At 37.6% G+C, this 121,896-nt stretch overlaps 7 protein-coding genes across 11 annotated transcripts; 3 read left to right on the forward strand and 4 right to left on the reverse strand.

Annotated features, from left to right (window-relative positions):
- The first annotated feature begins 5,644 nt into the window (after nucleotides 1–5,644).
- On the forward strand, nucleotides 5,645–45,219 carry LOC139984557 (uncharacterized). Its single transcript, XM_071998494.1, has 11 exons — nucleotides 5,645–5,930; nucleotides 24,062–24,159; nucleotides 24,861–25,028; nucleotides 29,320–29,492; nucleotides 33,632–33,704; nucleotides 33,872–34,010; nucleotides 34,662–34,818; nucleotides 35,149–35,264; nucleotides 36,475–36,641; nucleotides 37,055–37,171; nucleotides 38,771–45,219. The coding sequence occupies exons 1-11, from the start codon at nucleotides 5,891–5,893 to the stop codon at nucleotides 39,515–39,517; spliced, it is 1,995 nt and encodes a 664-aa protein (XP_071854595.1). The 5' UTR covers nucleotides 5,645–5,890; the 3' UTR covers nucleotides 39,518–45,219.
- LOC139984562 (pyrroline-5-carboxylate reductase 3-like) lies at nucleotides 43,340–57,828 on the reverse strand. Its single transcript, XM_071998502.1, has 6 exons — nucleotides 57,603–57,828; nucleotides 56,342–56,406; nucleotides 51,186–51,368; nucleotides 49,839–50,051; nucleotides 48,624–48,716; nucleotides 43,340–47,954 (listed from the first exon to the last, which is right to left on the reverse strand). Exons 1-6 carry the CDS (start codon nucleotides 57,679–57,681, stop codon nucleotides 47,772–47,774), a joined length of 816 nt encoding a protein of 271 aa, XP_071854603.1. The 5' UTR covers nucleotides 57,682–57,828; the 3' UTR covers nucleotides 43,340–47,771.
- Nucleotides 57,829–61,168: 3,340 nt separating this feature from the next.
- On the reverse strand, nucleotides 61,169–103,324 carry LOC139984706 (nose resistant to fluoxetine protein 6-like). The gene is made up of 14 exons (XM_071998720.1): nucleotides 102,775–103,324; nucleotides 102,060–102,223; nucleotides 99,778–99,850; nucleotides 98,013–98,097; nucleotides 95,656–95,927; nucleotides 94,896–95,072; nucleotides 80,418–80,514; nucleotides 79,424–79,694; nucleotides 77,744–77,823; nucleotides 67,279–67,392; nucleotides 66,286–66,433; nucleotides 65,496–65,682; nucleotides 64,628–64,770; nucleotides 61,169–64,112 (listed from the first exon to the last, which is right to left on the reverse strand). Exons 1-14 carry the CDS (start codon nucleotides 103,154–103,156, stop codon nucleotides 63,996–63,998), a joined length of 2,310 nt encoding a protein of 769 aa, XP_071854821.1. The 5' UTR covers nucleotides 103,157–103,324; the 3' UTR covers nucleotides 61,169–63,995.
- Nucleotides 68,294–76,130, forward strand: LOC139984708 (uncharacterized). Of its 2 annotated transcripts, none has more exons than XM_071998725.1 (4): nucleotides 68,294–68,536; nucleotides 69,621–69,764; nucleotides 70,542–71,372; nucleotides 72,769–76,130. In XM_071998725.1, the coding sequence occupies exons 1-4, from the start codon at nucleotides 68,341–68,343 to the stop codon at nucleotides 72,900–72,902; spliced, it is 1,305 nt and encodes a 434-aa protein (XP_071854826.1). In that variant the 5' UTR covers nucleotides 68,294–68,340; the 3' UTR covers nucleotides 72,903–76,130. The 2 variants fall into 2 exon arrangements, with proteins under 2 accessions (XP_071854826.1, XP_071854827.1); XM_071998726.1 differs by having other exon boundaries at nucleotides 75,540–76,130.
- Nucleotides 82,513–94,291, reverse strand: LOC139984707 (uncharacterized). Of its 3 annotated transcripts, none has more exons than XM_071998722.1 (6): nucleotides 93,131–94,291; nucleotides 89,303–89,471; nucleotides 86,989–87,983; nucleotides 86,484–86,550; nucleotides 85,363–85,531; nucleotides 82,513–84,742 (listed from the first exon to the last, which is right to left on the reverse strand). In XM_071998722.1, the coding sequence occupies exons 1-6, from the start codon at nucleotides 93,269–93,271 to the stop codon at nucleotides 84,613–84,615; spliced, it is 1,671 nt and encodes a 556-aa protein (XP_071854823.1). In that variant the 5' UTR covers nucleotides 93,272–94,291; the 3' UTR covers nucleotides 82,513–84,612. The 3 variants fall into 3 exon arrangements, with proteins under 3 accessions (XP_071854823.1, XP_071854824.1, XP_071854825.1); XM_071998723.1 differs by having other exon boundaries at nucleotides 89,303–89,558; nucleotides 93,131–93,247; XM_071998724.1 differs by lacking the exon at nucleotides 93,131–94,291 and having other exon boundaries at nucleotides 89,307–89,448.
- Nucleotides 103,325–106,487: 3,163 nt separating the features above from the next.
- On the forward strand, nucleotides 106,488–112,928 carry LOC139984653 (uncharacterized). Its single transcript, XM_071998638.1, has 3 exons — nucleotides 106,488–107,171; nucleotides 108,505–108,623; nucleotides 110,017–112,928. The coding sequence occupies exons 1-3, from the start codon at nucleotides 106,955–106,957 to the stop codon at nucleotides 110,131–110,133; spliced, it is 453 nt and encodes a 150-aa protein (XP_071854739.1). The 5' UTR covers nucleotides 106,488–106,954; the 3' UTR covers nucleotides 110,134–112,928.
- On the reverse strand, nucleotides 111,602–121,332 carry LOC139984652 (uncharacterized). 2 transcript variants are annotated; one of them, XM_071998636.1, is made up of 8 exons: nucleotides 120,974–121,331; nucleotides 119,075–119,806; nucleotides 118,077–118,319; nucleotides 116,966–117,102; nucleotides 116,171–116,287; nucleotides 114,867–115,079; nucleotides 114,058–114,126; nucleotides 111,602–113,208 (listed from the first exon to the last, which is right to left on the reverse strand). In XM_071998636.1, exons 2-8 carry the CDS (start codon nucleotides 119,709–119,711, stop codon nucleotides 113,107–113,109), a joined length of 1,518 nt encoding a protein of 505 aa, XP_071854737.1. In that variant the 5' UTR covers nucleotides 119,712–119,806; nucleotides 120,974–121,331; the 3' UTR covers nucleotides 111,602–113,106. The 2 variants fall into 2 exon arrangements, with proteins under 2 accessions (XP_071854737.1, XP_071854738.1); XM_071998637.1 differs by lacking the exons at nucleotides 111,602–113,208; nucleotides 114,058–114,126; nucleotides 114,867–115,079 and adding an exon at nucleotides 115,179–115,328 and having other exon boundaries at nucleotides 120,974–121,332.
- Between the last annotated feature and the right edge of the window lie 564 nt (nucleotides 121,333–121,896).

Below are 121,896 nucleotides of genomic sequence, written 5' to 3' on the forward strand. Positions count from 1 at the left end.
CCCAAACCGATACAATTTCAAACTGCTCTCAGACTAAATTTGTATAAACCTATGGACACCTTGATGATGGTTACCGTATTTATATAGCGGATGCCATGCCGACCTTATATTGCAGGTTAAGTCATTAAGTTACTTATAGTTCTGACCATTCATCTAGTAAGCGTTTGTAAACACTGTTATGACGTCATATGTAACTTCTTTACCAACTGACCCATTTCGAAAATGTTGTTGTTTTGTCGACAATTGTCACTTGGCAATAAACATCAGTTTTTCTTCTTGTTTGGTGTTTGTGTGTTATACTTTGCTGACGTCGGTGGTTTTTAGTTTAAGATGATTCTGTTGTTAACACAGTTGATTTATATAGCCCAGGACGCCAAACAATGGCTTACCTCCGTCAGCATTGTTCCTCGTCTAAATGGAATCACAAAACGATGACGCATTGACGTCATCGGACTCATCATGGACTATTCAAATATAGCGTCTGGTCAAATAGACCCCATTGGATAAAAACCACCACTTTTTCAGGAATACGCAGGCCTGACTATACACTGAACTTTCCTAAGTTTGTGTATAGCCTCAAGGGAGAAAGTTAAAACTATCCAGGCGCTATGCAATTATAATTCTACGAGCATTTGATCTTGATGTATATACGCCTGCTACGATATTTCCAAGACTTGAGGTTTAAGTGGGAGACTCTAGTATCGAGATCCTATATAGGCGCAACGCTGAAAAGTTTTCAATCAGGTCCGCGACAAAATACGCCCATAATCTTGCACCCCGGGTATGCGGGCCGTTACAGAAGGCTTGAGCACCACATATACACCGGCCTATCTCAGTATGTGCATAATACTCAATCCGTGTGGCTATATTGATGATATTCTGCTTCTTCTATAGCGCTTTACTATAACCAACGTTTCTCTGTGACTTTCGTAGAAAGTGCATGAGAACACCTGCCCTATACATTACTATACACTGATTGAATATAGACAAAATAAATAAACAAATAAACAAACAAACATGACCATTAGGTATCGTGCCGATTTCAAACGGAACTTGCGGTTCGTTTATGTATATATATTATAATAAATTCAATTTTCATAAATTTAATAAAATGTTAAACTTTATTTAAGAACAACACACCAGAAAAAATCCACTTCACTAATTTAATTATACATCAGTAATACCACTTGCTACACATTCATTTCAATAATACAGCTTGGCTTGCCTCTAAAAGGGGCAATTCTGTGTATATACACTGTCAGATTCAAAAGCACGGCCAGGGGTGCACTCTGTAAAATCGTAACACACGTGCGTATGGATCGCCATTTTAACATTTATTCAATAATTACAAATATTTATAATGCATTTTCGGATATCTCTAATTCATTTCGAGATATCTCTTTTTATATCTAATTTGTTTCCAGATATCAATAATTAAAACATATTTCAGACATAAGAACTGAATTCAATTAAGAGATATCCAAAGTTGAATTAGAGAAATCGGGAATACAATTACAGATATCCAAAATTTAATTAGAGATATCATTTCATTTTTTTGGTACACGTGACTTTCATCTTAACTGCACGAACGTAAATAAATAGTTGTCGCTGTACTTCCACTTTCAATGATATTGTCTGTTTTTAAGGAAAAACGATGAGTTCTTGATATAATTCGAATTCTTGATATCTCGAATACAATTTTGGATATCTTTATTTCAAATTTGGATTTCTCGAATTCTTTTCTTGATATCTCGAATTCTTTTCTTTATATCTCGAATTCAATTTTGGATATCTCGAATTCAATTTCGAGATATCTATAATAATGTTCCCCTTCTTGTTATCTTTACTATATTTCTTGATAACTTGAAATCAATTTGAGATATCTTAAAAAACAATTCAAGATGTCGAGAATGCAATTTCTGATATCTCAAATTGAATTCACGATATCTGAAATAATAAAAGATATCTGTAACTTAATTCGAGACAGTCTTTGAAATTAATTGTTGATATCTCGAATTAAATTGAAGATATCCGTAATTATTGAAAACATGTTAACATGGCGTTCCATACGTGCGTATTGTTGCATTAGATGAGGTAAATGACATTGATAGAGAGGCAGTATATTTTCTGCCGGATTCAGAAGGTGCGGGTAGTTTGGTTGCTCTGAAAGGCCCCAGTAGAATCGACAAATAAGCACATTTTGCAATTTTGTGTACCGGGGTATGATCTTGTATTTTCTGTACTGTTTGCCCCTGATGGGGTGTAATCCTGATAAGTTGCCCGAGGTAAAATGTCCCGCAGGTTTCTGGGTCTTGCAATAGAACTGACATGTGGTTCTGAGAAAACTGATTTCAGACGTTCAGTGCTCTGAAGTATGTGAATTTTTATCTGAAATATATTTGCTAGTGATCGGAGACCAGAGTGGAATTCAGCAACCGATGAGGATGGGAGGGCCAAAACAGGAGGTTGGATGAGAAGATCCACGAATTTGGAATTGTTTTCAGCAGCTGTTCCATTACACCAGAGAATATGGGCCTCCCAGGATGTCCCTTCGTTGTGAATTTTGGGCAGAAAATAGAAGCGGCCAGGTTTTGGGTCGTTTTCAACGAGGTTTTGGCCTAACTGTCGATCAATACTGCACTGTTAGGGCTATCGTTTGGATGACTGTTTTCACGTTTTGTGTGATTTCTTGCGTTGGATCAGAATCCATGCAGGAGTCTGTAGTGTTGAGGGTTGCCGAATAGTCAGTTAGCTTCCTCTCTGTAGAATTGTTTGCCCATTTGCAGAACCTTTGCCGACTGGGTTCATCGATGTGTCTCAGTTTTGTTGAGATTGTCGCGGACGTCATGGGCTGATTGTATGTCCAGAGGTTCGAAACCGGTAAGGAAGGTCGTTATTCCACTGTAGGCGTTTGTCACCTGTATCAAACAATACTAGTTTTATTTTGGTGACATATTTGCCTTTCATTAACATAAAGTCTGTTCAAAGTATCTTCTTCGAGATCCGGCTTGAGGAATCACAAATGATTTCGAGTTGGTTAGAACCATGTTTGATCTCTAGAGTATAAGGCAAATATGTCACCGAAAACAGAACTAGTATTGTTTGATACAGGTGACACACGCCTACAGTGGAATTACGACCTTCCTTACCGGTTTCGAACCTCTGGACATACAATCAGCGTACATAGCCTAGTGGTTAGGGTGTCCGCATATAAAGCGGGAGGCCTGGGTTCGAATCCCGGTGGAGGCTGGAAGTTTTTTCACTGTTCTTGATTTTCCGACTCACTACGATTTCAATTATATGTATATATATTTATATATAGCCTCAACAAAGAAGTATTAGACAAGAGAAAAGAAATAAGGTGTGACTCATTATTGACATATAAAGAGTACTGTATTAGAATATGTATTGGAATTTTAGGTCCCCTGGGACCTTTGTCAGAAATACGGTACTTGGCAGTGGAATGAGTATAAAAAGTACAAAATGTACGGTAACACAAAGAAAATATGACGCTATATAAATAGGAGTGGGACTGATGGAGTTAGTACCGAATTAACCACTGTTAGATATTCTGGTCAAGTTGGATAGTAATTCCTTAACCACTAGTTCGGTCTATAAACCTGCTGATATTTATGTATTTACACCCGACATTATTCTAAGAAATGTTGGTCCGACCCACATGATTTATCAACTCGAGGGCCTGTCGAGGGCTAGGTTGGTTCTCGGGGTACTCTGTGGCCTCGACTTAAATCTCCTAAGATGTGCTATAGACATTTACAAATGTAAATTCTCACAGATTCTGACCTTTCGATTTATTGCCAGATATTAAAGAATGTTGAATGAAACATGAAGGATGGGGGGGGGGGGGTGGGGGGTTGGCGGGTATTCAAGATGACAATAAAATATTTGTTGAAATTTTAACATGCTCTGTCCATTAAGTTTGACTTCCCACCACCGCTTGCCCCGAATCTTATAAATGAATAAAAAATTAAAACAAATAACCCTTAAAAGTGACCCATTTCATAAATACGAAGTGACGTTATCTTGGTGCACAAGTTTCCCTGTTATTTTAGTTATCAAATAGTAAACCCCTTTGTTGAAGAATGAAATAAACTTGTAATTAAAATGTGTCATAAGTGTTGCTTTTGAAGAATTAAAGGATGATTTTAAGGCAAAAAATTGATTTTAATACTTTAGACCGTTAAAAAGTAATACGTAACTGTCGAGAGGTTCTTTTTTCTATAACACGTTTTCCTTTTTTTTGTTGAGAAATGACACTTTAAATAGCCGAGGCTCATCAATTCATTAATGTGATATAGGGAGTAGGCACTCTACACGTTGACTGGTTTGGTCAATTCCTAATATGAAAAAGGGGGAAAAAAAGATTCGATGGAAAGGTTTCAGACATTTATGGAATGACATATTTTCAACTTATTTTTCAAGGTCGATGACAATGTTGTATGTCATCCACTGGTGAGCATAACTTAATAGTCAGTTTTACTTTAAAGCAGCGAAAGTGAGTGAAAAGATTGATTTTCTCAGTCAGTGTATCTGTGATTTCCCCCGGATTGTCACTTTTCCTCGAGTACGAAGTTTAATCGGAAATGAATTTGATTGCGGTTTTAGTTAGGGGATTAACATTAATGGTTTAGTAGACCTGCAACGAGGAGCCGATATCAAGTTAGTTTCGCTTTAAAAGGATCGACTGATTCCGACGATTTAGCATTTTGTAATGGTGAATATATCTTGAAAACCAGGAACGTTGTAGTAACATCACTACAGCAGTACTAAGTTGTGTCTTGAACAATAATTACACTGTCAAGACTAAAAGCATAAAATTAACTAAAAAAGGGTTCCTCCCGTTGAAACAAGTTCAACTTGGGCCAACTGGAATTTGCGGTACGTTAAGCACAGAGTATCCATTTTGTTCGAAAGTTTAGAGGTATCACTCTGTATTTTTACATTCCGAAATCAAAGTCGTAAATAAATTATGCCCCAGCTGCCAGCTACCCACTCCAGATTGGATCCTCTTCCGCCGCCCCTTTATAGAAGCAATCCATAAATGGATATCTTTAAAATCCAAAATAGACATAGAAATATACCGGTAGTGTGTGCATACGTTTAGTTTGAATATGACGTAGGCCTATGGGCCCCCAAAATTATGCCGAAAGGTCATCACGTGATGACCTCTTAAATTGTCGCCCATGAAAGTACGAAAAGACAACTGTTTATCGTTTCATTGCTACTAATGAAAGCAAAAGAAAAGGGCCCAAATCTCGACTTCCTTTCAAATGTTACCGGCAAACTTGCCAGCCAGACAGACAGATAGACAGACAGACAGACAGACGAGCAGTCGGCCAGCCTCGTGACAAACAGCGAGCCAACCAGCCAGACAGCCAGACAGACAGACAATCAGTAACAAAAGAGAACGTAACAATCTGGAGAGAGGATAGGGTATCACCGCAGAAGTAAAGTGACCTAAATAACAACATACGGATGATAATTTTAAAATAAAGTAAAACTTTCGCTCACAGTGCTACTGCGTTTGTGTCAACAAACTGCGTTTGTGGTCTGGGGATCACATGACCAATCAAACAGCTGACGTATGTATGGTATAGCGCAACAGTGCTATCGTACATTCCTAGATTTAGTGCGTTGGTAGTACACGCGTACTAATCATAACACAAATAACAGTTCGCTCTAGTAACACACAAGGCCAATAAGTACACAGCAGCTGTTTGCCCTATTGCACTAACACAATCGGTGATTCGGATGCACCGGTACCGTGAAATACCTAACAAACTCAATGTGTAAGTCAGAAAACTTTGAATCTGTCCCTTCTTAGCAATGTCTTGGTTTTGACAATCGCTTTGGATTTCAGGTATTGATTATGGCTGAAGATCCGCCCCAGGATAGGCCACCTGAAGTTGGTGAGTTATTGAAAAGTAAATGATTTCAGCAATGTATATTGTGAATAATATAGCTGTTCATAGTCCTAAGTAGGTTAGGCCTAATGTAGCATTGGACCTTGCTCATACAAATAACGTAATTTGCAATCACAAAGCCTATCCTAACGAAAAGTGTATAGGCTAGGCTAATCTACTTGTCAAGTGGGATCGGTGCAACGACATTACCTGATCTAGGCCCGGGCTAATTAATGTTCACATTGACAGTCAAATATTTTGATAATTGATTAGTCAGTGTAGCCTAGATCAGGGCTAGTAGTAGGTTCCAGATATCTTCACAATAAGCATTGGAAAAAAAATTATGGAATTCCATATTGCTTGCAGGAGCTGTCAGGCCTAACTAAGTTGTAACTGTTAGTAGGGGAAGGTATTTTGTTGTGAATTTTAATGCATGTGTAGGTTAAGGAAATTGTGCCTGATGTGATTTTATTGAATGAGTGTTCTTAGATTCAATATTACTTTTGAACAAGTGTTAGTGACCACTAAAGAGTTCCATTGTCTTCCAATGTCTGTGCATGCATTGTATATGTCTAAACAGTTTTAATATATGAGATTTTGATCCAAATAATCTAGGCCTACCCTTAGCAAATAAAACGGTACAATTATAGAATACAGGGCCATTCATTAACTCTTCCCAGCATCCGGATGCGCGGATGCGCGGTGTGTCTGTACATGTCCGTACACGTATGACGCCCTCTAAAATTCCATCACGTATTTCACTTTGACTCCGCATCCGCGCATCCGCGCATCCACCCCGGGAGTACTAGGAAAGGACTTAGATAATTTCCGAAAGTTTCCCCATATACGATACACCATCACGTATTTCATTTTGACTCCGCATCCGCGCATCCACCCCGGGAGTACTAGGAATGGACTTACAATTTTCGAAAAGGTTCGACATATACCATCACGTATTTCCAATACTGAAAGTCCCGTATGTACGAAGATATTCCACATCAATAGTGTGTCGTTCTTAAAAGGCATCCGTACATGTGTGACGCCCTCTAAAATTCCACCACAGAAGTACTAGGAAAGGACACTCCGCATCCACGCATCCGCGCATCCACTCAAAAAGAAAGAACTGGGACTTTGACATTTTATACTCACATACGTACTGGGGTGAGACTAAGCATCCGCGCATCCGGATGCTCAGATAGTATCATCGAGTGGCCCTGTATTCTATAATTACTCCAATAAAACGGCTGGACTACATCACTATGTGCTTCATAAAACATTTTGCCTGTAGTTAATATAAATAAAAACAAAAAAAATATCAATGAAGGAAAACATTTCAAGTGTAATGTTTGAAATGTATCTCAGATTTGTCAAGTACGAACTATTGTTGATATCATTATTCATTTGTAATTATTTGAAGGCTAGTAGCTCATCATGTTAATTGAACTAGTCTTCATAACAAAATCTACATGGTAATTCCTACCAAAAATATCATTTATAAGAAAATATTGGCTGACATGAAGTAAATAAATGCTAAGTTACCTTCCACTACACACACAGGATATTTATATTGAACTACATACACAACTAGTGTTCAACCGATTATGCATAACAGAAAATACCGATTACAGATTATTTTTTTCATAATCGTACCGATTCCGATTATTTGAAAATGAGAAAATATCTCGTATATACGAAATCGGCAATAAAGTTTGACAGAAACAATTATTGTTGTGATTTTCCCCTGTTTCCTTTTGCTTCGTTGTTATACAAGGCTCTAAGGTATCATTTTGTATGTACCAAATTACCTCTGTTTCTCGGAAAGAAAGAAAAAGTTTTTTTTTTTTTTTTTTTAATTTCCAAAATACGGAAATATGACATCCTACCTAGTCAGCACTGTGCTAAGCGAATGGCCTAACCACCTCGACGTGAATGTCACCTGTTAATGGCTTGAAATGGGCTAAGAATAGTTACTCAAAATATCCATCTCAAAAAGTATCTCAGACAAACCATCCATCTTCAATTTTTACCAAGGTGAAAATTTTAATGACATATTGCCTTCATTCCGACATTATTTTGTACTTATTTTCAGTATTATACCGTTTATGAACAAATAGAAATGTTACAAACTTGAAGTTAAACATACCTATTCGTTACCTATTTAACTCCATTCAGGTTCAATTAGAAAATGTAAGCTTAGGCCAATCAAACTGAAAAGCAAATTGTACCATCGTAACTTGTTTAAAATTACTTTAAAATGTAATACCAGATTGATGTAAAGAAATAATAACAACTAGAAACTACTCCAATATAAAATATAACATTCCCTCTATAAGACATATCACTTACAGTACCTTCCAAACAAATGCCGATTTCCAGCAAATTGAAAGTTGTAAAGTAAGCTACGCATTTTTTTTTTTTTTTTTTTTGGCAAACCGATGGTTAGGCTACATTTCCCATTGACTTAGTGTGGTTGTTAGGCTAACATGTGGTCGAAGATTGCAGTTTCCGTGGATAGTTTTATTTTTTATTTGCGACACAACTAGAGCGAATAAACAGATGGCAACGTTAGATTTCCATGCAGTTGACTTAGTGTGAAGTAAGGCTACCATGTGGTCGGAGATTTGTGAGGATTTTAGGTTATTTTCGCTGGTACTGAAATTGCTTCGTGCAGGCCATAATTTGTCACGGGAACTTCCCGGTGATTGTGCGCGACCCTCTCGCACTGCTTCAGATTTGATGCGGGATGTGAGAATTGTTTGCGCGATTCGCGCTGCAACTGCAATTCCTAGCTAAAGCAAACGCATGTCACAATTAATTTTACACAGACACCTGATATAACGAGGGCGATTTTCTTATATTTCTTTTCGCACTCGTAATTGTGCTTTAGGAGGGCTTTTTAGCACTTGCGAGGGCGAATCGCCCATCGTCCCCGCTTATTTCCGACCCTGTCAAGCACATTCGTTAATTCGCGAAATTGGTATTGCTGCTATGCTTACTGTGCCAAGAAATATGAAGTCACTAACCACGAGGGAAGCAAAATCGGCGACCCTGGCAGCGTAAATTGATGAAAGTATACACTGTGAAAGACATATAGAGGGTGTCTTATTTTAATATTTCGTAGTAAAAGAACAAACCTAATACATCAGTTGATATTTTCAACTTCCATATGTTTTTGAATAATGATATTTTCACCTTCCATATGTTTTTGAATAATCGGTATGACATAACTGGTATTCCACGTAATTTTTACCGATTCCGATTATGTTCCGATTATGCAATATTCGTACCGATTCCGATTCCGATTAGGTTAATCGGTTGAACACTATACACAACAGATAAGTAACTGCAATTTTTCATGGTTTCTGGGAAATTTTCCATCCTCTGGAATGCTATCTAACTTGTACTGTTTCAGTCTGCAGTCTGCGAATTGACCAGTGCTTTGAACAAATGATAACAAATTGTTAGTTTTGGCATTAATTAGAGAGGAAGGCTGTACCATAGGAACAGTAACACAGGGAATAAATTAGTGTTCAAAATTTTCAATTGATCTCAATGTTTTCTCTTCCATTGGAATACTATAGTCCAAGTGTAGAAAGCTGCTATATGAATTACAGTACATTGTTTACACTTGTATAGCAACTTGACCATTTTGTACAGTATGGTATTTAACAATGCGATACTTTGTGAAATTATTCCGGGCTGTTTACTATGTCCAAAGTAACTGAAATTTGTAGGATGTAGAACAGAGACAACTGGTATGGGAAGTTTGTGTACAAGGTTACATTGAATAGAGTTCCATTGTTTGACACAATTGTTGACAGCACTACACACACCATTGTATATCTTATTGTTATTTCATTAACTTCCTTGTACTGTCTCATACTGCTTGTTTGGTATTCATGGAAGTTTGACATGATCTTGATGTACATTACAGAATATGGTTAATATTACTTCATTCCTCTCTTACCTTTCTCCTCTCAAATTGTGCACTTTCACATCTATCCTAACTTGCCCAAATTTGTCACATTTTTTAGTTCTGTACCCAGACTGACCCAGTTTGCGTTCATCACCTTACTGTATACTCTCCCTTCATTATGTACCATTTGGAACTCGGAAGTAAATTTTTATCCTCACAATTTTCCTTGCCGGGGTTTTGGGGGGGGGCAGGGTCATTAAACGTTACCGATTTTGGTCGGACAGTAGACGGGGATTGTGCATGACTTGGAGAGTTAAACGGTAACTGAGCCTTGTTGTAAATTCCCAACCTAGTAAGTTTTGGGATGAGTACTGTAAAAAAAGTTACTGTAATTTAGTCCATTTACCAGTGATTAATTTACTAGCCATGGACAAATAGACAAGTTGTTATAGGGATCGCCATCAAACGAAGGACCCAATATGTACTGTGCACTGCAGTAGGTCATATATACAGTAGTACAGCACAGGTCTTGGATTCTGAGTTCACCAGTTACAGTAACTACAATCCTGTTGATACTAACAAATCATTTCTTTACTCTGTCAAAATTGTTTATAGTTTTCCATCTCAGTTTTCTGTTTAATCATTGATTTGTTTTTAGATGGATTTAGGTGATTAGTATCTAAGGACCAGATAATTTAACTTTGAAAGAAGGTTCTCCATTGGTGGGCTCCATTCTAATAATATTTTATAGTTGACTGTTGTGTTGGTTTCTTCATGTGGGGGTGGGGTGGGTTGGAGTGGGTTGGATGGGGAATGCTTTTAGATGGATTTATGTGATTAGTATCTAAGGACCAGATGATGTAACTTTGAAAGAAGATTCTCCATTGGTGGGCTCCATTCTAATAATATTTTATAGTTGACCGTTGTGTTGGTTTCTTCATGTGGGGATGGGGTGGGTTGGAGTGGGTTGGGTGGGGAAAGCAATACTGCCTTCTCCTTCAGGCATCTTTTATCATTCTCTGTTGTGTTGTGATCTGATATGACTTACGGAGGTACTACGGTAGAGGTGTACTGTATTTTGTTTCTAGCGAATAATGTGTCACTACTGTACTAGGTCATTATGAAAACCCCCATACCTTATACATGTACCTATCCAATTACATGGTTTACAAATGTTTGATATGATGACCAGTGTTTCCTCTAAGAAATTTCCCATTGAGTCAAAATGGCTAATATCTGAACATTTGACTCACCACCATCCTGGGGGAGGGGTCTAAGGGGAGTGGTGCCCATTATTTAAAGCTGAGGGCTGCCTTCCTTCAAAGTTGTACAAGATGTCATTTTAAGAGCTCTGTTAGAGTAGTACTTTGCGATTGAATGGTTTAAATGCCAAGCTGAACTATTTGGAAACCTTACTGTTTTCATGCAATATTTAAAATATTTTCTTCAAGGGTTAGTAGGTTTCATAGATGTATAACATTCAATTTAAAAGGGATATTCAGGAGGCATGACATTCATTGTGTATCAAAATTGCTTAGTTTTCTAGGTCTTTAGGTAAAAAACCGCCACACACATCCTTCTGTGGAAGTGCTTTGTAGCATGGAGATCTATACAAATATTAACAAAAGTATTTCTGTACAAATTTTTATGAATGCACTGCACAGAAAGTCACAACTCAGAGATTGGCAACTGAAATCACAATGTGGAAATGGAATTGAAAAAGGCTGTTTTTTGTCATTATAATGTCCAAATCACTGAGGCAAGTTGTATTGCACTCTAAACAACTTGTACATTAATGATATTTTTTGTCATTATAATGTACAAAACACTGGGGAAAGTTGTATTGCACTCTAAACAACTTGTACATTAATGATATTTTTTGTCATTATAATGTCCAAATCACTGAGGAAAGTTGTATTGCACTCTAAACAACTTGTACATTAATGATATTTTTTGTCATTATAATGTACAAAACACTGGGGAAAGTTTTATAAACTTGTACATTAGTGATATTTTTTGTCATTATAATGTACAAATCACTGAGGAAAGTTGTATTGCACTCTAAACAACTTGTACATTAATGATATTTTTTGTCATTATAATGTACAAAACACTGGGGAAAGTTTTATAAACTTGTACATTAGTGATATTTTTTGTCATTATAATGTACAAATCACTGAGGAAAGTTGTATTGCACTCTAAACAACTTGTACATTAATAATATTTTTTGTCATTATAATGTACAAAACACTGAGGAAAGTTTTATAAACTTGTACATTAGTGATATTTTTTGTCATTATAATGTACAAATCACTGAGGAAAGTTCAAGTTGTATTGCACTCTAAACAACTTGTACATTAATGACATATTTTTGTCATTATAATGTACAAAACACTGAGGAAAGTTTTATAAACTTGTACATTAGTGATATTTTTTGTCATTATAATGTACATAACACTGAGGAAAGTTTTATAAACTTGTACATTAATGATATTTTTTGTCAATATAATATACAAATCACTGTGGAAAGTTGTATCACACTGTAAACAACTTGTACATAAATGAAACCTGAAACGAATTTAATTTCTAACATCAACAACTGAGAAAAAAATGCCAATTGTAATGATCACATTTCAAGGATAAATCAACAACAGCAATGTTATAATTAGGAAACTATTAAAGAACAGCTGTAGTGATGACGTTACAGACTGCCTAGTAATGTGTGAACTACTTCTTGGGGGAAATTAAGGGTTTATCTGATAGACAAAAAGTACTGTAAGTTTACTTCAAACAAGTTGAACAACCACCACCCTACATTTTTCAAGGAAGATCCCATGTATTCAAAGAGTTGAAATTTCTTTGGCAGAACCGGCTGTAAGTTCAATTTATTGAGTACTTTGTAGTTAGTTCTGTTACAATGGCATATTGCAATAGATTTCGCAGGGGTGTGTTTATTTTGTAGCACCTGGTAAATTGTAGATTATGTTCCCATGACAACCAACATTAGCTTTTCACTTGCCAACCTGGTCTTTGTGGGACTGCTCATTGGAATGAATAAGATGTGGTTAGGTGAAAGAAATTGCACAGTTGGAAAGAATTAAGCTGTTATTGTAGTACACCAAAATCAAATCATGTACTGTAGACACTATGACAGTAGGTTTAGTAAATAGGGAATGAAACTGGGACACAAAATTTATTTCCATATGTTGTACACCATAAAGAAAATAATGCTAGCAGTCCAGGTTGTATATTTGTATATTTCTCTTTTTAAGTATTGAGAAATGAATGATCCTTTAAAGGTACATGCTGTATTGGTCCCAAATATGCTAGATATTTAAATATGTTTACCTTTGGTCAAAATTCTTAAACTGTTCTTTATTACAACCTTTGAGAAAATTTTCCTCACTGGAACATTCAGTCATCATGTGTGTTCCTTAAAAATGTCTGAGAACTATTTGAAGAGTAAAGACCTCCAGGAAAGCACCTTTTGAAAACTTGTAGTAATTATAGCGTACTACCTTTAAAACAAACTTTAAAACTTAAAGACTTTATGATTATAGTGAAATTGTTGTAAGCACAGAAAACCCTGGTTGTGAAACTTTGGTTGTCCAAACAGCAAATTCGCTCACTCGAAAAATCGTAGCAAAATGAGAATGACCAGTATGTCACTGTAGTACGTACACTGTAGGAGAGATCTATATCTAGTTGTTGAACAGAAGACTAGCTTTGGGGGTGATAGCAATTTATCCTTTAACCTATCTGGGGTATTCCCTGTTTTAGTTACAATGCAATCTGAATTTAATGTAAACAACCAGTCGTCCGTCGGAAATCCCCACATCAGATTTTGATTGTCCTGCCAGAAATTTGATCGTCTCCTGCTACCGGGATGACCATAAAAATTTACCTCTGTTTATGGTCATTCAATTAATGTGTGAATGTTTTCATGGCTTGGTTACATTGAAGTAAAATTAGTAAAAAATTAGTAAAAGTAAAAAATCGTAGCAAAATGCGAATGACCAGTATGTCACTGTAGTACGTACACTGTAGGAGAGATCGATATCTAGTTGCTGAACAGAAGACTAGCTTTGGGGGTGATAGCAATTTATCCTTTAACCTATCTGGGGTATTCCCTGTTTTAGTTACAATGCAATCTGAATTTAATGTAAACAACCAGTCGTCGTCCGTCGGAAACCACATCAGATTTTGATTGTCCTGCCAGAAATTTGATCGTCTCCTGCTACCAGGATGACCATAAAAATTTACCCCTGTTTAAGGTCATTCAATTAATGTGTGAATGTTTTCATGGCTTGGTTACATTGAAGTAAAATGGAGCTTTAAATATTTAAGAAGAAATTGGCATACTTTTACCGGTATATTTCAAGGACGTTAATATTGAGCATGCTCAGTATGATTCTACGTATTTATTGTGCTATGGTACTGTACCGTAGGTGTGTAGTTCGAGGAAATCAAAACTGTACACACACAGAGAATGTACTGTATGTAAGATCTCAGTAGACGTGAAGTCTGAGTAGTTTAGTACCTAACATCTATGTCATAGACCGAAGGAAGTTATGATTGAAGCTAAGAAAGCAGAATTAAGTTGAAAGATGATATGAGTGAGGTTTTATAATCAAAACAGGTGAATGTTGGGCCGCAGTATTGGTCGATGTCCTGGTTCTGCCAGAAGTCTGAGTGATTTTATCAAATAATTTGCAGTATTAAATCATGATGAGTAATTAATGGACTAAAATCAGACTGAAGTGTCAAGATATTCCGGCAACTACAGTATGAATGATTGCTTTCTCCGTAACCTTAAAGAGAAAGGCTAAGTTTTGTCACAATTTCAATGTTTCAGTTTCATGCATAAGTCCTTGATATTCAGGATATCTATTGGGGGGGGCAGGGGAATGGTTGGGACAGGGTGAATTTCACCGTTTGACAGTAGGGGAAAAAAGGAAGGCATATTATTACAAACTTGTGCAAATTAATATTACCTTTGTATTAAATCATTGCAAATGCAAACTTATATAGATTTTAGCCAGTGAATATTTTTAATACACCTGTATTTTTATCAAGGCGGCTAAGACTGTGCAATTGTAGGCCTGATGTATGTATTGTAAAGTACTTCAATCATTTGCATTGAAATGAATGACACATGGAGCCTACAAGATCAAATCTTTCGAATGGGCAGAGTGAGCAGTCTTAATGATGTGTTATTAGTTCTTTCACACCCTTTCATTAAAAAATTGTTTGTCAAGTTTATATACAGTATGATAATTTAATTGTTAACAGTTTTAATCACATTTATATTTTCAATTTTTTTTGTGTGTCGGATTTATTAGTGCCCATTGAGATTTCAATTGTACAGTATTTGTACAATGGATACAGTGCCCACTCACTCGCTAATACTCACTTTCACATACCTAAAACACTTGTACATACCAAACACTGTTGCCCCCCCCACTGGATTTTGTGACCTATGACCTTTTTCATATTAAATCTAATGCTCCTTGTTGTGGAATGGTGTGAGTGTCATCCACTTCAGAGGTGACCTTTTCTTGTTTTCTCACTTTCTAGGTGTTATATATATATCTGTGTCGGCTGCAATAGTTGCTATTACTACAAAGAATTAGTTATCTGGCAACACACAGCAAAAATGCTGCACTTGTTAAAAAGGGTTTAACATGCAATAGCTAGCCATATTTGCTTTTCATATTACAGTGATTATCGATTTGAAGTATTCTCTGCAAATCACAGTAGTGTCTGTTCTGCTCTGCTCTGCCACAAGCTGTTCCATTTTCCCTCATAATTTTGAAGTTACCTGCTGATTGTACTCGGTCAGAATTGGTGATATTTGCAATGTAAATAATAAATAAAACAACTTAGGCAAAATGAGATAAAGATCACATTTTCTCTAAATTGCTTCCAAGGGGGAACAATTTTGTCAGGGAAGTTCAAATGTGGCATGTTAGTTGATGTTGGTTCTTGAAGCAGGCTTAAGGAAGCTTGAATGAAGATGTATGAATAGTATTTGTATAGAATATTAGCAGTAAGTACAGTACATAGTAACATTTAAACCAATGTTGATTGAGTTGCTAAGATGACAAAGCAATTATGTTGATTGTTCTCACCCCTAGCAACATTTCACATGTCCAAAAAAAAAAAAAACGGACATTGTTTTGGATGGCTGCAAAATACACAGGAAAGTGCAGTGACATATGTAGCACTTCAGAATGGGACATAAAACAATTGAGGAAATTAATGAGGAATTTGGTTCCAAGGAAATCTGACAAAAAGCAATATTTTTTTAGTGTTTTGATGTAACTTATACAGATAGCTCCAGATGGTAATTTTTACAGACCTGTTTATATTGAAATATTTATTTAAGCATTGTGTAAACTATGTGTTTGATGTTAACCACTGACATGTTGCATGTTAACAAGATTAGTTGTGAGTGTACTAAACAGGACCCTGATCAGAAATTGTTGATAAAATAACTTTGATAAGGTTCTATAAGAGACCAAAGATTGTTAATGTTACGTTGCAAGGTGTTTATTCACATGTATGCATGACGCTCAAGCCGTGTGCACCAAAGCCAAGCTGTGGCAACGTGTGAAAACTTATTCAATTTTGTTGGATGTCTCTTGCCATTGTATTTGAGCTCTGGAGAGATTAATTTAACCATTTAACCCTAACCAAGTTTTGTAAAGTGTATTTATAAGGTTTGTCACTCCTGGCCGAATGATGGCATTGAAACACAACATGGGGGAGTGATCGTTAACAACCCTGTCAATTGAGCAATTTATTTGACTAACAGCATATATCGTGGTTCCACGGTCCAGTACAATTTCATTCTCATATTTTCTGTCTGTGGGTGGTCAGACACTGCACACATGATAATTTTACTTTGACTGAATGGGTTTGAGAGTACTATACAATTATTTGTTCAAGTTAATCTCATTCCCCTTCTTCTTCTCCTTCCCCCTCCCCCTCCCCCTCCCCATTACAATTAGACACTACATACCACACAGATGAAGAAGCAGGTCAGTGAAACTTAGATGGATCCATTGTGAAGTGAGAAGATTGCTGCAGTATTACAGGAATGTGTCTCTGTGACATTAGCTTCACTCAGGAATCCCTTAGGTGTCTCCATTCAACTCATGCACAAGTCTCCCATAGATGTATACAGTACTATATACATATGTTATATACACATTGTTAATATTTAGCTCTGTGCCTCCCCCCCCCCCCCCTCTCTGACCCACTTCCACTGTTTCTCTCCTTCTCTCTCTTCCTTTTAATTAAACTTACGTTTAGGTTTCTATTTTTAAAGGCAGCAGAGGTGACTATATACCATGGGACTGTGGAAACATGAACTTATTAAACTATTTCTTGAACTACTTCCATGATAGTACCACATTAAAAGAGTTCTGCATGCCTACCAGAATTAGACTAGAACTTTAGCATACCTATGATGAACTCTTGTATTTTACTTATAATAACTTATAATAAAGAGAACTGTATGATCCATAGTTTTCGTTTCTATGTTAAAACAAAGAGAAATTCCCTGTAATGGAGTTGACATATTTATAACACTTTCAAATCAATTATTTACAAATCTGTATTTTTTTCCAATCCTTTACATGTCTTCCCATTTTCCCATTTGTATTCTCTAAAGTAAAAAAAAAAATTAATAAAAAGGGTTCACTTCATTATTAATTTGAGTATAACTTGACGCGAACAGTATGCAATTCTTCATTATCGTCACCTATATTGATATATTACCTACATAGCGATGGAGTTCTAACCATATTGGGCACTGTCTGTTAATTCTCTTTCAGTAGCATAAATATTCACACCTATTTAGGAAAGCAGTATTTGATCTACTTCATGCATCCCTTATCTGTCTCATGAATATTCATGAGACCTTGTGTACCAAACAGTCAGTTCTAAATATGGAACATCACCGCTTGGAGTCAATGGATGATGACTCAATGTTTATGCCCAGCCTAGTGGCTTTGTTGACCTGAAGTTTTGTTAGCATTATTGTTGTTCTTGTTGGTGTATAAAGTAATTGTGCTAATATAACCACAGGACAGACCAGTACTGAATATCCTGTAGTGTGTGTGTGTTGGGGGGATGGGTGGGGGATAATGGTAACCTAACCATTACTGTGTCCCTTTCCAGGAGCTGGAGATTTTTCTCCTTTTTGGTGTCAAAAAAAATTAATCTTCTTTAAAAGTGCTGGGGTAAAATGCAATAAAAGTATATAAATGCTATATAGTATAAACAGTCATACATGCATGGAAAGTTTTTCACTGTAAGGAATACTATGATTACTTTATGGACAAATCATTTCAACGTATGACATTGTTTATGTCGCTGTATATCAAAAAAAACAAAAAAACAATCCAGATATTTTTGGTCAGAATTGAAGCAAACTAAGCCAAAATCATATGAATTATAAACTGTACTACTGTATGGACAGTTGTACCGTCCAGAAGCTACATATTGTAGAGCCGATATGGATGTAAACTTTATAAATAACTCTTTGAATGAGGAAGAAGAAACAGGGAGCAAAGTAACAACTGAAGTTATCTCAATCCCATATCCTTTCCTCCCCTCCCCCGCCCTCCCCCTCCCCTGGCCCCCGCTCCTCCCCTTTCAGGTTACAAGTGTCTCACTTTTAAGATGCAGTTCTTTCCGTGAGGTCATCAGCATACAAGGAATAATCTAGCGTTCAAATTTTGAGTAGCACATTGGAAGGCTCTGTATACACAGTATTTTGTGTATTGTTAAGTACAGTAATCTGGTTCCTGTATAGAAAAAGGGCTTGACATCTTTGCTAATTAATATTGTATCCAGCGATTTGACCATTTTGCTTGGCTTTTTGCAATACGATTCTGGAATAATTGTTCCTTGTCTGATAATGTTGCTTCAAAAATGGAATTTGAAAATCTGGAATATGGAATATGAAAATCCCTGGTCAGGTTTTCTGGTGTACCACAGTATCTCCAAAGGGGATTTCCCTCTTTGACAGGTATAGAACTGTTTGTTGGATGTCGGCAAATACAAAGAGCACCATGCTACTTGGTATGTCAAATATGGGAAGGTACAGTAACACTATTCAAGCAGACAATGGCTTTAGAGGTTTCTGAGTTAGTTGGTACTTATGGTAAAACTTTGAAAATGAGTCCCATGATTCTGGAATGTGGAATCCCAGCCCAGTTGTGTTTCATATTGACCATTTGGGTGGAAACAATTTCACCGCATCTGTCTGTTGACAATTTGGAGAAAGTGATCGAATAGCTAAATACTGTAGTTTCAAGGAGGTGGGTGTGGGGGGTGGAGTAGGATGGAGGGGACAAGGACAGGGGCTACAATTGGTTACAACACTGTCTGTGTTACATACTGTTTTGCTGCAGTCAAATTCTGTGATGAGAGTCTGTGCATAACAGTAGTACAACTGTAATCGTTGTATTGAAGTGATTAGTCACAGTGTATGCTTTGTTTTTATATAAAACCTGAGCTTTCGTGAAGGAACAAGCAGGGTTCGGTTTCTTCTGGGAGAAACCGAAGAAACTGGAAACAACTAGTTTCTTCCAGTTTCTTCTGGAAAAATGAAATTGGAAGAAACTACTTATGTATCCGCTACACAATGAAGAGTCAAATAGGAATCATGAAACTTGAAGGTAACATTTCATTTTAAGTCCTGCACTATTACAATATTGTTTAAGTCTTATAAATTAAAAGTTATTGTCTCTATTAAAGTCCATCTCTGTAAAAAGTATCTTACAATGTTTTTAATGTATACAGGACCTATTCAGTAGGTCTACTTTCTTTGCTTAACGACAACACCTTTGAAACCCGTTTCGTGTGTAAGTACTTGCTTCCCTCCCCTTAAGTTGAAAGGCAGTTTAAAGAAAATAATACATTTTGTCAGTTTTCATCAAGATGTGACAATGCACCTGTGGTATGAATTCTTGAGAGGAACAAATTATTGGTTTTTTTGACATATAAAGACTGGCAGCACATGTCTTATCCCTTTAGAAGCTATAAACATTATGGTACTAACTATTTTTGCAAACTGTGAAAAGATGGAAATTTGAACTTAGGTCATTTACACTAGACTGCTTCTCCACCTTTCCCCCATTCCAATTCATTTGCCTTCCCTCATCCCCCTCCCCCCACCCTTCCCCCATCCATAATAAAAATAACTCTTAAATCTCTAAAAAGTAGAATGTGAGTGTCGCCATGCTCTTTTTCATATTTTCTTCGCATTCGCATTTTCTTATTTTATCCAAATGGATAAAAGCAAAATTCCAAATAGCTCTTGAAGTCTGTCAGGCTACACCATGTATGGACCTCTGAGTAAGCGATAACAAAAAAAAAATCTTTTCCACTCCAAGGCCCCCGAACCTTCAATTTAAACAGCCCTGGACCAGCTATATTGTGAATTAATTCAGGTCATACAAACTTAATTGCATGGAAAAGCCATGTTTGTGTAGAAAGGAGATTATCTCTCTGGCTCTAAGCTGGAAGTTGTGGACAGTAGCCTGCCTCTGGTATTTTCCGAGGGTTTTTCCACCTTGGATGAAATTTGCAAACCCGGAGACAAGCAAATTTGACTGTGCTTCAAACAATTTGCTGGCTTAAATCAAGTTCTCAACAGCTACTGTACAGGTTTATGGGAGCAGCCTAATAATATTTTCTGAAAATCTGCACTTGATACTGGGCCTATGTTAGGAACAAAAATCGTGCTGAACCTTGACTGATGAATATTTATAATCTGATTAGCCATGTGTTTACATTCTATTGTCCTTAGTGTCTACTAGCAGAAAATTATCAGTGCGCCGCCACCCCCCCCCCCCAACCTGTTTTTGTTGGTTTTATGGCAACTGACAAAAATGCACCGGGCATTTTACCATTAAATAGCCCAAATTTCAAGGTCTGGTCTTGGTCTGTGACTTGTTCGATTTCATTTAGAACTACACTCATGTTGCACCTAGTATCATTGTGTGATATGGAGGCACATCTATTCAGTGTATATTGAAAACTGATATTTCTTGGGGATCACATTCCTCTATATGTAAGGAGTTGTATGGAAAGAAAGATGTCAGGTGCATGCATGATCCACTCAGGTTAACTCTGACTAGTTTTCACACTCCCTGTGGATATATACTAACACTGTTGTGTACAGTACCGTATGATCCACTCAGGGTTAATTCTGACTAGTTTACATACTGTGAGATTCACACTCCCAGTGCATATATGCAAGCACTGTTGTGTCCAGTACCGTATGGTCCACTCAGGGTTAACTGTGACTATTTTTCACACTCCCTGTGCATATATGCTAGCACTGTTGTGTATAGGATCATATGATCCACTCAGGGTTACTTCTGACTAGTTTACATACCTTTTGATTCACACTCTCAGTGCATACAGTATATGCTAGCACTCTTGTGTACAGTCAGTATGATCCACTCAGGGTTAATTTGATTAGTTTACATACTGTGTGATTCACACTACCAGTGCATATATGGTAGCACTGTTGTGTACTGTCAGTATGATCCACTCAGGGTTAACTCCGACTAGTTTACATACTGTGTGATTCACACTCCCAGTGCACTGTTGTGTAGGCTACAGTACTGTATGATGTAAAGGCTTGAGAACAAAAATAGCTGATATCTTTGTACAGTGTCATGTTTGGTGCTTTAAGATCTGTATTTAGAAATGATGCAAAAACAGGAAATATTTCTGATGTATTTTCTGAGCTGCTGTACTATGATATGATTCAGAGATACAGTACGTGTAAATGTAAGTGTAACTTTGAACCCAAATCACTCTTGTTGTAGTCAATTTTAACACAAATTAATTCTTGTTCTCTCTTGTTGTCGTTGTGTTAAGTCATACTATATTGTCAAGCTATTGATCAACGAAACTCATAAGTGGATCAATGTTGTTTTAGTCTCCCTAATTAACACAATGGAGTCTTTATAAAGCTTCCTAGCAAGAAGTTACTATGTAGATTATATACACACATGCACACACATGACCCACACCCCTTCCCACTCCACCCATCCCAACAGACAAACTCAACAAGATAATCCACAGTTCCACTCTACCAGTGGTAAATCAGCTGTTTAAATTTTTGGTTAACTTTTTATCAATTTTTTTATGAATAATTGATAATCAATATCCATAACAATTAAGTTTATTAGCTTGAGTACCTACAGTAAGGATGATTTAAAATAGGGAACAAAAAGCCACATATCTTGAAAAAAATATAATTTGCTTGTTGCATGTGATTCAATTGCAAAAAGAAGAAAAAAGGAAAATGAAAAAATTGGAATGAAGTCGTTTTGCACTGACTGAATGTTAAATGTGGTGATAAAATGTGTCCTTTAAGCTCACCACCTTTCATGATGTGATGTTCATAGCATAAAGTAACAGATAACCCTTGTTTTCGTGTACCATTCAGTATCTTCTTTTGGGCAATCAATTGGTTGCTAGATTTGGGCAAAGTAAGTGGAAATCCACCTTAAACTTCAGATACTGTACAGCTTTTGATACTTTAACGGCTTGCCAAACTTCCCCTTAAACCCCCTCTCCCCTTTCCATGGGGCTGTAAAATGAACCCCAAGCATTGCAAAGTTCCGACGCAAGCTACTGTAGTAGATTGCATGAAAATTAAGATTGCTTGCATATCTGTATCTATGTTGATGTTCTAAAACAATTTTTAATGTCAACCCATTAATAACATCACAGGTATTATCAGGTTATTGCAAATTTGGTTTCCACGGTGAATTAGACAAACACTTTGCAGTTCAGCTTTTCAGAAAAATTGTACTTATCACTTCCTTAAAATGCTGAAGTGAAAGTGGCTTAAATGTCGACATTAAATTGGTCATTGTAAATTGGTCATTGTAGAGAACCATCAAGAGTGGTTTAAATCCTAAACTTTAACCGGAAATAGGAATTAGGGTATATATCCAGTTTGCAGTTCTCATGAGAGGTGATCGACCGTAAGTGGAGTTTGGCATACTTTGTTGTAGAGCCAGAGTTTAAAGGTTTCTAAACTTTCTTCCAAGGTAGGGGGGGGGGGGGAGAAACATGTTTCTTCTAGTTTTTACCAATTAAAAGTAGAAGAAGCTAAAAATAAAAAAAATAAAAAAATTGGAGGAAATGAAAAACCTACCTGTACACAGTGTTGGAACATGACCTTGGTTTACCCAGAGTACATCCAGTAATCTAGTAAATCTTTTCAATTTCAACCACAAATTGTCAGACAAATGTGAATAACCCTTTGCCTACAATACGTACCGACTTCCTTCCACCTCAAAGATTGGATTCAAAGACTTGGCAAATGGAGGCTAAAGTGATGTTCAAGCCAACTAATGTTATTTCATTAGTAGAAGAAGCTAAGTACTCGGTGATTTAGACTTAAAACATTGACAGAACTGTACAGACCCAACTTTCCAGGGTTTTATTTTCCATGAAGGATTTTCCATGCATTCATAGAATGTGTATATACCATTGTTAAACTCTTTGTCTGTAATTGCAATCTACAGAAAAGGTACAGTATCTCAAATTTTCCCCGTTTCTTCTGGTTTCCGCGGGGTTCTTCCAGTTTCTTCTTGGCAGAGACCGAACAGAACACTGTTTAGAGTGCTTATATGCCAATCGTTGGGATCACATATATATATATATATATATATATATATATGTATGAATGTGTAGCAAGTGGTATGACAGATATATAGTAAATAAATAAAGAACAACACACCAGAAAAATTCCACTTCACGACTGCTTTCGTCCTTTTGGGACTCATCAGACGAAGGTAGGAATCGAACCCCCGGATCTTGTGTCACCAGACCGAAGTCTGTACCACTCGACCACAGTGATTCTACTGGTGTGTGAATGCGTATAAATTGGCTTTGTATAACCCTTATTGAGGGCGTATTACCCAGGGGTGCACTCTGTACAATCATAACACTTGGGTAATACGCCCTCATTGCATTTAACTTCCTCGCCAGCGAACGTCAATCGGTCAAATCCCCCTCGAAGTTTCTCCCAGCTCCACTTCCAGTAGGAGTTCCTCCTTAATCGTAGAAATGTAAGATCAATGCAACATGCATGGTTAAATTATTAATTTTTAAGTTGACTCCCATAATTTAAACTTATTTTTCTTACTTCTATTTGTTTTCTCTGCTCCTGTAGGTGCAAGGCCGAAGACGATGCGACCGCCCAACAAGAAGAAGTTTGAAGAGGGACAGGATGCCTTATTGGAGAAGATCAGGATCAAAGAGGCAGAACTTGTATCCTTTATCTTTTACAAATTAATGGGCCATCTGAAATCATCTGAAAGATTTATCAAACTGGTCAATTAATTAATGAATTAATCAGGCATGAGCTTTTTCCTCGAATTCGCGGAATATCCGTGATTTCTTTTCTACCTCGGGACAAAAACTATTATCCTAACACACTGTAGCATACGCAAACTGGAGCCTATACCGCAATTTTTGCAAAGTTCTGGGATTTTTTTTTTTACCCCAGGCTCATCCCTGATTAATGAATTGTGAAACTGAAGAGAATGGATAAGGGGAGGGCGGGGGGGGGGGGGGGTGTGATACTGATAAAGGACATTGTTGTTATCTGACATGATAAATATGAGAGTTTAGTTTAAGTGACAGAAAGAGATGCAGATGGTTTCGAGAAGTTGGATTTAAGTTGATTTTAGTCTTTTGTAATTGGTTTTAATTGTTGTGTGTTATTTTTGCCCTTTTTTTTTTTTTTTTTTTTTTTTGGAGTGTTGGTTTTGTTGTGTAGATGTTGCTTTTCATCACAGAGTATGAAGTTTTTCTTCTTCGTTCAGGAAATCAATGTAATCTTCGTAGTGATAAAAGAAAATGAATGGTACTTGAGACTCATAAGGTGTCATCTGTAGGTATGTTGATAACATCTGTTGACGTCAATCCATTATTACGAGTTGCTTCCTTGACTCGAGATGTTCTGCTAGAAATCTCTCGGCAAGCCGAGCAAGGAGTCCTCACCGGAGGCCACCGAAGAACGCAACAAACTCAACGCAAAACTCAAAGCTATCCGGGGGGAGAAATTTCAGACGATAGAGAGTAGGAAAGAGAAAGAAAAGGAGCTGCAAAAAGTCAGAGACGATATAACAAAGAAGGTGAGTCGATACTTACAGTAGGATACATGTGAAACGATGCAATCTGATTGGTTTATCTAGGAGAATGTCGGAAAATTTATATTATATATTTATATTTTTCTTGAATGTATTTGTGAAATTTATAACGTTTTTGGAGCTTGCAGATGGGGATCGAAATTGGTCATAACTTATAAAAAAATGGTTATAATTAAAAGGAAACTGGAATGCAGGAATCACTGTTTTGTACTGTGAAACCCTTTCTTAAATTATTTCAACCATTTACAAAATCATTTAATAAACTATTAAATATATATAAATTTTTCTAAGAAAAAGGTACATTGTGTTTGCTGGCTTTATAGTACATTTTGACCGGAGAGTTTACAAGTATAAATCTCATGAACAGTATGTATAACGCATCTCATTCATGAATGTGAATATCTGATCAAAATTGTGATGTCATCTCAGAGACAGATTCGAGAGGCTGTCATCCAGCTGTCCCGTGAAGAAATATTTGTGCTCTTAGCGCAGAATTATCTCTGCAAATTTTCAAGGATGTTTTTGCCCTTAGCTTTTTATTTTGTCAAGATTACTACTTTATCAATATATTGTTGTAGCTATTAACAACAAGACTTGTATTCAGTGTTGCCGAAACTTGCAAGTAGCATATCTTATTTCAGGTGGTGGTGTATTGTGTGCAAAAATGTTATTGTACTAAAGTTGCAGGTATGCCTTGTTTAAACCATAAAATGAATGATTGAATAGAACCTTCTGTGTTAATGATGTGTCTGCTAGTCGCAGTTATTGTAGTGACATTGTGAAAGAGAGAAATTTAGTATCTGGTTGATTCTTACAAAGTGCAGAAAATGTTTCTGTCGAGTGTTGATTGTGGTTGAAAGCCATTGACATAAATACACCCAAGGGGTGGTGGCGGCATTTACTGTACACTTCCTCGTCTACCTGTCTCCTCGCAACCGATGCACTCTGTCTATGTTTGGTGACAAGAGTGAACAAGTCACCTGTATTTAGCACTGTACACCCTTAGCACTGTACACCCTAAGCACTGTACACCCTTAGCATTGCGCTCTCTCTGTGTGGTGACAAGAGTGAACAAGTAACCTGTAGTTAGCACTGTACACCATTAGCGACCGGTAACCGCTTGTCATTGACCCTCATTATTCTCTCACCCAAGTTTTGCAAATTTTTAAATTTTTCTTTTAATTGAACTGCATGTTAGCTGGAGTTCAAATGTCCCATTTCTGTCCCCCTCCCCCCCCTCAAATACAGTATGCAAGCAGGGCCATAAGATTGAACGGTCCTTGGTAAGGTGTGTTACACATTTCAAGGTACATTTACAAGCACTATGCATGCTTTATTGAGTGCAACTACATAGCAACATAAAGTAGTTCCGTCAAATCTAGCCCTAAACCATAAACATGGGCACCAGGAAAGGACCAGCGTATCACCCAATGATAGGACCAGACGAGTACACATAAATCATGGCTCCCTTTCCCTTGTTTATGGAAATCAAAGAATTCTTGAAAATACGGACTGAACATGTGTATCATTTGTATGCAAATTTCCCCCTTAGAATTCTGTTGACAGGGTTTTAACTGGATAGCAATTTCTACTTTAAATTTTTTTTTTCTTTTTTAGAGGGGGGGGGGGAACTTGGGACACAAGTCCCATTTATTGTGAAACATGGCATCCTGTTGGGAACAGATGTAGCAGTTTTGACCTACTGTAGAGATTTTTGAAATGCTTTCCAGTATTCTTAAGTACGTTTGTGAGTAAGATTGTTGAAATAGGATATTTCCCTGAAGAGGAGAATATTACACAATATAGATTCTGTAAGGGGAGTTCCCCACTGGCAGAAGTTAAATCAGCTATCTGAGTCTGGTCAGTCAGTTTAAGAAACAACAGTATACAGTAATTAATATAATAATAATAATAATTATTAATTACAATACTCACAAATTAGATTTACAGCTGATAAAGTATATTAAGACAAACAGATCAAATTAAGAAACAAAACATGTTTGTTTTATATCGGAAAATAAATGTGGCCTCAGCTTCCGATAGTTATCACAGACTTACAAAGGCAATTCAAAAAAGCAAAAGCTTCAAATCATGGGGCGATAACTTCCTGAAGTTCAGTTCAGAGACCAGTTCGACTAGTACCGTAGCATACATATTAATAGTTATTTTATATAGTGGGGAAAAAAATTCAATTCAAAACATTCTTAAAAATACTTGCCAAACTTGTTCATCTTCAGATTGATCAGAGTGACATTGTTATTTCTAGGTCCTGGTTCCAAATGATATCAAAATATCCTAGTTTTTTTTAAGCATTTTGGAATCTCTCGGCTGACTCGTCTGTCCCTCCCGCTTGATTTATTTCTTGTCATAAATTTCATAACTTCATGATTTCTAGCAGACGTAGAAGATAAATTTGTCACTTAATTAGTCGGGTGATTATTGGAATGAAGCGATGCTGGTCTAATCTTCTAGGAACCGGAGAAGTATGTATTATACCGCATGATCGCAATTTGCAAGATTTGTTTACAGTACCAAAGTAGTCGGCTTATTATTGATGACCTGAGTGAATCTACCTCATCAAATTCATTGCAAAGTACTCGGGTAGGTGACTTTGAATATGCCAAGGGAGCCACCAGGGGGGGGGGGGGAGATGGGAAGAAGGAAAAGAAAAAAAAAGCCAAGAGATAGAACAAGGTGTAAATCTAGTATACAGCAGAAAAGGAAAAAAAAGGTAAATCAACGAGGAACAAAAATTTGATGAGTGAATTGCCATTGGAACTTTTGTAGTAAATTTTAATTACAATAACTCAGGGGAATTCCCTATTGATGTGGTAAAAGGCCTCACCAGGATATCGCTCTTGCTTGCAAACATTAATATGGGAGATTGCTACAGTATGTCATACTAAATTGACACCTTAAGTGGTAGCGAGATCTGTGATTGATGTTTTAATAAAAGGGGGGAGGGTGGGGGGGGGACTGGATGTGTTGGCAAGGTGTAAAGTTTTGAACAGAGTAAAGATTTGTTGTCAAAATGAAAATCTTGAAGCAGCTGTAAAATCCCCTTACAGCAAGGCTGAATCAATATCATAGCATAGAGGTTATTGTCAGCAGAGCAGCAGGAGCCTATTGTGTGAAACAACATCTCACAAAAGATCACATCCTACTACACAGCCTGGCTGGAGGATACTGCACTCCCTCCAGCATCCCAATTTTGGCACAGTCCTGTATGTGTCACACACTGATACTAAACTCTATGGAGGTAATACTGTATGCAGAGTGTTTTGTTGTTGTCTGGGATGGGGTGGGGTGGGCCAGGATGTGGGCCAGTGTGGGGTGGGACCAACCAAGATCGAGTGGCATGAGATGGGAAGGGAAGGGTAACATAGATGTTGGAATCATGCAATGGCATATATTGTTGTTGATACAAGTATGTGGAGGAATCAATTAGAAAGCATCATATTGAGGTTGACCAGTGTTTTTTTTTTTCAGGATTGGGGTGCGTGATGGGGTTGGAGGAATCAATTTAGAGTGGGATGAGATGGGAAGGGAAGGGTAACATAGATGTTGGAATCATGCAATGGCATATATTGTTGTTGATACAAGTATGTGGAATCAATTAGAAAGCATCATATTGAGGTTGACCAGTGTTTTTTTTTTCAGGATTGGGGTGCGTGATGGGGTTGGAGGAATCAATTTAGAGTGGGATGAGATGGGAAGGGAAGGGTAACATAGATGTTGGAATCATGCAATGGCATATATTGTTGTTGATACAAGTATGTGGAATCAATTAGAAAGCATCATATTGAGGTTGACCAGTGTTTTTTTTTTCAGGATTGGGGTGCGTGATGGGGTTGGAGGAATCAATTTAGAGTGGGATGAGATGGGAAGGGAAGGGTAACATAGATGTTGGAATCATGCAAAGGCATATTGTTGTTGATACAAGTATGTGGAATCAATTAGAAAGCATCATATTGAGGTTGACCAGTGTTTTTTTCCTTTCCCTTTTTCCTTTTCTTTTTTTTTCTTTCTTCTTTTAGTTTCATTTATTAATCCACTTAACAAAACCAAAGACAACCTGCTCATTGTTTAATATTTTTATATATCCTTTTTTCCTTTCATTTATTAATCCACTTAACAAAACCAAAGACATCCTGCTCATTGTTTAATATTTTAATATATCCTTTTTCATTTCATTTATTAATCCACTTAACAAAACCAAGGAAAGACAACCTGCTCATTGTTTAACATTTTTATATATCCTTTTTCTTTGCCTTAGGGAGATATTTTATCTAAATTGGAGGCAAGTCTACCATATAGGACCGTGGAGGGATTAGACAGGGCATTAAAGAACTTGGAGTACCAACTTCAGCACAAGAAACTCACGTCTCGAGAAGAGAACAGACTGGTGCGAGAGATCGAGACGCTCAAGCGATCGTGGAGCTTAGTCAGGTAAGGTGCCATGTCAAAAAGGAAAAAAGCTGCAGCAGCTGCAAAATCCCCTGCAGCCAGGCTGCATAGATATCAAAGGAAGGGGATTACCCCAGCTGACCTGCAGTGCCTATCATGTGAACTCTCATTTGCCCATTGTGAGAAACAGCACAGCACAAGATATTTTCATCCTACGCAGCCTGGCTGCAGGATGCTGCAGCCCCCTCAGTAACCTGCTATTGACACATTGTCAGTGTGTACAGTCATAGTTCAACGGCAAACTTTTTTTTGGATCGATCAATGTGAAGTATATTCTTACCATCCTGGTGCAATTTGCATTAAATTTCTTTAGCGTTTTAAGAGATGATGAGGATTATTACACTTTGTACCTCAAGTGAACTTGAAGCAAACAGGAGTGATGTCATAGTTGTACACTGATAGTTAAATGTTTTAGTTGCTTTATTTTTGTTTTGGATTATAATAGGATTTCATACTTAAGATGGGATGTTAAGTTGACATTAATGGACCCAATTTTTACTGCATTCCTCTCTAACCTGTCTCAGCTCTACTATTGCACTCTCTCATCTACCTAGCCTATTAACCGCTCATCTGCAGCCTCTGCGCCCTCCATTGACCCTCCTACAAGTAAATTCCCATCCTCAGTGCCTGTAGTGTATCAATATCCAGATACATGTCAATTTTGAAGGAGAAAATTAAAGAGTTAATTAAGAGTGAATTTTAAAACATTTGTTTGTTTGTTTGTTGGTTGGTTGTTTGTTTGCTAGGAGAAAATTAAGATGTGAATTTCAAAACATGAAACAAGTTTGTCTCGGTGACATCACACCTGTTTCCATGACGATCATGTTTGGTACAAGACATATCAGGCTCAGCTCGTAAAGCCGACATCTCAAAAACGTGTCTTACAAATTGAGAGATAGATTGCACTAGGATGCTTCATGAATGCATGTACTCCCATCGTCGAAAGTCAAGAAATACATGTTTAACATTTACTGTCCTTTGAAACAGACAGCTGGGTGAACAGAATTTAATCGGAGACACACGTATCAGATAATCAGAAGATGACACACTTGAAACAGATCTGGCCGTAGAAATACCGAAACAGCAAAAATATTACATTACATATGATCAAGGAGATCTCGTTCACAACAGACTTCATCAATGGGTGCTCTGTTGTCTCCTAATTCTAGCTTATGTGGAATCATTTTTGAAAAGCTCTTAGCATAGCATACTTTATGTTCCTTCTGTGTACCCCCTATGACACACAGGTGATTCAGTGTGTATTTGCATGTGTTTATAGGCTCTGCACACAATGGAAGAATTCAGAGACGACACGTTCTCAGGCATAAAAACCAAGGAAGTTGCAACACAAACCGTTAATGCTACACCGAATTGAACATGATCTGTGCTACTGTAGTCTGTAAAGTTTGAAAAGCAGACGGTATTTAGCACAAGTGTTGTCGGGCTTCACAGGATGTAGGAAGAATGTGTATACAGTAACGTACCACAACAAACAATACCGAGAAAATTGTAATTATCACTCATGCCTCACTGAATTTAACGTGATAAAATTATGCTGGAACTGCGGTTTAAAGGGGGGGACGTCATCACAAATTGAAGCTATTTTGAAATGTTCTCAAACCTCGTATTTGCCGGTTAGTCCAAACCCACTTTGCAATGACCAAAAGGTGGTACAGACTCAGGAAAAGACTTGACAATATCAATCTTAGAAATTGCCAGAAATATTCTACATATCATTGTTAGAATGTTCTTGACTCCTATAAATCCTTTATCATCCTTACCACCGGTGCGATATATTGTACTGGATAGATTTACAGTCTAGGGAACATTTCCAAGAAATGCAGTCATTCGCCTTGCCCCCCCCCCCTTCCTCGTTTGTTATTATAATGGTCCATGACAATGGAGACCTGTGATAAAGACTGATCTGGTTGAAGATTGTGTGACACACCACTTGTTACTGGTTTATTTACACAGCTACTTTAGGAATGCCATCTTTGTCATCGTTGTCAATGTATATTTTTTTGGGGGGTGATATAAAGTACAGACTGTACTAAACATTATACAACATTAAACATTATAAGGTCACACAGAGTTGAAGTTATGTATTTCCTGGAACAAAAATAACCCTGCATACCATTACTGCTGTTATCATTTTGAAATTTAGTATAAATTCATCGCTTTTTATGGGTGAGACAGATTATACATCAGGAAATCAGATATCCAGTATCGCATTGCAAAGACAAATGCTTTGCAAAATGGGCAAATTGGCTGTACAAGTGCTTGGAAGGTTTTGTACACAGTCACCATAATACACAGACCTGTCAACCTGTTTGACCCCAAAATAGGGAGAATAACATTTTCAGGGCCAAAAAATAGGGAGAACAAGGGGAAAATAGGGAGGTTGGTAATTTTCAACTGAAATGATATAAATACTCCTAAATAAGTATAGTCTACTTATGCAATACAGTGAGAGAATCATCCAATCAGTGTTTCTTGTTGTAGTTTACAGCAGCTCGCTTGGCTTTCTACACGGTTTCTTTAGTAGGCTTCCATTTGAAACAGGGAACAGTGGACTCTGGGTACTGTGACTTCATGGCTAGTATGCTAGATAGAGCCCCTCCCATCAAGCTTGAGACTTGACCGACTGTCTGTCTTGTTCTTGCAAACTACACTGAATAGCCTTTCCTGTTCAGCTTTACTGTGGGACTAATTGTTGGCTATTTTCAGAAATGTCGCAACTGATGAAACAGTAAAAAACCGGGAGAATAGAATATGAAACCGGGAGGCCGAGAGATTCGGGTAAAAACCGGGAGTCTCCCAGTAAAACCGGGAGAGTTGACCGGGTCTGAATACAAATGACAAAAGTTCAAGCTATCATATTTGCTGTGCAAAATTTGACCACTAGATTATTATTCCCTGTACTGTATGTTAATACTAGTAGCACAATAAAAAAATTTTGTGAGAGTCAATGTACAGCAAGATGGTGGAAATTCATGAATTAGTTTTATTTTTGGTAACTCCCAAATTTGATTCGATTTAATAGATTATTGTTTAATTTAAAAGAAAATCAAATACTTGTAACATTCTTTCCAAATTTTTCAGAGCTGTGTGTCTAATTTAATGGTAGCATAAGCAGCAAAATGTAATTCCTGTATTTATTTTTGGTTTCGATGATAATCGTAACACCTTTGCAATCATGATGGTGTATGTGTGTGTGTGACGCTTTGCTTGTAAACACAATATCTCAAGAAGGGAAAATTAGACCAATTTCATAATTGGTGTGTAGGAATACCACATTGAGTAAACCCTATTGTTTTCTGGGAGGTCAAACATTATTTGGGGACACCAGAGGTAAAATTGTGAAAACATGTAAACACGATATCTCATGAAGGAAGCTTGGGCTAATCTCATATTTAGTATCTAGTTGTGACATGTTGAGTTCAAGACCCTTATTATTTTTGGTGGAGATCAAAGGTCATTTGGCATTACCAGGGGTCAAAATTGAGGAAATCTTGTTATACTTGGCATTTGCATGAATCATATTGAGAAGAAGTTTATTGTTTAACATGGAGGTTTAAGGTCATCTGAAGTCACCAGATGTCAAACACTGAAAACCGTGTAAACACTATATATCTCAAGTTAGGAAGCATGGAGATTTTTTATAAGTGGCATGCGGATGCGTTTTATTGAATAGAAAAACTCAATTGCTTTTGGTAGAGGTCAAAGGTTATCTGTGTCACCAGCAGTCAAACTTTGGAAACCATGTAAACCGTATCTCATGGTAGAAATCAGGACATTTATATGATAATAGCTGTTTCTGGTGAATAAGCAGAAGTCTAAAGTAATCGAAACTTCAATGCAATTTTTGCATTCTGGTTTGATAAGGAAGCAATTCGGCAAGTTTGTACTTTTAAAGCAGTGGAAAATTATAAAAGCATAACTTGCAAAAGCAGTCCCTTAGTAAGTTGAGCGCCTCTGAAAAAGAAATAGACTCACAAAATGCTATCCTGGCTGCCTTAATTGGATTGTGTCGACAAATAACTTTTTCATGTTGGCGTTAAAAAATAAAAAAATAAAAAACAAATAAAAACAAATTCTCTTTCTCTTCGTTTTCCGAAAAGGGAGTATGACCAGAAGAAGAAGGACATCAAGGCAGACAAGGACAGTAAAAGTAAACTACAGGATGAAAAAGACGTGAGTAAAATCTTTCAAAATTATTTCCTATTTTCTGAATAGTCTCATCTTCTCCCGTCTCTGTTTAATGCATCGATTTTATGTTGCGTCGAATCAATTTTTTTTGCCGGGATCGGATCTTTTTTTCGATAACATTAACGCTCTTGTTTTTCATGAAACACACACAGAAATATTTCAATCACGTGAGCGATTTGAAGAAGCAGGAGGAAGTCATAAAACAGAGGTTGAACACCGTGAAGAGGAAAGAAGACGAAGCGTGGGCTAGATATCGAGAAGGAGGGGAGAGGAGAGATCAACTCAAAACAGGTATTTTACCTCCCTCATCATTTGCCTCCTCACGTCTAGCAACCCCGTCTGTAACATTTTAAGCCCTGTTATGCCTCTCGTATCCTGTCATATTTGTTGTACCCAGCCAGCCCCACCCCCCCTTTCTTGCTCATTGAGTGGTAAGAATAAAGATTAACTTAAAACAGACTGCACTTCCCCACCCCCCTCTCTTCTTTCATTGAGACAAGACAAGTGGGATCAACTCAGAAAACCATAAATTATTTGGGATTCCCTATGTGTCATGTCCTCCCGTTGTAGGTCGGGATACTCTGTTCACGCCCTCTTCACGTCCTCTCCTCTCCTCCACCCTACCCCTTTCCTTTCCTCCTCCCATCTCATAGCTGCAAGATGACTCAAAACCAGTGTAGTGTTCCCTCTGTTTGCCATCTATTTCTGGGCGTCCTCATCTGTTGTTTTATAGCATTTTGTTACTAAGATGATTAGTCCTGGTACACTTCATACCAGACTCACATATTTTACTCAGTGTGAGGATCACCTAATGCTCCAAACCAAAGGTAAGTAAGTTTGCAGTAGTTTAAGCTGACAGTATTAGTGCAGAGGGGAATGTCAGTTTAGGAAAGAAATATGATTCGTTGAATGCCTTCACTTTTTTGTTATTTTTTTCTTCAGAAATTGACTTGCTGTATGAGAATAAAAGGCAGGCTTATACCATCCACAAGCAGGATCAAGAAAAATACAAAAAACACATGAAGGAATACAGGGAAGGAGAGAAGAAGAGAACAGAAGAGGCGAGGAAGGCGAGACATGCAGAGAGGATAAAACTACAGTAGGTATTCCAGGAAGGGGAGGACGGGGGGTTGTCAGGAGGGTGGAACTAGAGGGTGGAACAGGACGACACCAGGGGAGGGCAGGATGAGGTTAGATGGGGGGGGGCATGATGAGGTAATGAGAGGGACAGGACGAGGTCTAGAAGAGGGACAGAGTGACATCAGGAGAGGGCTTGATGAGGTCAGAAAGGGGGGGGACATGAATTCCTATTATCAGGTGCAGGACAGAGAGACCTATCTCTGCTGAAATGATCCGAGTGAACAGAATTCTGGGTAGTGCAGACATAGACGTACCCGGTCACCTATTTTTTCTCTCTCTCTCTTCTCAGGAGAGAATACGATGAATCGCGAGAACCTTACTTAGAAGAGCGTCAGACGTGTGCTGCCTTAATAAAGTACCTCCAGTCTTACATTCCCCAGGAGGACGAGGCCAACCTAAATACTGGTTAGTGATCATCATTTTTAGCACTTTTGAGGGGAGGGGGGGGGGAAGGGGAGGTTTGGAGAAACAAGATAGAAGTAGGGGAGGCAAGAGAATCAAGGCACACAAGTTTTGCAAGAATGTTTAATTTAAATCTAGGCTTGGAAAATATGTTTTATACTCCACTTTTGAGGACCGGGAAAGGGGTTCTGGGGTCGGGGGACTCTGGGTAGGAGTAATTTTTTCCCTTCCCCATTGCATCATGGATTGCTGAAATTTTAGAAAAAGTAAATAAAAATATTTAAAAAAATCAAAAATGGGAGGGAAAAAAATGACTTCTTACCAAACCGATGGTTTTTAATTTTTTTTTAATTGGGATGTTGTTTGGGCTTACCAACTTTCTAGGTTGCAAATGGATCAGATTTTTGCTTTTTTTTTTTAGATCCATTACGATCACGGTACTAGACTAAAAAAACTTACCAGCATAAATAAATAAGAGACACAACAAACCAGAATAGCAAAATTGTTTCATATATGTCTGACAGTTACACATGTATTTCAATGCCATCGCACTTTCTTTGCTGCTGTCAACAAATCTGTCATGGCGACGTATCTGTTACCTCTTCATACTTGTGTGAATTGAGTACCTATTATGACAGCTATGTGGGTATTAATTTGCATGGAAGATGGCTTTTGAGAAGATGTAGTGAATGCATTAGTTAATTATTGTGCATCCCAATGCAGTGGAATATAAGGTAGTACATTGTGTTATGTTATGTCACAGACTCTTCTCTGCGCTGAATGTAAAACATCTGTTGCCTTATTAGATGTCAAAAAGTAAAAGAAAATCTGCATCCTTCCTATAATTAAGTGATAAAATCACATAGTTGGAGCCTTCTTCCAGCCTTACATCATTCCAACATACACGCAAAAACACGCACACGCACACACACACACCCTTATCATCTCGCAACCTCTTGCAAACTTAAAGGCGTAAGATATCAGCACCCATTCATTTATAACTAAACGAAGTGTAATAAAATTTAATTGAACATTCAGCACTATTGTATTGGTCGAAACATTTCTGTGTATCCAACAGTATTTAAGAAAGGTATATAGTTACGGATTATCACGGGTTGGTATATTTTTTAGGTAGAATTAAACGTAACTAACTACGTAACAATTACTGTAATTTTTTTTCTTTCTGCGGTTTTCGTCCTTCCCATTCTCCCAGCTGCCAAGGTTAGACACAGCACAGAGTCTCTTTACCAGAAGGACCAGAGCTTAGAAGGCGAATTTACCATCCTCAGAAGGAAGGGAGACAGCGATGACGAGGGGGGTGTCAGTCAGTTATCTGGGAGGAGGAAGAAAGGAAGGAGGCAGAGAAGACACTCTGGTCATGTGAGTGTATGTTTATGAATATGCATGACCTGTCCCCGCCCCCCTCCCCCCACCCCCGCCTCGTTGTTGAACAGAGATGTTGCTAGTAGTTAGCTGTTGTAACCAGGGATGTGTAGTTCAGACTGAACAACTGGTCAGGCTTCATCCGTTTTGGGTTGTGGATTACACATTCTGTTCACACCTCTCAAATTCAGAAGATCACTGTGTCATGGTTAGACAGGTTTACCAAAACTGTAACAAGTTGGTGAGGAATGAGCCCAGTGATCCATTTTATCCCTTGTTATATCAGTAACTTGCTGTTAGAGCGTGACTAACAGGGATTTCCTTTGCGGTAGTTTGCCCTTGTGTTTAATAACTGCTGTTTTATTAGCTCTCACAACTAACTTCCTTTCTCTTTTTGATTCCGCCTACAGAGCAAATCTCTACGACATTCCCACCAAGTATTTTCACAGTTTCTGTCCATGAAGATGGATGCCCCGCCCACGATGGCTGAGGTAGTGGAAACGTTAGTTAAACTCAGATCCAAGCTGGTGAGTTTCTCGTGTCTAATGCCTGCTCCAGGGGTACTCGTTTGACGATCTGGCAAGAATAGACAAATCATTTCCATTCATCGTTAACACAAATATAACTCATTGATTTAGGAAATTTGCTATTTTAATGTGTGCTTTGTTTTTCTTTATTGTTGTTGTTGTGAATGGTGGTGTGTTTGGTTCCTTGCCTTGGGCAGAAGGAATCTTTGTGGTGGCAATGGGGATGTTTGTGTGCATCCATGTGTACCCGGGTATCTAACCTTGGCTTGTTTGTAACTCTCTTAACTCCAAATTGTAAAAACTTGGATATACTTCAGACTTGATATGTGGATCCACCTTATTGAGCAGAAGAACCACATTCTTTTCTGCAACGGTCAAAGGTCATTTTGAGGTCAGCAGAGGTCTGAAAGCCTTGTAAATAACTCCAAAAGTAAAGCTTGGATTCACTGTATAATTGGTGTGCTGATCCACCTTATTAAAGTATACAATCTCTATTGCTTTCTATGGAGGTCAAAAGTCATGTAAGGTCGACGAAGGTCAAAGTCTGAAAACTTTGTAAACAGGATGAACTCCAACAGTAGAGTTTGGATTGCTTCATGTATGATATGTTGATCCCTAGTCTTGATGTTAGACTTACCAAGGAATATGGAACTCATCACTCTGGTTGGCTTCAAAATGGATGTAATATTTTCGGTGGTTCTAAGTGGACTTATTTTGTTATGCATGTATGGATTCTTTTGTATGTATATTTCATTAGTTTTTATTTTTATTTCTTAATTTTTTTGTTGATTTTTTGAAAAAAAATTATATTTGAATTTTTGAAGCTGTTAATAAGATGTGAAAAACCAGCAGTGTGTGTTTTCTTTCGTGTGTGTCTTCAACTGGAGGAAGTAAAATAAAAACAGAAGTTGTGATAGAACTAGGGACCTTGTGATGCAAGAAAAATCTTTAACATTAGACCATTAGGTGGGATTATGTGTAAAACATTTTTGTTAAAAAGAAATTATAAGGCTCTAGCTGGGCTTTTAACCCTAAACATGGAGTTTGTCTCAGTTACAGAACATAAAACGACTGGGCCAATGCAATTGTTGAGAATTTGTTAAGCTGGTTTCTAATATTTCAAACTTCATAATGTATGTAGGAAGACGCATAGAAAATGTGTGTGTGACAACTTGGCTTGTAAACTCTCTATCAAAAGTAAATGGTGGTTCAACTCCATACTTTGGTATGTGGATGCATCTTAGGGAGTATAGGAATCCTATTATCATCTGTGGTGGTTGAAAGTGATGTCAGGTCACCAGAGGTCAAAGTCTGAAAACTTTGTAAACTTGATAAAACTTCAAAAGCAAAGCCTTGAATGAACTTCAGACTCAGTTATGTGGTTCCACCTCAGTGAGTACAAGAACCGTAATGTTCTTTAAAGAGGCCAAAGAACATTTGAGGTCATTCTCATCCCCCTCCTTTTCCTGTTAGTTAGTCATCAGTTGCAAGGTATATAACCATATGTGTGTATTCCTCCAAATTTTCTTTTCATTTTATACATCAATCCTTCAAGCTCGACGAAATACACACAACCGTTGCTTTTTTTTCTCCCTGCAGGATTATCTCGAAAAACTGGCCAAAGATGAAAAGCTGCAGTCGGAGGTTGGTTCCTCCCATGGAAGCGATTTTACCATGTCGTCGGATTACTCGACTGGAACGAATGAACTTTCACAGGACCATCAGCTCATCGAGGACGATGAGCTGATACCGGAAGGGGGCGACGAGGAAGTGGACGATTCACGTTTCCTTCAGTCGGATGCCTCAAAGGATGATGGGATACATTCCTTGTCCAGCAGCAGCACGGTGAACGACCTTGAATCCAATCACGACACGCCTTTCGTCTCCCTCGACCCTTCGGAAGAGCCGAACGACGACACCCAAAAGAGCGGCTACCCCGGCTCGAGACAGGACGAGGGGTTAGCGGACATCAAGGACAGCCGTAGCGGACAAAATGAAATCAACGACCAGAAGAGTGTGACCGAAGAGGATCTGGTGGAAAACACCATCAACTCGGAGAAACTCAACGGATTCAAAGAGGGAGAGATCATTGCAAAGGTCAGAGAGAGCGGAGAATTTTTGTCGTCGGATGTGAAGCATATACACGAAAGTATGGAGAACTGTTCCTTAGTCGACGGTACGCCCTCTATCGAGGTGGACGGACCGTTGTTGAACGGAGGCGAGTGTAATAGCAATAATTCCAATGCCAGGAGCAACGGCTCCTCCAAGACACAAACAGTGGAATATCTGCGAACACTTTCGGACACGATCAACCAGAACGATGTGGTCGTCGTTAAACCGAGTTGATCACAGATTTTCGTAGTCGTTTTTGAATCCGACTCTCTGTTCTATTTCACATGTCCGTTTGCCTTCTTAACTCTCTTTCTCAGTTTCGTAGATTTTTCAGACGAGGGAGATATAAAAGGACTATTCTCGGATTTGATTTGTAAATAACTTTTTCTTTTAACAGTACATGTTTTTGTTTTTTTAAGTCTGAATTATTTTTAGAGTTAATTTCCATTCTGAAACTTTTAGAGTAAAGATCTGTCCACAGGACATTTTGTACCAGAGTCACTTTTCGTACTTACAGTGGAGCTATAATAATGTTATTCAAGTATGCAACAGCTGGTTTCCAATGACCTTCTTATGAGAATGTTCAACTATTAATAGTTTTAAACATTCTCATAATAAGGTCGTTGGAAGTGATGTGAGTATCGGCCGGTTTTCAAAGACCTTCTAATACGCGAGTGTTAATGGGATAATCACTGCATATTCAGTAGCGAATAAGTAATGAATATGATATGAGTATACACCACTGAATAGCAAAGTGTATAAATGTATGTGTGTGTGTGTAAAAACGACATGCTATTACGGGTTCACAGGTGCTAAAAGTCAGACGTAAACTCCATGGGTTCCGTCTGACAGCATTGCTCCAGGAATAATTTCTAATTATTAAAAGAATCAAAATAAAATAAAACTGTTAGCAAACTGCTAATCCACTAGAGAGCCTGTGTAGGAGAATGTGTAAAAGTAAGATGGCTTAAAAAAAAAAATGTTTATTTTTTTTTTAGCCTTAGGATTGAAACGTCAGGCCAACTTACTTTTACACATAATTATTAATAGATCATTTGAAGCCAATTGATAGTTCCATGTTAAGAGAGAGGTTCTGCTTTCTACACTGTACATCTAGATGTCATGGAACTATATAGCGTATATTTCCGTCTGTGAGAAACACACCTTTGGGTTTGTGTGCTTCTCCTGCGGGTGAATTTGCGCCAGTGGTATTCATGGCTTTACAAGGCACAAGTAAATAGGAGGTCCTTAAGGTGGGGTGGGGGGGGGGTGAATAGCCCTACGGTCTTCTGACTGAAGGTAGTTTGAAGATGTGGACTTGGTTCACATGGTTCCATTGTCTCATATTCAGAGCGACTCGGTTGGAGAGTAAATCAAGGTGTTGTTAGCCCAGGCTCTATCCTCGGTTCTTAAAAAGTATCAGTTTTAGACTTTAGTTGAAGACTTGTGATAATTCTATTTGCTTCTGTTTGAAAGTTGTCACAGAGAAACACCAAAGAAAAATCAAGATTGCTGTGACATAGTTTGAGGTCCAAGGATTGTGGAAGGAAAGTTGTAAAAGTGTGTGCGTGTGTGTGCGTTTGTTTTGTAGTCTGACCGAGGACTTGAACAAAAGAATTCCAGGTCCTCGGTTGTGATTTCTAAAGAATCACCACGTCCACGGAAGAATTCTATTGTATGGGGTATTGTTAAGGTTAGGGTACGTAGATTTGAACAATGGAAAATACAATGGGGTCCTCGGTCTGCATGTAATACAAACGTGTGTGTGCATGTGTGTGTACTGAGGTAAGGTGTGTATCTGTAAGAATATGAAGAGATATACATTTTTGATAAAAAATTTTAAGAAACAAACTGCCGAATATTCTTTGCACGGTTGTAATTTTTTTTTGGGGGGGAGGGGGTATGTGTAACCATGTCTGTGGTGTGACTGACAGACTGGGTATGTATAATTTCATTTCATCATAGGTTCATCTATGATCGTAATTAAGTAAAGAATTTTTTTTTTTTTTTAACAGGAATAATGCATTTACTCATTGTTAAGTATATATTTTTATTATCTATGATCAATAACGAAAAAAAAACGATATGTAGAAAAACTGAATATTGATTCGAACAGATTCTTAGTCATGAATAAACATGTTTATTTACCTCTATACTGAAGTTTCCTAATCAGACTCAGGAATTTTACCAGACAAGATGAAAGCAGGAACACCCTAATAGCTGGTCTAGCCAACTGCATTACTTACTTTAGGCATCATATCATATAACATCAAGGAATAAAAAGAGGGAAGGTTATTTGTTTGAGGTTTATAGCTTGATTTTTTTTTCTTCAAATTTTTTTTTTTCACTTACGGTTTATTAGGGAGAGGATGAACTCTTGGCTGTTGCTTGTAGTTCTATGAGGTTGTCATTTGTATACGTCATCTCCGACCACTCACTCTATGTTGTATGTATGTTTTCTTTTTTGATTGACTGACTGACTGAAACACCAAGTTGGGACAATTTGTTCTATACTGTAGTGTCATGTCCCGCTTCAGAGCACTTGTATTGTCAGTACAAGCAGTATGAAAATCATGTTTCTCTCTGATCAAGGTTAGGAACTGTTTGTACTGACAATACCAGTGCTTTGAGAGCATGATATTGGAGGACAGTTTAGAGAGGTTTTAGCATTAGGAAATTGTCCCAATTGGCTGACTGATGAGAAACAACATGTACATCACATGTTGTTAATCCCAGAGTGAAGAACATGTCATGAATTTGTATGTTAGTTACAGACAATGCATATATGCCTGGGGACGTGAGCTTACATCTCCAGATTTCGCAAAAACATGCATCAAGAACGTATGTAAATGATTTATTCATGTGCTTTGGTTCTGATGCAGAGCATAAAATTGACTATTACCAGTAATATCTATAAATGTCTGCTGACATAAATCTTTATACAGTAAAGTCCATGAATGCTTATACTTGTCACAAGCTATGCAAAAGTGCTGCATTTACCCATCAGACGTGTATCTATCTCAGTCATTGTCAGATAGTCTCAGAACCTCAAACCTTCAGCTAGGAGAGGTACAGATGATAATATACTTTGTCAATTACCTCAAACCTTCAGCTAGGTGAGGCACAGATGATAATTTGTCAATTACCTCAAACCTATGGGTTTTGGAGAGGTACAGATGATAATATACATTGCCAACCTCAAACCTATGGGTTTTGGAGAGGCACAGATGATAATATACATTGTCAGATGATAATATACATGATGAAAATTATATATACATGATGATAATATACAATAGATGATAATATACACTGTCAACCTCAAACCTGTGGGTTTTAGAGAGGTACAGATGATAATATAGTTTGTCAACCTCAACTCTATGGGTATTGAAGAGGCACGGGTGATAATATACATTGCCAACCTCAAAACCTCAAACTTATGGGTTTTGGAGAGGTACAGATGATACTATACTTTGTCAATTGCCTCAAATCATTTAGAACCTCACTTTGACATGATCAGTGGACTGTTCATATTATAGGCAGACAATATGATTCTATTAACTTCCTGTTTGGAGTAAAGTATAGTTCAAAGCACCTTGTAGATAATCTTAGCTATTTGGCAATCTGTGGGTGAAGTACGGACAGGTTTATGTCCTCGGGCTACCCACTACCCACATGTATGCTTTGATAGCGATCGATGAAGTCATCACAGAGGTCACAATTTCTCCTTGGTATACATCTCCCACACGGTGGGGAAGTACCCACTTTATATCGAGATCACGTTACCAAACAAGAAGAGTAAAGGATATATGAAGGTCCTACTGCATAGGTTGTAATGAGTCTGTGTGGAATGTTTAGCCTCCCAGATAATTTGTGGCTGGGAGGTAGAATGACCCTGTATGAATAGGTGAAAATGGTATTTGAAATTCTTTTCATGTTCTTTTCTTTTATGATGCCACCTACCCACTTTTAAAAAATGTTTTACTTTTTAAGCCATTCATGTTGTCTCTTAGAAGTTGTCTCTTGAAGGTGTTGTGGTGAGGTTAAGGGGTGATATTTGATGATATTTCTTCAATATCTTCAACATGATAGGTGAACATGCTAGCAGTTTCAATGTGGCCCAAGCAGCATCGTAAATCTGTGTGGTCACAGTATGCTAGATCTATAAAGCAGCACAAGTGACTGTGCTCACAGTATCTCGGATCAATGTGGCCCAAGCAGCATGGTAAATCTGTGTGGTCACAGCATCTGAGATCAAATGTGGCTCAAGCAGCATGCTAAACCTGTGTGGTCACAGCATCTGGGATCAAATGTGGCCCAAGCAGCATGGTAAATCTGTGTGGTCACTGCATCCCGGATCAATGTGGCCCAAGCAGCATGCTAAATCTGTGTGGTCACAGAATCTGGGATCAGTGTGGCCCAAGCAGCATGCTAAGTCTGTGTGGTCACAGCATCTGGGATCAAATGTGGCCCAAGCAGCATGGTAAATCTGTGTGGTCACTGCATCCCGGATCAATGTGGCCCAAGCAGCATGCTAAATCTGTGTGGTCACAGAATCTGGGATCAGTGTGGCCCAAGCAGCATGCTAAATCTGTGTGGTCGCAGCATCTTGGGTCAATGTGGCCCAAGCAATATGCTAAATCTGTGTGGCCACAGAATCTCAAATCAATGTGGCCCAAGCAGCATGCTAAATCTGTGTGGTCACTGCATCCCGGATCAATGTGGCCCAAGCAGCATGCTAAATCTGTGTCTTCACAGCATCTGGGATCAATGTGGCCCAAGCAGCATGCTAAGTCTGTGTCTTCACAGCATCTGGGATCAATGTTGCCCAAGCAGCATGCTAAGTCTGTGTCTTCACAGCATCTGGGATCAATGTGGCCCAGCAGCATGCTAAATCTGTGTCTTCACAGCATCTGGGATCAATGTGGCCCAAGCAGCATGCTAAGTCTGTGTCTTCACAGCATCTGGGATCAATGTGGCCCAAGCAGCATGCTAAGTCTGTGTCTTCACAGCATCCTGGATCAATGTGGCCCAAGCAGCATGCTAAGTCTGTGTCTTCACAGCATCTGGGATCAATGTGGCCCAAGCAGCATGCTAAATCTGTGTCTTCACAGCATCTGGGATCAATGTGGCCCAAGCAGCATGCTAAATCTGTGTCTTCACAGCATCTGGGATCAATGTGGCCCAAGCAACATGCTAAATCTGTGTCTTCACAGCATCTGGGATCAATGTGGCCCAAGCAGCATGCTAAGTCTGTGTCTTCACAGCATCTGGGATCAATGTGGCCCAAGCAGCATGCTAAATCTGTGTCTTCACAGCATCTGGGATCAATGTGGCCCAAGCAGCATGCTAAGTCTGTGTCTTCACAGCATCTGGAATCAATGTGACCCAAGCAGCATGCTAAGTCTGTGTCTTCACAGCATCTGGAATCAATGTGGTTACAGCATCACTGTGCTCACAGTGTCTGGGATCAACAGAGCCACAGTAGAATTGCTGGTAGCAACTCATAGTGGTCCAAATGCCATGTTCTCTTTAGAAATATACATGTAATGAGTTATTTGTGTCACTGCCTATGATATGCAAACTTATGTAAATTTTCAGTCCGTCTTAGGTGCTGTAAAAGAGAACAACTACAGTATAAGGCTTTGTGTGTGTGGTCAAACTAAGGGAGCCATCTTGGTAATAACATTACTTGCATAATTGGTCTCTGCTCATCAAGATAACAAAATCCTATGAATAGAGTTTAAGAAAAAGGAAAAAATATATATATACATATACATCATCTTGTAGTTTTGTAGGTGGTTGATGGGTATCCAAGATAATTCTTTTTAATTTTTTACATAATGCAATACATTTTCCCATATTTTTCCTCCCTGAATCAGAAGAAAAAAAATTACTATAAATTATACAAATAAAAATACAATTCTTTGATTCAATATTTGTTTTATTTGTTCTCATTTATTTATTTTACAAATACTGTATTAGTTATTTAACAAACAATGATGCAAAACAATGAAATTATTGAAGATCAAAAGAACAACACTTTTCCTGTTCAAGAGTAATACAGTACTGAGAAATTATTGATGATCACAAAAACAACGGACAACACTTTTCCTATTCAAGTAAAATAGTTATCAGAAATTATTGATGATTACAAGAACAACACTTTCCTATTCAAGTAAAATAGTAATGAGAAATTATTGATGATCACAAGAACAACGGACAACACTTTTTCCTATTCAAGTAAAATAGTAATCAGAAATTATTGATGATCACAAGAACAACACTTTTCCTGTTCAATTAAAATAGTAATGAGAAATTATTGATGATCACAAGAACAACACTTTCCTGTTCAAGTAAAACAGTAATGAGAAAGTATTGTTGATGACAACACCAGTGCTTCCCTGTTCAAGCAAAAGAGTAAAGGTGAAATGATTGATGATGAAATGAACAATAAAATAGTAGTATGTAATTCAACCCAATCTTGAGCAATTTGGCAAATTTTTAAAATAAGTCGTTTGTATCATGACATTACTGAAGAACACATACAAGCAATGGGGCAAAATATTTGTTTAAAGGTAAACACTAAAATAGGGTGTATATGATATTGAATAACATCTTCATGAGAAATGAATATTAAACATAACAGATCAAACTACTTCACAAAGTGACATTTAAAGTTCTGAAGCTGCAATAAAAATTGAAGAAAAGAGTTTATTTCAATATCTCAGAAGAAAATTTACATATTAGCTTTATACAAAGAAAACAGGACAATAGTTGCCCCCGTTTCCCGTAAATGTGTTTACATCTTTCACTGTCCTGTTTACATTTCTTTGTCGTCTATGGTATGCTGTTTCTCTACATCTTTGACTTTCGGATATAAATAGATTTGGAAAACTCAATAGGTTTCCCAGAAACCGCAAACTAGAATGCAACATCTTTAAGTCTGCACCAGTCATAAACCGATAGTTTCCACCAATGGTTAACATTCATGATAAACCACCACCCAGGAGTGGAACACATGGCATTATACTGGAGCTGTGGTCGAGTGAATAAAGGGCGGTTGCACTTGAAGCAATGAGGCTTAGCAATCAGGAGGTTCCGGGTTTGATACCCGGCTGGGTCATAGTAAGGTTGGTTTGTCATCCAAGAGCAATATATGAAATAAATTGAAAAGATTCCAAATTTGAGTTAAAATGTTGAATTGGGAGCCACCAGATGTGTAAGTTGTAATCCATAAGCCCTTGCGGGTTTCTCCCACATTTTGTGGTCGCATAAGCGTCGTAAAAAAATAACTACTAATTATTATTATTATTATGGTAGTACCAGGTATCTTTTTATCAGGGACAGATTAATTTCCCCCTCTCTCCCCCATCCCCCAAGAATGAACTTGATCCTCACGGTCCTTGTCCACTTTGAGAACTAGAGCAGGATCAGGACCTTGGTTTCCCTCAGAGAGGTTCACATTTAAAAACGGATGGTCAATGGTCAAACCAAAGAGTGTTGTGCAAGCCTGAAATGTTCAGAGTCTGCGTTTACTCTGAAGTGATGTCAAGTATTAAAGCAGAGATCTTGAGTCGATTGATCCCGGGATCATCCCGGATTATTCACGCTACAATCTCAATCGCCCTCACAAGGATCCTTCACGAAAGGGAGATTAATATGATTGCAGGGTCTGATCCTGAGTACAGGAGCATTCATACTCTCAGTTGATCCCCCCTCGTGTTATCAACCCCCCCCCCCCCTCCCTATTGCATTCTCCATGTGAACAGGGTCACCTTTAACCCTAAAAAGCCTGGTTCTTTCAGGAAAATTAAAATTGTTCACTCAAAGTGGCAAGACAGTTATCTTTTTGGCAAACGGTCATCTTTGAGATATCAAACAATCAAGGTAAGGCAGTGTCTTAGTTTGATAAAAATTTCACGCATCTGTTATCATATGATTAATGGAATGTTTTAATAAAATTGGCTGAAAAAGTAGCACTGCTACCAGTGCAGCAAAGCTACTTTAATTTTTAGACTTAATTGACAGGAGATAATTGCCAGCAAGAAAGACACCGACATTATGCATTGTCGGTGCCAAACGTTCAAACAGCACTAGTGTACTGGCGCAAGAAACACAACCGTCTCTCTGACATGGTGCAGAACAACAATTAGTACATCAAACATGGATACACAAATCAAAAGCCACCCTTCCTCCTCCCCCCTCCCCCACCCCCCCAAAAAAAACGGAAAAATCCTATTAAGATTTTAGAATTATAATTTAAGGTCTATAATGTGGCAAACTATAAAATCAAACCCATAGACGGTTTGTAAAGCAACTGTCTGGTTGGTTCCTACCAAAATAATAAAATACTCAACCACTTAATGAATATTCAGCATAGCCTACACATGCTTGTAGTGTGATATCAATGGAACCTATGATCCATGATAGGTGACTTTATAGTTTAAGCTGCATCGTCCAAACCTAGACGATTCCACTCGCAGTATTACTTCGGACTCAGTTCCTCCGCGCGTTTGACTGTCGCCTCTACTGCGTTCATCAGAGACGCCCTGACTCCCCCTCTCTCCAACTCGTGCACACCCTTGATGGATGTCCCATTCGGGGAGCAACAAGAGTCTTTCACTTGTCCGGGGTGCTTCCCCGTTTCCTTCACGATCGCACCGGCACCCTGAGAGAATGAGCAGAAATGTGTGACTGTCAGGAGTAGTTTGAATGTGGGGTGAGGGATGGGCATGCAAGTTATGATGGCTACTGATGGTTAGAATGGATGTAAGATGACATTTGTCATTTAGACATGTAGCCATGCAGTCAGTGTGTGGACTAATACATCACCACAAGTAAAATACTTCGTCTTGGACAGTTTTTGCTTGACGTGTGTTTTGTAAGTTTGTATAGTTTACAATGTGAAAACAGAGTCTGACATCAGATATTCTTTTTTATTTAAGAATACAAACACAGATCTAGAAAAAATGTCTTGCACTGAAAGATTCCCTTGGTTTGAAATTTTACACGATGGTCATTCTTTAAAGGAATATATTTTTATTCGAACTTAAGTTGTATAGCTTATGGAAATTTACATCGGCCATAACATGGCATACTTCATGAGAGTAATGACACGTTAATCTTGATAAGAGTATGCCTCATCACTTTAAACAGGTTAGGCTTGATATAAGCATCATTTTCACATGTTAGGTTAGATTTGATTTATGCTTTGAACATGTTAGGCTAGATGTGTTTTATATGCCTTAAAACATGTTAGGCTTGACATGGTTATGCCTTTGAAGAATACTGCGTTTGATCTTTAGCATGTAGTAACTGACACTTTCTTCAAACTTACAATCAGTGACTGGGCAGCCATTTGAATGGCATCCTGTCTTGATATACCCATCATGACACCTCCATCGGAGAGACCTTCAAGCACCACAGACATCTGCAGTAAAAAATTGATCGTCAATAAAAAAGTTAATTGCTCCTCGTCCATTGCATAGATCTTAGACATTGTCATTTTATGGTTCTGATTCTACCTAAGCATCTTACACACCAGGTGTTAAAGGCATTGAAGACTCGCCCCAAACCGCGTGCCGCCCTCTGTTACTTGCAAGTGAAGCTTTTTTTCTTGTCGCTACAAAATGCAGACAGTAATGAAACGTGATACCTTGTTATCTTTTATCTGAACCTGAGATGTCCATCGCTGCTATGTACACTGTGTTGTGGGTATTGACCGTAGCTGTATGTACTGACTATACACTAGTGTCTAATTACCGCCGGTAGCAAGCTGTGTGTGTATTTTCTGGGATCGATGGTGGTGTCTAACACTTCTGTTACACCTCATTCAAAACTAGGTCAGATTACCGGCATGAGACGTTTCTTTGAGGGCGAGTCTTCAATGCCTTTAATTGCATATCCAGACTGTTCTTGCCAATTATTCCCCCTACCCGTCTATTGTTTGACCTCAGTTGACCTCGCATAATAAACCTCAGCCACCACAGAAAGAAACATTGCTCAGTATTCATTAGATCAGGTTTTTTAACTTTCCTAAATGTCAGTGTAAATAACATGTTTCATGAATGCAGTGATAAGTATTATATCTTAGTACAATAGGGACATAAAAGTGGACACCGTTTCCATATAAATTTTTCATTGGAAACCTTCCTGTCAAATGTTTTTCTACAACTCCTACCCCTACAACTCCCAAATTCACTACCCTACAACATGAAACAAGAAAGCCAACATGCAGTGTTGATTCCTTTTGCCATGATTTTTTACACGAGAATAGTTAACATCATATTGTATAAAGGAGTTTTCTAGTTTTGACCTCAAATGCTATTTGACCTTCACATACATAACAATAGAATTCTGGTACTCACAATGAATCTACACATAAAATTATGGTATTCATCTCAGCTTTACTACTGCCTTACAAGGCTTTCAGACTGATTTATGTTGACATCAAAATGAACTTTGACCTCTACACAAAATAATGAAAGTTCTTATACTCTCTAAGGTGGATGTTCTTTAAATATCACACGCATGGAAATGTAACTCAACTTACCATTGCGATCCCACATCCCAGGATCCCGGACGCTGGTTCAATCAACCGATCCGGTACTTCAAAGCACTCTCCCACGCCCGTGAAGATCGACTTCACTGTTTCGACGTCCTCTCTCGTAGCGTGTGACCCTTGTACGAGGACGACACCGCCCTGGCCTACCGAGCAGGCCATGTTAGGAATTATTCGGATCATTCTCGTCCCCGCTGGAAAATACTTCAAATATATCAAACATAGGGAACATTGACTTTGGTGAAAAGAATTTAAGAACTACAAAATCCAGCATGTATATGTGCATATTGACTTTTGTATGTGCAGACAGAAATATGACTATGAAAAAGTATATATTTAAAAAAGGAACAATTTTCTATGTATAACTCAGAAAAGATTTCACTACACATTTAATTACGCGAGAGTAAGTCAGTTATTCATTGGACTAACCCCAAATTACTATACAAACACACACACACACACAGGTGTGTTTAACATTCAGACCGAGGACCCCCATTGTTCATGCAATTGTTCAAAATCCACGTACCTTATCCCTAAGAATACTAGGGAATCATTTACTCGGTATTGAATTGCAAGATGCTATACAGAATGTTCAAGTTGCTATATATATTAGATAAGTAGCAGTCTTCTACACTGGAAGTTTCATAAATTTCTGGAAATTCAGAGCCATTGAAAATGCTACACAAACTTTGAACACTAAATTGTTCCTTAGATATGTTAACAATTGAGAGAATTCTTCTGAGGACATGGTGATGCTTTTCAAATGACATCTGAGGACTTTGATTTCTTTTGTTAAAGTCCTCAGTCAGAATACAAATCACTTGCACTGCCATATGGCACATACACACAAACACTTAAAAGGAATTAAGATTAAACTTGATATCTTTGTCATGACATTGTGGAACCATGGAATTAGTCAGCTTACAAACAAAGAGCAAGAAAATTAACAATGGAAAGGTACATAGGAAGTACAAAAAAGATAAGATTTTGTGTTTGTTTGAAATGAGCAAAGTTATTTTTGTCTAGAATGGGATTCCAACCAGAGGTCACTTTTATTGGAACCCTGAGGAAAAACATATACATTGTGTGAGGGAGGGGGGAGGGGCTGGGGGATGGTGGGAGGAGGGCATAGGGTTTCATTTAAGCCATCATCATGCAAGCATTGTCATCTACATATCTGTGGGAGGCTGTTAAATTGGAAAATATGATAAATAGCCTTTCTGGTTCCTCACATAGTTTACTGCTCTAATGTTAATGGTACTAAAAAGGAGTATTTCACCAATTTTACAAAAAGCACACACACTCTTCCCGACAAAATTTGAGCAAATTTTTACTCACGCTTTCACAGCTTTCCATTGGAAGACTGGCTGCACATGAAACCACTAAATGCTTCTCAGTTGAGATTTTGGACTTAATCTGGTTTGCTACTCCTTCAATTTGGTAGGGTTTGCAGGCAAGGAATAATACTTGCGAGAATTCTGCCACTTCACAATTGTCATTAGTCGTCGCTACCTTAAATTCCTTTGAGTAAGAAAAGAAAAAGAAAAAAGATTTGTGTATTATTTGCGATTATAAGCTTGAATGATATATGTGCCAAAATGACTGGACAAAACTTTGGGTTGCCTAGCAACCAGAGTAAGATCTTGACAACACCTGCACATCATCAATAGATAATAAATAATGACTAAGTTGATTTCTAAATGCAATTTGTCTTACAATGACATGGCAGTGTTTTTTGTGTTATTCACAAAAAGTAGTGTTCACAAATTGCTAGGCCTACTGTATCTGTTGCTTTCATTTAGTATTATTAACAAATTCTTTTGTAAGGGAAATTTAAGAAAACTCCACTCTTGGAATTTTAATGGTTCAACATATTGCAAATGTCTTGATGATACTTTATTAAAAGCTTGCCAAATTTATGTTGCAAAACTTGCATCTGATTTTTGTCTATTTTCTATATTTATAATATTTCTATCAAAAGAGTAGCAAAATACAGATAACTTTGTCAGGCAATCTAACATTCCAATGATGTATCACATTTATCAAAAGGAATATTCAACAAGAAGATGATAGTTTAAAGAAAAGGTTAGACTCCCTACTATGATCCACTTTACTGGCAATGAGGGATGGTTCACCCAGTCAAAATAGTTTACATCTTTTCAAGGTACTTTTATCTTAAGTTTAAGGACTATATATATTTAGAAGGGAGTAAAGCCAACTAACATTGCAGAATATTTCTCTTTGGGGAAAGAAGTACTCAAATGTCCACCACATGAACATCAATTTAGGCAGGCCTGCATATTCAACTCAGCATTATTCAAGCCTGCATTATTCAAACTAGCCATCAAGCAAAGCCCAAATTTTGTTTTAAAAAAATCGAACAGTTTAGGATTTTCTTTGCAGCCATTCCCAACATCAGATTGACTTCATTTTTCAGATATATGTGAAAAGGAAAACTAGAATACTTGTGAATAAAATCATATTTTCTTACGTCAATGCTGAAATATAATTATCATCCCCCATCTTTAATCATTTGGGAGTGACCAACCTGGCAGTGCCCATATTACATTATGGGCTTCTAGCCAAAGTAAAAGCTTAACATGAATTTTTAGATAATTAATTGTCCCTTTAATGTCAAGCAAATTGAAGCGAGCTGAAACATTTGGCTAGAAGGTTCACAAAAGGGTCATTCCATGTCAAATCAACCAGTGGTCCCCAGGTGACCCTCTCCGATTTAGATGAAACTTCATCAGAATGATTGAGTATGTCCCAAATGAACACACACAAAAAATTATAATCATACTCCATGTCGTTTTCGAGATATGGCCCGTTGAAATTTGGTCGTTGTGGCCATTTTGCTCGTTTGCGATTCGCAAAAAGTGACTTTTGTGATATTTTCCGACTTTGAAAGCTCATAATTCAGTCTTTGTACCAGGTAGAGAGCTCAATTTTGGTATTCTATCTTACTTCTGGCCAAAATTCATGAATCTGCACTCAATTTAACTGTATCTCCTTTATTTTTCTGGTTATGATCACCCAAAGTAGGCACTTTATTCTGTCAAAAATGTTTTTTGTGATTTTTAAGGTCACCCTGTGCCCACATGAGGGGTCACATGAATCCTATATTCCTTGGGTATTATCTATGGTTGCATGTCTATACCCATAAGCAATAATAAGCCCACCAATGCATTAATTAAGAAATGGCATGTGCCCAAAGTTGGCTCCAGCCAGAAAAAGGTCAAAAAGACCCCGCCCTTCTTGACCCCGGTTGACCCCGCGATCAATTGAAACATTTATTGAAATTTACACCAGTTAAAAATATATATTATATCTACTTGTACATCAAATTTCAGCTTTGGCACTCAACTCCTTCATGGTATGGTGGAAATTTGAATATGAGACGTTTTTCGCACATTTTTTAACAACTCCTTACACTAAGTTAATATCATACAGTGTATTTCAAGTTTGAAGCTTGTGTAAAGTATTTTTTGCAGTTGGAAAAAAGATTGTTTTTATTATTGTTTTTAGAAATGGGTTGATGATGCATGTATTCCACTGCAATAAACAATCACTTCAGTTAACCCTCCAATAGGCTGGTCCCTCATACCTGTAGTGCCTCAAAATCTCCCAAAACACACAACACAATTTGGAGCCTTATATACACTTAGTATACAGTACTGTTGTAGAGTTTCACTTGAAACATGGGTTGAACCACACAATACAAGTTATATCTGCCAGTACTTAAAAGAATAGTCCAGGTCAAAATTTCTTTTGGATGTTTTAAAGTGGAATATAATCCAAGCATTCTGGTGAAATTTGCATTCAATTCCTATGTATCTTTTTTGAGATATTGACAGTTGAAGTTGCCACCTTTGGTACTAAAAGTGAACTAGGAGCAAACAGGTTTGACGTCATTGTTGCACTATGATAAGTAAAGTTATTTTCTTATTTTCTAAAGTTTTTTCTTTAAAATTTATGTCTAATTTTATACTCCACAATTGGATGCATCCATAATGTTAATGTACCATAGGTATTGGTATTTTATAATCTTCACATCCCCTCTAGACAAACTAGTAACCCTATCCAATCAAGGTCAAATCAATAGACTGAAAAATACAGAAAAAAGAAAACATTATTTGTCAGTGTGCAACTGTGACATCACACCTGTTTGCTCAAGTTCACTTTGGTAGAATATCAGATAACTTCAACTGTCAATATCTCAAAAACGGTACATAGGAATTGAATGCAAATTTCCCCAGAATGCTTAGATTATGTTCATTTTTAACATATACAGTATTTCATATTAATCGCATACAGTTCCCCCAATCCACTAGTTTGAACTCAACGAATCAGAGATGCAGGTTTAGTTTTGAGCCGTTGCTAAATAAAGATTCAAAAACGTCGAGTTGGTAACTTGGTACAACCAGCAAGCTGGTACTCTTACAACTCCCTGGTTCAACTGCCATACACAAATCAAGCATGGTGTTGTAGTACATATCAATCAATGAGGTTCGTAGCTTTTAAATATTCATATTATGGGAGTGGTTTATTGGGATCCCAACGGAAAATATCTTCGAGAAATACAAAGTTAAAAGTTGTAAAGTTTTCGACTTTTATGCCACCATATGAAGTAAGATTTAAATAGATAATCTAGTTATGTATGTTGTTATGGCATCGAGGAATCAGTGAGGTTGAAAAAAACCATAGAAAAGGACGCAAAATGCTGCTTTAACCTAACCCAGTCCCCCTTTTTTTCCCCTCATGCTATACAAACACTGGTAAATCATTTGTATAAACCTTTTGAACAATATCACCTGTGTGTCACATGTAGACACTACATTCTAGAACAATACTACCAGTGTGTCACGTGCAGACACCACCATAAACTATAGCAGGAACATCATCTCATCACATTTTTATACCCATTGATGTTGGAAAGATTGAGAAGTGGCGACTCTCCAATGACCAACCACTGCAAAATTGTGCCCATTAGAGACCATGCAGGCGAGAGAGAATCCATTTCTGCTAATATTCAACCTCAGGCTGACACGAAAGAGTACCAACCAGGCGTTACATCGCTGGAATGTACGACAATGAGTGGTACATTGGTATATAGTGGAAATTTCAGAGGAAGAAAATGATGTCTCTGTGAAGTTAATGAAACGAACCAAGAACTCCAATGCACTTCCTTGTCCACAAAACACCCACAATAATTGTTGGATACCATTCTAAACTATTATTTGTGTCATCAGTGCTCCAGAGTTACAGGGACATGGAGGCCGCCAGTACACTCTCCCTCATGAATTAGACTTAAAAGACCATTCCAGCCAAACTGCAAGCATTCATCAAGTAAACAAATTAAAGTGTGCTAACTTGTATATCAAGCCACACTGCAAGCATTCATCAAGTAAAAGGAATTAAAGTGTGCTAAACTTGTTTACTTGTATATCCATGTGTGGTAAGAAAATTGTAAGGACATTGAAGCATTTCAATGACATTCCTTATGATCCCAGGACTGGCCTCTTGAGAGTTGTGACAGTATATAAGTAATTTAAATGTGCGTGAATCATTAATGATGTGATTAAATGTCATTAATTTGACCTAAAACAATTTGTTATGTTACATTTTGATTCAGCTGACTGAAACGAGGATACAATGATCATAACACTCATTCTTAGACTATGATTACATGACAAATATATAAGCTTGAGATTAAAAAATGTGCGAAAAACGTCTCATATTCAAATTGCCACCATACCATGAAGGAGTTGAGTGCCAAAGCTGAAATTTGATGTACAGGTAGATATAATATATATATTTAACTGGTGTAAATTTCAATAAATGTTTCAACTGATCGCGGGGTCAACCGGGGTCAAGAAGGGCGGGGTCTTTTTGACCTTCTGGCTGGAGCCAACTTTGGGCCCATGCCATTTCTTAATTAATGCATTGGTGGGCTTATAATTGCTTATGGGTATAGACATGCAACCATAGATAATACCCAAGGAATATAGGATTCATATGACCTCTCATGTGGGCACAGGGTGACCTTAAAAATCACAAAAAACATTTTTGACAGAACAAAGTGCCTACTTTGGGTGATCATAACCAGAAAAATAAAGGAGATACAGTTAAATTGAGTGCAGATTCATGAATTTTGGCCAGAAGTAAGATAGAATACCAAATTTGAGCTCTCTACCTGGTACAAAGACTGAATTATGAGCTTTCAAAGTCGGAAAATATCACAAAAGTCACTTTTTGCGAATCGCAAACGAGCAAAATGGCCACAACGACCAAATTTCAACGGGCCAAATCTCGAAAACGACATGGAGTATGATTATAATTTTTTGTGTGTGTTCATTTGGGACATACTCCATCATTCTGATGAAGTTTCATCTAAATCTGAGAGGGTCACCTGGGAACTTTTCAGAAAATTGGTTGATTTGAGGCGGAATGACCCAAAAGTACTTTCAGGGATGGTATGACTAAAACTGTACCTGGATTTTGCTGAAATTTCTATCGCTTGGAGCACTAGTTTTGATTTGAGATGGTTGCAAGTTACCTGAAAAAGGAGAGGAAAAAAAAAACTAGTGAAATATATGCACAGATGCAAATTTTGAAAATTGTACAATTGGAAGGTAAAATTTACAACAAAGGATGTGTCTGCATTTTGCAATGTAACATGACCTCCCTGCCACGATAATACAGAACATGAATGTAAAAATACTTGGGGTGGGATGAGAGGGAGGAAGGTCGGACAAAATGGATCTTATGAGCCACATTGACAATTTTCAACAAATTCATGGGCTCACAACACCCAAGGATGTACCCTCTCCCCATGAAATGGGGTATATTACACTTCATGGTTAAATAAGAGATCAGAAAGCTCTAACAGGCACATTGTACATCAGTTATGTGGAAACCCTCATCACAAACAGGCCTGCCCTAAACCCACATGTACAACCTCCTCAAAGTATTACTACATATATTTGATACCTGCTCATGTTTTTTTGTCTTCTTTTTTTGTCTTGCAGAGTGCATTAATAAGAAAGAAATTTGACAGCATATTTTCCATTGGTCTGACACCTGTCTGTTATACTGTTGTAACAGATGATTAAAATATCAAGAATACTTTTAATATACAAATTTCAACAATCAGTCCAGTTTAATTAGGTTAAAACAAATACATCTGCAGACCTACCAACTCTCCCTATATTTTAGACACTTTTCATGGTCTCTTAAGACTAGTAATAAGAATTAAGTGACTTTTAATTGCAAATCTTCTGCAGTTTCTCTAGGCTGCCTAAGTTTTGATCGGAAATATATTGGCAATGTGTATGTCATTATTATCCTTATAAATAACCTCTAAACACTTAGAGGCCCTCCAAATTCCACTGCTACATATTAATATTAAGTGCGGTAACTAACCCTTGAAGTCTGCACCATGTCCCCAGATGTTGTGGTGTAAAAATGGTTAATTTACATTAGATTCAACTAACACAGTTAAGAGAGAGTAAGAAAATAATCACCAAGTCTGTAACTCCACTTAATTTGAAAGTAAAATAAAATCACTAGGCTTTGATTTGGCCTAGGCCTATACTGTCATATAAATTGCACGTACTTACGTCTAACAATAACACACATGCATACATAGGTTTTGGAAAGACCTAGCCGCCTAGCATATTATTATGCACGTGTTGCAGTGTACCGTGGTAGCCTGCGGGTTAACTTAGGAAAATGTTACTCTTTGGGTCTCACCTGCTTTGATTGCCCCTCCAATAATTGCCTGGGCAATGTTCCCACTTCCGATAAAACCTACTTTGAACGTTTCAGTCATATTGTTTGACTCAAGTGTTTTTGCTAAATAATAAAATACACATCTGCTGTAGGCCCCTATGCTCGCTTAACACTAGTCACGAAAATCTTGCATGCGCGGTTCACCGAACTGTCAACATCGCAGAAATTTCTGTGGTCGAAATGCAGACCTAAATCTGTTATTGATTTTAATTTTCTGACTGTCGTGTTCACGTGTATGTATGGGAATTTCCCTCTAAATAGTGGCGGTATTTATTTATATCTGTGGGAGCTCCGATCGTCGGTTCAATAAGGTCGATCGTTCTTGCTTATTTACGGGATAGAATAATTATATGATTTACCCGATAAATAAGAGGGGTTATTAATTATTGGGGTAATTATATACCCCTTAAATCATTACAGATCATTAAATAACTTACCCGATCAGTGGTTGAATAAACGTTGTGCTGGTTCTTATGTACCCAATCATCGTTATTTGACAATATGTTGGGACATGAAAACTCTTTCTGTATGATTGCAATGAGACAGAAGTTGACAGACAGACAGACACAGTTACAGAGTGAATCTTGGGAAAAGAACCAAAAAGTAATAGTAAAACATTTTAAAAATATGTTAGCAAAATCACGTCTCTTGGTGGCTTGCATATACAGAAGGGCACGAACCTATCTACACGTGGTGCGAAAACTGGAGAGCTTGAGAGGCAATTTTCTATATAAGCCTTAAAAGAATAATTTAAGATTTGTTTACCCTTTAGGGATGGAGGGGGGGGGGAGGCTGGGGTGACTAAGACCCCATATTTTTTCACTGCACTGAAATAATTTTCGGTACTCGTTATATGGGTTTATCCACCCCCCCCCCTCCGTCACCCCGTCATCCCTCTCTATAATCTCCGTTAAATCTGCGTCGGGTTCCTTTTACTAGTAAACTGGTGAGTACAATCATCAAATTTTGGGTTCTCGTTGCTAGAAATCTGCATTGTCATGGAAACGGAAAATGAAAATGCTACGGGTTAACGTGTCATCTATCCAGTGCAGTGTCATTTATCTATATATGTCATTTTAATGACATTCTCATTCTACAATGACATTCTATCCTTCAACATTCAGGAAGGACATGACTAAATTTTCTTCTCCTCCCTTGTTCCCCCCCCCCCCCCCCATCACTCCTCTTCTCATAGCTCTCTTCCACCTTTTCTTCTCCACACCTTTCTGTCTTTGTCCTTCTCCAGTTTATTCCCTTCCCTTAATCCTCTCTTTGTCCCTCCACTGTTTATCTCCCACCTCTCCTCTACCCATGTTGGTTTTTTTCTTTCTTCTCTCCATCCCTTGTCTACTAACTTCAGATTCGTAATCAGCGTGTCGCGAACTACCAGAAAAGATACACATTTATCGCATTTGCGACAAAAAGTTTTTCACCTAAAAAAACCGTAAGCAGTTTTTGCCAAAATGTTTGTCAAAATTTGACCCATTTATTCATAAATGTCAAGATAAAACTCAAGATGACAAACAAAGGTTTGATTTGACTGCTTTGAAATCACGTATCACTGGCAAGATGCGTCGAGCGCCCTTTTATTTCGCTCAGTTTGCAACTTTTCAGAGGAACAATAGAAAAGCGAAAAACTTTTAGGGACAACAAAAGATTTTAAACCTTTGTTCGTCGTAAAAGTTTTTCGGTCTTACTTTTTCTTGAGATGAAAAAACTTGTTGTCGCAAATGCGATAAATGTGTATCTTTTCTGGTAGTTCGCGACACGCTGATTACGAATCTGAAGTTTATTCTGGAATTGGGTGTTGTGTGGGGCGTGCAGGGGGGGGGGCAAAAACCTGATTTGCAGTTTTCCAAAACTGGCCCAAAATCGATTTCGCCCAAATGACGTAACAGGGAGTAATCGATGCTCAGGAGCCCAAATCTGCAACTCCCAGGTCCATATCTGCTTCCGTTCGGGAGATACGTGGTCCCAAAGGACCCGATAGAAATACGTGTTCTTTATAAGTGCACAATTTGGAAAACCCCCTCTTTTCAGCCCACTCTCTTGTCCTCTCTGAAACACCCATCGACATTAAAATTAGACGTGGAGTAGAAGACACCCTAAAACACCAATTTCGTGTAATCTTCTGACCGGGAAAGGCTTTTTGTCTATATGATTTCTATTTTTTGCATAAATCATAAATCAGGTTTTTTTGGCCCCCCTGCACGCCCACACACAACACCCAATTCCAAAATAGTAATTATCCCCATAGGCTACATCTATCTCTTTGTGTTCACCATGCTCATTAACCTGTCTGTATTCTGTGCGTGTTTTTGTCCCTTCTGTTACTGTATACTTGTCATTTAGCCTTTGAAGAAGATCCTGCTAGGATCGAAACGTCAGGCCAACTTACTTGAACACATTCATGTATCTATAGTAAGATTTAGGCTGAGGGTGTGTAATGCTGAATAAGTTCTGACAGATACTGACTGGAGAGTATCCGTGTGTAGCTTTAAAGGTCATCAGAAGAATCTTGAAACAATACTAAACATAAATAAAGAACCGGACAAACTCATGAGGGGAAAAAAAGAAAGAAAGAAAACACAGCAACAAATGAACGAATAAAAAAAAAAAACTTTCTGAACGTTTACTACGTGTAATATACTAATATATAGCAAAATCTCTGTGAAAAAAATGGGAAAATAGAAGATTGACCAAGCCAAGAGTTGGAATTCAATGCTTCGTTTTTGGGAGGCATTTCTAAGAGAGAGCGCTATCCTTAACATGCTCCAACGACCTCAGGGCAACAGATTGACAGATTGTTATGTTTTCACACATCGCAAAATTATTCAGTTTCTCCGAATAAAATAAATATATATATTTCAAAAGTTTCAGAACCGGATCCGACGAAAGAACCGAATTTTATCATAAGTTAGTATCAAAACAAGTAGGCTACTATTAAAAAATTACCGACAAATTTATACCCACTGCTGCTAATTGTTACCTGCATAGTAAGAAAATACTGCATATATCTAGACTGAGTTCATGAAAGGACAGTTAGCCATCAGAAGATTGTACCAATTAGCTGCTCACATCTATAAATTTCCCATGGCAATTTTGTTGTGTGTAAAAATCCGTTCAGATATTACTAAAGGCTTAACCCGCATTCTCTGTTAACCTTTGTAATGTTGCCTCTTCTTCCCTGCTTGCTTCTCTTTTATCGCATTAATACCTTTCAAAGAGTTGAAACATTAAAAAAATTCTTCTCCATTGTTAATAATCTATCTGTCGCCATTACTAGCATGCATTTCATTGCAAGCTGTTGCGTTTCCGGACATATCTTTCTAAACCTTTCTCCCACCAGGCTATAATTCAATAAACCCACAAGATTCATCGCAACATTTTGTTGGGCCTATATACTTCTTCCCAGCTCAATCTCAGCTTACCTCTCGATGGAGGATGGAAAAAAGGCAAAAAAACAAGTAAAACTTCAACTGAACAAAATTTAAAAACGAAGTGAAGAACAGGCAATAAAGAATTCGTATCGGTACTATTCCTTTTATTTTTCTCGGTTGGATGGAATATGAAATGAAAGACAGTCATAACATTTTCCAATATAGATTACTCATAGCTAAATGATTGATATATGTGGGTACTTTTAAGATAAACGCAATCTATTTTTCAGAATAACGCTGTCAGAACGGGGGTAGGTTTCAGTAGGTACAGTACGGTGGCCTAATGGAGACATAGAAAAGAAATTGAGTTAAAAAATCCAAATTTTGAGATTAAAAAGTCACAATTTTGGGACACTTATATTTTTCTATGGCCTTATTAAGCCCCCTTGTACTGAGACTATTCTCTTCGTGGTGTTAATTGGTCACGTGTTTTGTATCTTCTAGATGGTCAAACTGTTATTGTTTGGACAGGTTCCCTTATACTGTTATCGTTAATGTAGGTGTTGTATGTAAGGAAGTTTTTATTTGGGTTCAAAGGTGACAAGTTATACGCGTCTTAAACGAGGAGCTTCTAGGAGTTGATTTTGGAATTTACTTAAATCGAATTGAATTCGACTTAAGAAAAATAGAGGCCAATATTGTCCAATTTCTACTTAAGTAAAATGGACTTCTACTTAAATGAAATGGCATTTCCTTAAGTGAAATACAATTTCCACTTTGGGGGTGGTGTGTGTGTGGGGGGGGGTGGGGTAAGGGGTATTTCATCGCCTCTCTACCTCTCTACACTGACCCCCCCCCTCAAATATATAACATAAGTCGTTTCTCGACTGAAATTCCTAAACGAATGGTGAGAGATGGTGCATCAATGAATACTGTAAACTATATCAATATTTTCTATCAAACATTAAAAAACAACTTAATTAAATAAAAGTTGTCCTACAATTGGAAAGAGTAGAACAAGGCTATAACTCGGATTCGTTTGTTTGGGCACAAGTGATCTCTGTCTTCGCTTTTGTTGAGCTTCAAAGGGTATACAGGGGAATCACATGTAACATTGAACTTAATAGATATATGTGTACGTGATGTTATCTTTGTACCTTTATATAAGTACCACAGCATTGTGTTTCACGTACTTTCCTTATTTTTCATGACAAAATGAATCAGAGCTGTCGTTACAATCGCAGCAAAAATATCCAAGCATAAAATAATTAACATAAACTTAAAAAAGAAAAGAAAAGTGAACGGATGTTTGCGTTGCTTCCATGAAACGATAACATGGTATGGCATGGCTAAGTAGAGCTTGATACAACACGATACCACACGGGCACAGAATAGCATAGCATATAGATGTCACTTTAATCATACGTATCTTCACATGTTCCAACTGCAGCGTGATGCAAGGTTATATAATAATTATATAATCAGGACCTTCTACTCCAGTTCCTTTACATCTTATCGAATCATGTATTACGACTCAATACTTCTGGTAGCAAACCTTGGTACCCTATCGAATCGAATATTCCAGGTCATTTACTCTTCTTATTCTACCATGGTTTATGTTTACTGTGGTTCGAATCTTGCAATCGAAATAACGACTTAGCCATTATATAGCTTATCTAATCCAACAAACAACCATTCACTATACTTCTTGTCTAATCGAACACGATAGTACAGTTCACGACACCTAATAGAGAACCATGGTTACTTATAGAATCCAACATTCCAGAACATTTAATTCTAAGAGTACCATGGTTTCATATCGAATAATTATTCCAGAACCTTTACTTCTCACAGTGTAACATGCTTCCTTTTCGAATCCTATATTCCAGAACATTAAATTCTAAGAGTACCATGGTTTCATATCGAATCCTATATCACAGAACCTTTACTTCTGACAGTGTACCATGGTTTATTAACGAATTCTATATTAAAGAACATTTACTTCTGAGAGTACCATGGTTTCATATCGAATCCTATTTTTCAGAACATGTACTTTTGAGAGTGTACCATGGTTTATTAACGAATTCTATATTCCAGAACATTTAGTTCTCAGAGTACCATGGTTTCATATCAAATCGTATTTTTTTCAGAACATTTACTTCTGAGAATGTAGCACCGTTCCTTATGGAACCCTGTATTTCCATAATATTTTCTTCTGAGAGTGTACCATGGCTTAATATCGAATCCTTTATATTCCAGAACCCTTACTTCTGACAATGTACCATGGTTCCATATCGAATCCTATATTCCAGAACATAATTACTTCTTAGAGTACCATGGTATCGAATTCTAGTTTTCAGAACATTCACATTTGAGAGTGTACCATGGTTCCTTATCGATACCTATATACCAGAACATTTATTGTTGATAGTGTACCATGGTCTCTTTCGAACCCTATGTTCCCAGTACATTTACTTTTGAGAGTGTACCACGGTTCTTATCGAATCCTATGTTCCCAGAATATTTACTTTTCAGAGTGTACCATGGTTCTTATCGAATCCTATGTTCCCAGAACATTTACTTTTGAGAGTGTACCACGGTTCTCATCGAATCCTATGTTCCCAGAATATTTACTTTTCAGAGTGTACCATGGTTCTTATCGAATCCTATGTTCCCAGAACATTTACTTTTGAGAGTGTACCACGGTTCTTATCGAATCCTATGTTCCCAGAATATTTACTTTTCAGAGTGTACCATGGTTCTTATCGAATCCTATGTTCCCAGAACATTTACTTTTGAGAGTGTACCACGGTTCTTATCGAATCCTATGTTCCCAGAACATTTACTTTTGAGAGTGTACCATGGTTCTTATCGAATCCTATGTTCCCAGAATATTTACTTTTCAGAGTGTACCACGATTTCATATCGAATCCTTCTTTCCATATCCGTACTATCCGGTAGTATATATGGCTTATCACTTGAATCTCTTCAGCAGTGCTTTCTCTAGTCCAATTGTTGGTCCCTCGATAAGAAGTGAGAAGGCGAATGCGCATGCGTATGAAACAACCGCGTTGGCTATGAAGAAGTAGCCCTATGGATTGAAAGATGAAAACATGTTATATGAGCAACAGAATAGTGGTAAAAATAGGCAAATATACGAATATTCCAAGAAAGACTTTCTCCACCATCTTAGTAACGTTAAAAAGAAGGTATTTCATGTTTGCCAGATTATCCGCTCCTGCCTTTTTGGAAGGGTAGACCGATATTTCAAAGTAACATATGTGTATTGCAGATAACATCGTCTGTGAATAAAGGATTTGCATATTCTACGGAGAAAGCCAAGGCATGTCCCTCACAGCTCACATGATTGTCATGGTGATGTCAGTTAATATATTGTTTCCAAATCATATCATAAATGCTCATTTTGTTATATCTTTATGGAGACGTGGCGGGAGGGAAGGTGGCCGGGAGGAATGTTGAACATGAGGGAAATGAGGAAGTAAGATTCGTTATATATAGGAGCATGGGGAGGAGGGTTGATGCTGTTTTTCAACTTCTCCTCGGCTGAAGAGGGGGCTCATTTGCTTAAGGGTAATAGCGAATTACCGTTTCATATATAGTCCAGTGGAAAGAGGTCTTCTCGTTTAGCAGGAAAAGAAATATCACCATTGGATGTATGAGGTAGGCCCCAAATGTCAACCGACTGAATGGCTGCCAGAAGCCCCAAGAAAGGAAAGAATTGATGGGTCCTGGTGAAAGGGAAAAAAAATAAAAAAAATAAAATTGACTACCAAAGAATTGCCAGTCTCCCATCGGCATAGCCGACTACCTGACTCTTTCTGTATGTCTGTCGTGGAGCGATTTCATGTCAGCTGTTGTCGTTTCATGACACAAACGTCCAAGCGCCTAGCCGGGGGGGGGGGGGAGCGAAGGGGCGACCGCCCCCTCCTTGAGCTTTCACTCAATGAAGTATATAATACCACATATACAAAAACTAGCTGGTCTCCAGTTGTTCAAGGTTTTGCAGTCTCCACCATCTCACAGTTATTTTTCCAAATTTTTCATTCATACAAAAGTGCCACAACATACTATTGCATTCCGCAAAATTTACGTAAGATACTCGACAATATCCTTTTGACTCAATTCAGTGGCAGATCCAGGATGTCTCAGAGGAGGGTGTCAGTCTGTGAGATAATTATCGGTAAAGGCCGAAAAGTATTAAAACCGAAATAGCGGTACACAGAAAACATCGATCAAAAATGAAGTGTGCGAATATTTTCCCGCTGGATACCTTGTCTTGAACAAAATTATGTTTGTAGCTGATTTCAGTTACTCCAAACACTGTTCAGATGGGGGAGGTCAGCGTCTTTCCACAGCTCCGCCCTTGCCATATACTTTGAGTAGTCTGTGTCGTATGTATATCATCGTGTTATCACAATTTTGTTCGTGCCAATGTCTTAATTAAGTAACTTACCGCCATTGCCTGTGACACAAGAGAACGTAACCCATCCAATACAGGCAGAAAACAGGAACCTATTAAAACCGAACCAAATGGCGGCAAACCAATTGGGCAGTGGGTCGGTTTCGCTTGACCAGTACATTGCGAAAATCAAAACAAAGATGACAGCGAACGACAGACACCAGCCGAAGATGTTCCATACCTGAAGAGGAAAAGAAAAAGAAGAAAACACAATTAATGTAAATTTTGTGACAAGTGACTGAGAACTGTGACACTGTAAGTCAAGTAACAATGTGTTCATCAATTGGCCAAAAGCCGTGATGGAAGGGGACTATAGGAAATAGGGGATGAGGAACAGTTTTGATAATGTTTGACGTTATGTTTGATGTTCTTATTCAGGTTCTTTGAACGACGTTTGCGATAGATCTGATGACCTTTGGATACGTGAAACTATTGGCAAGACTTTCACTGTTCTGACACCAACTTTAGTGTCACCATGATTCCTCTTCGTGCTCAAGCTTCTAAATAACATGTTGGAACAAACAAACAAAAAATCGTAAATCTCCAAATCCTTCAACATGGACACAAAAGCCCATTTAATGGTGAGTCGGATTGTGGGGAGAAGCAAGGCAACGTCACTAACTGCCTTGTTTGTGACCGTTCGCAACCTATAGCAAACTGACCGAACAGGTTTTGGGAGAATCGAGAGAGAGAGGTTGAGAGAGGTTGAGAGAGAGGTGGAGGTAGGTGAAGAGGTAGGTGGAGAGGTAGGTAGAGAGAGAGAGAGATCATTTTCCAAATTTACCAGTGGGATCTTCATCTTCTGATCTTTGATATTATAGAGAGCATAACCCACAAAGACTCCCACCATATAAGCTTGAATACGACACCAAGGCTTAGCATAAGTCCTGTCCGCGTCCGGTGGGTAAGATGCAGTTCGATTGTTGTAAGGTCTAACAAGAAAAAAATCAAAGAAGTCACACGAATAGTCTCTAATTCGTCTGCATTAAGTGTTGAATTCTACTTATGAAAAAGATGGCCGACTGATTTCCAGTTATAAATGAGATGACCATTTGATGTCTAATTCTTATTGAGAATTTTCACTTCTAATTATTGAAATGTTCTTTTCATTTCTCGAAATTATCAATGAGAGGCGATTTGATATTCATTTATCTATGAGATGGCCGTTTAAATTCCAATTATCAATGACCATTTGATTTCAAATTATTAATGAGATGGTCATTTCATTTCCAGTTATCAAAGTGACTGCCACTTGACTTCCAATTAATGCAAATGTCATCTTTCAATTATCAATGAGATTGCCATTTGAATTCCAATTATTAATGAGATGACCGTGTGATTTCTAAATATCAATGAAATTACCGTTTAAATTCCAGTTATATCAATGTTCGAGATGTTCGTTGAAATTCCAATTATCAATGAGATGTACATAGATTTCTTATTATCATTGAGATAGCCTATTGATTAGCAATTAGTTATCAATGAGATGACCATTTGATTTCTAAATATCAATGAGATGGCCGTTTAAATTCCAGTTATCAATGCTCGAGATGTTCGTTTAAATTGCAATTAATGAGATGGCTTTTTAATTAGCAATTACCGATGAGATGGCGGTCTAAATTCCAGTTATCAATGAGATGACCCTTTGATTTCTAAATATCAATAAGGTGGCCGTTTAAATTCCAATAACAACGAGATGGTCGTTTGAATTCGGATCACTTTCAGTACCGGTGACCTTTATACATAAACGAAAAGATGACGAAATGCTGACACTTACATAGGGTAATTCCCCAAAGGATAGCCCCAGTAACCAGACAAAATGGTGGTTATCAAACATGACATCATTGCAATGCCAACCACACTGCCGATTCCAATTTTCTTCAGATTCGGTCTGTAGATACAAAAAGATTCTTCATTAGTTGTAATGATAGAAAAAGCGACTAAATCTTGCCCTTTTAATGTAGGCTCAGTGTGTCCTATCATTGGTGACTTCAAGGGCGAGTATACTAAAAGCTTCAATACATTTAATGTATTCGTGACGCCATATATTGGACAGAGTTTAAACGCACGCGAACAATCAAACAATGACAAAACTCATTTACAGAGGCTTGGGAACCGGGCTGAAGAATGGTATTTATTAAACCACCTCCCCATAACGTAATTTGTTAAAACGAAAACAAAAATACAGAAGAAAATATTTGGTTTTCCGAGGAAAGTTGCTTTTTGGTAAACGAGAACAATATCTAAAAACAGAAAATAAAAGCATTTTCCGTTGGCCCTAAGTATAGACGAGTGCGGCGAGGTAGCAAGAATTCAATGGTTCATATGTTGCTGTCGGTATAACACCGGTGTACATTATACGTTACAGTGATGTAATTGTGAACGGTTAGAAATGCTGTGGAACGACATAATGACTTGCATCGGACCTAGTCTGTGAAACAATATCTTGTGAAAGGACATAACCACCACAGCAATTGAGTTAGCACAAACGGCACACGATAGACTTTAATAGGCTTACTCGGATACATGTATCAACTACGCCGATTTGTATTGAACAAAAGCATTTTCTTTAAGAAATTACTTTCTTCTGAAAATGATCAAATTTCCTTCGGAAAACGAAAAGTCAAGTCAAATCTACAAGAAAATATTCCAATGTGTCCCATCGGGAGCACCGTAGTTATGCGCTCAAGTCCCATGTAACAATTAATTCATGCATGAATACATATTCTTTTGACTTATATACACATGAATACATAAACATATGTATATCTATATATATACCATTAACTTTATCCCACTTAACTCCAACCATATTCGTCTTACATTCAAATTTCCAGACATGACGCAAGGCAAAGTGGCAAAGCTGTTGAATTCATTTGGAGTGTTACTTGCTGGAATGATAGCTGTTTTCTTACAGAGTGGATCATTTAAAGCATTCGGTGTTTTATTTGATGACATCGTGGAAGAATACAAAACGTCATACATGTATGCTGGATGGGTGCTCACTTTTAAAGACTCAGTTTCATTTATTGTTGGTAAGAGTGAAAATTACAATTTATTTACTATTTATTAACTATATGAACTCTGTGAGAATGTTGAGGTCGAATGACTAAGGCACAGGATCTGCGATAACAGAATCCTGGCCAGTCTCTTAGCGCAACCCAAACGTAATTGCTGATTCATAAACAAGCAAGACAAAAAAAAAAGCGTGGTTCCGAAACTGACCCAGCGTAACCGTTAACGCTGCAATACCTACAGCCAATAACTGTCAGGAATTGTTCTCCCCTTTCTCTGGTAGATTTCTGCCTAGCGGGTTTTGCGTGAAGCATTGGAACTCCCCGTTATGTGTTCTGAAAGCGTAGCCTACCTTTAAAGTTAGAAAATCTCTCTGATTCGCAATATTCATTGAGAACTAATTGAAAGGATATTCTGATGACTAAAGTCTTGAAAAAAAATTGCCGGATATTTTCTTAATCTTGGGTGAAAACCATATCTTCATAGCATGTTGTATCGTGACAATATGGAATTTTCAAAGTTTGTGATATTTTGTAACATTTGTATCTTGTAATCTTGGTATATCTAGTAATATATTTGACATTGTTTGTCACCAGAAAAACATATTAAAGAAGTTTAACGATATATATATGAGTACAGCTTTACTAGCCGTTTTCATTCGATTCGCTGCGATTTGACTTCGGTACACGAAGACAAAAAGCCCAGGATGACCGTTCAGCAGAATAGCTTTGAAAATTAAATTGACAAGTAGTCACTCTTTGATAAACGTAATTTTCACTCCCATAAAGATTGATCATCATTCATGACACTCTTAACTTGAGTGTCTTCTCACTCTGTTAAATTAAGAGAGTAAAAACAAAAACACACCACCAAAATGAAAAATCAGTCTTCAAATGTGCCTTTTACATCTTACAAATTAGAAGGCAAGAGTCTCAGCCTACCGTCGACGAACTTTTGTTCCCTTAGGTGTATAGCATCGAGGAGAATGTAACTTAACATATCATGCAACGCATGACGAATCAATCGGTGCATAATTAAAGATTATCAATAATTGTTATGGATGATCCGATAATGAATTATTTATTTATCTGCTTATCATTACAGCGGGGATTGTAGGAGCTCTTCTCGGAGGTCTCCAAAACAAAACTTTAGGTGTGTCCGGTGGCTTCCTATTTGGTCTTGGATTCGTCTTGATTGGATTGCTTTGCCGAACCAGCTTTCAACTGTTCCTCTTTACGGGAGTTACAGGTGAAACAATATGCATACAAAATAAATAAATATTCATATAAAGTAAAATATTTATAAGCATTCCGTGCACGATTGACTAAACTTCCGTCTGTCCCATTGAACTCCCTAACTCGTATAATGTGACATTAATCTTCATGCTCGCTGGATACGAGGTAACCGTGATATGTTTTGAAATCACCGTGGCGGCATCTTGCAAACCTCCTCTCACTTCTCCGGTTTCATAAATTAGAAGAAACACACAATATGTTAGGTCGCCGGCTGTCAATTTATATTAGAGAGCCAGTACTGCTTCCCTGCCAACCAACCACTGGCAATGACCACGCCGTGGCAGGAGTTAGATTTTCATTGCAAAACAGGAAATACTATAATCTCGAGTGGCTTGAGAACCACATACATAATGCATCACATGTGTATGGCGCCCATACAAATTGAACACTTAAGCCTTCGCTTTAGAGCAATTTGCATCATGTACGTCTATTTTACGTGAAAATGCACGAAAATGACATTTGTACCTCTGCTAAATTATTGATTTATTTCATCTTATAGCGCTATTTCCTTCACCTACAATTTTAATGTTCAATTGACAATCAGTCAGGTGGGGGAACTAAGGTAAACCAAAGAAAAAAGAGCTTGTCCGACGCGACATAAAAGCGTTGTAATTAGCAAGTGAAAATGGAGGTGTTGAAAGTTACAATATCCCTGATATTTTTTATAGATACCATGCATGTATGAGTTATTCCACCTTAAAATATTTCGTAATACCTCTCAATTTTCCAGCTGTAGGAGAAGGGTTACTTTACTTTTCTCTCTATATGTCATTCTTGGAACACTTCGACGCGGAAACATTCCCTACGGCCTACTCAGTGAGGGAGCTCTTCACATACTTAGGAATAGTCGTTATTCCAATTTTGGTGGATAACTTTCGCAGACGTTATGGTCTGTTCGGGTCATACCTACTGATGGGCGCAGTGTCATGGAACACTGTGTTATCAGGGCTGTTGATGAAACCCAAGAAAGGAATTGCGAAAATTCCTGGTAACAAGCAAAAGAAAGAGGACGCTCAGACGACGAACCAGGAAGACGATTCAAACAGTATTGACAATAGCAGAGAGAAAAGTAAGCACACCCATGTCGAACTTTGCAGTGGAGCACTCTTCTATGAACATCCACAATTTGTACCATTTGTGGTAATACAGGCGTTCTTTAGTTTAACATTTGCTACTTGGGCAATTTTTTTGGTCCCTTTTGGAAGATCTAAAGGATTCCCATCAGAGGTTGCGGTACTTCTATCAGCAATTGGAGGAGTTGGTGGGTTCCTTGGTAAGATAGTGGTGTTGGTCGTTTTCTGGTACAACCGCATGAACACTATAGCAGCGATCGTTGTTCCCGCCATTACTTGTGCTTCGTCCTTTTCGGGATACCTTGTCTCTCATACTTTCTGGGGACTTGCATTGTCCTCGTTTTGCTGTGGGTTCACATTGGCGTACGCAGACGGTGCTCTTGGCGGAACAGTACCAGATCATTTGTGCGAGCGACACATCAGGCAAGGCATGGCTGTCTTATTCGTCTGTAACGGATTGGCTATGCAACTTGGTGGGATTATATCAGGTAAGGTAATATACCGTAAAGTTGATACGCGGAACACCCTCCCAGATCGAGAGAACTTATTAGATTACGAATTAACACTCAATCTCTAGAAAAGGAGTTTCACATCTGAGGTAGATGTAAAGAGTAGCCACATACAGTAATAGGCCCATATATATTTTCTGAAGGGAAGCTCTCATCATAGGGAATATGTACGTTATATTACATATCCAATACACCGTGGAATCATTGTAACACCAATCTGTATAAGTATACATGATGGACATGGTGTATACAGCTGTATCCGCATGATACCACATTGTGCCTCTTCAATGCAACGGATGTGTACCGATAGTATGTCCACATGCATCAAAACCCATTGTTCCTCTTGTAATACATTTGTGCACCAGTACATCCACATAAGACCAAAATTGAGCCTCTTACGATATAATGTATGCCACTATGTCTACATAAGACCACGTTTTGTCTCTCATAACAATACAGTGTATGCTTATATGTCCACATTGTGTCTTTTACAATGGAATGTATGCCAGTCAGCCGATGTCCACAGTATGTGCCTTTTACAATACAGTTTACCAAAAGTATGTCCACATTGTCTCTATTATAATACAATGATGATGAGCGAGCGTTAGATCATAACGGCAAAAATAACACGGATTGTGATCGGACATGATGGTAACAGTTGATGTAGAAACACGAGGATTCGTTATGTCAACATAACATGAATGGTTATATTTTGAAATGAATGAAAGTTGGTGTTTTAATCTTTACACATAATGTTTACAACATAAGGTTTTATAAAGATGAAAACATGATTTATATTTCCTTTTGGTCAAACATAAACTGAACCTAGTCTTTAAAGTCTCAATGAGTGTTTGCCAAATTTTAACTTCGACCTTTCCAGCTAACAGCCCTAAAAGCTCAGTGAAAATAACACCGTTCTACGCTATTTTCATATTAATAATCATTATTTTTATTGAGTTATCTGTCGTTAAACATTTTGAGCCGAATAAATTTCGCCAGATCTTCACTCAAAATTTGCAAGTCCCGCCCAACAGATCATGCGCCAATCAAATCTCTCTGTTTTGTTTACGACCGTTAGGCCTAGGTCTTACGAGTGGACGATACGAGTATATAAAGGTTACATTTTTGTAATGAACATGCTGATATGGGAGGTTGTAGTGATTTAACGGTAAATTTTTCGCACCATAATGGCAGCAGAAGTATTTTATTTCTTTTGATTGCGACAGTTTTCTCAATTAAACTTACCTGGTAAGAGTGCATTTAGAATAAGAAACATTGAATCTGCTTCGGAAGTTTGTTTTCCGTAATTCATCAGCAAAAACGTATTGTGACTATTAAAGTCTAACCAGATTGACTGTATCTCTTCTTTTTACAGGTGCGTTCCTGGACTCTTTTGGATCATACTTCGTAATTTTTGGTTTCATTATTTTCTTAAATATTGTAGAAATTCCATTAGGGTTTTTGATATTCATATACAAGCTGGGTGGAACCACGAAGGAATGTCAGTAAACAAATAGTGGGTGTCGTGTAGGCATGATTGAATTCGTGAGAGGCCATGGCTTTCCTCTATAGGTCAAGAGGGCAAAGCCTACCAACGACAGACAGAATATAACAACAAAAATCCTATGGGTAGTGTACATACCTATATTACATCTATCTAGCCCAACAAACACATAACGTTTTTATAACATTTTGAGAATGGCATAGAAATATTATTACAAAAAAATGTTATTGTAAATCGTTTATATAACATTTTGTAGAGATCATATTAAAACATGAAAACGTTTTAATAACATATTCCTAACATTTTTTTATGAAATATTTCCCACAAATGTTCTGAAAACGTTCAGAGGAAGGCATTGAAAAAGCTTAAAAAATTGAAAATATGTAGCAGTTTCAATTCAACACAGCTACCTGCAGGGGAAAGCCTTTCATTTGATCAAAATATCGCTGATTTTGTTCAGAATGTCATAACATTATTATAACATCATCAAAGTGTTTTTATTAAGACTTGAAAGATTTGATGATGTTATTAAAATATTTTCAGCAAAACATTACGCTTGATGTTGTAAAATTATTATGAAAATGTTATTAAAAAAAAAAGATATATCATTTGAAGAAAGTACTAAATAAAGAGTAACCTGTTTTTTGGGGTCTGTTTGTAACTTCAGCACATTACCAGTACCTTATATAAAATCCTAACAGGCAAATAAAGCCCATGGTGAAGTAATAACGTTTTTAATTAGGGTGTTTATTATGTCCAGTGCAAACAATGCAAAATAATGATTACAATGCTTCCAGTAAATTATATGTTTGAAAGTTGTGCAGCTCTAAAGTTGCTATTTTGTTCTGTGATTCAGCATAAGGAAAGGTTTTTGAAGCCATTTTTGCGACAACATAACCATGTGAGAACTGTGAGGGTTTTTTACTTTCATTATAAACATACAGTTTGTACAACTTACCAAATTTCAGGGTTTTAGCTTTTCTCAATATTAATTAATAAGGTTGTAAAGTTGCTCTGTACAAAACGAGGTCATGTTTAACAGCTAATATCTCAAAAGTGTCATGTTGAAAAAATCTGATCATTTGTTTTTACAAGAGATTTAGTACCACTCTGTTTGTACAACAAATTTCAGGAGGGTGTTTTATTATATATTTTTTTAAATATGATCCCTACCTTCGCTATTCCTTTTATGGTTCAATTAAATCTGTTGAAAAGTGCAGTATTTTTATGCTGGCATTATGTCTAGACACTCGTTTGACTTGATTTACGACATATGGCATATGCATGCAGAATTTAGTGGTTCACTTAAATCATTTGACAGGTGCAGTATTTTTATACTGGCATTATGTATAGATGTAGTCGTTTTACTTGATTTCGACATTCACGGCAAATGCGCGCAACATTTAATGGTTAACTTAAAACAGTTGACTAGTGCCGTATTTTTATGCTGGTATTATGTCTAGACACCCGTTTTTACTTGATTTCCGACAATTCACAGCATAGATAGCCTATAACATTATCATACACACTTTAGTTGTATACCGTACAGCAGTGTGCCTTGTATGCCGTCCAGGCCTGCATATATTGTAATTAGTCTACGGTTAAATTTCTCGCTTCGCCATTTGTTAATCATATTGTTATTGCATATTAATTAAAGGTTTCATCATTAAATGTTTTTTGTACACATTATAGGCATACCACTACACACTTCCCTTACGCACAAGCCAGCGTATTGTCAGGGTCACTATATATTTAAGTATTGCGCGTTCCTGAAGAGCAGGTATTTTAAAGTGCAGGTTTTCATGTAGGACACCAGCCTAGACGCAAGTTAAACTGAGCCGACGCAAACAATTTTTAAGATGTTGCGTCCCGTGTTGGGGTGTTGGGGTGGGGGAGGGAGTTCCTTTGTGTACTTTGACTTAGTTTTAAGCCTTGAACAATTACAGACATATATTTTAGTTTGAAAATCTTCATAGCCTATTTCCATTGTTGAAATATAACATGTTCAAACATAGAAGAACCCTGGTGATGCTGGTGGAGGTCAGAAATCATCTAGAGTCAACACAGGTCAAAGTGTGTACATCTTGTAAACACCGCATCGTAGGAAGGGTAACATTGACAAGTCTTGACATGTCTCGTACTTGGCATATAGTGTACCGTGTTATTTGAAGGAACACCCTATTGATGTTGGTCGAGGTTAAAGATCATCTAGGGTCAACAGTGATCAAATGCATTTTTGCATTGTGGATATTGGAGTTGAAAGGTAATATTAGGTTAAAAGAGTTCCAAATGTGTGAAGGACTAAAACATGGTATTGCAAGAAATGCAAACACTTTGACAAATTTCCCAAAACAAATAAAAAGTAAATTGACAGATTTCATACATGGGGTTTTTGAACGCTCCATATTAAGTAGACCCCTTTTGTCTTTGGCTTAAGTCAAAGGTCATCTGGGATCAAGTGAATGTGTTTCCCACTATCACCGTTTCAGTTGCATGACCAGTGCTTAAGTACTATGTCATTGTATGAAGAAAGCCTTACAAATATGGCATGTAATGTTTGAAGTCACACCAAATATACAATCCACATTCACAGTGTGTTACTCTATGATCAAGCATGTTTTGTTTTTCTTGGTTCCGAATAGAGACATGCAAACTTCTTTGGCACAGAAGAGGAAAAGAACTTCCTTAGAAGAAGATGGTGGATCTTCAGAGTGATGATTGTTTTCTATTACATGTGCTTTCTCTGACAATGTCATGATATGTGCCTTTTTACAATAAATTGACAGTACAGAAAGCATTCTAGTATTATTAACTCTTTTCTGACAGTATTGAAAGCACCAGACAGTGCCAACCATTCTGAATCTCATGTTTCATTACATTCGCAACTCGAATAACCCGTCTAAAGTACTCACAGAAGTTTTCGAAATGCTTTTAGATGTCATGACATTTTCTGTAACGTTATAACATTTGTTAAAACATTACTATAACATCTTTACAACTTTTTATGGAACATTTTAAAAACATTGTGCTGACATTGAAATAATGTTATATCAAAAGTTGTGAAAATGTTAACCTGCTATTCTAGCGACTCAACATTTAACGTTTAATAACATTATTTTATAACGTTGTCGTAACGTTTGTCAAAATGGTATTATGTGTTTACAACACTTTCTGCAAAATTAAATTAAATTTCTGACAACGAAATAACTTTGTATAAAACGTTGTGAAAACTTCCCGAATGTTCACGTATAATGTTGTTTACATAGTATAAGCAAGGAGTTGTTATTGTGATGTCATTTAATAATATGATATATATTGACTTGTACTCTCTGAAACTCCTTTCAAGTTCCTTCTATAGTTACCCTGCATGGAGTTTCTCCCTAGATTTAACGTCATCACTCACTTTCTTACGCACCATTATAAAGAGCAAGCTAAGAAATCATTTAAAGTATGGACTCTTCAAGAGAATTTCAGCCGCTATGTGATCTGTTCTTGGCGCCACGCATGGAAATAGAGCTTAAATGGGAAATTGTCCCTTTCAGTTGTAAATGGCTATTTGGAGCAATTTGCTAATTAGTATTCATAATTTTTCAGCCAATAGACATTTTGGTCGGAAGATCTCATAATCGTTCTACTTTTCTTGAACATGCCGCTATATTTCTTTTCAATGTGATTGAAACAAAACCTTTTCCCCCTTTGAGTTTTATGTCGCATCTGAGGAGTCTTTGCGTTAGGCTTCATAGGTCCAGTCACTGTAACTGATGAACCTAAGCTGTTTCAAAGGGTAATTTTCTCCACTTTGAAAGTTGCAAGGGCGTAGGAACCGGGGGGCTGGGGGCGCCAGCCCCCAGTGAAAATATGGAGGGGCGGAAGTATCATTCCGCCCCCCCCCCCGCTTTGCCAGTCAGAAAACCCCTTTTTCAATTACAAATGAGAAAAAAAATCTCATTTGGAGCACCAAATTGCACCAAAAGGCCAGGTGAAAATGCAAAGTTATTTACAAAATGGAGTGGGTGTTGAAGTGTGCTACATTGCACCAAATTGCATCTGAGGCCACCTGGAAATGCCAAAGAATTCCAAAGGGGAGGGGGACACCCCCTCCCCTTAGACCCCTCCCCCAGGCCGGCCATCAGTCTTCAGCCCCCCCCCCCACTCAAAAGTACCTTCCTACGCCACTGGAAAAGTTGAATAGATCGAATATAACCTGGTCTGATAGCAGTGGTGTAATTTAACGGTCTGCAAGTTTATCAAAACTAATTTTGTGCTTAATGTCATGCTTGAACTATGAGCGAATGAAACACGTATGCAATGGGGATTGATTCCCTGTCAAGGAAATGAAAGTCATATTTCTGGTCTTATATAACCATATACTGTGTGGATCAGGCCTGGGGTAATGATTTTATTAATCAGCTAAATTTCAATATCTTTGACATACCATCTTCCCAGTACAACTCAACGATTGCTATAGATAATGACTTAATTATATGTTGTTACTGTCCTGGCGCATGCAACTAAACTTGCAGGTAGCCACGGTTACTGCGCCTCTGTGATTGCGGTTAAAATAATGTGGGCAATTTATAGTTCATGTGAGAGGGAGTAAATATGATCGCATCATAACTGTATTGCCTAATATAACATAATGCAAGGATATCGATTACAACCGCTCCCATCCTCCTCCTCCCCAACCACTCATCATGCACTCCATTGTCACTTCGTTGAAGAAACATACAGCAAAAATAATTGCTGCACGAACGATCCAATAACCATCGAGTGTTAAACCTGCACACGGGTTTTTTCGAGGACGGTTGTAGAAATATGTTGCTTAACATATAAAACTAATACTAACCTGAAAAGAAGTATCAAAATGGCGGGTGTGATAATGAAAAACTGCATATCATTAGCCAGATACCAAGACCAGCCCATGCACTGCAATGAAAGATATGAAGATAGAAACTGCGTTACCTATTTTCTAAAAGAAGTAGAAAAAGATTCTGAAAAGTGTTCGGGGCCTGATTTTCTTTGGGAGTGGACCCCCACCCCCGTGGGTACACCACTGCATGGTCCTCTTGAAATACAATTTCTTATGAGATCAATCATGAAACTGATGAGACATATAACTAAACGTTTCCTAAAAAAAAGAAAAAAAAAACAGAAAGCCAGGTGGCGTTGTGATTCCTTGCCATGTAATTTCAAATACTATCTGACTAATGTAAATTTGTCCAACAGTTAAGTGACAATCAGAAAAGTTATCCAGCTCTTATTTGTAGCACTCTGTAGCATCAACCATTTCTTTCACTGGTAAGGATTTTACAGCATAGAATTTTATTCCAAAATGTTTCGATATCCAGAAAGAACAGTCTACCTTGTGAAACATAGACACATAGATGTATGAATAAAATCAACTCTGCTACCTCCAACCATCCCTTTAATGATTATTATTAATGAATGAGAGCTCTACATGACTTTGTTTATACACTGTGAAATATTTTCACAAAATTAGCCAAAGCGAAAGTCATGTAGTATAAGTCATAGAGAAAATGGATAATTGGAGTCTACTAAAGCCAATTTTGTCTACCATTTGAGATAACCTGTTAACTCCTCGAACCTCAGAGGGTGAAAACTGATAAGGGCCTGCTGAATGTCTTAGAGTAAGTGTGCTAAATATTATCAACAGATAGAAGCAGACTTCATTTCCTGGAAGACTGTATGTTTTGTTGCAGACTTATAGAGCCCCTTCACAACACTAAACTGAACATGACCAAACTATGTTCACCAATGGTAAATCATAGCATTAGATAAAATTACGGGTTAATTGTAGCTTTAATTTTGGAGTTTAAAAGGTTTAAATGATTTTCAGACTATTACATCTGTTGACCTCTACCAATTACAATAGGGTTCTTGCACTCACCAAGCTGGATCTATATACTAAGTTTGAAGATCAAGAAAGATGTACTTCTTGTGTTATCGTGCTTACAAGATTTTCAGAATTTTGACTAAAATGTGGACCGCAAATGACCTTTGACCTCCACCAATTTCAATATGGTTCCTCTACTCAATGTGGGGTATTAACAGGCCAAGCATGATATTTATCACCAGCTACTCTTCTTCAGAAATCATGTTTACAATGTTTCCAAAGTTTGACCTTTGGTGACCTAATATGACCTTCGATCCCATCCAAAAACAACATCTATCAAGAACTTACTATGCTGCATGTGGATGCTCAGTTTGAAATTCATCCAACTTAGAATACTGAGATATCATATTACTAGGTTTTCACAGTTTGATCTCTGGTGACCTAGTATGACCTTTGATCGCAACCAAAAACTACAGCAACGGAGAACTCAACATGGTGCATCCACATACAAAGTTAGATGTCCACCCACTTTTAGAATATTGAGTTATCGTATTTACAAGCCAAAGCGTCACATACACCCCCACCCACCCTCACACACACACTCACACACGGCACCATGACCGCAATGATTCCTTCTATTTTCAGAAAGGAATAGAACAGAACAATACTCACCAAGTTGACACTGCCAGGGTATGGAACCAGGTTATTGATGTACAGAAAGTTCGCCCACCAGTTCTCAGCACAAACTTTCTTGGCGCTTTGTAAAAATTCAATCTTGTCCGGACCATTACCGATGTGTATCAAGAGGGAGGACCATATTCCGATACAAATCATATACAGGGGAGTCAGACGCCAGAAACGATGAAAGTAAAATAACACCCAGTTGAGCTTTCCGTTTAACTTCTTCAGATGTTTTAAAGTCAGAAATGTTAAAAGTAAACCACTGAAAGATGAAAGAGGGAACAAAAAAGATTTTAAGACATTAGAACACAAAAAACAGATTATGCTGTCTTCAAAATCCAGACTCGGAAGGAAGATGAATTGAATGATGATGTGAAAGAGGGGGGGGGGGGGGTGGGCTGCCTGGGCGCAGTGCTTATAGGCTACTCCCAATTTTGGTAGGTAAGATAGATAGGTTAGGGAAGTGTATGGCTAGAGAGAAGACAGGGAAATGGGAAGCAGACGCAATGTAGTCAATCGATATTTTCGATATTCGATAAGTGTATAATCAATACCATATTCCTACCCTCACCCCCACTCCTCTACCCAAAACAAAAGCAAATATATGAGATAAGAGTACATAATCATTATCACCATCACCACCATCACCATCACCATCGCCATCACCATCATCATCACCATCATCATCATCACCATCACCATCACCACCACCACCACCATCATCGTCATCATCATCTCCAACATCATCACCATCATCATCACCATCACCACCATCATCATCATCATCATCATCATCATCATCATCATCATCATCATCATCATCATCATCATCATCATCATCATCATCATCATCATCATCATCATCATAATCATCATCATCATGATGGTGAAAAATAGAGGCAATAACTTGGCTAACATTAATTCATCACGATACCGAGATTTAAAATTATTTCAATATTTATAGTGTAGCTGCCGACGGACTTACCTGAGTACGAAGAAAGTGTCCACAGCATAAGTTGCCTCTGTGGTCATTCGGAACCAAAATTTACCCAAGATATTGTTGAAAACGTGTAAGGGGTTATCTGGAAGATTGCAAGAAAGACTGGATGAACAACAATCCACAACTCGACAAATTATGGGGCTAAAAGTATCGCAACTAGCCAAAGAAAAGCCGAGGGGAGAGGGGGAAGGGTCGTTGAGAGACAATCTCAAAGTTGACGTCAAATTGTGTAATTTTCGTTAGTACTGGGTTTGGGGTGTGGGTGGCAGGGGGGGGGGGTATTCGTATCGGTCGCTTTAGTATACTATCACGTAGTCTGAGCAGATATTCAAAAACTGTCCCATTACAGGTACAAATCGAGCGACAGGCCAATGTGAAATGGCATTATCATTCTCACTGCATTATTTACCCCACATTTTAGGTTTTTAAGTTGTGATTTTCAGACACTGAAGCAGATAAGAAAGATACGGGGTTGGCACTGTGGGGATGGTGTTTAATTAGAGCAATCATTTCTCAGACAACAACGGTTTTAATGGCGCTTTGAAAGGTTTTTCAAGTACATTAGAAAAGGAGTGACCATAACTTGACTTTATAGCATATTTTAGGATATGCCGATAACATTTCAAATACCTTTGTCTATTTTAGTGACGAGCATTAATCATACATTTTGACGTCGCTGTCAGGAATAATTCCTTCGTTTACCATGTGGGCCTTCGTCAACTGAAACTCCTTAATGGGTGCATGACGTCACCATGACGTTCATGTCATTTGATCACACACCACCAGGGGCGGCGATCTGTTTCAAATATTGGGGGGGACATTTGCTTGGGTGCAGGCGAATTACTATCAAAGCGGAGCGCCACCATTGGTTGGCGCGCAGCGTACAAGAAAATTTTTGGTTTTGATAGCCCCCCAGATCACCGGAAATGGCACTTCTCGGGCTTGAAAATGACCAACCAGATGTACACTTTTGCCTGAGAACCAAGTTTTTCCTAATACTTTTATTTTTTCATTCATTACCTTTTTTTTTTAAGATTGTCACCATTCACACATCATGTTCGACCTCATTGCATCTCCTGTGGATCATTGCTTTTGTAGGTAATTCTACGTAACGCCCCACAATACCCGTCAGCCCCACTTTTCAAGGTTTTAAGCCCATTATTTGTTCAGAATTTGAATAATAAATTCATTTCAAACATACCCATAATGTTGCACAAAATTTCATCTATGGACAACCAATATAGAAAAAAAAACCTCAACCCCTAACAGACCGGTCAAAATTGAACGAGTAGAGGGAAGTATGATGAAGAATGTTGGTCAAGGAATTTTCGAAAATTCAGACACAGTTAAATTATTGGTGTACAAATATTAAAACCTCTTATAACGGCTTCTATAAAACTTCGATATCATAGAAAATACCAAAAAAATATGCTTGAGGGGGAGGGGCGGTCTCCACCTTTCGCCCCCCTCCCTTGGCTACGCACCGGTGGTTAGAAATCTTGTAGGAAACAGGCCAAATGGAAACCCAGTGAACCCATATCGATGTGGATCATATATATTATTGTACGTACTTATTTCATTACGGATGCGGTCCGTCTAGCTATTCATTTCGAAAAAAAGGAAAAGCTACTTTCGGTCATATATAGTAACAAATTGTGACACGGTTAGACAGGCGCCTTGCGAGGAATTTGCCAAGGGAGGGGCAAAGCTTGTACCCAGACTTTCTAAGCGTAGCGCCACCATAAGTTGGCGCGAAGCGCAAAAGAAAATTTTGGCCGAAAATGCCTCCCAGATCGATGGAAATGGCACTTCCCAGGCCTTGTAAGTTGCATCTAAGCACTTTCTATTTTGAAATTACTAGCGATATCATAAAAAAATACAAAACATATGCTTAAAAAAAACTATGCCACCAAATATTGGGGGGGATATTAGATACTATATCCCCCCACCTAAAATATTGGGGGGGACATGTCCCCCCGTCCCCCCCATGATCGCCGCCCATGCACACCACCATGCTAGATCGTCCCGATTCTCTTAACTGTATGTATGTATTAGACTTATACAGTGGTAACCAGACACACAGGCATACACTGTTAAAAAAAATTCTGTTAAAAAACAGAATTTCTCTGGCAGCAGAGTTTCCAGAAAATGTCTGTTATTTCCAACTGCAGATAATCTATGTAAAATAAACAGTCTAAAACTGTTATTTATACAGTTTATATCTTTCATTATTACAGTTTTTGTCCGTTAACTTACTGTACGACGACCGTTATTTTACACCATATTCCATGTAAAATAAACAGTCTGAAACTGTTATTTATACAGTTTTTTCCCCCATTATAACAGACTCTATTCGTAAAATTACTGTACGACGACCGTTATTTTACACCATATTCTATGTAAAATAAACAGTCTGAAACTGTTATTTATACAGTTTTCCCCCCAATTATAACAGTTTCTGTCCGTAAAATTACTGTATGTCAACCGTTATTTTATACCATATTCTATGTAAAATAAACAGTCTAAAAATGTTATTATACAGTTTTTCTTTGCATTATAAAAGTTTTTATCCGTAAAATTACTATATGACGGCCGTTATTTTACACTACATTCTATGTAATAATAAACAGTCTGAAACCGTTATTTACAGTTTTTTCTTGCAATATGTAATTTTCTCTGTAAAATAACTGTATTGTGACTTTTAATTTACTGTATCTTTTAGGTAAAGTCTAGTCTTCAATGTTATCTATAGTTTTTTTCCTTGCAATAAATGGGTCTTTGTCTGTAAAATTGGCTGTCAGATGGAATTACTATTATCAGTGAGATTATAAAATAAAAAACAACTTATTGTTCTCTAAAACTTTTATTTACAACTTCAAAACTTGTTGAAACATATTTTTGAACGTCAAAACCTTAAAAGTAATATATAAGACTGAACATCAGAAGGCAATCTCTTATTGATGACTGGGAATTTGCTGGGTGCCCCAGCCTTTCTTTTGGAAAAGGTTTTGTTATACATTCATTGTTTGGAAATATACTGATAAGTCTGTACGTGGCCATATTTGTCTCTTCGGCCACTTCAGGAAATCCTGGATCAGCCACTGAAAGTTTTCACAATTAACTGATCATAAAACACTAAGCTTTGACACCTGCTAGTTCCTCGCCCTTTCTATTGCTCTACAACAAAGTTCTTTTCCCTCTTATTTACAGATGCACTTGAAGTATGCAAAGGTCACTGTATTATGTGACCACAGAAACTTAGGTGTCTTCACTATTCTTCACTTAACTTTATTACAACTATGTTCATTTCATGTATTTTTAAATGTTCTAGCATTATTAAATATATCGCTTATATAACGTATTCACTTTAATGGGCATATCAATGTTCACAGAAAATTAATACCTTTAACTGTGGTAACTCCTCTATCGCTGATAAGGATTGTATACTTTTTCTAATTTTCGTGACCTTCTTTATCCCTTTAAGTTCAAAGTGGAAGTTAAAGACAAGGATATGTTACAATACGTAAGAATAAAGATTAACTAATCTGTTAACCAAAGATATTGTAAATCATCTGATCAAAAGATATATAAACAATGATTTGACCTTTGTACCTGTAAATGATTAAAAAAGTTGTCCTTATATGCCTGTGCTTCTGCTGTTGAGTGGAAGGAGCAGTTTTATGAAAAGATTTCATGTCAACATTTAGCAGAGAGATTTTATATTTTGACAACAAAATATAGTTTAGATATCAAGCTTATAGCATTAACAAAATGAACAGAATAACTTGACATCTGAAACTATTATGAATTCAAAACTTTTCTAACATTTGTGAACCTGCTTGGAAGAGTTTCAGAGTTTATGGAGTTATTGGAAAGGTGTCATGATAGCACCAAATAATAGTCTTTAACAATTTTGTCAACAAGTAAAACTTTGTAAATATCCACCAACAAAGTTAAACACAATAGGTTGAACTCTGTATAAATGTTTAACTGTTCATTTGTAAATGAGACTTCTCTGTAGCTGGAGAGTCTATGGTTCCAGTTAAGGAGGCTCAAGAGGCTCGCTAACATTTTCTCAACTAGGAACACTTTAAATCAACCAAGTGACCTAGATTTATAATCCAAAGTTACCAAATTGTCAGATTAATGTGACCAATCACAGGAAGTGCCTGAAAAGCATTTAGACTGTCCAATCCGACTCAAATTCCTTCAGGTTTCCAACCAAAGCCAAAATTTTTGGGTTGACAGGATAGCTCTTCTTGGATTTGGGGGTCTTTCTTCCCTTTTCTGGATTCAATCCAACAAAGCAGCTGCAAAGAGGAGCAAAATTAGAACTGTGAAGTCATAAAGTTCAAATAAGTTTGCAATTATTAAACCATTTAACAATTAATTTTCCTTGGTCTCAAATTTTACACTACAGTATGTCATACATGATAGTAAGATGTGACACAACTCAGTTTCCAATTGTATGTGTGCTCACTGGTGTTGATAGAAGCAATTGAGCTGGATACCTGTCTGAATTTACAAGCCTTTGGAATTCAACAGTATTCTAGGAAATCATGATCTGAAAAGAAGACCTAACATGCCATTCAACTATTAACACTAACTTTCCATTGGTGAAAATAATGTAAAGGTCATCAATGTTTACAAAAGGTTACCAAAGCTGCTGTTATTCTTGGACCACAACAAATAGTACAAAATAAGTAAATCAGCTGTAACTGAGAACAGAGTATGATTTCTTTCAATGATCTGCCTAAGAGTAGAGTTAACTGCAAGTTGTTGATTTTTTTTCTTTATTGGTACCTTTATGATCGGCTGATCTTTTGAAGGTGACTAATAATATGCATACACTCTTACATTCCATGTCAAGGGAATGTCCACACAAAATAACAATGGTTAACTATTACTTGGGTACTTTCAGCCTACTCACCGCTGGATAAACTCCATTAAAGTTGCACCTTTAGATGGATACTCAATGTTTAAGATGAAAAACATTGCAAACAGCATGGTCATTGCACTTTCAAAAGTTTGAATGTGGTCATTAACAATAACCATATCTACTGCCAACATAAACTTTCTTCCAGTGTACATGTTTGGACCTGCAAAAAATAAATATCAATTAGAACTATTAAGAGAATGTCCAGTTAAAGTTAATGCCACTGCTATGACTACCACTGCTTTACAGTTGCAGCGTGAATATACTCCAACTCGCGTGCACTAATGGGTCATTATTTTTTATTCAATATTATTTTGACCGGTATTCAAGGTTTGTTTCGGATGCACGTGGTATTTCGATATATTCGTTGATGGCAGATTTCAATATTGTCAGTGTGGATATGAAAGAAAAAACAGTTTATCTGATATATCGATTTACTGAGGCACCCTCAGCAACACAAAAATGACATTGAAAATGTTGCAATGGTCAACCAAAATGTTTTTACCACATATGAAGTCAAAAATGGGCGATAGTTCTTGAGTTTCATGTTACATGCTGAGCATCAAATGCACACATACATGCTGAATTGATGCAGTAACAGAGTTTTCCCAGTTAAATCTCAGATGGACTCATGACTTTGTCTTCCACAGGTGATAGTGCACTATGGGGTGTCATTGACACACTTGCCATCATATAACTTCCTAGGTTTCTCTAATCAAAGATTCCCAAATTTTGACCCCTGTTGATTCAAGTGACCACACCTACATACCACATGAGATCTGTCCAAGATTCCCTTCTTGAGATATCATGTTTACAAAGTATTCAGTTTCACCTCTGTTGACCCCAAATGATCTTTGACCTTTGCCAAAAACAATAGGCTTCTTTTACTCTATCGGGTACACCCACATGCCAACTATGAGATCTGTCTAAGCTTCCTTTCATGACAAATTGTGTTTACAAGGTAGGCATCACTAAAATACATACACACGCGTACATACTCACCATCACAAATTTCAAACGTTACAACTATCATCCAAACCAAAAAGTGAAAAAGAGCAGTGTATATGTACTGGAGGAAATGCATCTTAGAGCAAAATCCTCCAAATGCTTCTCACCTTGAATAATGATGCATGGGGATGTTGACTTCAGATCCTTAGTGATATTCTGCACAGTACTGGTTTCCTGAACAAAATGTAAATGTAGGAACAATAAAATTGTTTGGAATACTTATCTTATTATATAGTGGGACAAAACATTCAAGATGCCATCTGGGAAAACAGGAGTTTCTTCCAAAGCATGACATAAAACAATGAAACTGAGGGACAATATGTATCCCTGAAATCAAAATGATGGCAATGGGGAAGATCTTAATTAACTGATGGCATATGATGTACTGAACTTTGGACTTCAGAGTCCCAATACACAACAATTACAGCTGACCTACAAACAGTGAACATCGCAGAAGAAAATCGTTATAAAGTCAATCAACTTGACCAATACATCTACATAACTGTAAGTTTAAGAACGACAAACCAGAGCAAAACACAAAAACATAGACAAAAAGTGCTATTCTGAGACTGTTCACAAGCTTAATGATTTATAAAGGTAGCTACTTCTTACCTTTGCAAGGTAGAAAAGATCGTCCCATTTATCTCCAAGGTGATTGCAGAGGAGGAGAATAAGTCCTGGAACATCAGGGGAATGATCACCACTTTCCTTCTTAGCACTCTCCACATCAGCTATTATATTTTGCACCTCCTTCTTCTTCTTTGCTGACACTTGCAGAAACTTCTGAATTCGTGGACTTTTATCTATAAAAGCTGTAGTGAGAACTGATTTCAGTTTGATGCCCACTAAATCTTCAAAATGTCCCATCATCCCAACCTCCTCAAACAAGAAAGGATATTCATCAAGGAGAGCACGTACAGGAACTTGCTGACTGTTTATCTTGGCACGGATGGTTGGAAATACAGTTTTCATGAGGAAAACAACCTCATTGTCATCCCATATGTTAAGTTCATGCATCACCTTTAAGTCATCTATCTTTTTTCTCTGCGTGTCTCGATCCTCCCCTTCAGGTAGGTCCTCTGGTTGCCAGTTTTTGCAGCCATATGAGGTGCTGAGTTTTCGCTTCTTTGTTAGTGCTTCATTCTGTTCACCCTCTACAAACAGGGGGTAACCAACATTTAGGTGAAATTTGCCTCTATTGATATTGCTCATACGGTTTTCCAACTGTGTAAGAAGGGATGCATATCCACTACCAACAACAAGTCCTTCAATGTCATTTTTAAAGGGTTCTGGAAACTCACAAACGATCTTCTGTGCAATAATAGAAAGGTGCTTTCGTCCTGGACTTGACTCAACTTTCATTATGTCATTGCATAATATTCTGATCATTTCACGCCGATCTTTGGGAGTGGGTCTCTGTTTCTTCTGGAGTGATTTTGTAAGGCTTTTAGGCATTTTATCCCAATCAACTTTAAATGACTCTGCCCAATCTGCAATTACAGCTGCTGGACTTGATCCTGCTGAACTGGGCACCCAGCTGCATCCTGGTGAACTGGCCACAGAGTCGGGTTCAGATGATTGTGAAGATTCTGATCCAAGCAACTTTTCTTTAAGAATGAAAATATGTCACATCAATCAAAGTAGATGATATGAATGCATAAACAACCTTGATAAATTATTTCCTGATAACAGACATTTATTGCATTAAGGTACTAGTTTTTTGGACGCTCACAGAACATCAGCATTTACACAACAAACAGGGGCAGCTCTCAAGCTCGCAATCTATCGAATCAAGCATATCTTCAATTGGCAACAGGGGCATTCTCTGACACGTCTGTTTAGGTTGCTGTGGCCGAGTAGATAAAGGCGGTGGCATTTGAAGCAATGAGGCTTAGCAATCGGGAGGTTCAGGGTTCCATTCCCGGCCGGGTCATAGTAAGGTGGGTTTTTCAACCAAGAGCAATCTACGGTTTTCCCATCTGAAATGACTTTCTAAATTGAAAAGATTCCAAATTTGAGTTAAACTGTTGAATTGGAAGCCACCCGACATGTAAGTTGTAATTCATAAGCCCTTGCCATATGGACCTTGTGCATAAGCATCGGACAAGGCGTGCTTCATAGTTTGTTAAGTTGTCAAGGTGTATTCTTATACTGTATGGAAAGCAAGCCATTGCCACAGTTCTCTGCATCTTTCAATCAGTATAGCCAAAGTGTGAAATTATTGGGGCAATTTTTGTTGATTATTGGATACAAGTGTTTTTGGGGCAAAGTAACACTCATACATATCAAATTGTTGCGTCAATGGCATTATTTGGTCACTGCAGACGTTTGCGTAGTGCCCGCTTATTTGGACCCCAAAGTGGGGGCCAAGTATGATCCCAGAGTTGAGGTACCCCATACTACCCCATAGTGACTGTTTTTCAAGGTGACCTTTAGCCTTGTCATACTCTCATATGAACTTCAACATACTCTACAAACAACATAGAACGTAGGTTCTATGTTTAATTTGAATTAAAAAGAAGGGTTACCTATTTTCTTGATGATAAATATTTTAGTTTGGGTATGTGGTGTATCATTTCATTAGTTTGACCTGGTGTTTTCTGTGTGTTCTATTTGCTCACTACTTGAAAACTACTTAAAAAAATTCAAATCTAATGTATAATACTAATAATTAACCAGAAAATTTTCTTTAGAGAATTACAAAAATGCTAATGATGTACTATGAGACCAGTTTCCTTATTCAATTTGTGGTACCAGCACCTGTCTTAGACAATAAGAGAAACTTCTGTGTATCACATGTACTTACTATTTAGACATTTTTCCATCTCCTCTTGTAACTTACTTCTTAACCTCCTCTTTCACCTCTCCATTCCTCAATAAAAGGAGGATAATCATATTTAGAAAGTGCAATTATATTTCTGCTTACCTGCCTTGTTTGCCCATGCTAGTAACAGCTTTCTCCTCTGTATTGGCTTCAGTACACTGGAAAGGTCATCATCAGTGATCAGCTTGAGATCGCACACACTTTCCACACCAGCAGCCAGGAGCTGTTCAACTACTTTGTCCACCATTTCAAGTTGCAGTGAAGGAAGATGCTGCATTATGGATGAAGCAACATCTTCAAGACAAATTGTATCATCTGATTGTTCTGATACGCTCATTTTAACAAGAGAACCTCAGACCTGAGTAATGGAAGTGAAGGTTTTAGTTCCTTCTCAATTCAGAATAATTCATATGCCACATTTGCTTACTATAAGTTTCTTTGTAAGGCCCATTATATACTCCTAGTTGTTCCATAATTGAGCTTGCACTCAAACATAGTTCTTTAAATGGAAGGCACTTTACATGTAAACACAAAGCCTTAATTAGATATTAATTGATAATTATTTCATAACTTTACAACAGTTTTTCTGCAGTAATATCAACAAATGCATAAGCTATTTAACAAGTACTTGTATGTAATGCTTCAAGTTCATTAGCATGGTTCTAAGAGAAGATGATACATTGCACCATCTTAAGTCACTGAAAATACGCCCCAGTTGTACAGCATTTGCCACTTACAGGCCTATAAAAGCACTGCAGCTAATGGCTTATGCTTTAGTGAAATCAAAAGCCTTCCTCTCACAAAATATGCCGACAATGGAAAATAATCAGCAAGCTTAGAAATCTGCACACAAGACACTATATTCAAAGGCTGCAAACAGTAAACTCCAGTGGTGTGATTGAATGATCCACTGTGCATCTTTACGACAAGGTACACAATAGTTTGGCTTTCAACAACTGCAAACAAAATGCAACCCAATTTAAGACTTGAAAAGCATGTATCAGAACACTGACATATTACAAAGAAACCCTTCTGGTAAGAAGTGCCAAACATCTGAACTCTGTCACTGATAACAGAATCATCAAACTTTCCATTTGCTGCCTGCAAAGCATGCTTTATTTCAGGCATGAAACATTCTATGTTGAGGGATGTGGCATTTTCAATAACCAATCTATCAGGATATATTTTCCCTGAGCTGTTATAAGCTTGAAAGTACTGGTGTTGATTTGCTAAAGACTGTGTAACATTGATGAAATTTTGTGCAGATCTGGCACAACGTTTGAAATAGGAGTGCTTACTTTCGAAGCGTAGAGTCCACACTCTCATTAATGGTCCAAACTTAATAATTAAATCTGGATAGTGGCTCAGGAAATGATGTTTTGGTCTGAGGGGAGTATCAGCAAAGAGTCGTTTTCTCTCAGTCAAGTATTCCTCCATTATCACCCTTAAATATGCAAGTTGCTCATGTGAAATCTTTGGAGAACACACATACTCAACAACTTCTCGTAAAAGAAGAAAGAGTCTCCATACAAGGTCAATATGATCTTTAACATATGCACTCAAAATAATTGGAAGAAGTCTCAAAAGGTTCCAGTTTTCAATGGCTTGACCACCTAAGCGGTTACCTGATAAATTTACAAATGCAGGTTTATTGTTTGCATCGCGTCCTTGAAATTTAAACTGTACCAACATTATATTCAAATCTGCATATGTGAACCAATGTTTTTGTTTAATCCAGTATTGAATAAACATGGCTACATCGTAATCAACAACTCCTTCAAACAAGTCGTGCCCCAGGCATGGTGGCAAACCAGGTGCACACACATGAAAATACCTCAAAGAATTAAAACATGAATTAAATTTAATTCCTTGATGATGATTTTCTTCATGATCTTCAAGGTGTGCAATGCAAGAATCATACTCCTCCTTGGTTCTAGGCTTCCCAACAGCATATGGTGCGTTACATTTGAAGTCATGTGAAGTTATTAAACAGTAGCGGCACATGTTAGTTCCTGAAAAACTCTCAATGAAACCCCCAATACAATGGGAACCTAAATTATCCCCTAATATACAAGACAGTGCACCTTTCCAGACCACCCCGTCATTTGTTTCTATTCCAACTTCCTCTAATGTTTTCAAATCATTTATCACTCTCTCAAAAACCTTCTGCTGCCCAAAGACCTTAAAATCAACTTCTTTACACAAAAACACAAGCTGCATTGCATCAACAACAGATCTGTACTCAGGCTGGATGTTTCCAAGTGTAAAGTACATTGCTAGTATTTTGTGTTTTTTTCTTGCCGACCCAAGTGGGTTTACAATTTCAAATGAGTCTTGATAGAGAATGATGGATAAAGATCTTTCACAACTTTGAAACAAACTATTTTTTTTAAAAACTGTACCATCCACTATGTCAGTAAGAACAGATGAGTCTTCACTTTGATGCCTACTTTGACATTGTCGCAACACAAAGTCATCTGAAAGGAGCAATTGAATGCTCTCCTTGATTGGAATGTAATGATAGTAATGCATTTTTTGTGCTGAATCTCTCCCTAGTGATATTGCAATTGGAGCAACAAACTTGAATGCTGATTTATAGTACTCTTTTCTACAGTGCTGCCTTCTGAGTTTTCCTTTACAACTATCAATAGCAATCCATGCATCTATCTCATTCATATAATCGGCTACACATTTGATACGTTCTTCTGCTAAACCCTCATCTCTCAATTTTTGAGTAATTTTCAAAACCTGATCTTGTTGACATAAACTGTGAATAGTTTGAAGCTCCTCAACAATCATTTGAATTGTTTGTGATGGAACAAGTTGTTTTGCCTGAAGTTTCAGAAGAAACAAGGCAAAATTTTGTTGAAACTGAAGCCTAGACTGACCTGTTTCTTGCGCCCTACCTTGGCAATTGTTACTGTTTTCGAAATCACAGCTTATGTCATTTTCACTGACAAATCTATCAGTCTCTGTAGACACATCAAAGCAGTTAGTGTCTAGAGGTATATCTTGATCCAAAGAGCAATGATCACGAGTAGAAAGTTTGTATTTATCCAAAATGTTTACAGCTCCCCAGTTTCTGTGACAACGTGACAAATGTGCTGTAAATGAACTGGTTTTTGAAAAATCTCTTTTGCACTTCTTATATGGACAAGATACAATTTGTCCTTTTCTTATATGTGCTTTTAAGTGTGCCAAATATGAGGACAGATCTGTGAGTTCTTTTTAACAGATTTCATATGTACAAATCAATGACAGGTTAACTGACTGAAGATTTGCTGCAACTGCTGTTTGCTTTTGAAGATGGCGGTGATACCTAGTCACATGAATCTTCATTGCAGCAAAAGTTGATAGGGTATAGCCACAATTAACAAAACAACATGGAAATCTCACTCGAGGTATATTCCTATGGGAACTCACATGATCAACATAGCTACGGATAGTAGCTGTTAGTGTATTGCATATTTTACAGGTGTACATTTTGAAAGACACATGAATTATGCCTTTTCAAATTCAGTCATGTTCTAAGAGGCTAATCAACCTTTGCTAATCTAAAGACTGCATATTACATGCCACATGAGAGCCAATATCATCCATGTATGTAGGCTATCAGCACCAATTAACTTACAAGTTACAATGTACCCACCCTTATATTAACCTAAACAACATTAAGCAAGGCTAAGCTTCACACGCACATATCAAAATGCACGGTAGGGCGACGATAGGTGGTCTAATACAGCGCCAGTGTTACTATAGTGATAGTCTAACTCTTAATTATCGTTCGTCTAGTCTACGTTATAGGCACTGGGCCCTACGGTTATAACTAAAATATAAACTAACTTTTTGTTATGACCAGACTTTCAAAGTTGTTTTGTTGATTATAATAACGCAAATGTGGCATATGGTTCAAATAAATTTACCACTCACGTCTGACGAAGTACTCAATGAAGTCTTGTTCTGGTGTGGAAATATGCGTAGCCTACTGGACAGCAACGGCAGTTGTTTTCCTCTCGTGTCGACGTACTTTGAAGCGCTGTAGTATTGTATTGTGCAATCTATACACTTCATACGTACGTTAATGCGAGATGCGATCAATCATAATGTACAGAACAGCGCAGCATGTACTGGACGTTCCATCGCGCGCCAACTTGGGTCATGTGACTGCATGCTGGACTGTAGCCAAGTTTTCCGGGAAAGCCAACGGCAGCCGCCCAGAATGTATCAAAAGAATTCCCGCCTGTGCGCGAGACGTCATAGCTGTTACAGACACGTTGACGCCAATCATCGCGCTAGACCGGCTGGGTCGAATGGGAGAAGGGGTTGAGGGGGGGGGGGTGGTGGTTCAGATGAATGAAATGACATTTGCTGAACTAGACATATTTAACAACATTTTGATACGTTCGGTGACCTATTTAGCTATAAATAGCTGCATGTGTGACCGTACATTGAGCACACGGAATTGTCATCGGTTCATGTTGTACTGACAATACAAGTTAACATTAAAACAATGAATTAGACTACATCTTGAAGGCTGGGCATTGTATTCTTGGCAGCTCACATCAGTAATTGTTTTGATAGGATTTCGGAAGTTGTATACTCCTTAAACAAACGGTAAACCAATTGGAACAGTACCATCTATGTCGTTTTCATTAGTTAACACGTTAGGCATTTACAAGTAATTCGTTACTAAAACTCTTGAAATGGTTAGATTTCACATATTTGACCTACAGACCCTTCAAGGTTATCTTTCACATTGTTTTCGTTCGCTGGACAATTAAGGGTCATTGATGAGCCTCACGGGGGTGGGGGTTGTTTTCTCAAATGTAACACTAAGGCAGAAAACGACTGTAGGGACAAAGTTAACTGCCATGGTAATTGTGGGTTGGATCATGGAGCTATCGGTAATAGCTTCATGGTTGGATTTCATTCTTTTCTTTGCCAAACGGTAATGTTACTGCACGATGGATTTTGTTGTATACCATTGTATATTGGTAACGTGTTTCCACCTTCAAGAATATTTCCGTATAACGCTCTTCAAATTCCAATTTTACATGCATTAGATTGCAAAACAAACTTATTCTGTAAAGTACATGACATGCACACATAACGTCTGTAAAAATCACAGAATTTTACATGTAAATATAAAAAAATGACATATTCTGGAAAATTTTACAGGATTATCCTGTAAATTTTCATTGGAGGGAAAAATACTACAATTTTTTGTAAACCACTTGCTGTAACATAAAACGTCTGTAAAAATCACAGAATTTTACATGTAAATATTAAAAACTGACATATTCTGCAAAATTTTACAGGATTATCCTGTAAATTTTCTTTGGAGGGAAAAATACTACAATTTTGTGTAAACCACTTGCTGTACAGAAAACGTCTGTTAAAATAACAGACGTTTACATGTAAATATAGAAAACCGGCTTTTTCTGTAAAAATCGACAGGAATTTACTGTAAATTTACAATTTTTTTTAACAGTGTACTTTTGTGTGTATCACCATTGAATATTCATTGAGTTGAACAATATCCGAATCATCTTAACGTTTCCTGCTTAATTCGCATAAACTTGAGACAGCCATTTGTACGGTTCTTTTTCGGATTTGTTAAAACCGTGTTATATCAAAACTTCTCAGAGAAAAAACTTAGACCGACTTAAGCAATTAAAATGTCTTCAGCCCTTACCGAGTCTTCCGAAGATGATGAATGAGTTGGTATGTCCCCAAATAATCCATAACATACTTATTACCCGGATACCATTGAGGGCGTCAAGGCTTCCAGGAATTTTCTTACAGCTCATGATTTTGGCGCCATTGTTCACACAAGAAAGAGATGTCAAGATTTCTCCAAACGTTTTTGCCACTTGACAAGACAAGTGAAAGAAAGAAAAAGAAACGACTAATCAAGATCCAAATTATCGTAAACCAAATAGATCGTATCCAGTTGTATAAGAGAATTTTGTTCTTATTATTTGTTGCCATGTCGACCACTACATCAAAGCAATGAAGCAGTAGAGCAATTTGGATATTTTAGATTTGTTGTTTGCATTTTGATTAGCAATTATTATGAAAATTTTCAGAATTAAGACATGAATGATTTACTAAACTTTAACGTTCCTTACCTTAACAGATTAACTTTAGAATTTTTCATATTTTGACCACTTATAATTCTGCTCAAATAATGTTCAGTTAGCTCATTAAAAGATTACTAACAACTGCTGATAGACAGATTGATACGACTTTGTATCTTCGATGTACTTTTAAAAGTTTCAGAACTTTACTTGCCAAACCATGGAAATATCACATGTACCAAAATAGAACTTCCTGCTCCCCTAAACGTGCATCTTATTATTGTCTGCAACGTCTGTTATTTTAGCATGGATACATTCTCGGACATTAGGTTATAAGAAGTGATGTTGATGCAATATAGCCTACGGACAACTAACTTTTCTGTCTCGGAAGTTGGCTTTGAGAAGCAAACGTGTCGCTGTTGACAGTCCCTTCTTGTTCTGCTTTAGCGCCCTCTTCTTCTACACCTTCGACATTGCTTTGTGCAGCGCCCTCAACTTTAAGGCTCTCGACTTCATCTGCATTATGCTCTTCTTCGACCTGGTGTAATTTCGTGTGGTGTCCTTTGTTCTCAATTTTAGGTCGTCTATATACAACGTCATAAATGGTACCAGCTAACACGCATGCGCCAAACAGGCACAGCAAAAACCTGTCGCAATTAAAACGAATCACTTTTATAAATATCACTGATGTTTGCTATTTTTTGTTTCTAACTACGGCAAAAATGATCGTATGAGACGTTGCATTTATGACCAAACTACCACTATACTTAAAGGACTAAAGACGAATGAGAAATAACTTCGGGGAAGGGTGTCGATAAGGGGTGTGGGGTTTACAAGAATGTGTATGTTGAAAGAGCATTTAACTATGTAATTATTATGCGGGCGATGATAAAGTGAAGAGTTCAAAATGCAAAGTAAAACTAATGGGGTGTCTATAGGTTATCCGACCGTTATTTAACTCCACTCCGATCCCCCTTCCTCCACCATACCGCGCTATACACGTTATGTTTGCCATATCTTTAGTCTGGAAGATCTAACTTATTAACGGGATTTGTCGGGATGTTTGTCACCTAAAATTTCATGTTTACCTGTTCTTATGTCACAATCTTCCCACGCATAACAACCACTATAGTATAATTCTGTATGTTTGCACAGAAATGTAAACCATATAGCATGGATGGTATTATATACACATAGCAACAGCAACTTAACGACCAGATGAACACATTGACTTACGATTAACATAATTTGATGGAATGTTGGAGTAGTAAGTATACCTATCCTGAACATTGAGGTGTTATGGCATACTTTCCTGGTTTAAAGCGATACCTCTACAGCTTGCGAGTCACTTCGCCCAACAACCATTTCGCCCAACTGCCATTTCGCCCAACCAGCCTGGTCATTTCGCCCAACCGCGTTGGTCATTTCGCCCAACCAGCATGGTCAGTTCGCCCAACCGTGTTGGTCATTTCGCCCAACCGTGTTGGTCATTTCGCCCAACCGTGTTGGTCATTTCGCCCAACCGTGTTGGTCATTTCGCCCAACCTTATTTTTACTAATATTCAGTCAGAATAATATTACTTTTTCTATTCCACCAGTTCAATTTGATTTATTTTGGGTTAGGTTACTTCGTAATAGGTAAATAAAAAAGTGAGGTCCGCTCGATGTCGATCGGAGTCTGAGTAGTTATTTCGGGTATAATGGGAGGATTACACTACTTTAGGCGTTTACGCATACAATGGAAGTTATATTATTATACAAACACAGGGGAATCGGTCTTCATAAAAACCTATCAAACCTAACCCCTAAAACACTGATCCATCCTGCTGACTAACAATTCCCGAACGTTTCCTTATTAAATTGAAAAAAAAAATATAAAACCCGTCCGTAATATTGAATTACTATATTTAATCAATGTAACCACTTTATCAATGTAACCACATATGTATTCACATATGTAATCAATTTAACCACGACTTCAAGTTTCCGTAATACTCGGTTCGTATCCCGTAACGTTAGCAATTCCCGAACATTTACTATATCAAACCTATCAAACCTAACCCCTAAAACACTGATCCATCCTCAAGATTCCTTAATATTCGGTTCGTATCCTGTAACGTTAAAAATTCCCGAACGTTTCTTTACTAAAGTTATACAAAGTAAAGGACTTCAAGTTTCCTTAATATTCCTTAATATATGAACGTTTACTATCAAACCTAACCCCTAACACACTGATCAATCCTCAAGTTTCCTTAATATTCGGTTCGTATCCTGTAACGTTAACAATTCCCGAACGTTTCCTTTTGAAATATCATATTTAATCAAGGTTGGGCGAAATGACCAGGCTGGTTGGGCGAAATGACCAGGCTGGTTGGGCGAAATGACCAGGCTGGTTGGGCGAAATGACCAGGCTGGTTGGGCGAAATGACCAGGCTGGTTGGGCGAAATGACCAGGCTGGTTGGGCGAAATGGTAAGGTTGGGCGAAATGGCAGTTGGGCGAAATGGTTGTTGGGCGAAGTGTCCTGCTTCCCCTCTACACGTGGCCAGTACTGTTAGAGTTCTTTCGAATCGGAGGGGTGGGGGGAGGGAGGGAGGAGGTGGAAGGAGAAGGAGACAAACTCTGTACCCTTATCTCCTCCCCAAATGCTCTTCCGCGTGACCACGATGGTGTTAGCCAACAGTGAGGCTTTTTCACACGGAATGTTTGGCACACGTTCACATATATACTCACACTACAAAGATAGCGTCACCGGTCCATGGTACATCTGTAATGCAGGTGTAGTAAACGCCTTGCTCAATCCCAACCATCGACAATACTGTAAACAAAATATATATTGCGTTTTCAATTTCATGTCTCTTTTAGAGCTCTTGTGTTTGAACAATTTCTTTTGTATTTTTATGCATGTGGCTGAATAAATCATCTATCTACCTATCTATCTATCTATCTATCTATCTATCTATCTATCTATCTATCTATCTATCTATCTATCTATCTATCTATCTATCTATCTATCTATCTATCTATCTATCTATCTATCTATCTATCTATCTATCTATCTATCTATCTATCTATCTATCTATCTATCTATCTATCTATCTATCTATCTATCTATCTATCTATCTATCTATCTATCTATCTATCTATCTATCTATCTATCTATCTATCTATCTATCTATCTATCTATCTATCTATCTATCTATCTATCTATCTATCTATCTATCTATCTATCTATCTATCTATCTATCTATCTATCTATCTATCTATCTATCTATCTATCTATCTATCTATCTATCTATCTATCTATCTATCTATCTATCTATCTATCTATCTATCTATCTATCTATCTATCTATCTATCTATCTATCTATCTATCTATCTATCTATCTATCTATCTATCTATCTATCTATCTATCTATCTATCTATCTATCTATCTATCTATCTATCTATCTATCTATCTATCTATCTATCTATCTATCTATCTATCTATCTATCTATCTATCTATCTATCTATCTATCTATCTATCTATCTATCTATCTATCTATCTATCTATCTATCTATCTATCTATCTATCTATCTATCTATCTATCTATCTATCTATCTATCTATCTATCTATCTATCTATCTATCTATCTATCTATCTATCTATCTATCTATCTATCTATCTATCTATCTATCTATCTATCTATCTATCTATCTATCTATCTATCTATCTATCTATCTATCTATCTATCTATCTATCTATCTATCTATCTATCTATCTATCTATCTATCTATCTATCTATCTATCTATCTATCTATCTAAACATTGACTCACGGACGGACAGACAGCAACATGTCCAGACGTATGTGCAGAAGTTCAACCCCTTTATACGCCCACTTCTCTCCCTTACGACCCCTTTATACGCCCACTTCTCTCCCTTACGAAAAGACACGTGAGGGTCAAACACCTTGAATCCCCAGTTACACCAAGTTTATATAAATATATATGAACATAATAGAATAGATGACCTATGTTTATCTGTAGGCCACTTGTGTGCCAAAGATAAAAAGCATTCTCTTAACGTTGTATGTTGTGTTGCGGAATCTGTCACACTGTGACCGTTTCAAGCTCGACTGATACATGAGAGATATAAATGCATGAAAAGACAATATCTGACCTTAGTAAGTCCAAAATCGGACCAGGAATGATAAAAGTTGCTAAATAATACATTCCATTTAAATTGTCAGAAACAAGTTTGGTAAATTTCCAAGAATTCTGATGTGGGGGGGGGGGGGAGGGTGGGGTCACGACAACTTTAGGCGAAGCACCAAGAACCTAAAGGAGGTGCACAATAACTTGCGAACTATCTTGTGTACTTATGATAGTGGCACAGATTGGGGAGGGGTGGTGGAGGGGGGGGGGGGGGCACCGTAGCACGGAGGGATGCGTCCCCATGTGCCTATAGCCTTGCGAAGGGCCTGTCTTTATCACTTGAAAAGATGAAGATACGTACGTGTGTTTGTGATGATGTATAGATCCACGTTACTACACGAGGAGGGAGTACAAACACCAAGTGAGAGCGAATACTGTTAAAGACAGAAATAAAATTGGTAAAGGATCTTTAAATTATGATTAATTATATTTACCGGAACTAATGGGTATTTTTTTTTGGGGGGGGGGGTTGAAAATCTTAAAGGAAGCTTGGCCTTAAACAACTCTCACATGAAAATCCGTTTACGTTAAATGTTGCTGTTTCAAAGTGAATATTTGAAATCATGGAGATCCATGCTTAAATATAGTAAATATATTCTACGAGATATCTGTCGATCTTTAGTGAGGCTCAACCTTCAGTGTATCTATCATGCTTAGGGAACGTTCCTTTAATTAAAGGGTTACATGTTCAATGTTTTCCGCTTTCATTGAATAGTTAGTATTGTTTTCGAGTATTTAACATTATTCATTGCCACTGACGGGATTGGCCTTAACTACAAATATACGTGACATATGAAAGTCCGTGCTCAGTAGATCTATAGGTTAAATTAAAAAAATAAAATGTTTTGAATGCTTTGAAACTAACTTGTTTTCGAGGTATTGGATACTCTTTTGTGTGGCTTAGTCTTAATTGCAAACAGCTACAATAGTATAATAAAGAGCTATTTTACGAACCGGAGGGAGATTATTCGTGCTGTAAAACAATCCAGTATAGCTTTAAGCTTATTGGTTAGATTTTAATCTAAAAAGTCAACTTTTTGCCTCTTTGCCGCTTCTAACAATTAACCGCATAAAAGATCCTGTAGAATATATTTTTCAGTTGAAGGGAGGGTGTGGGCGATAAATAGGCCAACTGCCCCCTATATAGTCTCAGCAACGGATACGGTCAGTTATTCATATAAACACGAGAAGGAAACGAGACCAGCTAGAGTTGGATTACAACAATCCCAACGATAATACTTTTACTGGTCAGTAATTCATTATTGCTTAGTTGACATGGATTGAACACTACAGCTTTCAAGCTCCCGAGTATGGAACGCCGAAAGTGCAATGTATTATGTTACTTACTTTTATGTTGTCTGCCGTTTTATGTTGTTTTCTCATTTGATGCCGTTGTCTCCGTTGAAGAAGACAACAACATTAAATGAGATAGCAACATCAAAAGAGACAACAACATGAAAACAGACAGCATAGAAGTAAACAACATAATACCTTGCCCTTTCGGCGTTCCATAACCGTGTATCGTTTGAAAACAATCACCGTTGAATATACGTCGTTACTTTTGGTAATATATATATATATATATATATATATATATATATATACATATATATATATATATATATATATATATACATATATATATATATATATATATATATATATATATATATATATATATATATATATATATATATATATATATATATATATTGGCAACGTGGTCCCTGTTACCCTTTAGAACTTCATTTGGGTATAAGGTTGTACTAACGTGGCGAACTGGTAGTTGCAACGCTTTTAGAACACGTTCTCATAACGTTACACTTTATTTAGTCAGGTATTGTCAAATGGACTCTTGACACAAGAAATACAACTTACTGCCGTCTACCTAATCGAGAGGTATAGAGTCAACAAACAACAATTTAACAAAATATTACGCTCCGATAAATTTTCTGTATTTACATACCAGGGGTTTCATGTTTACACCGGATCGTAACTGATCGCTTTGGTGCAAATGTGGTAGCATTGTTGAAGAAAGGGAAAACACAATATTACCGTACTACGTATATATGGAACGCGAAAGAAATTTCAATTAAAATGAGAAACAGTTTTGATGTGGTTATATATATGAACGCGCATGATGTTTAGGTGAAAAGTTTTGGAAAGTGTGACCTGACGTCTGTTACTATGTGTTTATTCTCCTCCTTTATGGTCTTACGCCCATAAAGAATACTTTAATCAAGTGTAATCCCGAAAAATGGACCTTTTTTGCATTCTGCACCACACAAATTCCAGTATTTAATTGAATTAAATTGTTTTTTCTTCTTTTTCAACAAAAACGGCACTGTTTCCTTACTTTTTTAAAACATCTCTTCTATTTTTATTCAATTTCCTAGAAACTGCTTTTCTTTTGTACAGATGACCCAATGCGTCAATTTAGCATAAATATATATATATATATATATATATATATATATATATATATATATATATATATATATATATATATATATATATATATAAATATATATATATATATATATATATGTGTGTGTGTGTGTGTGTGTGTGTGTGTGTCCTTACCTCTGCCTCGATTGGAATATAAATTTGGCAAAATTGACCATCAAACGGAGTTCCATTATTGGCAGCTCGTATTCCAGTACATAACTCATACACGCCGTCGTATTTCGTCCTACCAGTGAAACCTATTCCTAGGAGATACGGGAAGTCGGCGTAGGACGACCTCACTGATGAGAAATGGTTAAGAATGAGTATGAGAAATCTTATGTAATAAACCAATATTTCCCTCATAACTGACAGCTCGAAGTAACTGCTTGCGTAGGCCTATACATATACACTCGCACAGATAGTGTGGTAGTATTAACAAGCCTATCCCTATCCACACCTATAGTCTTATAATACGTAAGCTATCATACACCTTAGCATAAAGGCTTATCGATGATACCCGTTTTGAAGGAGGTGATTTAACACGCAATATTACGGTAACCAGACGATGATTACACTGGGTCTTATCATCTTCAGTGTTATAATTGGAATCTTATGATTTTGGCAAACTGTCAGTGTATACTGTTATCTGAAAAGGGGTCATGTGACATGCTTATCATGAGCGGGCACGGCTTCCACCGAGCCGAACTACTGGATTAAATCTAATAACTAACCTTAAACAAGTTTGCAAAACGGTTGGAAAGTTACATTTTGTCCGTCTTATACATACACGCATCTATTTCCTACACTTTATAACTTTGGACCCGCCCTTTTTGATATAATCATAACTTACTCTGTAAAGCATATGGTCTGTATTCCATAAGATCTTCTAAATAAGTAGCTACATCATTTATACAAGTGGCAGAGACATTTGCTCCAGCTAATTCCATGAGAAGTCCTGAAAGTCCCGGATCCTCCGCACTGGCGCTCTCCACTGTTTCGTCATCGCTACCTAACAACATGTTGATGAAATCAAGTTCCGTCAAATCACCGTAGATTGGTCGAGCAAATCCCTCCGCGATTACTTCATCGCCAAACCTCTCTTCTGCCGTTTCTTCGATCCCAGTTTTTTCGTCTTCGAGAGCTGCTACAACGTTATTCCCCTCGACATTGCCAGGCTGTGCAGAACACGCTGCAAGGACTACAACTATTAACAACAATACTCGCAGATCCATTGTTACACCATCAACAACAACAAGAACAACAAGAACACCAACAACAACTACAAACTCTTAAGAGGATTGATGAACTTCGCTTGTAAAGGCTGAGTTCAATCTTTCCTTATAATTGCTCGAAACAATCCAGGGTCGTACCTACGGATACTTAATTCGGCAATCCACCTAACAGGAGCAGTGACAGCCAGTAAATTGTCTCCGATCGAGCGCTTTAACTTACGAAATTACGTGGAGTTGAAATAAGTTGAGTTATCTTGATAAACCCACAATGTTAGAACTTTAAAGACAGACACAACACGCTGGTGACGAGAAGTAGTAGCTAGTATTCTGCATTGAGTGACCACGGTTTAACGGAGATAAAAACGCCCAACCAACACGGTCACTGTGCGAGTCCTCTCATTGGCCAAGTTCAAAACAAAAGATCTTCGAAGCTAACAAAAGAAATTCTATATGGAGTTATTATGTCAGCTGATTTAAGTAGGTGTGAACTTCTTCTACCCTGGAGAAGCAAAATGAAATGGTTACCTGCATGTGACGTCAGCCATCCGAAGTGAACGAACACACAAATCAGAGCCGTATATAGTATAGACGTATGCAACTCTGACATAAATTGTGCCAAGCAGCCCTCACATCAGTGTCCATACAAATCCTACGGTGGGCAAGTTGTTAGCCCTTTGCGTGTGAATGGATGTTTTTCTTTTGTATAAAGTCACCGAGAAAGTGACCCGATTGTATTATATTGGTGAAGTGAACACACGTTGGTAATTCCCTCGTCTTTGCTGCAACTGCCTGAGTGGGTCAAATATCCACTATTCAGTTTGTTGGTTTTGCGAGGCATGTTCGTAACTAGGCCTCAATAATGTAAAGATTCGTCAGTTGAGGGAACTGCACGAAAAACCTATTAACAGAAGCCCCAAAAATGACGTCACGAATTCTAAGCTGACGCCAAGCTAAGCGAGTCCAACCTCGTTAAGGAGTTCCAAGTTGCATTCAGAAGGTGAACTTTCAATTTCCAATGACACAGCAGTTTTCATTATTCTAAACGTTATAGGCGACAAATACTATAGGCTATATTGGTGTCCAGTTAACTTTAAAGGTCTCTTTTCGTGAGAAAAAAGGGAGGGGAGGGGAGGGGAACATTTAAGACCCCCCCAAACCCTCCACCAAAAAAAAAAACCCGACATGTAATAAGCGGAAAGTGTTTACAATATAGTATTAATATAGCCAGAAAAGTTAAGAAACTGTTTAGTATAACAAAGCATGTGGTTTTAACATTGTATGCAGAGCAAATAAACAAGCCTGCCATGTCAAATGTACTTTTTTGTTTCCCTATAGTAGTTGGAGAACGTATTACGCAATAGTACCATATATGAGAATATATCGAATATTTTATTATTTCTTCATTTTTCATCTTTTCATTGATACAAAAAGACGACCCACCAAAATGAAACGAAATAACTTGTAAATGAAATCACTACTAAATCACTTTGATCATTCCATATTAATTATGAAAATTAAATTAATAATTCCAAAATGTCAGGAAAACCGAAAAAGAAAAAAAGCAATATTAGCTATTTTAATCCCGCTCTTCTGTTATTTTTTCGCTCGATGCATGAAGGCAAATAACATTTATGAATATATTAAAGGAATAACGTTCGAAATAATGGTTGACATAGTTAAATGTGCTTAGGATTACAGGCTCTGCTCGGTACATCATTATTTAAGCCTCATAATTACTTCAATCAACACCTTTTATATACCTACATGGACCAATCCAGAAGCACGTGACATGATTGAATGACGTAGAGGCCTACAGCATTCTTTGGTAGCCTACACTCTGCATAAATAGAACATTACGTAGTAGGTTTGACAGAAAAACTGTTCTTTAGTTGGCTGATTAAAGTATAATAGAATAATAACAATGAAACATTCCTGGAAGTCTACATTATCAAATGAGTTCGATTTAATCTTGATCAAATAAAAACGTTTGTATTCTTCGATGAATTCATTTTATGGGGTTGAGCCAAATTATGGTTGTTGGAAGAAAAAAAGACTGATTAGTTAATATACAATAGATGAATGTTGATTATTCTTACGAGTGCATATAACTTGCCTAATTAATAATTTGCCAGTATTCACTGCGTAATGTTGGTTAATGAGATATAATTATTCCGGTTGGCGTTGATTACTTAATAAAAATACATAACATCTTATATATAGCGAAAGATGTGATTTTTTTTTTAAAGATTTGGTGGTATTTTGTGAGTGTATCTGCAGGGCAACAACAGGGTGGTGGTGGTGAAGATGATGATGATGATGGTGGTGGTGGTGATGGTGAAGATGATGATGATGATGATGATGATGATGATGATGATGATGATGGTGGTGGTGGTGGTGAAGATGATGATGATGATGATGATGACGACGACGACGACGACGGCGGCGACGACGATGATGATGATGATGATGATGAAGAAGAAGATGATGATGATGAAGATGGTGATGATGATGATGATGACGACGGCGACGGCGACGGCGACGACGACGATGACGACGACGACGACGATGACGATTATGATGATGACGATGACGATGACGATGATGTCATCACGGCAATTTCAGCTGAAAATATTTTACTTATACTTTTGATGAACTTAACCACATGTTTAGACAATTTTCGAAGTCTCTGTTATTATTCTTACGTAATCAGGAAGCTAGGGTATTCCTTTTCTTTCTTCAATTTTTGAGGGCTAAAGGGTGGGGGAGGCTGGGGGTGGATCATTCTCATTAAGGCTGGGGATTCGGTGCACACTGCTTATATACAGTGCTGACTTTACCATAGTGATGTAATATATAGAAAGCTTCCTTACAACTTACTCACCACGGGCCCAGCCGCCATCTTGTGTCTTATGCTACTTGCATACTATATAGGCTGATTGAAAGTTTGAAACGGTGAGTGACTTCATTTCTTGCTTATTCCGGTTTCGTGCTTGACATGTATATATCTCGCCTACTGTACATATATGCTTTTACCGTTACGTACCATTGTTATGCTATTTACACAATATAGTCGTATTAACAGAAACCTGATTATGGTCTCTTATTAGACACTCCACAAAAGCAAGTGAAGAATAAAAGCAAAGAGTCTGCTGCAGAGTAATTGAAAACTGATTTACATAACAATACAGTCAGTGTGTGTGTGTGGAAAGCATCGATTACGTAACAGTCGTATACCCGGCCTCAAGTGAAACGATAAATTCTATTTCAAGATCTTTTCAAAATGCAGAATAAAAAAATAAAAAAGGTCAGCAACCTTTTTATCCACTGAAGAGCCTGTGTAAGAGATGATGTGTAAAACTAAAGTGGGCCTGACGTTTCGATCCTAGCAGGATCTTCTGACAAGTGAGAGAAACTACAAGGGGACGACAAAATACAAGCACAGAATACAGTTAGGTAGTAATGAGCAGGGTAGACACAAACGAGATTGACTGAGGATTAGTCGGGGATTAGTTGATAAAGGTTGAAGAGAAGAAAGGAACCAACAGGGAGAAGAGGAGAGGTAGGAGATAACCAGTAGAAGATTTAAAGCCTGTGGCACTACTGTAAGTCCTTTCTGGTTTTACGGTGTAAAGGGATGTCGATTCCCAAAACTCTCAAACCAGAAAAGTCATTGTAATTTTTCTATTGCAGGCAGTTATTGCCACTGTTTTTATTGCTTCCTTTCTACACCCCGCGACAAGTCTTGAAACGACTGTTACGCGTTTGACAATACTGGCAGAAGATGAGGTTGGAGAGGAGATGGTCAATTCCCCCAATCCAGCCAACTTATTGGGATCAATCCTCTCGGCGGAGAAAGATTTAGCTTTTATCGGTGCCGCTGTGGGAGATGGAGGGGTCACCTCATCCGGGGTGATTAGTCAACTGGCATCTTGGGAAAATATCTCGTCGACGTGTCTACAAGATGTCTCGACATACCTTCAAGATTTATTAACACTCAAAGCGTACGCCCTCAAAAGTAAGTCGAAACTTCAGTCAAATTTCAAAAATCAAAAATTGTGTAATATGAGTAAACAGAGCAGGGAAATTTGGTTACATCCATCTTTTCTTGTTTTTTCTTGTTTTCGTTTGTTTTGTTTTTGTCTTTTTGACAACGTCACATGATAAACGCGCTGACCTATGTGTGTGAATTTTATGTATAGTGCATTAAACCTCTACTCGACCGTGTCACCAGTGATATATATATTTGCTCTTGTCACGTTTTGTCACAGTTTATGCTTAATAACGATCACGCCCCCCCCCCCATTCACGTTTAGACAGCGGGAGAGAGTTAAATCGGGGCTGGCGGGGAGGGGAGGGCGGGTAAAAGCTTCGAGTGGCAGTAGGATATGTGGCATTGATTTGAGGAGGCAACCCACAAAAATACCATATTTCTTGAGTAAGTAAGTAAGGGCCAATACATACATACATATCATAGCTACATGAATTTGTTCGATTCTAACCTCTTCATTAACAAAAAAAGGATAAGGTATCATGATAATTTTATGAAAGGAACATTTTAAACTTAGTGATATTTATGTGCTCTAATCATCACTACCCCTCCCCCCACCACATCTAGCCTGTATTTATGTTTCTTCTCTTTAAATTAACACCTACACGCTATGAGGAGTTCATATTGTACGGTGCACCTTATTTATTCTTGTTTGTAGACATGTTCACTCTTTGTCAATTTACAATTAATGTACTTTTTATTACTGTTTAACATATGTTTCCGCTATATCATGGTGGAGTGCACAAAATGGGGATAGGGCGGGGGGGGGGGGTTGGGGCATGGCCCTCCCGTCTCCATCGTCAGTCGGGGGATTTGTTCAAAATATTTTAATAGCACTAGACCTAATTTATATTCTAAATTTCCATCTCAGCATGAAATACTTGATCATTTGTTTTCTGGGGCAGGACCTCAACACCCCCCTTACAGGAAAATCGCCTTCAATTACCCTACAGCCATACCTGTCATTTGGCAAAGTAATTGACCCGCCTGTACAACCCTGTCGTCCATAAAATTTGGTTCCCCTGCCTAACTCACCCTAAGGGGAGAGAGGGGGGCGGAATTTGCCCTCCCTCCACCTTTGAAATCATGTACACGTCACTGTTCTATCATAGTTACTACTTCATTTACATATTTACCAAATATAGGAACACATTCGATGTTGTTGTATCCTTCCTAGCAACCATTATGTATAGTCTCTACATACCAGTAGTTTCTAATTATGTTTTTCATAGATAAAAAGTCTTATCAGATGGCACTTATCCATGGGTGTTATGTTTGCTTTGATCTTCGGGTTTTACAGTGCTGGTAACGACTCATCACTACCTACGTGGTTTGCAGCACTATGACATGTTATTGACCGGGTTGTGTTTACGTCATGCGTTGCTTGGGTCGTCTTTGCCTGTGTTACCGGAAATGGAGGTAAGATTGTCTACAATTTAGTCGTTTGTCGATGTGTAAGAATCAGATATGATATTCATCGTTTACAAAATCGAATATTTTGTTATCATTTGCAAAAACATATTTTCTTTTCTTTTAACGAACAATCTTCATCTACGTCATTTTCAGATGACGTAATTGCCGTTTTTAGGACAACGCGTCATATATTATCTAAGTGTGATTGCATATGGCGTCAAAAAGGGCTATTGCCTGATATAGAACATAGTACATTGAACTGAAGAAGGTTCCAATGATAGATGTCATATTTCAAAACAACAAAATGTATATTGAATCGTTATACTTTGTTTTGGGCATAGATGACACTCACATGTCTCCACCACGTTATCGCACTCTCAGTATTCCTATAAAAGATGAGGATAGTTCTTCGGTTAAACAGCATCATTTCAATTTACAAATTGTTGATCAACATTCATCGGCAAGGGGCGGTTACTGTATAGTCTCTAGTCATTATATTTACCAGTAAAACTTAGGAATTAAAAAATTTATTTACAATTATAACACTAAATCTTTTCCATTGACAGCTAAGCTTTGCACAAGCACTCTTTTCAAAATAAACGAGCCCAATAATAAACATGTATTAATAATGGATAATTATAAAGAAGCACTTCCTAACTATGTTTCTTTATTTTTACTTTTCTGTTCGATTGATGTCTAGGTTCAGTTAATAATTTTGTATCCTGGAGTTTTTGGCGTCCCTTGAGTCGTTTAACCTATTGTTGCTATCTTCTGCATCCGATGGTGATCGTAATCTTTCTAAAGAGTGCAATTAATAACGAATTACATACATGTCAATCTTCTTTGCATTTTAATAATTTTATGCGACATTTATTTATTAATATCGTCCGCTCTTTTATTAGACTCAAGGGTATTTCGAGTTCCTTACCGTGACAATAAATAGCTTAAATCTTCAATTTGTTATGTATAAAACTTGAGGATACCAGTTTTAGAAACATGTAGCAAATTTAATCAATGAGTAGTAACGTGTAACAAATACGCTATACCACTGACAGTACATCCTGTACACAGCCGTAGGTCCTACGTAAAATCATGTGACTATACCTGTCCAATCACAATCCAGTGATACAGAAAAACAAAAACTGGAAATAAAAGGCCTCAAGAGCAATTATGAGCGTCACTAGCTGTGAATTTTGCTGACGGTGAGGGTGGGGGTTGAGGGTGGGGAGTATACCTTATTCATATATCTGAATAATTAACCACTTCTGATCTTAGTAGGCGCTTGATAATTCAGCGCAGATCATTGTTAACTGTTCTTACCTTTATAAAGCTTTTACAAACGGTAGGAATTTACACTAAACCTTGTTCTTCTTTCTATATTTTCTTATTTTTCATCCAGTGCTATTTCTTTGTCGGCAACACCGTCTTATCTTTCTCTCTCGCCTTCTGCCTCTCTCTGCTCATCAAGTCTCCGGCGGTCGCCATTTTGAAAAATGTCTTGCGAAGATCAAAGTAACGCGCAACTTAAAGCAACTTAGTTCTTCAATCAATTAGTCGGCAAATATTACAGTGACGTCATGAATAATACAACACTTTAGTCTGCGGTTTGTCACCAATTCCATGTTCTGTCTGACCCGGGCGGGTGGACTGAGACATAAATTGCGGTGCTCGTCTCGATCAGTGGGTCCAACCGTAAGCGATGAGGTCTTGAAACAAATGACGCATTTGGCACCTCGGACGAAAATACCACCTTTCGCGACCAAGGTCAAATCTGGGCCGTCGGCAAATCATTTTGTCGGTGCCTTAAATCGGAGATTCGAACCCAGTGGCGCATTTTGTTCCGAGCCGGTAAATAGGTAGTGCAATCGGTATATGGATAACCCCTAAAATTTAACCAATGGACTATACACTGATTGGTATATTTGAAAGTTTATGACAAATTTCATCGTCCATGGTGCGGTTTAGTGACCAGACTAAAGTTACTGAGAATGTTTTTCAGGTACCTTATATTTCCTTGAATGGAATAGTCTGATATATCAAGACTGTAGCAAATTCAACGCAAACCGCAACTCAAGGGTAGAAATGATTCCCTTTATTTTTTAGGTTTAGTGTTGTTGTCATTGATAATGTAGCAAAGATAAAAAAGATTGAGATAGCGATGTGTGTGTGTTGGGGAGGGGGGGGGCGGGTATATATGAGGAACTGAGCGGTAACAGATTGAGTGTCAAAATGAAATGACCTCAATTGTTTATGTTGGCAAGATTTTTTTATAATATTAAGTTTTATATTTGTATATAAAGCTATTTCAATATTTGAAGATATTTTTGGTTTTATGTTTTTTTTTCTACATATTGTCATGCGGTATTTAAAATCTTTAGTTTCTTCCTGTACTCGCAGTATTGACGATAAACTGAATTGTGAATATGATTTAGGACTTCTAAACCAATGTTTGAGGTTTGTTATCCTCTCTACCATACGTAGAGCTGGTAATACTGCTCATGTATCAATGAACATGTCAATTTCAAAGCCAGAGACATCTCAACAGATTATTCATTTTGCTTATGACAATCATTTTATATTGTTATCCTAGATATTAGAATTATGTGTAGTATGAGAAGTTATTTTTGAAACATTGTATGAATCATTACTGCAATACATCTGTAAATGTGTTATATTTTTTGTTGTTGTTGTCAATAGTAGTCCCATCCCACCTTCCCCCACCCATAACTCCCCAAACCCAACACCTATTCCACTCCCTATCCCAACCATACCCATTCCCCACTCCTCCCCTCTCTGGGTCCTTTCCTCTCATCTTCAGAGTTGAGGGCCTTTAATGGCTCCGAGAGGTTGCACTGCTTCACTTAGTATGTTCACATGATAAACCCAAGATAACATCCTACCCCCTGTCACTTCCCCTCAGTTAGTTTTAGGAACTCCATTAACCAATATGCAAATACATGTATATATAAACATATATACAAAGCTTAATGTTCATCTGTTTTATTTTATTTCTGAGATGATTATATAATGTCTGATTGAGATAAAAAAGGGAAAAGAAAGTTAATAATAATAATAGATTCTTATATAGCGCAATATACCCGAGGCAGTCTCAATGTGCTTTACATGTAACATAAACAAGAAAAGGTATTAAGCAAAATAAGAAGAAAATAAATGTGTTTTAACAGCAGACTTAAAGGTTGATATAGAAGCAGAGTTTCTGATAGTAATAGGGAAGATTGTTCCATAAAACTGCAGTTGATTAAGTTAAGGTAATTGTTAAATTACAATAAAAACAAAACAATACACTGGAAATATGATAAATTCTACTAGCACCTTCAGACCAGCACCTATGGTGAAAAAAATTGCCTGCTGTTTTACTGACAAGAATTACTGTCAACATGAACAAGGAGGACGGAAGGGATGGGGAGAAGGGAGGGAGGGAGGGAGGGGTAGGTGCTGATAAAATGATGTGGCCTCAGTTTATAACAATGATGGGACTTCTTCATCTCACCTCGTGACTGTCCTCCAGCCATGCTGGTCATAATATCCTATCATGTTCTCCCATTGACTTACTACTATCTAGAACCGAACCTACATGTTTCACTGATAGCAGGAAGACTGGGACTTACACAAAACCAATACAATTCGTGCAGATTAAATGTTCTGTCACAAAAGCAAGTGTTTTACTTCAGAAAAGTCGGAATTAGACTAGGGAGAATGTGATGACCCAGAAAGGGATGGGGTGGGAGGGGAGGGGGGATGCAGTGATAAAGAATTACCAATTTTGCATTTCATGTAGATGCAGAAAACGATGTTTTTTTTTTCTTTTTTAAGTGATCTTAAATGTGTTTCTACATTCATGTAATTGATTTTTATAGAGGTGTTGTGGAATCTCAGTAGTATACCTCCAATTAAAGGACACAGAACAGTAAGCTTAATATTAGTAGTCCCTGCTATAATATTAATAATGGAATATACACATATTAAATATTGTGATAACATATTACCTCTTAAAATGGCAGGGGAAGTGGTGTGGTGAGAGAAGTGGTGGGGGAGGGTTGGGGAGGGAAAGAGGTTAGGGTGGAGGGGTAATAGGTGGGTTCTGTCTTTAAGGCATTTTGTAGCTCTTTCAATATTATGGTGGGATCGTTTTCATGGTGACAAATTGGCCATTTGCACTTCTTAAGACCATCCTTAGTAGTGTCTCCAGAGATGCCATTTAAAGATCATCTGTATTTATCTTTAAATATATTTATAAAAATACAGAAAAACAATTACCTAACACTGATATAAAAGTAAGGTCAAACTTTTCGCCGATTTTTACAAAAAAAATTGTCTTTCGATAAAACATCCTCACTCACTGGCACACATTTGTAATCTATTCACTTTAACAAGTCTGAGATCTGACAAAAAAAAAAGACCTGACATAAACCAATTTAAGGAATGGTACAGTTTTTATAACACTTCACTTGGTATTAAACTCACTAAATCAGCCGTTTACACTGGCTAGGATGATCTTTGTGGCAAAGGCAACAGCGACCGCTGCGATGGCAGTGACCAGAGATGAGTAATCCAGAGCGTATCCATACAACTATAACGAAAGAAAGGAAACAAATATAATATGACATGTATTATGAAAATTAACTAATTTCTACAGTTTTGATTAACATAATGACGACCTATATACAAGAAATCAGACTTTTTTTCAAACATGTATTCTGTCACATAAAAAGAAGAAGTATTTTTTGCTATTTTGTTGCATTAGTATGTGTCAAAAGAGATGTTTAAGACTGAGCGAAAACCCTGTCTTTTAACTATCTGACTGGTGAGGTAATTAGATCACTCAGAGTGGTTCTGGATATTTATCCAGTCGCCAATGCTGGGTGAGGATAATTCAGTTTTCTAAAAGCAGTTCTGACAGTGTGAATCAAAAAACTATGCTTAGCTCAGATTAAGGTAAATTGATGAATGATACATTTTTTTTAAAGTAGTTCTGGCAGTGTTAATAAAAATCTATGCTAAGCTCAGATTAAGCTAAGTCGGTGAATGATATGATCTTTTTAAAGTAGTTCCAACAGTGTTAATAAAACAACTTTGCCTACCTCAGATTAAGGTAATTCGGTGAATGATACATTTGTTTTAAAGTAGTTTCTGACGGTGTTAATCAAACAACTATGTTTACCTCAGATTAAGGTAAATCAGGTAAATGGTACGACTGATGGCAAGGAAGAACCAAGATGAAGGTTCACGTAACCTTATTTATAGTTCAGAAGATTAGTACCTACATAACTCTACAAGGCTAAAACTTAATAAAGTCATGTAACATCACTCTACAAGGCTAAAACTTAATAAAGTTATGTTACATCACTCTACAAGGCTAAAACTTAATAAAGATATGTTACATAACTACTCTATATTAACAATTGTTTAAATGACTCACCGTGAAGGACAAAGGCTGCTTCAGGAGCAAGTTAATAATAGGTAATCGCTCTTCCAACGGACAGATACTCTGAAAGGAAATACAAATAAAACATGAATTACAAAGATAATTTGAAAATAAACCTACTTTATATAAATAATCTTTTAGACCAGGTTGGACTAAGGTTTGCCGACCGGTACTTCAAGTGAAAAGTTCTAATACCAACCGGCACTCGCGCTTCTGATCGACCAGTACAAAATTCAGTAAATAGTGTTATGAAATGATTGTAAAAGAAATCACTCTCACTCAAATATATATACACACACATATATATACATAGTAACTCAATAAAGAATAACACACCAGAAAAATTCCACTTCACGACCGGTTTGGTCCTTTTGGGACTCATCAGGCGAAGGTAGGAATCGAACCCAGGATCTTCGTGTCACGAACCGAAGTCCGTACCACTCGACCACAGTGATTCTACTGGTGTGTTAAAGCGGTTTCGTCCTTTTGGGACCTTCCATTCCTACCTTCGCCTGATGAGTCCCAAAAGGACGAAACCGGTCGTGAAATGGAATTTTTCTGGTGTGTTATTCTTTATTGAATTACAATATATCTGTCATACCACTTGCTACACATTCAATTCTTACATATATATATATACCCTTATACCCCTCCCCCAGGACGCTGAATTCGCAGGCAACCGCCACTCTAGAAAATTCAATCGCCACCTGCAAAATCCTAGCTACAACCCTGTTTTAGACAAATGTGTGTACTAATTTCCCTGCTTATTCATAATAAACATTTACGTCCAGTTACTTGCTTACCCTTGAGACTCTTTGGCCTTCACTGTTTACTTCCGTCACTCCCGAACAGACAAGAGGTAATAGAAAGAGAGGAAGACAGAATTTGAGCATGTCGATGATAGAAGCCTCATGGCTGATCCAATAGAGTAAGTAGACCAGACTCCAAGAGAGAATCAAAAGTATCCAGCAAGCCATCCAACGTTGAAGGGCAAGTGAGGTAGTCATCAGACGACACTGGGGGGATAAGAAAATATATAGAGCATGAAGTGAGGTACAAAAGGTTTATGGAGTGTGTGGTAGGGGGTACCTCAGCAAGCAAACTATCGTTGGAGGGCAAGTGAGGTAGTCTCAGACGACATTGGTGGGATAAGAACATATATAGAGCATGAAGTGAGGTAGATAAGGTTTATGGAGATTGTGGTAGGGTGTACCCCAGCAAGTCATCCATCGTTGGAGGGCAAGGGAGGTAGTCATCAGACGACACTGGGGGGATAAGAGAATATATATAGAGCATGAAGTGAGGTAGATAAGGTTTATGAAGTGTGTGAGTGTGTGGTAGGCGGTCCCTCAGCAAGCCATCTATCTTTGGAGGGCAAGTAAGGTAGTCTTCAGACGACACTGGTGAAGGGGGGAGGGGGGGGGGAAGGGATGGAGCATGAAGTAAGGCACAGAAGGTCTTTTGAGTAGGTGGTACCTCAGCGAGTCATCATCAGACAGCAGTGGGAAGATAAAAGATGCATAGAGCATGTAGTGAGTTAGATAAGGTTACGGGCTATGTGATAAGTGGTACCACAGCAAGCTATCCATCCTTTAAAGGCCAGTGGGGTATTCACCAAATGACACTGGGAGAATAAAACTATAATTAGTGCAAGAACTAACATAATGTTATGATGTCTTAAATACTGGTGAGATTATTGGTGAAACTCAACCAAAAGAAGCAGTGTGACAACTAGCAGCAGGAAGAATTGTTCACTTGTGATTTCACATAGCCACACAACACCAGCAAAGGCTGAAATTTTGTCAAACCTAGGGAATGATACAACCATAGATCTTAAATTAATGATGGGCATTAATCTAACAAATTTGAATAGTTTCAATAAAAAAGAAAAAATATTGGTTTTACAATATTTTGAAGATCCTTAATGAGGTAGTGATGTCATGCGCTCATCAAAGCTCAATCTAATCCAAGAAAATCTCTTGATTTAAGCAAAGTAATTACCTGTAATTTCCAATATCTTTGATCCTTCATGAGGTAGTGACTTCATGACCTCACAAAAGCATAATCTAATCCATCAAAATCTCTTGACTTAAGACTAATTAATTACCTGTAATTTCCAATATCTTTGTAGAATCTCTTTGTTTGTCAACATCCTGTTAGAGGGAGCATGTGAATAAGATGTCAATCCTGTGGCAGTAGACAGATTTGGCCAGTCAGTTGCAACCTGAATAGAGCAAGAGAGAGAATATAGAAAAGGAAATAGATAAAAAAAATCAATAAATTGACGCTGTATGTAAAATAGAAAGCTGTGCATATGATAATAAAGGTACAAATTATGTACCTTGTTTTGAGATTAAAATATATTTGTAAACATTCTTAGTGCCAAAAGGGTCCCCAGGTTCCCTCCCTGATTCTACCCAGGCTGCAATAAAACAACAGGCTGAGGTTAGAAATCGTAAATCACTGAACACACCATAGTATCAAGGAAGTCAAAAAATTATTGCAAGTCTCACCACCTAAACATGACATGAATTCACTCATTTTGAAATATTAATTTTGCCACAGACATAATTTATTATTATTATTTACCAAATTTATATAGCGCACTTTTCATGCTTAAGCATATTCAAGAACGCTTTACAATGACAACAAAATGACAAAACCCTTAAAATATGAATATGAAGAATAAAATTGACACAGCTTAAATATTAATAAATATATATATTCAAAGGAATAATTTAAAAAATGATATAGATTTACAGTGTAATTCCTAAAAAAAGAAAAAGAAATGAAAAAGAAAATGACCACCCCCCCCCAAAAAAAAAACAACACGAAACTGACGTGAAAATCAGCAGGCTCCATTTAATGTTTAGAAAAACATGGAGTTTTATTTTTCTCTCACCGTTCCTCTGTCGAAAGCGTCATCTGTCTGGTAGGCATCCTGGATTGTGAATCGAGGAGGAAACTGGAAGATTTGTTGTGGATGAAGACGAGAAACGGAACTTGCTCTTCTCTGGTATTCAGCGTTCTCCCATTCATCTATTGAGAAAGAAAGAAAGAAAAGTCACATATAGGCGAGAGTGTAAAACCATTCAGTGTATTTCAGGAGGATGCTAGGATAGATTGGTAGATGCACAGTTCAGGAGCACGACATTGAGGTCTACTGGCAGCCAGTTGGGACAAATTCCTAATGTTAATACCTCTCTAAACTGTCCTCCCATGTCATGCTTCAAAGCACTTGTATTGACAGTACAAACAGTTCCTGACATTCTTCTGATCGAAACATGATATTCATACTGCTCGCACTGACAATACGAGTGCTCTAAATCGGGACATGACAGTACAAAAAATTGTCCCAACTGGGTGCTATTGGAATTGAGAGATAGAAGGGAAATGGGATCTGAGGAAGGGAAGAGTGGAGGACAAGAAACCAGTGGGAGATGGGGAAGGGGATAGGAGGAGGGGAAAGGGGTAGGAGGAGGGTGATGAGAATGGAGAAATGAAAGAGTTAAGAGGATGGGAATGTGGGTAGGAGAGGCAGTTTGAAAAGAGGGGCATTAGATACAGAGCTGTTATTATCAGGTGTACAATTTTCTATATATACACAAAAGTTTATTTGTTTCCTTTGAGGGATAGGGAAAAGGGATGGTGAAAGGAAGCACTTTTGTTTATAACAGTAATTTTGCGACTCTTTCACAAACATATAAGGATTATCTTCCAGCAATGACTTATGTTGGCAGCAGCAGATGAAAACTCAAATAGAAATCAACAAGTTATTTACCTGATGTTCAAGAAGGGTTGTTATATACTATTAGTCTTATTTTTCTCTCGTGCTCCATATGATGTTACAATCAAATTTCTTTGGTTGCTACTTATTTTGTCATCCACTTTGATAACACATTTATAAATCCATCAACCAGATTTTAAAAGGAAGCGCATATTGCATGTAGGGAGCAATGAATTCACCTAGTTACTTACTACTAACTGAGGATCAGTATCTAGAAGAGACCTACCATCAAGTACATCCCTTACGACACTTCGCAGTTCACTTTGTGATCTCGTTCTTAGGACGCCTGATCTTCTGTTGCCAACGCCTGCCAAGAGTGGACTGGTCTCAGAGGGTGAAGTTTCACTCGGGAGCAGTGACTCGGAGAATGAATGGGATTTCGGTCGGATCGGTCGTGTTGACACTTTCGATTCTTTCAGGAGGTTAACCATAGCGTCTTCATCCAGTTCCAATAAAAATGTCCTAATAGCTAAAATAAAACAAATAATAAATCAATAATATATATATATATATACATATATATATATATATATATATATATATATACATATACATAAAATTCACATACACTGGTAGTACTTGTATGTAGTGAAATTATAAATAAAAAAATACAAAGATTTATCAGAGAAATGCCATGTCTGTAATATGAAGATATCTAAATTAAGAAAAAGAATTTGTCAATGGTAGATCAGGATGCATAGCGAGGAAGCCTTGGATTCAACGTTTTCATTTGCTTTCTCTAATCCATTCTGGAAAGTTGACCAAAATTGTATTATTATAACCCCCAGGCCTTGAAATTCAAGCTACTGTACTTACTAGCCTAAAATGCCAGTGGATTTTTTTGCATTTTTAGTAGAAGAAAAGGGAACTTTGCATAAAGAAACATAAACACATGATAAGTTGGGTAATGACAGACAAATAACCAATCAGGATGATTTTCTAACACATGCACTCTATTACTGCACTTATTATCCACCAATCTTATGTAAGTATGTAAATGATGCGTGCTGTTATACTGGCAAAAGGCCAGTAGAAAGTTGATTTTAGCAAGTAGAATTTTTAAGACTTTTAAGCACTTGCATTTCTTAGTGAGTAGCTAGAAATTGTGAAATTCTAGGCCTGAATCCCAAACCGGTACGACCAGGTTTTCTTGAAGTATCTTCTAACGAGGAAGTAAACTTCAGTTCGTAGGTCTGCTCCACCTACGAACGTTACTAGACTTACCGATCGTGTGCGTACGACAAGCAGAGAAGCATATCAGTGCGATAAGAAAATTCCAGAGGAAGGCCAAGAATGCAAAAATGATTTGTGAGACGTAACGAAAATGGCAGAGCATCGGCGGCAGGTTGATTTTCTCGCAGTAGTTATCGCGGTATATCGTCTTGTTGGAAATTTCAAACAGGACCAGGAAGCCGAGACCGACGGCACAGAGTAGAATGGGTGCACTGATCTTTAAGACAGTCCGTGAGTGTAGTCTCAAACTCTGTACAAACACCCGATTGGAAAATAATTTATGAGCTAATTTGTTTCCGTACAAACCGATGAAGAAGAATCCAAACGCCATGATGACGGTTATGAAATAGCTGAGAGCATCAAAACTAGTCTTACTGTTGTTGACATCAAAATAGTAGAAGACTCCGGTAGAAATGAGATAGATGAGGCCAGACGAAACGGTCAGAATGAGTAAGAGGTACCCAAAGATCGGCCATTCCGAGGGCTTGGTTTTCACCCCGACTAGTTTGGCGATGATGTACCAAAGCCAAGGAGGCAACGGTCTGGACTGATGGATCGTTCCTTTGAGCATCTCGTGTTGTGGCAATAAATTCAGTAGGTCAGCATTTTGCTCGCCGTATTGAGGCATTTTAAGCTTCAAGTTTTTATGTTTACGACTGTAAGAACATCAAGGATATTGGCAAAGACATCGGTTCTGCTCAACGGCAAAAGTTTTAAGGAATCCTGGGGAGCAGAGACACATATATAAACAGTGAGTGAATCATTGATGTTATCAATTTAGGAGTGAGTGACAAGAGAGTTGCGTTATTTTTTAACAGGAAGCGATACAATGTCCGTCCTACAGCTAAATTTACACATACAACAGTAAAAGTTTGACCGTTTTGACACTACTACAGTATGAGGGATATATATGGAGACATCTGGTGGAGATTGATGACTCCATTAAGGAAATTATGCCATGGAGGGAATAATTTAGTGTTCCCTTTCTGATGTAGCAGTTTTGAAATCTCTGAATTTTGTTTCTTTTAAGAATACTACGTGATGCCTGTGTAGAAAACCTGCTGTACATGTTCAGCACTTGAATAGCAAATTTTATCATTTTCATGTTATACTAGATGAATTATGCCCAGAAATATGTCAAAAGTACAATACACAGGAGCAAGGGCAACAAGATCTACATAAAAACTATGACACAACTAATGTCCACTTACATTAAAACACCTTGGTACAACATACTTTTTTTTCAAAATTTGTAACAATTTTGTCAAGGTTTGAAACGGATATGTGATACAGCCAGGCCCATAGCAAGGCATTACAAGGGGTGGCATTAGTTGTGGGGGGGGTCCCCTGTGCAGGCTACTGTGCTACCCCACCCCCCCCCCCCACCCCCCATCTGCTCCACTATCATGTGTACAAAAACTGTAGAAAAAAATGTTACAAACATGACTATTGTGCCCTTCTTAAAATGCTGGTTTTGCATTAGCATGACCACATTTGCAACATGGAATGCAACAAATTTGCATTGCAATTGAATACTTTTAATAATGAAAAGCAACTTGTAAGTTGTATATAGGGCAATACAGGATGGCTTCAAAGTGCTTTACAAATCCTCCATAAAATATATGAAACAAAAAGCAGTACAAGGGATACAATAAGATCCATTACATGAAAAATTTAATAAAAATATCCAATGTACACTAAGCAAGGAAGTATCTAATATACAATATGAAACAACAACAAATAAAAAGTGATAAACAAAACAAAACACCTAATATAAAAAAATGAAACATGATATAAATCAGAATTGAGCAATTACTGTAGTATTTTGTGATTTTTGTCAATATGTAATAAGAAGCAACCGTAGTGAAATTACTCTCATATCTAACTTACATAGTGGTCAGTCACTGATAGTCAGCATTGTGCTTCCGCCTTACTTCTAAAGGCTATCAACGACCGTTGCATTCACTGGTCTCAGTCCGGTTTCCCTGGTAGGCTAGCAGCCTAGGCAGCGTTCCCTAGTACTAGTATGAAATTCACCGAGTTCAGACAATTTCCAGCCAGGATAATCTACGAAATACATTAACCGCCGTCACGAGTTTCTTGGATTGACGTTAGGCCTTGACATAAATTGGCACTTGTTTACAGACGCACACAGTACTGAGATTATGCCAAGCCGGATAACCCAATGACAGTCACTGGAGGGTGTATCCTGTTGTTCTGCGCTAATCTCTTTCGCAGACCGGGCTGAAGCTGGCCAACAGACCTCTGACAGATCGCTGAAAAATGAACACCGTCTACCTCGAATAGGGTATTGAATTCATGCAGGTTGCACAGACAATAGAGCATTCCAAGGAAGCAAAGGAAGGTATCTCGAAAAAACGCCGTCGCTAAAGTTCAACACTGTAGTCGCGTAGGTTGGCTTTTTGGGTCAAAGGCTGACCGCAAATTATGTGAAATATGCGGAAAATGTTGTTAACAGCAAAAACGTTACCATGCGAAGTGAGATGCTTTTGAGAACGAAGGGACAGGGGAAATAGACAGAATTGGCGAAGTTTTTTAGTCTGTTAATTTTAAGGAATTAAAAGAAGGCGCAAACTTATACCTCATTCTTTACGCTCAATTTCTCAATTGACAAGTGAAGTTTGTATTGATGTTATATATTCTTCGTCTGTTTGCTCGTAGGAGATTGGAAAATAAACTCCTGGGTTATTAACGTATCACAAAAAAAGTTAGATTAGTGTACGTCGACCTGAGAGGCTAAACTTCGGAAATAACCCTAAACTAACCTGCTTTATTGATTTTTTGGGAGATTT

The sequence above is a fragment of the Apostichopus japonicus genome, chromosome 17, assembly GCF_037975245.1.
Source record: "Apostichopus japonicus isolate 1M-3 chromosome 17, ASM3797524v1, whole genome shotgun sequence".
In the NCBI taxonomy this organism is placed as follows: domain Eukaryota; kingdom Metazoa; phylum Echinodermata; class Holothuroidea; order Aspidochirotida; family Stichopodidae; genus Apostichopus; species Apostichopus japonicus.

Bases quoted from the DNA above. Each gene is read 5' to 3' on its own strand.
- LOC139984562 (XM_071998502.1), bottom strand. From the start codon at position 57,681: ATGACTGAAACGTTCAAAGTAGGTTTTATCGGAAGTGGGAACATTGCC. The intron at 51,369-56,341 runs GTACAGTTTTAG...TCTTACTCAAAG, and splicing joins GAAATTTCAGCAAAATCCAG to GAATTTAAGGTAGCGACGAC. The intron at 47,955-48,623 runs GTAAGTTTGAAG...TCATTCTCTCAG, and splicing joins TGGCTGCCCAGTCACTGATT to GGTGCCGGTGCGATCGTGAA.
- LOC139984708 (XM_071998725.1), top strand. From the start codon at position 68,341: ATGACGCAAGGCAAAGTGGCAAAGCTGTTGAATTCATTTGGAGTGTTA. The intron at 68,537-69,620 runs GTAAGAGTGAAA...TTATCATTACAG, and splicing joins CTCAGTTTCATTTATTGTTG to CGGGGATTGTAGGAGCTCTT. The intron at 69,765-70,541 runs GTGAAACAATAT...TCAATTTTCCAG, and splicing joins CCTCTTTACGGGAGTTACAG to CTGTAGGAGAAGGGTTACTT.
- LOC139984557 (XM_071998494.1), top strand. From the start codon at position 5,891: ATGGCTGAAGATCCGCCCCAGGATAGGCCACCTGAAGTTG. The intron at 5,931-24,061 runs GTGAGTTATTGA...CTGCTCCTGTAG, and splicing joins GGATAGGCCACCTGAAGTTG to GTGCAAGGCCGAAGACGATG. The intron at 24,160-24,860 runs GTATCCTTTATC...ATGTTCTGCTAG, and splicing joins GGATCAAAGAGGCAGAACTT to AAATCTCTCGGCAAGCCGAG.
- LOC139984707 (XM_071998722.1), bottom strand. From the start codon at position 93,271: ATGAAGTGTATAGATTGCACAATACAATACTACAGCGCTTCAAAGTAC. The intron at 85,532-86,483 runs GTGAGAAGCATT...TATTTTTTGCAG, and splicing joins CCCATGCATCATTATTCAAG to GTCCAAACATGTACACTGGA. The intron at 84,743-85,362 runs GTGAGTAGGCTG...TCCTCTTTGCAG, and splicing joins TTAATGGAGTTTATCCAGCG to CTGCTTTGTTGGATTGAATC.
- LOC139984653 (XM_071998638.1), top strand. From the start codon at position 106,955: ATGGTCAATTCCCCCAATCCAGCCAACTTATTGGGATCAATCCTCTCG. The intron at 107,172-108,504 runs GTAAGTCGAAAC...CGGGTTTTACAG, and splicing joins CAAAGCGTACGCCCTCAAAA to TGCTGGTAACGACTCATCAC. The intron at 108,624-110,016 runs GTAAGATTGTCT...TTTTTCATCCAG, and splicing joins CTGTGTTACCGGAAATGGAG to TGCTATTTCTTTGTCGGCAA.
- LOC139984706 (XM_071998720.1), bottom strand. From the start codon at position 103,156: ATGGATCTGCGAGTATTGTTGTTAATAGTTGTAGTCCTTGCAGCGTGT. The intron at 66,434-67,278 runs GTAAGTGTCAGC...TTTTCTTGTTAG, and splicing joins CCTTTGGGGAATTACCCTAT to ACCTTACAACAATCGAACTG. The intron at 65,683-66,285 runs GTAAATTTGGAA...TTTCCTCTTCAG, and splicing joins AGAAGATGAAGATCCCACTG to GTATGGAACATCTTCGGCTG.
- LOC139984652 (XM_071998636.1), bottom strand. From the start codon at position 119,711: ATGCCTCAATACGGCGAGCAAAATGCTGACCTACTGAATTTATTGCCA. The intron at 118,320-119,074 runs GTAAGTCTAGTA...GTTTTATTTTAG, and splicing joins TTGTCGTACGCACACGATCG to CTATTAGGACATTTTTATTG. The intron at 113,209-114,057 runs GTGAGTCATTTA...CTTTCGTTATAG, and splicing joins AGCAGCCTTTGTCCTTCACG to TTGTATGGATACGCTCTGGA.